A 144179-nucleotide genomic window follows, 5' to 3' on the forward strand; every position below is an offset into this window, starting at 1 on the left:
AATCGTCTAGGAGGAGTATCGCAAATTCCAGAGCATGTGTTTTCCGAACAACCCATAATAGCTCACTTCCTGTTGGGCGAAGCTTATGACTATGAGTGCGGAAGTTGTTTGGCCCGATGAGATCTATAAGTGTACCGAGTTTCATATATGTACGTGCAAGTGTGTTTAATATATAGACCCAGTTTTTCAAGGGGGCGCTGTTGAGCCCCCCTGCCACGCCCGGGTCAAAGGCCTCTGCCAGACACTGTTGGCCGCGCATTCCGATGCGTGTGCAAAGTTTCAAGAGTTTTCGAGCATGGGAAGGGCCCCAAAAATGCCCAAAAGGCGAAAAGATAATAATAATAATAATTAAAGCTGCGAGCAGCGATGGCGGGCCCAAGCCGGTGGCACCGCCACCCCGGTGGCATCAGCTTAACTGTGCACATCAGGCCAATAGGCATTTAATATGGGAAAAAATAAATAAAGGGACTATGTCAAAGTCATTTGAATTCACCTCATTAACTGCAGCCACTGGTGCTGTTATGACCAGGAACCACAACAGTCACATCTCTGAGATCAATTACATTTTATTCTTTAATTTTATGTCAGATGATGTCAAATGTCAATTTCAAAATGAGTGCAGAATACTGTCCAAATGCTGATGTTATATTATCCTTACCATTCTCTTAAAAATAAATTAAGCCAAAAATATATAATACATTTTTTTAAACTTATTTTTCACAATTAAGTGATAAATATTGCTTATAGCCTATGATATGAAAGGGTTAAATTATGAAAAAAACAAGAAACAAGGCGACACACACAGAGTGAGAGAGACCCCCTCCACACACACACACACACACACACACATACACACACACACACACACACACACACACACACACACACACACACACACACACACACAGAGTGATCCTGAGAGAGGGAGAGTGAAGGGGGAGGGGAATGACAGACACAAAATCTAAACAGTGAGAGAACATTGTTTTTATTTCACTCTCTGAAAACACTGTTTTGCAATAACAACAATAGTTTTATCTTCAAAACAGTGTTCCCTAGGACATGTCCAACCTGGTTACTAAATAAGGCTACACTTCCACCTTCTGGTTATTCTATATGCCGGTAGCTCATTGGTTCTCATTTTGGTCCTTAAACAAAAGGCATTAATCTTCTCATTTTTTAAGTTACACACACTACTTTTTTTTTTAAAGACAATTAAATGTGTTTTTTCTTTTGTTAGTAATGTTTTTTTATATTTATATTTTTTATTAATAATTATTTGTATTAACACAATTATTTAACTAATTATATAAAACAATATTGTCAATGCCCTACAAATAAACTGGTTTTATACATTATTTTTTTTATTCAAACCCAGAATAAATTTTTTTATCCTTGAATGCAGGCCAAAGCACAGCATTGAGAGGTAATCTTTTTAGACAGAAGAGTGGCTCACACACACACACACACACACACACACACACACACACACACACACACACACACACACACACACACACACACACACACACTGTAGAAATCAGTGACACGTGTCCCCATGTGTCTGTTTGCATTCAGGTTGAAGTCCCCACCAGGCTAGAAAAAATAACACACACACACACACACACACACACACACACACACACACACACACACACACACAGTAGTAATGCTGAAGTATGCTGCAGGCAACCCTTATAAGCTCAGCCCATCCACCCCCTCCCTCCCCCCCTCCCCCTCCCAACACACACACACACACTCACACTCATGTCTGGTTCACTATCTTTTTGGGGACTCAGCATAGACGTAATGGTTTTTATGCTGTACAAACCATATATTCTGTCCTCCTACACTGCCCCTACCCATCACAGGAAACTTTCTGCATTTTCAAAGTAACTCATTCTGTCTGATTTATAAGCTTTTGTACCCATTGGGAAGTCCCCATGAGTCTGTGTGCATTCAGGTTTAAGTCCCCAGCAGGCTAGAAAAGCATTCTCACACACACACAGAGGCAAGGTTTTTTGCTTGAAAACTTATACAATATTGCCCTCTACTGGTCATTTAAGTGAGAGCATAAGTGTTGAAAAAAAAAAAAAAAACTGTGATTATATAGAATAACCAGCAGGTGGGAGTATAGCCTTATTTATGAACCAGGCACTTGTGTTCTTACTTTGTCTTTTTTAGGCTTTTGCTACGGGAACACCGTTTGAGATATCCAATAACCGTTCGCATTTTAGCATCTTCTGTATATTTACTTCATGTTGTCCGAGTTTGGAGGAGATTGAATGAATCGCTTTTGAGGAGAAGGTAAAAACTCAGAGCTCGCTTTCGACTTCTTGTTATCTTCCAACCAAATTATCTGACTTCCTGTTGGTCAGAGCTAATGACTGTAAATTAGAAAGTTGTCCGGCTCAAAATGTACAATATATATACCGAGTTTGGTGACTGTAGATAAAACTAACCCCCCGCTTTGGACAAAAGATGGCGCTACTGAGCCCCTCTACCACGCCCGTTTCTGAATCTTTGCTTGCATCTTCTGGACAGCATGTCTGATGTGTGTGTTGAGTTTCATGCAATTTCAAGCATGTGAAGAGTCTCAAAAACACCAAAAAAGATTATTAGACTTTGACACGTTGCCATGACAAGAGTTTTTCTAGAATCAGGAATCCATTCATATGTCTATATCTGCCATGTTTTGACATTATACCGATGAAGTTTGAAGTAAATCGGGTGAAAATAAGATGGGGATTTAAAGCAATTTTGAAAGTGACACACTTCCTGCTGCCAGTTGGTGGCGCTATAACTTTGTCTCACAAAAGTCATATCCATGTGATCGGCCTCTTACAACGAACACACAGCTGAAGTTTCATCAAAATGAATTAATGTATGCAAAAGTTATAACACACTTCCTGTTTCCTTTTTCTCGCCATAAATTCGTCTCTTCGCCACGGCCAAACCGTTTGAGATATCAAAAAGTTGCTCGCAATTTAGCATCCTCAGTGTCTTGACTTCATGCTGACCGAGTTTGGTGCTGATCGGGTAAATCGTCTAGGAGGAGTATCGCAAATTTCAGAGCATGCGTTTTCCGAACAACCCATAATAGCTCACTTCCTGTTGGGCTGACGCATAACTTAGAGCACGAAAGTTGTTCGGCCCGATGAGGTCTATATGTGTACCGAGTTTCATATATATACGTGGAAGTTGGTTTGATTTATAGACCACGTTTTCAGACCCCACTTTAGGGGGCGCTGTCGAGCCCCCCTGCCACGCCCGGGTCCCAGCCTCAGCCCGGCCCTGATGGCCGCGCATTCTGACGCGTGTGCAAAGTTTCAAGAGTTTTCGAGCATGGGAAGGGCCCCAAAAATGCCCAAATAGTCGCGTAAAAAAATAATAATAATTAAAGCTGCGAGCAGCGATGACGGGCCCAAGCCGGGGGCACCGCCACCCCGGTGGCATCAGCTTAACTGTGCACAGCAGGCAATAGGCATTTAATATGGGAAAAAATAAATAAAGGGACTATGTCAAAGTCATTTGAATTCACCTCATTAACTGCAGCAACTGGTGCTGCTATGACCAGGAACCACAAGTCACATCTCTGAGATCAATTACATTTTATTCATTAATTTTATGTCAGATGATGTCAAATGTCAATTTCAAAATGAGTGCAGAATACTGTCCAAATGCTGATGTTGTATTATCCTTACACTTCTCTTTATGTGTTTTTGACCTACCGTAGCTTGTGATTGTTCACCAATTGTATGCAGCAAAAAGCATGCTTGTTTTTATTTCAATATGTGTGGCATTCAATATTTTTTTTAAATAAAAAAATAAAAAATAAAGCCAAATCACAGAAACCGCAAAAATTATTTTAATATCAGTGTCAGGTAAGAGGAATATGCCTGCATACATTTTATGGAAGTGTATTATAAACAGCCACTTTTAAATGTAATTAAATTTAAAATAACGATATCAAAGTCATTTGAATATGCCATATTTACTGGTCAAAGTCGACCTCTCTAAAACATGCAGCATGTTTTTATACCGCTGAGAATGTGCACGACAGGCAATGTGCATTTAAACAGGAGAATATTTGAAAATTGCTCTAATATGCCACATGTATCACAGCAGCTAGTACCCCTATGACCACAAGCCACACCTATTATGAAATTTAAATATAGATTTTTTTTTTTTTTATGTATTAGGATATAATGGGTCACTTTCAATTATGTGCAAATGTATATTTTGCAGCTCAAAATTTTGTAAGTTCAAAAGGCCAGTATTTAATTAAAGATATAGTATATTTTTGTTTTTTTTAAACTTATTTTACACACTAAAGTGATAGTTATTTGTGATATGAAGGTTTAAATTATGACAATCAAGAGACAAGGTGATACACACACACACACACACACACAAACAACCCAAACAGAGTGAAACTCAGAGAGGGAGAGTGAGGGGGGAGGGGGACGACAGACAGAGAGGCAGAGTCTAATTCCGAAAGAAACAAGATTTGAAACAAACAAAAAAATAATAATCTAAACAGTGGGAGAAAGTTTTTTTTTTTCTTCACTGTCTGGAAACACTGTTTTGCAATAACAATAGTTTTATCTTCAAAACGGTGTTCTCAAGGACATATCCAACCTAGTTCTTAACTAAGGCTATACTCCCCCCTTCTTGTTATTCTATATCATTTGTTCTCATTTTCGTCCACAAATAAAAGGCATTAATCTGCTTATTTTTAGGTTACACAAACTTCATTGTTTGAAAAGGAAACTCAAATGTGTTTTTTCTATTGTTACAAATTAACTGGTTCTATAATTTTATTGTAACCCAGAATAATATATATTTTTTTATCCTTTAATGCTTGCCAAAGCACACAGCAATGAGCTAATCTTTTCACAATCAAAACGAAGCTGGCACCATCCCCCTACAAACACACACACACACATACAGAGAGAGAGAGAGAGAGAGAGAGAGAGAGAGAGAGAGAGAGAGAGAGAGAGAGAGAGAGAGAGAGAGAGAGAGAGAGAGAGGCAAAGTGAGATTTAGATTAAACATGATTTTCAGCAAAACAATAATAGTAAAGTCTAACCTGTGGGGAAAAGTTTCAAAAGACAATTAAATGTTTTTTTTTTCTTTTGTTAGTAATGTTTTTTTATATTTATATTTTTCTATTAATAATTATTTGTATTAACACAATTATTTAACTAATTATATAAAACAATATTGTCAATGCCCTACAAATAAACTGGTTTTATACATTATTTTTTTTATTCAAACCCAGAATAAAATGTTTTATCCTTTAATGCAGGCCAAAGCACAGCATTGGGAGGTAATCTTTTTAGACAGAAGAGTGGCTCTCTCTCTCACACACACACACACACACACACACACACACACACACACACACACACACACACACACACACACACACACACACATAGTAGAAATCAGTGACACGTGTCCCCATGAGTCTGTGTGCATTCAGGTTGAAGTCCCCACCAGGCTAGAAAAAAGAACACACACACACGCACACACACACACACACACACACACACACACACACACACACACACACACACACAGTAGAAATGCTGAAGTATGCTGCAGGCAACTCTTATCATTTAAGCCCATCCACCATCCCCCATCCACAACACACACACCCACCCACAAACACACACACATACACACACACTCATGTCTGGTTCACTATCTTTCTGGGGACTCATAGACGTAATGGTTTTTATGCTGTACAAACCATGTATTCTGTCATCCTACACTGCTCCTGACCCTAAACCTACCCATCACACAAAACTTTCCTCAAAAGAACTCATTCTGTCTGATTTATAAGCTTTTGTACCCATTGGGAAGTCCCCATGAGTCTGTGTGCATTCAGGTTTAAGACCCCACCAGGCTAGAAAACCATTCACACACACACACACAGGCAAGGTTTTTTGCTTGAAAACTTATACAATATTGCCCTCTACTGGTCATTTAAGGGAGAGTATAAGTGTTGAAAAAACAGGGAAAAAAAACAGAAAAACAGCCAGTGAGATATATAGAATAACCAGCAGGTGGGAGTATAGCCTTATTTATGAACCAGGCACTTGTGTGCTTATTTTGTGTTTTTTAGGCTTTTGCTACGGGAACACCGTTTGAGATATCCAATAACCGTTCGCATTTTAGCATCTTCTGTATATTTACTTCATGTTGTCCGAGTTTGGAGGAGATTGAATGAATCGCTTTTGAGGAGAAGGTAAAAACTCAGAGCTCGCTTTCCACTTTGTGTTATATTCCAACCAATAGGGCTCTTCGCCCTTTCAGGGCTTGGGCCCTAATAATCCTTAGAAGAACAATAGGGCTCTGCGCCCTTTCAGGGCTTGGGCCCTAATAATAATAATCCTTAGAAGAACAATAGGGCTCTGCACCCTTTCAGGGCTTGGGCCCTAATAATTCTTAGAAGAACAATAGGGCTCTGCGCCCTTTCAGGGCTTGGGCCCTAATAATAAAAATCCTTAGAAGAACAATAGGGCTCTGCGCCCTTTCAGGGCTTGGGCCCTAAATAGCTCTCTAATGTATTAATTGCAGGTCATTATTGAATAGTGATTACGTTACACACACACTGACTCAGGTCCCCTGTTAGATAGTAAAGCACGACGCCTGTGTGTTTCTCTCGTCAACCCCCACAACCCCCCACTCTCAATTTACATTTCAATAAGGGAAGACTTGAAAAACCAGTTTGTGAACCACAGGCCAATAGAGCTCAAACTACCAATGTGGCAGAACCATTCTCAGATAAACTAGAGAAGATGCTGGGATTTGACCTGCCAAATTAAACTAAATTACAGTTTTTACAATCGCTAGGACACATTTCTCAATACTTTGGTCATTTTCAAAACTTGTTCTCCAAACCAACTTTCTGCTTCACAGCAGTTATTTCTCATTCAAAATCCACAAAAACCAACAAAACACTTCATTCATGTCTCAAATCAAGTGCCAATGATCCTCAGTTTAGCTTGCACAGACTGAAGTTGTGATCACTGTGTGAAGAGTTTTGAAAAAGTGACCAACATTTGTTTGACAAATTTGAGAGTGCCAGAGACTTTAAGGGGAATATTCTGAGCACAGTGTGTGATGTTATTGAGATCTATTATGAAACTTTTTAGAGGTGACAAAAGTGAGAGTTCCAGAGTATCGAGCTGAAGAAAAAACTCTGAGCACAGCATGTGATGCTGTTGAGATCCCTTCTGAAACTTTAGAGGAGACACATATGAGCAATCCAGTCTCTCTAGCCAAGGAGACAAATCAGAGCATAGTATGAAAATGTTTGGTAATTCAGTTTTTTTTACCCTTTACTGTTATTTTGGTGAAAAAAGAGTTTGCTTTTAATGTTAATATAATACAACATAAAACAAAAAATAGGAATGACCTTAAATTTATTGAGGTAACAAACATCACATTTACTTTTTAGGACAAATATGATATTTGACATAACACTGCACTTCAAATACTTCAAATATTAATGGTCATTAGCTTTAAACTTTCCGGTAAAATAAATTATAATAGTTTATATAAGTTAAAATGAAAGTGCTCCAGTAGCTTTTTCTTTCAAGTAATTTTTTTTAAAAGAACTAAAAAAAAAAAAATCATAAGAATCATCTTTTACAGTACTATTAAGTAAAACATTTAAATTTGAAAATTAACATAAAAAAACACATTTCACCATGAAATCATGTAGTGAATTGTTCTGTGTGTTTAACAATCACCATTATGATATCCAGAGCTGTGAAAAATAAAAATACACGAAAACACAACACTGCCTGAAGTTTTTTCCCCCAACTTCAAAGGCCCCTTTAAATGATTAAAACTAGATGCTTAATTTTAACTTTAAGGTTACTTATCATGTAAACTAGCCATAGGCTACAGCATGTTAAATGCATGTTTGGAACAGACTAACAGAGGGGAAAACGGTCGCATTTGCAGCAGATATGCATTGCTGCCTAATGTGCCCATTATAAATCAAAGCACGAGATGACAGGGGTCGAGCAGAACACCGGAAAATCTGACAGAATGGACAATATTTGTCTGTATGTGCAATACACGAGCCGCGGTTCAGGTGCGCGCGCGACCAATGCTGCTGAAAACAACGAGCGCGCGGCTCCTGCTCTCCATACGCATAGCTTATGCGCCGCCTGCGCTTAAAGGACAACTCCGGTGAGAAATTACCCTAGGTGTGATTAACAGATGGTTACCGAGTAGATCGTTCTCTGGGATGCGTTTTCATGAAAATCAAGTGTAAAGAGTTTTATCTCTAAAAACACAGCATAATGAGGGTCCCTACATGCAAACCGAAGCATTGAGAACTTGTTAGAGTACAAACGGTTTAATAAGAAGGTACTTTATAAAGACAGTACATTACACGTTTACAGACGGCAGCCATCTTGGAAAGCTGTCTCAACGACTCGAGCCACGAACGCTGTGCTGAGTGAGCTGGTCGATAGGAATTAAGTTTGTGAAATCTAATTACATGGACTTTTTTTTTCTCTACTGCGTTCAGTGCTTTCTTCCGGAAACAATGGCCCATATGAGATTCCACGTCACAGTTCATCACTTAGCACAGCGTTCGTCGCTCAAATCTGTTTTTAGTGATTAAACTCTTTACACTTGATTTTCATGAAAACGCATCCCACAGAAGACCTACTCGGTAACCATCTGTTAATTACCCCAAGGGTCATTTCTCACCGGAGTTGTCCTTTAAAGAGTAACCCTTCTTCACCCATGAATCCTTGACGTATGTGCACTGACAAACACTGAAGAGAGAAGATAGAGCTAAACAAAACTTAGCGTCAGGGGTTACTCTTTTCATACTAACACTAAAACACAATTTCTTTCAATAAAAATAGTTAGTTTAGTCTATAAAGTTTAAAATATGGACATTGTTCTTACACAAACGTGCCACTTTGCTTCAGAAGGCACATCATTACTCACGTGCTATAAACATCTGAAGCACACACCCCAAAAGCTGAATCTCTGACAGTCCACGAATGCTAAACTGAGCTCTCTTTCAGGACTCTCTGCTCTTAAGTGGACAAATGAATACAAAATTATTTCAAAAAATAGGAAGTATCCCAGTAAACATAGTTGCTTATGTCATAGTAGGTTCAGTTAAGTGAACATACACTTTGAGAAAAAGTAACTTATTAACTTAAATTATTAACTTAATAAATTATTAAATTAATATATATATTGAAGGGGGGATTCTGAAATCCACTGCCGCTTCAATATACCTGTATATATTTATATCCTAATTAACTTCAAAATCAAAACCTTAATTAATATTTATCTTCCTATATTACCTATATTATTACAATGATTCTATCCAGTTATGATTTTGCTTAGTTTCTTGTTTTCTAAAGTGTGTATTTGGTCTCTGAGGAGTGACTGAGGGTTTGGCCTAGAGATGTGTGATGTGTCACTAAACACTGGCAACAAGGTCATGTGTTTGGATTTGAGGTATCACACACCCCTAACATGTCAGGAGTGCAGTGACAGCGTTTGCTCACTTAGCCCGGCTTCCAGATATGGAATATGGATTTGTCTTTCACTTAATTTATTATGTTTTATTCCTTTTATATTTCCTTTTACTGCAACACTAAAGACTCAAGATGAATATTGCCTGTACTATTTGTTGGATATCAGCTGTTAAGTATCCAAAGTTCGTCAGAATTGTAGAGACTTGGTGGTGTGTCTGATTAAAACACTGGAAAAGTTCTTGTCATTATAGTCTTTAGTTTATTATGTTCATGATGCTTAAATCTTGAACTCCTTAAACAACCCAAAGCACATGGGGATACTGGGAGCAAGTTCACATGACGGATGTTAACAGGTCAGGATTATCAGGATGGAATAAACAGAAGGGATAGGATGAATGTGATGGTCTTTAGTCAATAACGCATCCTAAGGAAAGGACTCAAAGGACATGGTTGGGTGTCCTTTCAAACACCCACACCTCACCAATGCAAAAGAACAAAAGGAGGAAGTGAGGTCTATTTATAGGCCTTGATTGGGGATTATGGGTAATGTAGTACACCATATGATAATGTCAGTTACTTTGTGAAAAAAAAACATAAGAAAATTAAAGGGGAGAAAAGGATAAAAATGGGTCAATTTACAACAGCCGCCCCCAAATACGGTCATGTATTTGCTATTACTTCATTTCAGATAATGGGATCAATTTAGCAACCAGACGTACATAAGTTTTCCCATTAATAACAATTTCAACTGCTCTAATACGCTTATCCTGACTAGGTAGAAGACGTACTACCCTGCCAATAGGCCATGATGCTCTTGGGAGTTGTGGGTCAATAACTAACACTACAGCAGAGTCAATTAGATTAGGGTTTTCTCTATTCCATTTTTGACGAAGCTGCTGACCTGGTAGATAGTTGCGAATAAAGGATGCCCAAAACTGATCAACAAGGATCTGACTATGACGCCAAGATCTACGGCCAAGGAGCTTAGTGTTGGCATAAATCACCTGGGGTAGAGAAGAATCTCGCCGCCCCATGAGGAGGAGATTTGGGGAAATAGGATCAAGGTCTGTAATGTTAGAAGAGGTGTAACCAAGTGGTTTCGAATTTAACAATCCTTCAACTTCTGTAAGAACTGTCCGTAGGACTTCCTCTGATACAGTCTGGTTGCCAAGTACCACCCGCAGAGCTGTCTTAACAGAACGGATCTCCCTTTCCCATGATCCCCCAAAATGAGGAGCTTGTGGAGGATTAAACTTGAATTGAATCTGCTGATTTTCCAGTTTGACTTGTAACTCTGAGGTAAGGTTCTGGAAAGCTTCCTTCAACTCTCTTGCAGCTCCACGGAAATTACTTCCTTGATCGCAAAGAATCTCATAAGGCTTACCTCTCCTGGATATAAAACGGCGTAGAGACATTAGAAAGCTGTCCACATCTAACCTGGTTAACAAATCAAGATGTAGGCATTGAGTGGTCTGACACTTGAACAGAATGCCCCACCTTTTCTCTGTTCTCCGACCAATCTTGACATGGAAGGGACCAAAACACTCCATTCCGGTGGACCAAAAGGGGGGTTTAAACACTCTAAGCTTGGAAAGTGGAAGGTCTGACATTTTGGGGATATATGGCTTAGCTCTCCACTTCCTACATTCCAAACAAGACCACTGATGTTTTTTAATGGCTTGTCTTCCTCTAATTATCCAATAATTGCGCCGTAGTTCTGAGAAAACTCTCTCTGGACCAGGGTGGAAAAGTTTCTCGTCATAGTCCTTGATGATTAAACTGGATAATGGATGCATGGAGTCAAGGACGACTGGATGAACCATTCCAGGCTCCAAATCCTCGGCTCGTCTTAGTCTGCCACCCACCACTATAAGTTGCGTTTCTTCTCGAAATTCAGGAGAAAGTGTAAGGAGACGACTTTGATGTTCAATGGGCTTTCCTCTCTTTAAACACTGGTACTCAGAGGGAAAACTTTGTTGCTGGGCTTGCCTTAAGAGTAGAGTTTGGACTGAGGAAGGGTCACAAGATTCTGAGCTATGTCGTCGCAGTAATTCAGTTACGGCAGATGTCAATTCTGCCCATGACTGGAAACAGGACGGGTCTGGGAGTGTAAGATCTTCCAGTTGTGTTAACCCACAAAAGAGTGGTTTGCGAAGTTCCGGATCAGGGCAATCAAGTCTGGACACCAGATTTTGGGGCCACTGATGTGGAGGATATTTCAAGAATGATGGGCCCTGTCTCCATCTATGATCAGATTTTGCTAGCTCAGCAAGTGTTTTGCCTCTAGTTATATCATCTGCTGGATTCTGCCCAGAAGGGATATATCTCCAAGAAGATAGATCAGTCAGTTCCAGGATTTCAGTGACTCGATTGGCTACAAAAACTTTATAACGGCAGGAGAGGGAATGCAGCCAGGACAAGACAGTTGTTGAGTCAGACCATAAAGTAGTATTCATCAAAGGGAGTGTCAGTTCCTTATGCAGCAATTTAGAAAGTTGTGCGCCTGTTAGAGCAGCACAGAGTTCAAGGCGAGGGATGGATATCTGCCTTTTTGGGGCAACTCGAGATCTTGCCATGATGAAGGAAGTAGTTACCTCACCTTTATCCGTTTCCGTTCTCAAGTAGGCTACTGAACCATATGCACTCTCTGAGGCATCGCAAAATATATGCAACTCCCTGGATACAATTTGCTCTGAAGATGAATTTAGATAACAGCGAGGAAGCTGTATCAATGACAGATCGGGGAGTTCAGTTTCCCAAGCCTTCCAGGCCTGTTGAATAGGACTTGGCATAAGAGGGTCATCCCATCCCCGAGATTTCATCCAGCATTGTTGTACGATGACCTTAGCTCTCGTTGTGAATGGTGTAATATACCCTATCGGGTCATATTGACTAGCAAGAACTTTATAGATATTACGCATAGTTATTTCTTTACACTCCATAGTTCGGGATCGATACCCCAAGGTATCAGAGGGACAGTGCCAGCTCAGACCCAAAGCTCCTTCTTTAGGGTCCAAACGGTCTTGACTGATCCAAAGTTCAGAACTCTCAGATCTGGCTTCAGGAGGAAGATGTCTGACAACATCAGACTTATTACTTGCCCACTGTCTGATTTCGAATCCCCCACTCATCAGTAAAGAACGTATGCGATCAAGGTGGTTCTTTGCAGCTTGCACATTTTGGAAACTCTCTAAACAATTATCTACATAGAATGACTGAAGTACGGAATTTGCTGTATCTTCATTTCCTTCTGAATGATCACAGACATGCTTTTGTAAAGCATATATTGCGCAACATGGACTACATACTGTTCCGAACGGCAGAACTTGCCTTTCGTAAACGTCAGGTGGATTTGACCGTTGCATATTGCGCCACAGGAAACGTAGGAGAGGACGATCTTCTGGTAATAGCCTAACTTGGTGGAACATAGATTTAATGTCTCCACTAATTGCCACTGGGTACTGGCGGAATCGAAGTAAGACACCAAGTAAGGAGGGGCCCAATGGTGGACCAGGAAGAAGCTGGTTATTTAATGATGTACCTTTGTACGGATAAGAACAATTGAAAACTATTCGTGGTTTCTCATTATGCTCCACAAGATGGTGAGGGATATACCATGATTCAGAAAGCATGTCATGGGAAGGTTCCACTCTGGAAATATAACCAGCCTTCTCCAACTTGGCAATTTCTTGGTCATAGACAGCCACATATTTAGGGTTTTGTTGGAGGTGGCGTTCAATACCCCTTAGGGAGGACATAACTGCATTGGGGGAAGCTCTTAACTGAATGGCAGAAGCAGCACGCAATAAAGGAGTGGCGTACCTTTGCACACCATCAACCTCAACTCTTTTGGTCTTAGAGGATAACAAGTCCATAGCCTCTTGATCCTCCTTGGACCTAGTAATGACCTTCTCATTCCTAAAAGGGAGAATGTCTAATTGCCATAATTTCTCCACATCATGGCGAAGATCCTCTACAGGGTTAGTAAGGGTAAAAAGGCACTGCATCTCATCACTGTTAGGAAATGGTATTGGGCCTTGCAGTACCCAACCCAATTTAGTATGGATAGCAGCAGGGGAGTTAGGAGGTCCGAAATACACTTGATCAGTTGGGTTTATCAGGTGTGGGTAGTCTGCACCGATAAGGATAAGTGGTTGGACGTTAGTGAATGCAGGAAGTGGTAGATCTCGGAGATGTCTAAAGCGTCTCTGCAAAATCTCAACAGGGTACGTCTGTTCTGCCAATCCCAATCTGGCAGCAGAAAAGGCATTGGAAATGGTAAACTTCCTTTCTGGGTGGACAGTTGAGGATATTTCAAAGGTTACAGCAGAGCCTTCGAGTGCAATAGTATCTTGCCGTATAGTGCGAACAATTAGGGATTCAGCTTGCCCCTTGAGGCCCAAATAGTCAGATGCTCGAGGTAGCAACATGGTACGTTCTGATCCATCGTCAAGGATGGCATATGTTTTCATAGATCGGCCTTTATGATGGATAAGTACCTCAACAACTTTCAACAGCACCTTGCTGGAACCTCCAAGTCGGCTAAGATAGAATGTACCATTATCCTGATCACGGCAGTTAACTCCATGAAGGATACCAAGATGTTGACCTTTACACTGTGGACAAGGTTTTTTGAGGTCACAGTCAACAGCCAGATGGTTAAGCCCACACCTCCAGCATCTTTTATTCTGTCTAATCCATGCACCCTTTTAGTGTCTTCTAGAGCTTTGAAAGAGGGACACAGGCCAATGAAATGCTCTCTACTGGAACAATATACACATGAGTACTTGGAACTCTGCTCTCCGTCTCTTACAATTTGGAATTGCTTATGTGTGGATCTTTGAATGAGGCTTACTTAGGAGTGGGTTTGGGATGTCGCTAACTTGATCAGCCATTGCTTGACATTCAGCCTCTTCTTGAAGCCAAGCAGAAAAATTAATCAGGTTGTAGCTTTGACCATGTAGGACAGCACGATCATAGCGGGCAAAGTTGGTCACATTTTCTGTGGGCAGTTTACCAAGTAGTCGCTGTACATGAGAAGCACAGGTAAGTTCAGCTTGGGCATGATCTTGACCCAAAGATTGGAGCATGCCAACCAAAGCTCTGACTTTCAATGCAAAGCTACCAAATGCTCTGCTGTCACCTGGTCTCACCTTGGGAATAGCTAGAATGGCTTTAATTTCTCTCAAAACTAATTGATGGGGTTGCCCATACTTCTGTTGTAATGCAAAGAGGGCCATACTGTATGGTCTAGGATCATTAGCATAAGCCAAAGCTAGATCACGAGCAGGAGGAAATTTTAAATGATCCAACAAGATGTGGTATTTGTAATGTTCTGTCTCATGAGGTGACAACAAATTTGTCAGAGCTAACTGCAACATTGCAAGTTCTTGGGGATCATCATTCACCAAAAAGGGAAAAGAAGGTCCCTGAACACGAGAATTAGGATAAGGAGGGACATGGTATGAAGGATAGTATGGCTGGGGATGTTGGTGGGAATGAAAAAATGGGATTGCATTTGCCTGACTAGTAGGAACAATCGGTCGAATAAATGGAGCAGGTTGTTGTACAAGAGGATTCCCTAAATTACCTACAGCCTGAAGATGATGACCTACATTAGCTGAAGATACATGAGGAATTGGCTGAGTCTGAGGAAGTAACTGAGGTGATGTTATCTGTGACGACAACTGCATATGAGCTAAAGGTGGCGAGAAAGAGCTACAAGGCAAGTAAGCACCAGGCTGTGGTGAACCAACTTGTTGTACCAATGTCTGAGGTGCTTGCATTTGAGGGGAATGAGAATTAGAGGGATCATGAACTAAAGGAACTACAGAAGGCTGGATCATAGTACCTGACTGCAAACGTGATACATCATGTGTATGCATATGTTGAGGTGGACTACATAATAATGAGGAAGGCGGGAGGGGCAGAGAGCTAGGTCTACTCAATAGAAGTGGTGAAGGGACAGCTAATGAGTTACGCTCACATGTAGATTTCTGTTCAACATTCTTAATACATGCACACAGTTCCTTAACAATAGGTGGATTAGCTAAGCCATTCTCATCATCATCATCATCATCAGAAACATCATCAAAAGACTCAGATAGATCAGAACGTTTAGAAGAAACTGCAAACTGTGACATTCTAGACATAAGCTCACCAAGCATACCCTTAAGTCCAAGTATTTCTTGTTTAACGTCCATATTAAGTAACTCAGACTGAGTCTGGTCACATTCAACAGATGAGCAAGGAGCAGGCTTCAAGGAACATGGATTTCCATTATCTGTTTGGTGAGGATCACTTACAACTGTTATTGATGAAGGGGGAGGAGGAGCACATTCTCGTACTATACAATCTGCAAAACGGGCAGGAGGTCTTCTCATTCTTACGCTGCGCCGTGCTGCAGGTCTTGCATGGTAATCCATTCCACCAAATCTCTACCTCCGGCTCGAAGGACCATTTGTTGGATATCAGCTGTTAAGTATCCAAAGTTCGTCAGAATTGTAGAGACTTGGTGGTGTGTCTGATTAAAACACTGGAAAAGTTCTTGTCATTATAGTCTTTAGTTTATTATGTTCATGATGCTTAAATCTTGAACTCCTTAAACAACCCAAAGCACATGGGGATACTGGGAGCAAGTTCACATGACGGATGTTAACAGGTCAGGATTATCAGGATGGAATAAACAGAAGGGATAGGATGAATGTGATGGTCTTTAGTCAATAACGCATCCTAAGGAAAGGACTCAAAGGACATGGTTGGGTGTCCTTTCAAACACCCACACCTCACCAACGCAAAAGAACAAAAGGAGGAAGTGAGGTCTATTTATAGGCCTTGATTGGGGATTATGGGTAATGTAGTACACCATATGATAATGTCAGTTACTTTGTGAAAAAAAAACATAAGAAAATTAAAGGGGAGAAAAGGATAAAAATGGGTCAATTTACAACAAGGTGTGTCCCTCTCACTAAAGGAAAGCACATGTTATCAGTATGTTTTGGTAAGAACATGTTAGAACTGGAGCCTAATCAGCTCCAACCTTGGAGAGACTGTGTATCTGTGTATGTGCCCAATATTCTATGCTCCAGATCAGAATGGTGTACAATGGGCACCCTAAGAGATGGGTGGACTTGTTGTTCTGGGCAAGCTGGCGCCTGCTCCAGATCTGGAAGGTCACTACGGGCCTGATTCTGGGGTGAAAGCGTCCACAAGTGACACGTCAGTGGAAACGTGCATCAGATTAACTGACTTGAGTGGAAATTTACCATGACTGTGCATTGTCTCTGAGCCAATCAGAACCATCCACATTGCAGTAATGACGTGGATAGACCTTGAAAACGGTATAACTGTTGGGACAATTGTATGTACGATAGGGCGAGGCAACGAGACGGTGAGAGAGGGAGCGCGACCTACGAACTCCTTTTGAGAATTGAAGCTGGCTTCTGCTTTTGAAACTGCAAACTATTCTTAAGTAAATTTTTCGGTACTTGAAGGGGTGTGCATAAGACTGACATGACACCTTCATAATCATGACATGACATGTGTCATGAATATGAAGGAGTTTTTATGCATGTTTATGACAACTGTCATTAAGTGTCATTCGCTTAATTATGTCATTTTTAATGCAATGATGACATTTCGGAGTTGTCTTTGTTATGACAACTTGACATAAACCAACACATCATAACCTGTCAGTGTCTTTGTCATGACAACTTGACATTACCAAGACAACATAACCTGTCATAAACATGACATAACAGATTATCAAATTTAAGAAACTTACTTAGCTTATAGGGTTAACCTTAAACTGTCATGTGTTTGGTTTTGATGTTGACTGAGGCCATTATAATGTCATACATTTTTTTCAGTGGCACAAGTTTAATTTGTCATTAAAATGTAATTAGGTGTTAATATGCTGTCAAATTATTTTTTAATAACAGCATCATTAATATTTTTCAGTTCATGTTTTATTTTAGTTTTTAAGTTTCCTCCACCAGCTTCAACAGAAGGTTAGATAATAGACAATTTCAAATGTCTTAAAAATATGAAAAGGAGTTCGAGAAATAAAATCAATTATTTAATTTTTAAGACCTGCCCTCTCACAGAACTGACTCTTAAAAACACAAGGCATGAATTTATACACAGGTGACCAGCACCAATTAATGCAAAAAGGGGAAAACACGTACACAAATAATGGCCATTACACAAAATAAACATATATATATCAACATCATATACACACATAAACAAACACAGAAAAATAACACTTTGTCAAATGACTTCACTTTATAAATTATCTTCCGATGTATAAAAATAAGAGGAATAGTCTTTAGAGCCCCACACCGGGCTGAACAAGGAATGGTTGTGGCTAGAGCCTAGGCCGGAACATTATATATAGGGCCAACGTTTCCGCCCGAACCCCTTTAGACGGTGCACCAGCACACGGGACTCCGCCATGACAAACAGACAAACAAAGAAATGGTAAGAATAAACTCAAACTATTCGTTAAAGAGTGAGCGAAAGTTTAAATAAAGTATATTAAACCCAAAATAACGTTGTTGTGAATTGTTTTTACTTACTGCAAACTAAATTGACATTAAACACCTAAACAAACTAACCTGACTGAGGCTCTGCCAACAACTGTTACAGCGTACACATAACCAGTGGCGCCACCATAGACATCATCATATAGGTGTATATGTCTATGCCACTCTATCATTTTGAGTTATATTAATAGTTTTTAATGACTCTGTACGATTTCCTCTATGATGCCATATTTCAGGTCAAGCTAAATATTCATGACACTGTTATAAAATAATTTGACATTTAATGACATGTTAATGACAAATTCAACTTGTACCACTGTAGTTTAGGTCAAGAAATATATTCATGACAATGTTATGAAATAATTTGACGCAGTATTGACACTTAATCACATGTAAATGACAAATTAAATTTATAAAAAAATCATGACATTATATTAGCCTAATGACAGCCAACGTCAAAACCAACCACATGACAGTTTAATAATAATAATAATAGATTTGATTTATAACGTACTTTTCATTCCGAAGAATCTCAAAGTGCAACAAAAGGAAAAAATAACAATACATGAATAACAAGTAAAAATTACATCTCAACATCATGCCGGACGCTGATGACGCTAGCCTGGTGCAAACTTCAGCCACCATGCAGCTCAAGCCCGAGGGAGACCACCAGTGAGCAGCCGACACCCAGAAGAGAGAGCAGCCGCAGCGAGCAACATCAAATGTCCTTCAAACCAAAACCAACCACAAATTCAAACAAAAACAGAAGAGAAGCGGTGAAGAAACGGCAAACAACGTCCTCTCAGTGGCTGCCAGCAATCAGCAACAGTCCCAATTGTAGCTCTGACTGTTAGACTAGTCACAAACATAAGAAAATAAAATCCAAATTTAATAGTAAAGTCAACATGATTTTTGGGTGGAGAAGCTAAGTAGTTTCTTAAATTTGATAATTAATCTGCTATGTCATTTCATGTCTGTTTATGACAGGTTATGTTGTCTTGGTAATGTCAAGTTGTCATGACAAAGACACTGACAGGTTATGATGTATTGGTTTATGTCAAGTTGTCATAACAAAGACAACTCTGAAATGTCATCATTGCATTGAAAATGACATAATTAAGCGAATGACACTTAATGACAGTTGTTATAAACATGCATAAAAACTCCTTCATATTCATGACACGTGTCATGTCATGATTATGAAGGTGTCATGTCAGTCTTATGCACACCCCTTCAAGTAAAGTGTTACCAATTTTTCTTTTATTTATTTGGAATCCTGACTCTGTCTTCATTTCTTCACTACTGTTAGTAGTGTTAACCCCTAACAATATATATATATATTTTTTTTTTTTTTTTTTTTTTACAGTGAGGACAATACAGTGTTATATTACAACTACTGAGAGACCGTCCTGAAAAGCACTGTTTATTTCATTTGTATCATATCTTTTGTATTTATTTGTTCTTTCACTTGTAATGTGTTTGGGCTAGTGGTTTTAGATGTGCTCTTGAAATTGGAATAGAGAATAGTGTGTGTTGAGTTTGCTGCTCAACCCCCCACCAGTAATTTACATTTCAATGCATGAAGACTCTCACAGGTGAGACACAGAACCTCACTACTGTTACCTGTGCCCTAGACCAAATACACTGCCAAAAATAAATTGAAATTACATGATGAAATGAAATTACAATCGCTAGAACACATTTCCCAATCTTTAGGAGAACTGAGTGAGGAGTTTATAAATTTGTTAACCAACTTTCAGCTTCACAGCAGTTAATTTTACTTTTACAAATCAACTCATTCTCACAGAGCACTAGCAGCGCAGGTTTACATCAACACTAACATCAGGAACATTATACAATTAAAATGTCTTTACAAAACTAGAATGACACTCTCTACTGCTTATAATTCACTGCATGCTTACATTACAGTACAACATTATTCCTAAGTTTCCTCTTTTGAATGGATGGTAATGGTCTAACACTGGTGTTGGTGTTCAGTTTCATCAAAGTTGCTTTGATAGTGTTTGATTTTTTTAGCAGTATAAATTGCATTACAATATTACTGTATACATGTTGTAAATTGCTGTCTCATTCAGTTTTGTATTATGTTATTGTTTTGTCCATAAGTTTAACACTTTTGAAAACAGCATGTAAGGATGTGCGAGTTGGCCTGTAGAACAAAGATTTGATTGTGTTTGTGTCAAAGTGAGAAAAGATTTCAGGTAAATTGAAAGATGTTGCCATTGAATGCATTTTGTGCTAAAGCAATGTTGATCCACAGTTAAGCTGTGATATAAAATGTTCTTTTACAAAACATTTCTCAATAATAAACACACTTTTTCAACTTTTTCAACTCTTCACACAGTGATCACAACTTCAGTCTGTGCAAGCTAAACTGTGGATCATTGGCACTTGATTTGAGACATGAATGAAGTGTTTTGTTAGTTTTTGTGCATTCTGAATGTGAAATAACTGCTGTGAAGCAGAAAGTTGGTTTGGAGAACTGTGTGAAGAGTTTTGAAAATGACCAAAGTATTGAGAAATGTGTCCTAGCGATTGTAAAAACTGTAATTTAGTTTTATTTGGCAGAGCAAATCCCAGCATCTTCTCTAGTTTATCTGAGAAGGGTTCTGCCACATTGGTAGTTTGAGCTCTATTGGCCTGTGGTTCACAAACTGGTTTTTCAAGTCTTCCCTTATTGAAATGTAAATTGTGAGTGGGGGGTTGAGGAGAAAAACACACAGGCGTCGTGATTTACTATCTAACAGGGGACCTGAGTCAGTGTGTGTGTAACATAATCACTATTCAATAATGACCTGCATTTAATACATTAGAGAGCTATCTCTGCTTGATTTAACCCTTTAAACTCAGGTATTGCTGTAAAAACTCTAAATCTTTGCAGTGTGTTTGTGATGATAAGAAATGTCACAGCAAACACACAGGCGTCGTGATTTACTATCTAACAGGGGACCTGAGTCAGTGTGTGTGTAACATAATCACTATTCAATAATGACCTGCATTTAATACATTAGAGAGCTATTTCTGCTTGATTTAACCCTTTAAACTCAGGTATTGCTGTAAAAACTCTAAATCTTTGCAGTGTGTTTGTGATGATAAGAAATGTCACAGCAAACACACAGGCGTCGTGATTTACTATCTAACAGGGGACCTCTAACCCTAAAGAACAATTTCTGCTTGTCCAGTCCTTGATTTATTTTATTTTTTAAAGTGGTGCAAGAAATCAAATCTCACTCTTAAAATCTCAAGAACAAAGTATTTCGGGGGGATTTTAGAGAGCAGAAACTATATTTGAATAGGCAGCTAATACAATCAGGCACAAATGTAAATGCATTGGCGTACCTGACAATAATCTTAAATGAGAGATGTGGACTGATCATATACTGTAATTATGAAGACACAACAGAGAATGAATTTCTTAAAGAAATGACTTTTCTGTAATGTATTAGGTGTTATGTCTAAGGTATATTGTGTGTGTGTGTGTGTGTGTGTGCCTATTGTGATACCAGATGCCTGAGTAAACAAGTTAACTTATTTTAATGTGTTGACTAACATACTAAAGCACAAGAAGACTTGTGGACTAACTAAGTGTAGTGTGTTACTTGATGTTACATCTTGTAACTTTATTGCAACTGTGTAATAAATATATTTAAAAATAAGCTTCAAAATAAATGGCATTAAAGTATATTTTAGGTTACAAATAAATACTTGTCAGTATATTCAAAAGAACACAATTATTATAAAAAGACATATTATTACTCGACACATTATATAGTCTGTACGAAGCTTAACTGCATTTAATATAATGTAAAAAACAATATATAATGAAGACAGACTTGACTGCCAGCTCTCACACACACACACACACACACACACACACACACACACACACACACACACACACACACACACACACACACACACACACACACACACACACAGCTCCATTAGAGTCAATGGAGGTCCCCTGTTGGATAGGTACATCTGTCACACACACACACACACACACACACACACACACACACACACAGCTCCACTGCAGACTATGGAGGTCCCCTGTTGGATAGGTACATCTGTCACACACACACACACACACACACACACACACACACACACACACACACACACACACACACACACACACACACACAGCTCCATTAGAGTCAATGGAGGTCCCCTGTTGGATAGGTACATCTGTCACACACACACACACACACACACACACACACACACACACACACACACAGCTCCATTAGAGTCTATGGAGGTCCCCTGTTGGATAGGTAGACATCGTTCAGGTCCCCTCTTGGCATATTTTTAAAAAAATAAAAAAATGCTTATTTGAAGTTATATTATGAATAAGGACCTCAAAAGAAAATTTTGTATGTCATTTTTGTTTCTTCAAAATGACTAGAAAAACAGGTCCCCTTGCTAATATAGACGTGTATGTGTGTGTGTGTGTGTGTGTTATTTAATCTGACACAGAGACACTGAAGAATCATAACTAACCCTAAATCCAGCGTAGAGGGGTTCAGTGAATGTAGTGTTCAATGTGTGTAAGTGTGTGAGTGTGTGTGTGTCAGAGACGCTGTAGAAGGACAGAGTGCCGGCCGACACATCCACACACACTCCTGCTCTATGAGAGGATGAACTGATGTCAGGAATATATGTCCTGTTATAATTGTGCCAGACAATGAATACGTTATCAGAGCAGAGCAGACTCCAGGATTTGTCATTGAGTCCAAACACAGAGTATTTATTCGCTCCTTTCCTGCTGATTCCTTTATATGTCACTGATATATGAGCACGTCCGCTCCATTCAGCCTCCCAGTAACAGCGGCCAGTCAGACTCTCTCCACACAGAACCTGAAGATACTCATCAAATCTCTCTGGATGATCAGGATACGGCTGAGGCTCAAACACACACTCCACCTTCCTGTTCTCCTCAGACAGAACGAGACGAGTGTGTGCTGTGTTTGGGTCCAGTGTGAGATCACAGGCATCTGAACACAAGAAGAGAAAAACATCTAGAACAACAGTCACTAGACAAGTGTGTGTGTGTGTGTGTGTGTGTGTGTGTGTGTGTGTGTGTGTGTGTGTGTGTGTGTGTGTGTGTGTGTGTGTGTGTGTGAGAGTGAGTGAGTGAGTGTGTGAATTAGTGTAAGTGAGTGAGTGACTGACTGTGTGTGTGTGCACGTGTGTGTGCGTGAGTGACTGACTGCGTGCGTGAGTGACCGTATGTGTGAGTGTGTGTGTGTGAGACTGTGTGAGTGTTAGTGGACTAAGACTGGCAGGGATATCAAAAGGACAGTCTAAACAGCTGGCATAATTCTGCTCTATACAGTGTGGCGTAAGCAATGTTTTATGTTCCCTTAATGTCAAAGCTTTGAAACTTCACTCTCAATGGGTCAAACTGCTGGAAACATTGATAAGTTGTTTGGTGTCTGTGAAAGAACTATCCGGCCGTCATTCACTGATAACTCTCCTTAGCTGCTCTGACGATTCTGTGCGTGAGCTCCAGACTGTGGTGAGCTCTCAACCAATGTTGCGCTGAAGCTACACAAGGACCGCCCTCCTCATTTACATGTTGCAGATGGAAAAATAAAATAAAAATGTATTATCGCATTTATTTATCTATTTATCTGTTTATTAATCTACATATGTGTATATTTATTTATTTATTCATTCATTTATTTACTCATTCATTCATTCATTCATTCATTTAATTATTTTTATTTTCTGCAGGTTTGGTCCTCCATAAAAAGCAGCTTCACAGTGTTAACAGGAAAATATTGCAACAGAATTTAAATCGGCTGTACAGCCGCTCTGGTGATGTCATCAGTTCACTTCAGTTATTATAATGAGTATTAATTATCATATGCAGTAAAAGACAACAATACTCAAGCGCTGTAAAAGGTTTTGCATAAACTCAACTGACTGGCTTCTGTCCTGAATGATCGTCTCTTTTATCTTAGTCTTAAAATAAGTGCAACCATAATCAAATCTCAATATTAAAGCGGCATGTCAGTCTCCTCATCACGCGATCAGTAACTCTGATTCCTGCTGCACACTACGAACATCTCTGCAGCCTGTGCTGGGTGAGCTGATGGAACTGAAGCAACTGTTATCCAAGACTTAAATCACAGTTTTATTTCTATAAAAATCTAAACGATAGTGGAGGCGTAATGTAAATGTAGCGGTGGCATATCCTATCCTAACTTCACCCTCACACTCTGTCTGGCAATATCACACAATATCTCATCACACCCCAAGACAACGGGAAAAGAACAGCAAATGACATTGGGTGCTTTTCTGCTCAAAGTTGATTTTTTTTCAACCTCAGGCACTGAGCGCTCCTACAAAACACAGGCTGCAGCAAGCGGTTAAAACACAAGGTGCCCGCGCCGCATAAAGAGCACAAAATGCTCACTCCTAATAGAAATTGTTTTAAAAAGGCACAATTACATGATTCTTAATTGTGTGGAAGTATAACCTTAACTTTCTTGTAATAATCTTCTCATTCTTGCATGTTGTATTGACGTTACTGTAACCTTTAAACAACATTATATTAATAACAAGAAAACTGGACATTTTAACATTATAGAAACTGGGCTCATTTTGTTAGCTGGGCTCCATTGTGGGGACATTTGGTAGTAAAACCAGAGATCACTGTGGGACCATCCAGGGGTCCAAATGAGAAAAATTAATAAATTATGCTTATTTAAAGGTCCCATGGCATGAATTTTATAAGGTTTTCAGCATTAATATGTGTTCCTCTAGCCTAGAAATCTAGATGCACTCTAGCGGAAGCAAATTTAATCTGCCCGCAAGTGTCGTCTAGGAACTCTAAATACCCTTCTGAGCTGTAGTCCTCACAATCGCGACGGGCCAATCACATCGTGTATAGAGTCTGCGGGCTGGGCCATAATGACGACGGCCGAGTTGCGTTTGCGTGCTTCTGTTGTCTAGTAAACACAGAAACTGGCGAACGGCGGCGGTCTTTCGAATCAGCTTTGACTGCGATTCTGGAAGACTTGGAGTTAAGCTTTTCTCTGAGAAAAGAACAAAGAACGAAAGAACATATTCCTCTGACCTGAATATTGTCCCAAAGTGACTAGGTGTAAACCGAGTTCTGGCTGTCTTTCTCTGCCTTTGAGTAAATGAGCCCAGACGAGCTGATCTTGAATTCTCCTGTTATGACGTTATACCAGAAAAGGTTTCCTCCCCTTCCTCTGCTTTTCCCGCCCAGAGAATTAGTAGAGAATGGATTCAGTTTATCAGTACATTTACATTTAATCATTTAGCAGACGCTTTTATCCAAAGCGACTTACAAAAACGGACGGAAAAAAATCCAGTGTTCGGCACTTTGCGGACGTGAGTTTTTGTTGTAGATGTCTGTCTTTAAAAAAAAAAAAAAAAAAAAAAATTGTTGTGTATTGTGCTAATTAATTGAGATTTCTTACAGCTCTTACAGGTTTTTGGCCTTGTCTGTTCCGTTGCTTCTATTACTCTCCCCTTTTTTGTAAGTCGCTTTGGATAAAAGCGTCTGCCAAATGATTAAATGTAAATGTAAATGTAAGTGCTATTCTGTATTGGTCAAGTGCAATTGGAAAAGATGTGTCTTAAGATGTTTTTTAAAAATGGCTACAGACTCGGCAGCACAAATTTGAGATCGGCAGGTCATTCCACCAGGTGGGAACGGTCCAGGAAAATGTCCGCGAGAGCGATTTCATGCCTCTTTGGGATGGAACCACGAGGTGCTGCTCACTCGCAGAACGCAAGCTTCTGGAGGGTGTGTAAGTCTGAACAAGTGAGCTTAGGTATATTGGTGCAGAGCCAGTGGTTGTTTTGTAGGCGATAACTAGTGCCTTGAATTTGATGCGAGCAGTCATTGGCAACCAGTGCAGTTTGATGAAGAGAGGCGTAACACGCGCTCTCTTCGGCTCATTAAAGACCACTCTCGCCGCTGCATTCTGGATCAGCTGCAAGGGTTTGATAGTGCATGCTGGAAGCCCAGCCAGAAGAGGATTACAATAGTCCAGTCTGGAGAGAACAAGAGCTTGAACCAGGAGTTGTGCAGCCTGTTCTGATAGGAAGGGTCTAATCTTTCTAATGTTGTATAAAGCAAATCTGCAGGACCGGGCGGTTGCAGTAATGTGGTCAGTGAAGTTTAACTGGTCATCAATCACAACTCCAAGGTTCCTGGCTGTCCTTGATGGAGTTATGGTCGATGAACCAAGCTGAATGGAGAAATTTTGATGAAGTGCTGGGTTGGTTGAGAAAACAAGTAATTCTGTCTTTGCAAGATTGAGTTTAAGATGATGCTCTTTCATCCAGTCAGAAATGTCTGTCAGACAGGCAGCGATACGAACACTGACTGTAGGATCGTCTGGTTGAAATGAGAAGTAGAGTTGAGTGTCATCAGCATAGCAGTGATAGGAGAAGCTGTGTTTCTGAATGACAGAACCTAATGATGACATGTAGATGGAGAAGAGAAGTGGTCCAAGGACTGAGCCCTGGGGAACCCCAGTATCTAGATGATGTGACTTACACACTACACCTCTCCATGACACCCTGTAGGACCTACCAGAGAGGTAAGACCTGAACCACTGGAGAGCAGATCCTGAGATCCCCGTCCTCTTAAGTGTTGACAGGAGGATCTGGTGGTTAACTGTGTCAAAAGCAGCAGACAGATCCAGCAGAATGAGCACTGAGGATTTGGAAGCTGCTTTTGCCATTCTCAGTGCCTCGGTTACCGAGAGCAAGGCAGTCTCAGTCGAATGGCCGCTTTTGAAGCCGGATTGGTTGTTGTCTAGGAGGTTGTTCCGTTCAAGAAACATAGAGAGTTGATTGAACACAACTCGCTCAAGGGTCTTTGCAATGAAAGGCAGAAGGGATACCGGTCGGTAGTTTTCTAAAAGTGCTGGATTCAGAGAGGGTTTCTTAAGCAGTGGGGTTACCCGAGCCTGCTTAAATGCTGTGGGAAAGGTTCCTGTGAGAAGAGAAGTGTTGACAATGTGAGTGAGTGCAGGAGTGATTGAAGAAGAAATAGCCTGAAGGAGGTGAGTGGGTATAGGATCAAATGGACAGGTAGTAGGGTGATTGGAAAGGATGAGTTTAGAAATATCCGCCTCGGAGAGCAGAGAGAAGGATGGAAGCGTGTTCGTGTCAGTTGTTGAGATGTGTGTGTCAGTTTGTGATGAGGAGAACTGGTTGCTGATGAGAGATGTTTTGTTTGTGAAAAATGATGCAAAGTCATCAGCTGTAAGAGTTGACGAAGGAGGGGGAGGAGGAGGACAAAGGAGAGAGGAGAATGTTTTAAAGAGTTTGCGAGAGTCAGAGCATTTGTTGATTTTGTTGTGGTAGTATGTTGTTTTAGCAGTTATGTCAGTAGTGATGTCATGCTTTACCACATGGATTCAACAGCACCGCCACAGACAGTGAGTAACAGTGTTCATTAATGCCTGATCTGGGATCAGTGATTTCTGATGTGTAGCTAATCATTCAAGTTCACACAGACTTTCTTTCTAAATCGTTTAATACTGTCAGTCCCGCCGCTGGCCGTCTCGATGCATCAGTGAATCAAATCAGTGACTAAAACCACCAACTTCACATCGTTTCTGTTAATACCATGAAACAAAACTGTTATTTAAGTGTTATTTAAGAACACTCTTTATAATGTTCGGCTCTGTCAATCACACGTATATCTGCAGTGCACACTTGCCCAAACTGCCGTTATAATGAATGATGCTGTTATGCTCAACCGAAAATCATACTGTATTCCTGTCGGTGTCGTGTTTGTTGTTAGTTGTGGTGAAAGCATTTTGTGAAAGAAATAACTTTGCAAAGTTCACTCGTGTTTATTCAGAGCTTTCAGATACAAACAAAATAAACTCGTGCTCACAGCGCTCTCTACATCTCCAAACAATAACACTTTCTCAGCAATCTTTCCCCAGCTCTCAGTCTCTCTGGACTGGCAGTGCTGTTGCTCCAGCTCGTGCCTGACTAAACCACGCCCCCTCCGCCACATAATATCATTTCTGTCAGCCAGTCACAACAGTGGGTGTTTTCACTGATGTCTCACAGCAGACACACCCCTTGAAACAGAACTTTAATGCCAGAGGGCTATTATCAGTATAGAAAAAATGTTTTTTATTTCTAAATTATGACATTTTTTTATGTAAATACCATACTAACAATATAAGTACACCTCAGGAAACATTATAAAATAATAATAAAAAATCCATGCCATGGGACCTTTTAAAATTGTAGAAATGGAGAAAGTCTTTGAGAAATGGAGAAATGAAAAACATTTATGTGATTGGTAGGTTTAGGGGTATGGGCTTAGGGGACAGAAAATATGTTAGATCAATATAAAACAATAGAAGGATATGGCAAGTCCCCACAAAGATACTGTTGAAGAAATTTTAATAATTTATGTTTGAGTTCACACAAGAAGTCAACATCTGTTTCTACCATAATAAAACACCATAAGACAGTGTCTTTTGAAACCCAGGGGGTAGTGGCGTGGACCCTAGTTTGAGAGTTTTCCCTCATCAGAGGTGTCGGCTAATCTAAGACCATTGTTTGTTGCTTTTAAAGACCATTGTTTGTTGCTAAAGACCATTGTTTGTTGCTTTTCATTTAAATTAGTTCTAAGACAGAAGGGGGGGGGGGGCATTTGTGTGTGTTTCTTACCTCCCCCCTGTACGGAAACATACTGGGAGAATGAAGGGTATAAAAGCTTGGGCCTTCTTTTGTTTCCTCAGTTCACACTCGATGCAGGCATTACCTGGTTGTGTTGACTGTGAATTCATTCTTGCAAGGATTAAATCTTTATAAACACACAATCGGCTATGGCTTGTCTCTAATTCAGAAATGCAACGGAGTTAACATATTTTTTTGCCACAACAATACAAAAATCCAACTTGTGTGTGTGTATATGTGTGTGTGTTTGTTTAAGTATATTTGTGTGTGTGTGTGTGTGTGTGTGTGTGTGTGTGTGTGTGTGTGTGTGTGTGTGTGTGTGTGTGTGTTTGTAGACATACACTTTCGTGGTCCTGCTGTGATCCTGATCTCCCCTCCATGATCAACACTATAAACACACAAACACACATTAATGTACATATGCATCATGCACACACACATTAACTATGTCAGTATCAGTGTTTGACACACTTGACTATCTGTAGTGAGCAGTTTGGATCCTCCAGTTTTTCAGAGAGCAGCTTGACTCCTGAATCTCCTAGGTGATTGTAGCTCAGATCCAGCTCTCTCAGGTGTGAGGGGATTGAACTCAGAGCTGAAGACAGAAAACCACAGCCTTCCTCTGTCACCATACAGCCAGACAACCTACAGATGGATAAAAACAGCCTCGTCATCTATCTAGTTCTCTTTACTTGTCTCACAAAAACATACACATATATCGATCGAACCGCACCAGACTTTGTTTGGAAGCGGACCAACACCCGTCTTTTTAGGGGCCTCGGTCAGCTTGTTTGATGCGCACCAGGGTTCGGATGGAAGCGTTCACATATGTTCAAATTAACGGCACTAACCAAGCATTCGCACCATGGTTAGTTTTAATCAAACCAAACATGGCAAGTGTGAATGCACCATTACATGAGTTTAAGTCTTCAATGAATGCAAAGAGTTGTGAGCAAATAGGATGTGTCAAATTTGCCACTAACTACACATTTCGTTTAACCCTTTGTTGATATTATGCCCGTTCATAACCTGAATAATTCCAGAGCAAGTCAGAATAAATCAAAGTGTAACAATTTATTAACAGTCAGGTAAATGTATAATGCCAATTACATAATCAATTCAAAGGTAGCCTAATCCATATACATCAAATACTCTGAAGAAAAGAATGAAATATATACCTGACTTATAAAAATTACATAATGCTGGCTATCTTGAAACATCCAGCATTACGGGCTGACCTGACTACAGAATCGAGCCCTGAGCTCCGTGCAACATTTCTTTAAATACCCAGACCAGATTTATAAACTCTTTCAAATGTAAACAGTTCACAATGGGAATTTGCATTAATCAAGTCCTATAGACTTGTATGGATGAGAGGCCAAATGGCTGAAAGCCACACCCACCATACACAAAGGCAAGGTATCTTTAAACTCTTAAAACATTTATGATGTTCTAGTTTACTTCTGTGGAGATGAGATATTTGTACCAGTCGCACTGAGACATTTCAAATGATATCAAACACATAAAATACTGTATAGTGAGGATTGACATTGTTACAAAGAGATTTCTGGTGCATTTCAGGTGATCTCAATATGGGGGAGCAGGAGTTTGGGAGAAGTTTCAGGTGAAAGGAAAGGCATTATATTAGTGTTATTCGTAGATGATTCGCTCAGTGTGATATGTCGTCAACGACGGAGACACTAATGTATGAATGAGCTCAGAAGTTAATTTCTAGGGATGCACGATATTGGATTTTTGCCGATATCCGATATGCCGGTATTTTTCAGCTCATTTTGGCCGATGCCGATGCCGATATATGTTTATTTTTTTCCTTTGTTTGGAAACAACACCATTTTGAGCAAAAACATTTTTTTTTTCATTCTGGTTTCAGATTTCTGAGGTATCCTTACTAAAAGGATTCTTGTTGAAGATAAATAAATGTTAATAAAGTTATTTTTATGATAAGAGTATATTAAAAGCTCTGAAAATAACAATAATAAAGTCAGTAATTTTTCACCCCAGATGCAGCTGTAACCTAAATATTGTATTTTTGGATTTAACGTTTGTGCACATGAAGTGGGGGTGGCATGACATCCATTGATGCTGTCTTTTAATTCTACAATTATTGTAGAGCTCCTTGGATTATTTTTCATCATCCATTTCGTAAAATTTTATTACAGATTAATACACTGTATATAAAAGTATTTCATTTACAAGTGTCATGCTTGTGATTTATGACATCATTACTGATTTGTTTATTCAGAACAAGAAGTAACTTCAATTTATTTGTGTATTCTACTTTTCATTGTATTACTGTAACAACAGCGCCCACACTACATGTATAAATATATAGCGGTCTAGATGGAGGGCACTAGGACCTGGAGGAGCTTCTGCTGCTGTGGAGGCTGCCGCACGCGCTAGAGAGTGGGGAGACGCGATTGGGCTTGTTTTGGGCTAGTTTTGTTATGAAAACGTGGCAAATCTGCTGCTGACGGTCAAGTCCTTCTGTACGTGCATTCAGAAATTCAAGGCAGCATTTAAAAACAGTCAATATAAATCACTGTACATGCAATGTATTTTCTTGTTTTCACTTGAAGAATGACCGCAGTGCTGACATGGTCTTATCGCTGTAGCACTCCTTGCACACGTGAGTTATTGCAGGCGCATATCAACACGCTATCATATCGGCAAGGCATATCGGCATAATGTTTTCATATCGGCCGATGCCGATTTTTATATTTTAAGCGTTTATCGGCCGATTCCGATGTCGTGCCGATAATATCGTGCATCCCTATTAATTTCCTTTGTTTTCTCAGAGTCCTTGTTCCTTGATTACACATTTCGGCATCTGCTATTTTTTTCCATCCTTACATATTCCACCAAGAAGTCAGTAGCACTTATGTAATGTGACGGATTACTCTCTGAAGCAGCAGACATTTCTGCCATTAGACTATGAGTTTCTAATACTATGACTTTAGGTAAAAATGCCTTATGTTTACTATGGGTCATCGTTCATATATTTTATAAATGGCTATTGTTCAGAACTGATGTATACACATGATGCCTTTAATGGCACTGGTGCAGATATGCATTTATTTGATTGTGTGCATCGGTTAAACTTAATAAAAGTTCCAGAAACATTCTCCATAAAATGATGGTCACATACATTTGGTGCATATATGGATGTTAAGAAGACTTTAGTATTAATAATTCTAATGGCTGCATATATGAATCTACCACAGTCATCTTTACCCATTGCATCCATAGATAATTTATGTGATCTCTTATGTAGAATTAAGACACCCTTGGATTTATTCAAAGCACACGAACTTGCCAATATCTTGTAAGTTTTATTTTGAAAGCGGTGAAGGTCTTCATCTTTTAAATGCGTTTCTTGGAGCAATGCAATAGATACATCTTTATGTCGCAAAAATTCAAAGCAACGAGTGTGTTTTACTGGTGAATTTAACCCCCCCCCCCACACCTCAAGATGTTAAGAGTAGATGTGTACAGGTAGAGAGAAGGAAGAGAGCGTAAAGAAGCCCAGACCTCGAAAAACATTTAAAGAGAATTGTACATGTTAGCCAGTTGCTGCCACGAACAGAACACAAATAAACATAAACCAAACTATGTACATACAGTTTGCAAGCCGCGAGGATATTTGAAACCCTCTGGCTAGCGTAAAACGTCTCAGGTTACGTATGTAACCCTAGTTCCCTGAGGGAACGAGACGCTGCGTCGAAACGCTGTGAGAACGCCTCTGCGTTAATGCGTCGTGAAGCGCCTGTAGAACCATTCCATCGGAAAAAAGATCGATCGTCGGCGTGATGACGTCATCGACCGGAAGCTATAAAACGTCCGCGAAAACAAACAGGAACTAACTTCTGATAAAGCCTGAAGTAAGTGATCACGGACACGCCGGGAGTATGGCAAAGCGACGCAGCGTCTCGTTCCCTCAGGGAACTAGGGTTACATACGTAACCTGAGACGTTCCCTTTCGGGGAACTCGAGCTGCGTCGAAACGCTGTGAGAACGCTTATACCCACAACGCCATAGGACCAAGTGTCTCGTATGTGTGAAGCCGAAGCGCACACGGTTACGAGAGTACCTGCGCCCCAACAGTAGATGCCAGGTCTAGTTCGTAGAACCTGACGAAGGTAGTGGAGACGACCATCCGGCCGCCTTGCAAATATCATGGAGGGAAGCCCCCGACAAAAGTGCTTTCGAAGCAGCCATACCCCTGGTAGAATGCGCCCGGACAGCCAGTGGAGACGGCTGCCCAGCCGCCTCATAAGCAAGTGAAATGGCCTCGACCACCCACTTGCTCATCCTCTGCTTAGATACAGGGGCCCCCTTCTTAGGGGCCCGAAACAGACAAATAACTGATCAGTCTTTCTCCACAGGGCAGCTCTGTGGACATATGTATCCAACGCCCTAACAGGGCACAGCAGATTTAATCTTTCCTGGTCTGACGTCGTGAAAGGAGGAGGCCAGAACGCTTGAAGAGTAATGGGGCCCCGTGGGCTCGTAGGAACCTTGGGGACATAACCCGGCCTGGGATGTAGAAAGGCTTCCACCATCCCTGGCGCCAACTCTAGACATGAGGGCCCTACAGACAGGGACTGTACATCTCCTATTCTTTGAGAGATGAAATAGCCAAAAGGAATATAGTCTTGAGGGTGAGGAACTTATCCGAAACCTCCTCCAAGGGTTCAAACGGAGGCTCGGACAAGCCCCGCAAAACAATGGCTAAGTCCCATGCTGGGACCCTCGAGTGCATAACAGGCCTCAACCTTAAAGTGCCACGGAGGAAACGTGTAATCAGAGGGTGTCTTCCCAAAGACACTCCACCCAAAGGGACGTGGAAGGCACCCAAGGCCGCCACGTACACCTTTATTGTGGAGGGGGTCAACCCTGCCGAGAACCTTGCCTGCAGAAACTCCAGCACTGTACCAACCGGGCAGTTAACTGGGTCCCACTGGCGTTCTCTGCACCATGCTGAGAAAAGTTTCCATTTCAGAGCGTACAGTTTCCTCGTGGACGGAGCTCTGGAGTGAAGGATGGTCTCTACGACCTCGGCCGAGAGACCTTCCTCTATGAGCCTAGCCCCCTCAGAGGCCAGGCCCACAGTTTCCACATCTCTGGGCGTGGGTGCAGGAATCTCCCGCCCGCCTGAGAGAGTAGATCCCTCCTGGTCGGAATCTCCATCGGAGAGCCTTCCAGGAGAGATATCAGGTCCGAAAACCATACTCGGGTCGGCCAGTACGGAGCCACTAGAAGTACCTGGGCCCCGTCCCGGCGTACCCTCTCCAGAACCCCTGGAAGCAAGACAATCGGGGGGAAGGCGTACAGAGGTAGCCTCGGCCACTCCTGTACCATGGCATCCAACCCCAGCGGGGCTGGATGGGTCAGAGAAAACCACTGCGGGCAGTGAGAATTCTCCGCCGAAGCAAATAGGCTTTTTCTATTTCTGCTCTCCCATATACCTTCCATAGGAGCTCCACCACCTCTGGGTGGAGTCTTTATTCCCCGGGCCTCGGCCCCTGCCTCGACAGGCTGTCTGCTTCCTGATTCAGGACCCCGGGGATATATACTGCTCTGATTGACAGCAATTTCCCCTGGGCCCACAGGAGGATCCGATGTGCCAATTTGTCCAACGGACGGGACCTCAGACCCCCCTGGTGATTTATGTAGGCGACCACCGATGTGTTGTCTGACCTGACTAACACATGGTGGCCCCTGAGGTCGGGCAGGAACTGTTTCAATGCAAGAAACACTGCGAGCATCTCTAGCCGATTTATGTGCCAGTGCCGCTGATGTTCCTGCCATAGACCCTGGGACGAGCGACCACTCATGATCGCCCCCCAGCCCGTGAGAGAGGCGTCTGTCGTTAGCATTACGCGACGAACATGAGCCCCCAACACGAGACCCTGAGATAAAAACCCCCGGGTTTTTCCACATGACCAGAGCACGTAGGCATCGCCGCGTGACTTTGATCGTGCGGAGCGGATTTCCCCTCGGGGAGAATCCTTTTGTTTTAAACCACCACTGCAGTGACCTCATGTACAGTAGGCCAAAAGTTATCACGTTGGACACTGCTGCCATGAGACCTAACAGTTTCTGGAACTGTTTCACAGTGACGGCCCGGCCTAGCTTCTGTTCTTTGATTGCTGCCAGGATCAATGTTATGCGTGTTGGCGATAATTGCGCCCGCATAATTACCGAATCCCAGTTCACACTTAGAAAAGTGGTTCTCTGAGCCGGAGAAAGCACACTCTTCTTGGCGTTCAGCCTCAACCCCAGTTTTGACATATGGGCGAGAACAGCATCTCGATGCTGAACCACCATCTGCTCTGTATTCGCTAGAATCAGCCAGTCGTCGATATAGTTCAGTATGCGGATGCCCTGCAGACGCAACGGCGCCAGAGCTGCATCCACACACTTGGTGAACGTGCGGGGTGACAGTGCTAGACCGAAGGGAAGTACCCGATATTGGTATGCCTCTCCCCCGAAGGCAAACCTCAGGACCTTCCTGTGATGTGGAAGGATGGAGACATGAAAATACGCATTTTGAGGTCTATGGTGACAAACCAATCCTCCGACTTGATCTGCGATACAATCTGTCTGAGTGTAAGCATCTTGAATTTGAGCTTGGCCACCGAGCGATTTAATAGTCGCAGATCTAATATCGGGCGTAAGCCCCCATCCTTCTTCGGCACGATGAAGTAACGGCTGTAAAAGCCAGACTCCCTGCTGGGAGGGGAACCCTTTCTATAGCCCCCTTTTTGCAGGAGTGTCTCTACTTCCTGTGCCATTACCAGAGCCTGCTCCGGGCCCACCTCTGTAGGTAGGACACCGCTGAAAGGAGGTGGCCGACTTTTGAATTGAATGGCATACCCCTTTCTATTATCTGCAGGACCCAATGAGATATATTTGATAGACGTTTCCACTCGTCTAGAAAATCTACTAAGGGAACAAGCCTCTCGAGGCTGGCCTCTGGTGTACTTTGAGCAACAAGCACAGTGCCCTGAAGCGGCGGACCGGCAGGGAACGACTGACTTGACTGCTCGGGAGCCCCCCGAAGGGGGAGCGGACCACCCTCGAGTGGCCCGCGGGGACCGTCTGCGCCCCATCATTGCAGCGGGGTTGGCAGCGCGGCCCCCAGAGGGCGCTGCAGGAAAACGGGTACCGTAGGCAGAGGTAAACACCATTTCCCTTCGGAGGGGACTACCCTCAGCATCCTTTTGTTTCCCCTGCCCTCCGAGGAGGGGGCGGACCACCCTCAGGTGGCCCGCGGAGACCCTCTGCGCCCCGACATAGCGGCGGGGTTGGCAGCGCGGCCCCTTGAGGGTACCGAAGGAAGACGGGTACCGTATGCTGAGGTAAGCACCGTCTTCCCACGGAGGGGAAACTAAGGGAACCAGCCTCTCGAGGCTGGCGTCTGGTGAAATTTGAGCAGCGAGTGCAGTGCCCTGAAACGGCGAACCGGCAGGGAACACCTGACCTGACTGCTCGCATGCCCTCCGAGGAGGGGGCGGACCACCCTCAGGTGGCCCGCGGAGACCCTCTGCGCCCTGACATTGCGGCGGGGTTAGCAGCGCGGCCCCCTGTGGGCACCGAAGGAAGACGGGTACCGTGTGCTGAGGTAAGCACCGATTTCCTTCGGAGGGTAAATGTCAGGGACGATGCAGCTGAAGGCGAGAGATAGCTCGCAAGCGTCTCTTCGATCTTCGGCATCGCCCCATAACCGTAGTGCTTCAGCCCCATGATGTTACTATAGACCGAAGTCTGAGGGCTGAACACACGGTATGACGCCGGTCTCCTCCATGATTTTGCCACCTCGGTGTGCAAATCATGGAAGAATGGCAGGCCCCGTCGCTGAGGTTCTGAAGCGCGAGCGGGCAGGAATCTTTCATCTAATTTACTAGATCTTTTCTTCCTGCCTCTGATCTCTCAATGGGCCAGTCGATATTTAATCTGGCCACAGCTTAAAACCTCAACGCGCAGGGGACTGAAGTGGCGAGTCTTCAGTCACGATGCTCTCAACGCCCACCTCCTCGGAGCTGGATAGTTGGAGCACCGGCGACTCTCTCGGGGGGGGAAGAAACCGCAATGCGTGCTTCCAAGCCCCGAGAAGAGCCGCTGGATGGAGCAGGTGAGGGCAGAGATAAGGCAGCGCCCGTCTCAAACCCCTCTGCAACATCCAATTGTGAACCCCACGACTGCAGCCTCCGCTCTGCCTCGGCAGCAGCGGGACCAGAGCCGCGGGGAACACGAGCCGAGGCACCCTCCTCGAAGAGTGCCCGGCGGGAGCGCAGCGTTCTCAGCGAAAATCTCTCGCAATGCTCGCAAGCAGCCCCCTCAGGGCTGCCTGGGCATGCTGCGCTCCCAAGCAGGCAACACAGAGAGAGTGTGTATCCCCACCCGTGATGTAGCGTGGGCAGGGAGGAACACACTTTCTGAAATTGCTGCTCTCACTCGCCATTTCTATCTATTTTATTTTCTCTTTTTCTTGTTAATATAAGGATATTTAACAAAAAGGGTGGAAAATCTCTGAATATAGACAGACAAAAACACCAAATAGACAGACAGGTTCACACAGATCGCTTGCTGAAGGCTCAGAAGCTAGTTCCTGTTTGTTTTCGCGGACGTTTTATAGCTTCCGGTCGATGACGTCATCACGCCGACGATCAATCTTTTTTCCGATGGAATGGTTCTACAGGCGCTTCACGACGCATTAACGCAGAGGCGTTCTCACAGCGTTTCGACGCAGCTCGAGTTCCCCGAAAGGGAACTAGACATTACAAGAGCCGTGACTGCTCGATTGCAGTGTGGTCCCAACCAGAGGTGGGTAGAGTAGCCAAAATCTTTACTCAAGTAAAAGTACAAGTACTTACGGAAATATTTACTCAAGTAAAAGTAAAAGTAACAATCTTAATAGTTACTTGAGTAAGAGTAAAAAAGTATTAGATGAAAAACTACTCAAGTGCTTAGTTACTAGTTACTTTCGATCTGATTGATAAGATCAAAAAACCCTGAATTTCAGACTACTTAGAGAGCTTTCACACACCTCCAATTATATATTATAAGTATATGCATTCTTAAAAATACAGTCCCATTTTTAAATTTATATATACACAGCAGACTGTGTCGGTCCGGATATGTGTATAAATACAAGATGTCACATTAGGCTATTCAATTTGTTTCATTTTTAGCCTGATCTCATCAGTACCTATGGCAACGTTTTTGCAAACCACAAAATATGTACCAATACGTACATATTGCGACAGTTTCAAAGTGAAATGTCCACTGGGTGTCGCTAAAAGCTTATTTTTTTCCAGAACAGATTTGCGTCAATCTGACATGTTTTGTTAGCCTACGTTGTGTTTTTAACGTACACCCACACTAAACCTACCCGAAAGTGTTAACAAAAGCAAATGTGACAAAAATAAAATTGTGTCCATGTATTTTTAGCTTGTGTTTAGAACTCGTCTTTGAGCTCTTTTATCATGACTCGTTCTTCACGGGGTTCGTTCCCAAGCTTTTCGCATTGCAAATTCAAATCTGTATCAGCTGAGCTATCGGGCAAGTCTGGTGAATCAGAAAAGCAGAACATGGAGCTGTGACGCAAAATTCAAAATGTTTTAGTTTACAAACCATAGACTAAAAAAAAATGCAGTTGTTCTGCCTATAGTGTTCATTTCTGTTGGAATTCCTGCAGTGTGTATTGGTACGTATTTTGTGGTTTGCAAAAACATTGTCACAGGTACATTTTGCCAATGAGGTTGCTCGTTTTATGATAAAAAAAAAGATATGTAAATGTGCAGATGTGAAAGTTTGTTTGTGGACGTGTGTTCGGAGGATTCAAACGATTTGTCAATGCTTGCACAAGAGCGCATATGAGGAAAACACTCGGACAGTGTGTGAAATAGTATTACAATAAAGGAAAAGTGCCCATAGTTACCAAATTACCATTAATAGTGTTCAAATATAGGCATCATTGTTACACTTACCGCTGTTTTCTCAGGTTGGAGCTGGATTTATTGTATGCTGAGATGTCAGTTCATATTGGTGCACACAGCATGCATTAAATTATGAAACTGTTCTTTATGACATCTTGGAATGAAAACAGGCTGAACTTGAAGCCACGTATGGGTGATCTGCCGTAGCTCACACACATCTTCCTCTGCTTCGGCCATCATCTTCTGACTAAACACGTGCTAATTTTATGCGGGTGATGCGTATCCACCTCTCGTGAAGCAGCCTCTCCAACGTTTCGCGAGGCTTGTGAACAAGTCATAACTTATTTTAAAATATATATTTAATTATCACCATTGACAGCGGAGGAACGCCACCGAATGTAACGAAGTAAAAGTACAGTTTTTTTCACAAGAAATGTACTTGAGTAAAAGTAAAAGTAACCATTTTTAAATATACTCTAAAAGTACAAGTTACCCAAAAAATGTACTCAAGTAAATGTAACGAAGTAAATGTAATTCGTTACTACCCACCTCTGGTCCCAACCACTACTAAATAGAAATTTGCTGGGGTGGAGAAGGGTTTATGATCGTAGCCTAATAAAAACTATTCAAAATAAATATCGCCCCTACTCAGGGGGTTAACAAGAAAAAAATTAAATAAAGGACCTACCTTCATAACAACATTTGTGGGCAAAAATAAAGTAGTAAACAAGGAGAATAAAATAAAATGCCGACAGCATACAGTGCGTTCGCGTATAGATTATTTATCTCTACTCAGCAATGGACTGTTCCGTATCCATATCAGCACAGCGGTCCAGTTGAGGAGGTAGTCCCACTGGCGCAGTGATGTCGTGCCCAGGCCGTGAAGACAGAAGATACTGCTCGGCCTCCAGTGGCGATCGAAAGAGGTGTTGTCTCCCTGCATCAATGACCTTGAGTGCGGCAGGGAATAGGAGAAATGACTGCATTCTGAAAGTATCCATCTTCTTTCGTATTTCAGTGAAAGCCTTCCTTTTCTTAGTAGTGTCTGCACTGTAGTCCAGGAAGAAATGAAAAATGTATCTGCTGTATTCGCCTTATTCACCTGGCGGCCATTTTGAAAACTCTAACGCCGTTGTGGGGTACACAAACCCGGAAGTTGGACTCCGATACAGTACTAATCAGTAGCAGCATTCTGTGTCACTCACTTTCTGCCTGCTGTGTGTAACAAAATCATGTAATACATCACTGATAATATGTTTATGTATATAGTTTTTTTGTTGTTAATGTTTTTTTATTTTGGTCCTAATGTAATTTCTAATGTTCTGCCCTTTTCTGGTACGTTTTTCCATACTTACAATATACAAGCAGGCCATTTGTATTCCTCCATACCAATAAATGTACATAGTTACCATTTACAAACCTAGACCAGTGTGCCTATCAATGTTTTTGAATGACTTATTTCTTTCTGATGTTCTGACCAGTTGTAAAGTTATGAAAGACATCATCCATGTGTAATAAAATTGTACTTTATTCTTTAGATAAATGGACATTTTATTTTACATATATGAAGATCCAGTAGCTTATAAATACACATATCTCCCACATGTAAATTAACTGTATCAACTATAATACTGATCTGCCCACATTGACACTATATGATAAATTAAAATAAGCTGATAACATCACCGTTTTCTCCAGAATGACTACAGCCGAATCAAATTTTGTTGCAATATTGTCCTGTTTAACACCGTGAAGCTGCTTTGGAACAATCGGCATTGTAAAAGCGCTAAATAAAGCTGACTTGACATGTCCCAGTCTTGCTATTGCTTGAGTCTTTCGAACTTCGTCTGTAGTAAAATGCAGAAATGACGACCAGGATCCCTTCTGATATTTTTTTAATCCACTCTCCATGTAATCCCTTATCCTCTGGAAAACGGTGAAAGGTTTGTCCTCTGTAGGATTTTTTCCTGAGTGACGAAGTGCAGTGAAACAGAATGCTGCTACTGATTTGTACAGTATCAGAGTCCAGCTTCCGGGTTTGTGTACCGGAACCCCTCAACGGCGTTAGAGTTTTCAAAATGGCCGCCAGGTGAATAAGGCGAATTTGACTGGGTATACGGCCCTCGCCCCTTTAAGGATAGCCTGTCTGTCGGTGTAGTCCAGCAGTTTGAATATAACCGTGCGGAGTGCGGTTAGACTGCTTATCTGAATAGATGCGGGTGCACGTTCGATTCTGATCTCTCTGTTCACGATGGAGGGTATCTATTTGGGCAGATTCGCCTTCAAAAAGGCAATGCAATCATCTCCCTCAGCACCTTCCCTGAGGCCGACTAACCGCACGTTAGATCTCCTGCTGCGATCTTCTATGTCTGTGATCTTTAATGTGAGATCATCGAATTTGGATTTCAGATCGCTGATCTGATCTCAGTCCTTACGAACGGCAGCTTGGGTGGAATCGCATCTGGATTGAAGCAGGCATACCGATTTTTCCACTTGTTCGATTTGTCCGGTCACGGCAGTAACTGCTTTGTTGTTGTTTCCAATTTCACGCTTCAGTTCTGAAATCTGAGGTGTCAGTTCTTCATCTATGGCAGATTTGACAGCAGCGGCGACAATTCTACCCAAATCGTTCTGTTGCTCGCTCAGGGCTTGTTTCACTCCGGCCAAAATGGCGCCATCCAACTCAGCTCAGGAGACGGAGGAATCTTTAAATCTCTTCTTGATTGGAGAGTTTGCTTCGTCCCGAGTGTGAGCAAGTGTGGTCTGGGTCGACATTTTTGATGATTTCACGTAATTTAGCATTTAGTAGTCCTTCAAAGACCTGAAAATATGCAAGTGGCGTGGAGAGCATCTTTTCAAAGCTGCACCGCCATCGACGCGTCACGTGATCTGTATATTGTGATTTTGTATGTTGACTCTAGTTCCCTTTCGGGGAACTCGAGCTGCGTCGAAACGCTGTGAGAACGCCTCTGCGTTAATGCGTCGTGAAGCGCCTGTAGAACCATTCCATCGGAAAAAAGATCGATCGTCGGCGTGATGACGTCATCGACCGGAAGCTATAAAGCGTCCGTGAAAACAAACAGGAACTAGCTTCTGAGCCTTCAGCAAGCGATCTGTGTGAACCTGTCTGTCTATTTGGTGTTTTTGTCTGTCTATATCAGAGATTTTCCACCCTTTTGTTAAATATTTCAGTATATTAACAAACAAAGAGAAAAGAAAATAGATAGATTAAATATGGCGAGTGAAAGCAGTTTCAAGAGGTGTGTTCATCCCTGCCCACGCTACATCACGAGCGGGGATACACACTCTCTTTGTGTAGCCTGCTTGGGAGCGCAGCATGCCCAGGCAGCCCTCGAGGGGGCTGCTTGCGAGCACTGTGAGCGATTGCCATTGAGAACGCTGCGCTCCCGCCGGGCACTCTTTGAGGAGGGTGCCTCGGCTCGTGTTCCCCGCGGCTCTGGTCCCGCTGCCGCCGAGGCGGAGCGAAGGCTGCAGTCGTGGGGATCACAATTGGATGTTGCAGAGGGGTTAGAGACGGGCGCTGCCTTATCTCTGCCCTCACCTGCTCCATCCAGCGGCTCTTCTCGGGGCATGGAAGCACGCATGGCGGTTTCTTCCCCCCCGAGAGAGTCGCCGGTGCTTCATCTGTCCAGCTCTGAGGAGGTGGACGTTGAAAGCATCGAGACTGAAGACTCGCCACTTCAGTCCCCTGCTAGTGAGGAGCTAGTTGAGGTTTTGACGCGAGCAGTGGCCAGATTAAACATCGACTGGCCCACTGAAAGATCTGAGGCAGGGAGAAAACGTCATAGCAAGCTAGACGAACGATTCCTGCCATCTCGCGCTTCAGAACCTCAGCGGCGGGGCCTGCCGTTCTTCCACGACTTGCACACCGAGGTGGCAAGATCGTGGAGGAGACCGGCATCATATCGTGTGTTCAGCCCGCAGACTTCGGTCTACAGTAACATCAGCGGGCTGAGACAGTATGGTTATGGGGCGATGCCAAAGGTCGAAGAGACGCTCGCGAGCCATCTCTCGCCTTCATCGGCATCGTCCCTTAAGGCCCCGACTTTACCCACCAGACCTTTAAAGTCAACGTCGGCGCTGGTGGGTAAAGCGTACTCGGCAGCGGGTCAGGCGGCTGCATGCCTGCACACGATGGCTATCGTGCAGGCATACCAGGCTGACCTGCTGAGGGATCTGGACGGTAGTGATGTTGTGGGGGGTGATATTGTTGCCGAACTTAGATCGTCAGCCGATCTAGCTCTCCGGGCCACCAAGGAGACGGCCAGATGTGTTGGCCGCTCCATGGCAGCATTGGTGGCCACGGAGAGACATTTATGGTTGAACCCCACAGACATCAAGGAGAGGGAGAAAGCCTTTCTGCTTGATGCGCCGCTTTCTCCTGGAGGCCTCTTCGGTGACGCAGTCCAAAAAAAACAACAAAAAAAAAACAAAACAAAACAAAAAAAAAAAGAAGAAAAAAGCTCCCTCTCTGGGTCCAGGTCCCTTGGGCTGCTGCTGATACCACCAAGCAGCCCAAACCGAGTACGAGCTCCTCACACAGGGCTCAACAAAAGCAGAGCGTCGCTGCCCGAGCTCCCCCTCAGCGCGGGGACGAGGGGCGGCGCTCTCAGACGAGGCCTTCAAGGGGCAGGGCTGATCTGCGGACAGTCCTGATCGCCAAGAAGGCCTCGTCGAAGCGTTCCTGACGCCAGAAGAGGGTGGTCCGCACCCCCTTCGGGGGGCCCCCGAGCAGTCAAGTCAGTCGTTCCCTGCCGGTCCGCCGCTTCAGGGCACTGTGCTTGTTGCTCAAAATACACCAGAGGCCAGCCTCGAGAGGCTGGTTCCCTTAGTAGATTTTCTAGACGAGTGGAAACGTCTATCAAATATATCTCATTGGGTCCTGCAGATAATAGAAAAGGGGTACGCCATTCAATTCAGAAGTCGGCCACCTCCTTTCTGCGGTGTCCTACCTACAGAGGTGGGCCCGGAGCAGGCTCTGGTAATGGCACAGGAAGTAGAGACACTCCTGCAAAAAGGGGCTATAGAGCGGGTTCCCCCTCCCAGCAGGGAGTCGGGCTTTTACAGCCGTTACTTCATCGTGCCGAAGAAGGATGGGGGCTTACGCCCGATATTAGATCTGCGGCTATTGAATCGCTCGGTGGCCAAGCTCAAATTCAAGATGCTTACACTCAGACAGATTGTAGCGCAGGTCAAATCGGAGGATTGGTTTGTCACCATAGACCTCAAAGATGCGTATTTTCATGTCTCCATCCTTCCACATCACAGGAAGTTCCTGAGGTTTGCCTTCGGGGGAGAGGCATACCAATATCGTGTACTTCCCTTCGGTCTAGCAAGCTAGGCCGAGCCGTCACTGTGAAACAGTTCCAGAAACTGTTAGGTCTCATGGCAGCAGCGTCCAACGTGATACCTTTTGGCCTACTGTACATGAGGCCACTGCAGTGGTGGCTCAAGACAAAAGGGTTCTCCCCGAGGGGAAATCCGCTCCGCACGATCAAAGTCACGCGGCGATGCCTACGTGCTCTGGTCATGTGGAAAAACCCGGGGTTTTTATCTCAGGGTCCCGTGTTGGGGGCTCATGTTCGTCGCGTAATGCTAACGACAGATGCCTCTCTCACGGGCTGGGGGGCGACCATGAGTGGTCGCTCATCCCAGGGTCTATGGCAGGAACATCAGCGGCACTGGCACATAAATCGGCTAGAGATGCTCGCAGTGTTTCTGGCATTGAAACAGTTCCTGCCCGACCTCAGGGGCCACCACGTACTAGTCAGGACAGACAACACGTCCGTGGTCACCTATATAAATCACCAGGGGGGTCTGAGGTCTCGTCCATTGGACAAACTGGCACATCGGATCCTCCTGTGGGCCCAAGGGAAATTGCTGTCAATCAGGGCAGTATATATCCCGGGGGCCCTGAATCAGGAAGCAGACAGCCTGTCGAGACAGGGGCCGAGGCCCGGGGAATGGAGACTCCACCCAGAGGTGGTGGAGCTCCTTTGGAAGGTTTATGGGAAAGCAGAAATAGATTTATTTGCTTCGGCGGAGAATTCCCACTGCCCGCAGTGGTTTTCTCTGACCCATCCGGCCCCGCTGGGGCTGGATGCCATGGTACAGGAGTGGCCGAGGCTGCCTCTGTAAGCCTTCCCCCCGATTGTCCTGCTTCCAGGAGTTCTGGAGAGGGTACGCCGGGACGGGGCCCAGGTACTTCTAGTGGCTCCGAACTGGCCGACCCGAGTATGGTTTTCGGACCTGATATCTCTCCTGGAAGGCTCTCCGATGGAGATTCCGACCAGGAGGGATCTACTCTCTCAGGCGGGCGGGAGATTCCTGCACCCACGCCCGGAGATGTGGAAACTATGGGCCTGGCCTCTGAGGGGGCTAGGCTCATAGAGGAAGGTCTCTCGGCCGAGGTCGTAGAGACCATCCTTCACTCCAGAGCTCCGTCCACGAGGAAACTGTACGCTCTGAAATGGAAACTTTTCTCAGCATGGTGCAGAGAACGCCAGTGGGACCCAGTTAACTGCCCGGTTGGTACAGTGCTGGAGTTTCTGCAGGCAAGGTTCTCGGCAGGGTTGACCCCCTCCACAATAAAGGTGTACGTGGCGGCCTTGGGTGCCTTCCACGTCCCTTTCGGTGGAGTGTCTTTGGGAAGACACCCTCTAATTACACGTTTCCTCCGTGGCACCTTAAGGTTGAGGCCTGTGATGCACTCGAGGGTCCCAGCATGGGACTTAGCCATTGTTTTACGGGGCTTGTCCGAACCTCCATTCGAACCCTTGGAGGAGGTTTCGGATAAGTTCCTTACCCTCAAGACGGTATTTTTGTTGGCTATTTCATCTCTAAAGAGAATAGGAGATATTCAGTCCCTATCTGTAGGGCCCTCATGTTTAGAGTTTGCGCCTGGGATGGTGAAAGCATTTCTGCATCCCAGGCCGGGTTATGTCCCCAAGGTTCCTACGAGCCCACGGGGCCCCATCACTCTTCAGGCGTTCTGTCCTCCTCCTTTCACGACGTCAGACCAGGAAAGATTGAATCTGCTGTGCCCTGTCAGGGCGTTAGATACTTATGTCCACAGAGCTGCCCTGTGGAGGAAAACTGATCAGCTGTTTGTCTGTTTCGGGCCCCCTAAGAAAGGGGCCCCAGTATCTAAGCAGAGGATGAGCAAGTGGGTGGTCGAGGCCATCTCACTTGCTTATGAGGCGGCCGGGCAGCCGTCTCCACTGGCTGTCCGGGCGCATTCAACCAGGGGTATGGCTGCTTCAAAAGCACTCTTGTCGGGGGCTTCCCTCCACGATATTTGTAACGCGGCCGGATGGTCGTCTCCTTTAACCTTCGTCAGGTTCTATGAACTAGACCTGGCATCTACAGTTGGGGCACAGGTTCTCTCGTAACCGTGTGCGCTTCGGCTTCACACATACGAGACACTTGGTCCTATGGCGATGTGGGTATAAGCGTTCTCACAGCGTTTCGACGCAGCTCGAGTTCCCCGAAAGGGAACGTCTCAGGTTACGTATGTAACCCTAGTTCCCTGAGGGAACGAGACGCTGCGTCGCTCTGCCATACTCCCGGCGTGTCCGTGATCACTTACTTCAGGCTTTATCAGAAGTTAGTTCCTGTTTGTTTTCACGGACGCTTTATAGCTTCCGGTCGATGACGTCATCACGCCGACGATCGATCTTTTTTCCGATGGAATGGTTCTACAGGCGCTTCACGACGCATTAACGCAGAGGCGTTCTCACAGCGTTTCGACGCAGCGTCTCGTTCCCTCAGGGAACTAGGGTTACATACGTAACCTGAGACGTTTTTTTCCCTTCTATCTTTGCTTTTTTTGACTCACATGTCAATTATTTTTAAATGCTTTTTGTTAAGCCTTTAGTCTAAATTGGGAAAATAAAAAACCTGTCTCTATTATGATGCATGTGTTATCTCTTTTTTATTTTATTTGCCAAAACATCAACCTCTTGAGCCCCAATTATGACCTTCCTACAACACAGTATTACTATCAGTTATACTGGCATTCACAAAAAGATGCCATTAAACAAATATATTCAAATATACTGTGCCTTTATGTTGTTTCTATCCTACATACAAGACCGGTGAAGCCGCTTTTCCATTGGGCCAAACAGTTCTCCTTATTTTCTTAACTGCTCCATTCTGTGCCAAGCCGGCCGGTACGTATATGGGTTTGTTTTCTACTGTGGTGCTGTAGAATGCAGCTCTTTGCAATGAAATAAAAACAAGTCGGTTTTTGCCTTGGAGACAGACGCAAGAGTTTACAGACAAAACATGATATAAATATCGTCTGCGTTATGAAGGATGACCAGATATTTTTTTAACCTGTTAAGCTGACTTCCAAATTTTGAAAAAATCCTAAGAAATGTATACTCAGACTCAAACAAATACAGTTTGTGAATCCTTTGCACTAAAAGCATAATTATGGTCTCATTTGAAAGCAGACACCTAGCAGTTTACTGTAAAGTCAAAATGATAATATTTTTTATAATCAAAAAAAGCTATAATAAGCTTCAAAGTTTTGTAAAGTTATTAGAAATGTATTTGTATGAAATATCTTTATGAAAATAAAATTGAAGTGGGCCTTGGAGAAATCTAGAAATGCACTACAGCTAAAGCCACAAGTCTGACCATGTTATATTTCAGATCTGAAGATGATCAGTCTAAAACTCTGAATTTTATTAAACGTTTTACAAGATCGTTTCATGTGATTTTATTTTGAGATATCTCTGAAATATCAACTGATGTTTATTGCCATGTCTTCTCAACTTTCATTCGCTATATTGCCTCTATTGTTTAGAGGTGCAAACTGCCCCATTCAGTTTGTCTCCCCGGCACACATTCACACTTCTGCAGACTGGTTATGGCTCCAATTATTATTCTTTTGTCTGCATTATAATTACTAACGATTCTCTATTCAAACTGTTCTATTCAAACCTCATTTCTAAATCAAACCTCTCACTTTACCCTCACTGAGACTCTATCGAATGCATTTCGTCCAAATAAGCATTTCAGTAGTTTTACATTTAGAAAATGTTCATAAAAAAAAGTATTTACTCAGTGGCAGGAGCATCTAGGGCAAGCTAGCATGTTAGCTTAGCACACCAGCAAAACAACAATTTATACGATTAAAATCATGTTTTATTCAAAACTTGCTTCATATCACTTTATAATTTATATGTAGAGTATTTTATATAACAATCTGTGATCTCATATAGCTTCGGGTCAAAAAATCTGACAGAAAATATACAATGCTAAAAGCTATGTGGAATAGCATTGCATTATAAATATCATCTATTATGAAACCACCCAACATGGCATAAAGAACACAGACCAACCATATATTGCCGCGATTGTGTGTTTATTGTCTTAAAACGTGTCTATCTGCATAAAATAGCGATATAACGATCTCAGGAAGCTGTTTTGGAAATGTCAGATACTTCCTGAATGTCACATGGTGTGTCTGTTCTTCGTGAGCTAAATATGGGGTGAATTTTCAGTAGTACAGCTTTCCAGCGCCCTCCGGCTGCCAGAATGAATTGAAAACACAGCATATCACAGTATACTGCGCTCATAATCATACATCCGCGGATTTTGGATAAAGATTTAATAAATAATACTTCTCTGTATAGAAATTTGACTCAAACATGTGAGAATCTATCAATATTTCTCCACATCTGCACACATTTGAAGTAAAAGCCCTGAGGGAAGTTGTTTTGTCGAGTGTCTTCATGACGACCACAAAGGAGTATTTTATGAATGGGAGCAAATGACGCACATATTACAATCAAAAGGTAGCGACGCCCAAGATCATATTCATAACTCCTGGCACATATTAACACATTACGGTCTCTATAAGACTTTGAGAATAAAACAGAGGTAAAAAAATTAAACTTTAGTCTTAGATCTTTTTAATGATGTATAGTTTGTCAAGGTAATTACTTACACCTGATAGTAATTTTGAGCTAATTTAAGCAAAGAGAGCTTCAGCACGTCCTCGTCCTCGTGACGGTTATCAGGTTAACTGTATTATTCATTTATTAATTATTAGTTCACATTACTGAAATGGTTGTCTACGGAGAAACTGGCATCCAGGCAACACATAAGTGATCGATCCTTCGTTCTTCGTGACACTTCGTTCGTAATGTGGTCCCAAAAAATCTTAGTTTGAAGGGCTAACTGGCCCTTCCCTTTACCCCTACCACTTCAGCCAAAAAGAGAATCGAGACACCCCTACCCCTTCATGTGAATGCGCAAAACGAACGGGTAGGAGAAAGGGAAGGGTTAAGGGGTAGAAATGTGAATAGATCTTAATCTAAGCTCTGTCCGTGAAACCAGGCCTTAATGTTTTTAATTGTGATTAACCACAGAAAAATGTGTGATTGATTAATTAGTTATTTTTAATTAAAAAAATGTAATTGATTGACAGAATATGAAGAACATGAAAATCTTCATGGGTGTGAATCAGCACTTTTCTCATGATTCAATTCAATTATGATTATTGTGTCAAAAAGATTGACGGAAAGAGAGCAGAACACACATCAACAGTCAGATAATCTGCAACCACACAAAAACATTATGACCGACTGATTGTAAATTATATTTGATCTGTTCTTAATTACCTTAGTATCTGCAGATGACAGTTTGAACTCTTCAGTCCACCAAAAAGCAGCTTCACCCCTGAATCCTGCAGGTCATTGTCACTCAGGTCAAGTTTTCTCAGGGCACAGTTTGAGGATTGAAGAGCTGATGACAAACTCTCACAGCAAGGAAAAGTGAGATTACAGTGAGTAAGACTGAAAGAGAGAAGAACACACACATCAACAGTCAGATCATCTACAAACAAACAAAAATATTATGACCGGCTGAGTGCAAATTATATTTGATTTGTTCTTAAATACCTCAGTATCTGCAGCTGACAGTTTGAACTTTTCAGTCCTCCAAAAAGCAGCGTCACCCCTGAATCCTGCAGGTCATTGTAACTCAGGTCCAGCTCTCTCAGGACACAGTTTGAGGATTGAAGTGCTGATGACAAACTCTCACAGCAAGGAACAGTGAGATTACAGTGAGTAAGCCTGAAAGAGAGGAGAACACACATCAACAGTTAGATCATCTACAAACACACACTGACATTATTACCATCGGACAGTAAATTATCTCTCATATGTTCTTAAATACCTCAGTATCTGCAGATGGCAGTTTGAACTCTTCAGTCCACCAAAAAGCAGCTTCACTCCTGAATCCTGCAGGTCATTGTAACTCAGGTCCAGCTCTCTCAGGACACAGTTTGAGGATTGAAGAGTTGATGACAAACTCTCACAGCAAGGAACAGTGAGATTACAGTGAGTAAGACTGAAAGAGACAAGAACACACATCAACAGTCAGATCACCTACAAACAAACACAAATATTACGACCGGCTGAGTGTAAATGTTATTTGATATGTTCTTAAATACCTAAGAATATGCAGCTGACAATGTGAACTCTTCAGTCCTTCAAAAAGCAGCTTCACCCCTGTATCCTGCAGGTCATTGTAACTCAGGTCCAGCTCTCTTAGGGCACAGTTTGAGGATTGAAGAGGTGATGACAAACTCTCACAGCAAGGAACAGTGAGATTACAGTGAGTAATCCTGAAAGAGAGAAGAACACATACATCAACAGTCAGATCATCTACAAACACACACCGACACTATGACCATTGGACTGTAAATTATCTCTCATATGTTCTTAAATACCTCAGTATCTGCAGCTGACAGTTTGGACTCTTCAGTGCCTCAGATAGCAGTTTTACTGCTGAATCCTGCAGGTCATTGTTACTCAGGTCCAGCTCTCTCAGGGCACAGTTTGAGGATTGAAGAACTGATGACAAACTCTCACAGCAAGGAGCAGTGAGATTACAGTGAGTAAGACTGAAAGAGAGCAGAACACACACATCAACAGTCAGATCACCTACAAACACACACCGATATTATTACCATCGGACTGTAAATTATCTCTCAAATGTTCTTTAATACCTCAGTATCTGCAGTTGGCAGTTTGGACTCTTCAGTCCATCAGAGAGCAGTTTTACTGCTGAATCCTTCAGGTTATTGTAACTCAGGTCTAGCTCTCTCAGGACACAGTTTGAGGATCGAAGAGCTGACGACAAACTCTCAGAACACTGATGAGTGAGATTACAGCCAGCAAGACTAGAAAAGATTAAATAATATAACATTAAAACAATAATGAAATAACAATAAAGGAATGTCAAGGAAGTTGCCAGTTGTCTGTCATCAGGAACCTGGAACAATTATTTTTAACAATGGGGGGACAATGAGCCAATCAAAAGTAGGGGGTCTGTCAACTAATGGAGGAGAGTGAGTGAGCAAGAGGGTGAATTAAAAATACTATAGAAAGAGAGAAAGCTGAGAGACATTACAAAAGACAAAAGGTCAGAGGAATATTACCGGGAAAAGAAGGGTTATGATCGGGAAAGAGCATTATGATTCATATTAATTTTAGATCATATTTCCAGCACTGGAGAGATCTAAAAAAAAATTTGTTCTCCCTTGTTGTTTGTTCTTCATTATTTTTCTTTACGGGATGACCTTCAAATGGCCTGCAACTTGTCTATTGCTGGTTATAGACCAATAACCATAAAGCCATTCTAGATACCATATTAATAATGATGTTATTTTTTTTACCATGGTAGTGAAGTGCCATGTGTGGTTTTGCCTGTGGTTAATATTGTCACAAACTAAATGTATGATCCTATGGAAGAAAAATGGTTAATTAGAGTTCTAACTCTAAGAATATTTACATTATAGGCCCTACCCTTTTAAAATGAGTTTTATCATTTTACAGATGTTTTCTATTTGTGTTAATGAAAATAAATTGACATCTGCATTCCAACATGTTTCCAAAATACAAAACATGTAAGAAAGAAAATACAACTAACGTCTCGGTTATGTATGTAACCCTAGTTCCCTGAGGGAACGAGACGCTGTGTCGAAACGCTGTGAGAACGCCTCTGCGTTAATGCGTCTTGAAGCGCGTGTAGAACCATTCCATCGGAAGATCGATCGATCGTCGGCGTGATGACGTCATCGACCGGAAGCTATAAAGCGTCCGTGAAAACAAACAGGAACTAGCTTCTGATAAAGCCTGAAGTAAGTGATCACGGGCACGCCGGGAGTATGGCCGGGCGACGCAGCGTCTCGTTCCCTCAGGGAACTAGGGTTACATACGTAACCGAGACGTTCCCTTTCGGGGAACTCGAGCTGCGTCGAAACGCTGTGAGAACGCTTATACACACATCGCCATGGGAACAAGTGCCTCATATGTGTGAAGCCGTAGCGCACACGACTACAAAAGTACCTGCGCCCCAACAGTAGATGCCAAATCTAACTCGTAGAATCTGACGAAAGTTAGCGGCGAAGACCAGCCTGCCGCATTGCAAATATCTTGGAGGGAAGCCCCCAAACAAAAGTGCTTTAGAAGCAGCCATACCCCTGGTAGAGTGCGCCCGGACAGCCAGTGGAGACGGCTGCCTGGCCGCCTCATAAGCAAGTGAGATGGCCTCGACCACCCACTTGCTCATCCTCTGCTTAGACACTGGAGCCCTCTTCTTTGGGGCTCCGAAACAGACAAAAAGTTGGTCAGTCTTTCTCCACTGGGCAGCTCTGTGGACGTATGCGTCTAACGCTCTAACCGGGCACAGCAGATTTAATCTTTCCTGGTCTGACGTCAAAAATGGAGGAGGACAGAAGGCTTGTAGAGTGATGGGACCCCGTGGGCTCGTAGGAACCTTGGGGATGTAACCTGGTCTGGGATGCAGGAAAGCCTTTACCATGCCAAGCGCAAACTCTAAACATGAGGGCCCTACTGACAAGGACTGAATATCTCCTATTCTTTTGAGAGATGAAATGGCCAAAAGAAAGATGGATTTTAGGGTGAGGAACTTCTCTGAAATCTCCTCTAAGGGTTCAAATGGAGGCTCAGATAAGCCCCGTAACACAATGGCCAAGTCCCATGCCGGGACCCTCAAGTGCACAGCCGGCCTCAACCTTAAGGTACCACGGAGGAAATGTGTAATTAAAGGGTGTCTTCCCAAAGACACTCCACCCAAAGACCGACTGCGCCCTGGCATTGCAGCAGTGTTGGCAGCGCGTCCCCCAGAGGGTGCCGCAGGGAAACGAGTACCGTAGGCAGGGGTAAACACCGTTTTCCTGCGGGGGGAACCACCCTCAGCGTCCTGACGCGTCAGGAACGCTTCGATGAGGCCTTCTTGGCGATCAGGACTGTCCTCAGATGGCCTCGCCTGAGAGTGCCGCCCCTTGTCCCCGCGCTGAGGGGGAGTTCGGGTAGCGACGCTCTGCTTTTGTTGAGCCCTGTGCGCGGAGCTCGTACTCGGCTTGGGCTGCTTCTCTGCAGCAGCCCCAGGGACCTGGACCCGGAGAGGGAGAAACTGCTTCAGCGCCGCTGCCTGTTTCTTAGACTCCTGGAACCTCTCTGTGACAGTATGGACTGCGTCACCGAAGAGGCCCCCAGGAGACAGCGACGCATCTAGCAAAAAGCTTTTCTCCCTCTCCTTTATTTCAGTGGGGTTCAACCACAAATGCCTCTCCGTGGCCATCGGCCATCTGGTGGCCCGGAGAGCGAGATCGGCTGACTGGCGAAGCTCATTTATTAAATCACCCCCCACTTCATCGCGGCCGTCTAGGTCCCTGAGCAGGTCGGCTTGATATGCCTGCATAATTGCCATTGTGTGCAGGTATGCAGCAGCCTGACCTGCTGACGAGTACGCTTTGCCCACCAATGCCGACGTTGTTTTTAGAGGTTTGGTGGGCAAAGTCGGGGCCTTCAGGGACGATGCCGAGGAAGGCGAGAGATGGCTCGCGAGTGTCTCTTCAACCTTTTGCATCGCCCCATAGCCATATTGTTTCAGCCCTACGATGTTGCTGTAGACCGAAGTCTGAGGGCTGAAAACTCTATATGACGCCGGTCTCCTCCACGATCTCACCACCTCGGTGTGCAATGCGGTGTGCAAACCGCAATGCGTGCTTCCAAGCCCCGAGAAGAGCCGCTGGACGGTACAGGTGAGGGCAGAGATAAGGCTGCGCTCCCAAGCACATAGAGCGTGTGTATCCCCACCCGTGATGTAGCGTGGGCAGGGATGAACACACCTCTTAAACTGCTTATTTTCGGTCGCCATTTCGATCTATTTTCTCTTTTTTTGTAAATATACTGGAATATTTAACAAAAGGGTGGAAAATTCTCTCTATTGACAGACGAAAACACCAGATAGACAGACAGGTTCACACAGATCGCTTACTGAAGGCACAGAAGCTAGTTCCTGTTTGTTTTCATGGACGCTTTATAGCTGCCGGTCGATGACGTCATCACGCCGACGATCGATTGATCTTCCGATGGAATGGTTCTACACACGCTTCATGACGCATTAACGCAGAGGCGTTCTCACAGCGTTTCGACGCAGCTCGAGTTCCCCGAAAGGGAACTTAAGAAATCCCTTTTTGATTTTGAGTTTTCATCACATGTTGAATGTTGAATGCATTCGTCCAACAGATTGGTTTGCAGAGATCGAAGGACGCCTACTTCCATGTCTCCTTCCTTTCTCGACACAGACCGTTCCTAGAGTTTGCTATTGAGGGGCGGCAAATCAGTCCGCGGTCCTCCCAATCAGGTTAGCTTTGTCCTCTCACCTCTTTACGTTGCTGGCAGTACGGTTTGCCCCTACACCACTTCTGAGTGTTGCTCAGGGGTCAACACATGCTAGTCCAGTCAGACAACAGGGCCACAGTAGCATACATCTTCCACCAGGGTGGTCTACTAATCATAATCATAAACTGTTTGTTAATAGGCCAGAGGATAACTTGCACCCCGACTGAGCCTGGTTTCTTCCAAGGTTTATTTTTCTCCATCATGCCCTGGTGGAGTTTTGGTTCCTTGCCACTGTCGCCTTTGGCTTGGCTTGCTCAGTTGGAGACACTAAAATTTCGATCTAAATTTTTCAACTAAAAAAACAAATAAAATGTATTAGGTCTTTGCCAACTATGAAGCTGCTTAGAAGCAATCGTCATTGTAAAGGCGTTATATAAATAAAGTTGATTGACTTGACTCTACGCTCCTGCCATATATCTCAACTCGCCTGCCAACTTGTTCCATGGAGTCAGAAGCATCTGAGGTCGCTTTGTGCCATCCATGTCCCTGGAGTCTGTTCAGCCACTTCCTGGTGAATGGAGACTCCATCCTCAGACGGTTCAGCTGATTTGGGAACAGTTTGGCAATGCACAGGTAGATCTGTTTGCCTCCCACAACTCTTCCCACTGCCGCTTGTTTTATTCCTTGATTGAGGACACCCTTGGCACAGATGCTCTGGTGCACAGCAGACTTCAAGGCTTCCACAAGTATGCGTTTCCACCCGGGGAGCCTACTCGCACAGTTCCTGTGCAAGATCAGTGAGGACAAGGAACAGGTCCCTTTGGACACCCGGTAGTGGCCCGGCTGGACCTGGTTCTCTGAATTCATACTCTTTGCAACAGCCCCTCCCCCTCGGGCTTATCACCTTGTTAGTTGTAGTGGGTGACTTGCAAGCTAACGTTAAAGGGGGGGTGAAATGCTGTTTCATGCATACTGAGCTTTTTACACCTTTAAAGACTTGGATTCCCATCCTAAACATAAACATTAGTTTCAAAAACTAATGTTGGACGTTTGATGGAGTATTTCTGTGTTAAAAATACTCCTTCCGGTTTCTCACAAGTTTCGGCGAGTTTTTTTCGAGTATGGGTCTACTTGACGTTAAATAGAGCGGAAGGTCCTTGTATGGGCTGTACGGGCTCTTCTCCCGGAAGGGTGCGCGCGCGCATGACTAGAGGGAGAGAGAGGAAATGCACGCTGTAAACAGTCTCTCAGGTGCAGATCCAGTCGTCCGTGAACACTTATGTCGCGCCGCGCTCCACTTTATTCCTATGGGTGACGTCGAGCGACTTCAACGCTTCAGCACAGCATTCCGGGAAGGCAGCGCTGCATTTGAACCGATTTGAACGCAGAAATGACGGGAAGCTTCAAGGCATCGCTTCAGTCGCGTCGCAAAGTGGATTTCCACGGTCACTGCTGTCACAGGACTTCACCAAATCATACCAAAGAAGTGTGTTTTTGACAGAGCGGTCCTGCTTTGGAAGATGCCGGTGAGTAAATCAACTTCAAATGTCTCTGCTATTGGCTACCGTCGCATGAGTAAACATCAGTAAACGATACGATCGCGTGCTTCGTCATTCAAATGCGCTAACGGTTACTCCATTGTTGTTCTGTATAACGTTACACTATTCTGACTCTGACGTGCAAAACCGTTTTGCTTGCTACCTCTAAGGTCTAGTCACATACAATAGTCCATAAACCGAATCATGTCCTCATAAACTGCACACAAAGGCCCCTAAATACAGTACATACCACAGAGACAGATATCCTGATGTTGCCGTTTCTCCTGTTCAATTTATTTCAGCCTCAGATTTGATTGTGGATCATTATCTGTATTAGCTGAGATAGATGGGTTTCTCCACGCTTGAGGACGTCACCGCTTTGCGCGCTTGTCATTCTTTAGCTCCGCCCACACGATACGCCTCCAGGCGCTCGGTTTTTTCCGGAAAGACTCGGTACAGCCCATATTTCTTTTATATATATGATAAAACTAAAGACTTTTCGGAGATATGAAGGATGCAATACTACTCTATAGGTACTCAAGATTGACATGAGATTGACTGAAACTGAGTGTTTCACCCCCCCCTTTAAAATATAATCACTAAAACATCGGACTTGTACATCGCTATCATAATTGTTTGTCTTTGGTGATGAATTCATGACTCAGCATCGCATGTATCAAAAGAGAAATAATTTCATCCGATGTTTAAAATGAATAAAATAGACTAGACAGCCCTTACTGGAGATCCACAAATACTGAACTTTTCTCTCTCCCGACCGGCCCACTGTCGGTGAGCTGTGTGTGTCGGTGAGATGGGCGTGTGTGTGTGTGTGTGTGTCTGTGTGAGAGAGAGCGATGCACGGTGGACCAATCCACTGTGAGGCAAGAGAGAGGGGGACTCAAAACGTAATTTTTTTGTCCGTTTGCATTTTTAGTGTTTTACTACTTATACAATTAAGTAGCCTAATGATATTCTTGATATACAGTGTACAGTAAAAAAAAAAATCTTACCACAATTAATATTTTAATAAATAAATCTACCTCAGTTTTAATAAATTGTTCACCTGTTTGGGAAGTGTTTGTCATGTTTTGACAATAAAGGATAGTTTAAAACCACAGTTAACTGTCTGTTTTCTACATCTTTTACTCAGGAGCAAAAATATGCCTTTAAATTTTAAAGAAATAAAGATTTTACATTTATCGTGATAATTATCGATATCGACTGATATGCAAAATTATATCGTGATAATTTTTTTGGGCCATATCGCCCAGCCCTACCTGGTGTTCATCTCACCAAGAATGTCCGATCAGGTCCGTGCTCTTGTTTCTCCAGAAAGGGTTGGAACAAAGGCTGTCTCCTTCCACCCTGAAGGTTTATGTGGCCGCTATATCAGCCTACCATGACCTTGTGGAGAACAAGAAGCTAAGTCAGCACAACCTGGTCATCAGGTTCCTGAGGGGGGCTGGGAGACGAAATCCTCCTTGCGCTCCCCTCGTACCCTCTTGGGACCTCGCAGTAGTTTTAGATGCTCTGCAGGGGGCTCTCTTTGAGCCTTTGCGGTCAGTTGATCTTAAGTTCCTGTCAATGAAGACAGCGCTCCTGATGGCATTTTCCATTGACAAAGTGTGCCTGGAATTCAGGCCGGCTAACTTTTACATGACAGAGTGATGAAGCCATACAGTATATGGGAATGATTAGATACTGATTAGATCAATAGTGGTAAATAAAACAATTAAACAAGTTTAACCTCTGGTGCTATTCGTTTAGGGGTTGCATTGGTTGTCTTCCCGGTCATAAGTGATTGGACATTTAAAAATTAAATTGTGAATTCCCAAGTTCACTTTTCAACACATTTAATATTTTTTTTAGATGGATTTGAATATATATTTAAAATATATCAAATACTATTTTTATATAAAAAAAATGTTAGAAATAGTGATTTTTTTCTGTGAATTAGTGTTTTTGCAGATTTCCAATTCATTTCTTATGGTGGTCATTTTTGACTTAAGAGCACAAGCGGTATTCATTTTTTTTTTTACAACCACTTAGCATGCACCAAGTCACCAAGTTTCATATAATTCTGATGAAGATGTGATTTTTAAAAATTCAAAATGTGGTTCATAGGTTCAGTTTTTTAATAGGTGTGTGTGTGTGTGTGTGTGTGTGTGTGTGTGTGTGTGTGTGTGTGTGTGTGTGTGTGTGTTAATATCACAATCTTGATGTTTTAGAGTGTTACTCTTTTACTGCTGTGAACTTTTTTCAGCATTGTGGCCGATTTGTAGATTGTACACACAAATATTCAGAGAATTTTTGTGTTTTTGCCGATTACCCATTCATTTCCTTTGTTCGTTCATTTATGACCGAAGACAATGAAAGCTGCTTTTTTATGACCAATTAGCATGCTCGACTCATGACCCCAATTTTGTTGTGTGTTTACATACCTAATGCTAAAAAGGTCACCAAGTTTCATATCATTCCGATGAAGCTGGGATTTTTAAAATTTTAAAACAGAAAAATTTCCGGTCAGAAATGACTGAAAAGCACCAGACTGTAAAATTATATTGCTCAAAAATGAATCATGAAATCAAAATTATCTGAATCGCATACAAAATCATGTAGGCCTCTGCTCTTTTCTCCTTTGCTATTTTTTTTTATTCTCAAGATCACAAGAAAATTGAGTCAAGATCAAAGGATAAGACAGAAAAAAGGCTTTCGTAATAAACAAGCCAAAACGTGTGTGAGGCGCCAGAAAGAGAAAACAGAAAAAAATAAAATACTCGTAATTTTGTCATACAGAAGAGTAGGACATCATTCAAAATTGCAGTGTTTACTTACATTGTGCTACTATAAAATAAAGAAGACAAGATGTGCTTTCTGTCGTCTGGTTTCCTCTCCGTGAACTTGTTTTTAGGAGTGTCGCCTCACGATAAAGTGTCATGCTCAGCAGTTTTTTCTTGCTTTTTGTTAATCTGTTAATTATTTAAGTCAAATATAATTTCCATATTTATACATTTTATATAGGCCTATAGACTGATTACTGAAAACTCAATTTTCCTTAAATCATCCTGATTTTCTTATATTTTCTTTATATTTTATGATTTTTCCTCAAGATTTCATAATTATACTGCAATATACATTACGTTTCCAAAATGACTGTCAGAAATTAAAATTAAGCTCAATCATTATAAGCACTAATTTGTCATTCCACAACATACAGAGATCAAAGCTGATGAACCACAAAATACATATTTCTTACTGTGACTCCACGTTTACCAATCAGGACTAGGGCTGGCATGGTATGGATTATGCAAGCGGTTACCTGCTTTTAAAACCGTGATGCCATGCCCCCTGTTGCGTCTTGTTGTGAGTACGACACATTAATCTTCTTCTATAGCTTGCTCTGTAAATTAAATTGAGAGTATAACTAATGCATACTGTATGTTCTATTTTAAATACTGTAGTCTATGCCAGTAGGGGTGTGCGATATATATCGTCTGCGATAACGTTGTTTTAACGATATGCAATCTGACATTATTGAGTTAATGAGTGTGTGTGTGCACGAACACTACGTGATGCAGTCTTGTCTTCTTGAGGGTTAATTAGACTACTTCGGGTGCACGCTTTCACTGCATGTGAGTCTAGATATTTATATAATTTAATATTTTTTATAATATCACAGGAAGAATTCAGATATCTAGCATAACAAATTATATTGATTTTATACAAGTATACTAAACAAGAATTTAAAATTAAGTGACTTACATTTTAGACACAATATTGTCAATTTTTACTCCATTTCACCAATGAGAATAGTTCATTACAGGCAGGAGGGACTGGCTCTATCGTGTCCTTCGCCAGCTTTCCCCGAGATGAAGCGAACGCCCATGAACCTGGGGGGACGCCGGGTGAACTAAATCGCATAGCGAGCCTGATGGTCCGAATGAACCAGCGGGACGGACCGGGAGCTCTAGCCAGGCTCGCAGAGACCGAACAAGTGGGATCATCCTGACCACCGGGATACCCACCATGGGGCAGCGAGGTGGAATACCGCCACCAGCCTGGGGCGGCTGTCTCGTGGAGGTGGCCCGCAGTGGGGTGTGAATGTGCTGTGCAACACATACCTGATTCCATGGAGGGCAGAGGGTCCTTGAGGAAGCTGTGGTGCGTTTTTTTTTTTTTTTTTTTTTGCAAGGGCGAAGCCCTTGGCGACAAGCAGACTGAGGGGCGGCCCAGCGTGCTACCGACTGCTAAGAACGGCTGGGCTCAGTTCTCAAAAGTGTCACCGAAATTGCCACCTTGTGAGATGGGAGCATCGTGAAGCGTACTTTGACGACCACTCGCATCTCAGCAAGGCAAGCTAGGGGGCATTTCTGGACCACAGAGGTGGACATCCTCTGGCCGAGGGCCTGCGCCGTGACCTGATCACGGTTAGTAAACATGCGCAGCTCCACCCGACTCGGAACTACCCTCGTGCATTAACCTCTTACTGTTCACGAGGACGGGGACATGCTGAAGCTCTCTTTGTTTAAATTAGCTCAAAATTACTATCAGATGTAAGTAATTACCTTGACAAACTATACACCATTAAAAAGATCTAAGACTAAAGTTTAATTTTTTTACCTCTGTTTTATTCTCAGTCTTATAGTGACCGTAAATGTGTTAATATGTGCCAGGATCTATGAATATGATCATCGGCGTCACTACCTTTTGATTGTAATATGCGCGTCATTTGGTCGTCATGAAGACTCTCGACAAAACAACTTCCCTCAGGGTTTTTACTTCAAATGTGTGCAGATGTGGAGAAATATTGATAGATTCTCATTAGGGCTGTCCTTGACTAAGGATTTAGACAATCGAATCAGAATTGTCGAATCTCTCTATGGTCGACTGATAGTTAAATCATCTGTGTGTGTGAATGGTTTGGGAGGGGCACGACACTGTCAGCAGAAGGGTAAAACTATTTTCATTTTCCTTTACACACAGTACACAGCAACAACTTTTAATAAAGCGACCAAAACTGCCTGCTCACTGACAGACGAACTGACAATGGCTTTCTTATTTTTTACTTCCTGCTTCGCTACTGTTCGGACGCTCTTGCTTACTGCTCCGCGCTTTGCTCTATCGCTTCTATATTTTATCTCATAACTTCAACTTCAGCAAATCAACACAGCGCTCAAACAACAAAGCTTAAATTTAATGATAAAACTTGAAACTCTGGAGACTGGATTACTACAAAAAAGCGACCAGCCTCTCCCTGCCATCAGCTTACATTCCGGAAGGGAAAACACAGCTGCCTACTATCGAAAGGATAAGAAAATGCCTCTTTTAGTTCAAGAATCTACTTGCTGCACAAACTGCCACAGACTTTCACAACGGATTGCAGTTCTTGAAACAAAGTTATTTGCGGAACTACCGAACCGGACGAATCACACAGCAGAGCTTCATCACGAACGTCCTCTGCACACAGCTGGTGAGTCCCATAAATTTAGTGCTACTCAACAGATAGAGAAACAAGTAACTGATCAACACACTAATCGATGGCACAAACAGGGGGCAAGACCCAAACGCACTCGAGACGTCAGATTGTCACAAGCTTCATATATTGCTGCAGTAGCATGCTCTACCCCAGACACAAGGATTGCAAACACTGGTTTCCGACCACCATCGATACATCTTGAAAACAGATTTGAAGTATTAATGAATGAGGGTGATGAATCCCAAAACATGATGAATGTGATCGAACACAGATTGTATCAGCCCACAGCTAACACTAATGCTAACAGGCGCTCAAGGTCGAGCAGACAGCGGCCCTCAGCTCAGAGCGCAGCCGAGCCAAGGACTCTGATAGTGGGTGACTCTACAGTCAGAAACATTCGCAGCAGAGATACAACTACATGCTGCCTTCCACAAGCAACCATTTCTGATGTAAACAGGGAAATTCAGAACATCCTGATAAAACATAAGACCGCAAATCGACTTATCATTCATGTAGGGAAGAACGATATTCAGAGAGAACATTCAGAACTCATTAAAAGGGATTTCAATGAACTTTTTGAAAGACTTAGCAAACTAAAGGTTCAGCCGTTCATCAGTGGACCACTGCCAGCAAGAGGAACAAATAGATTCTCACGGTTGCTTGGGCTTAATACATGACTGCAAAAAACCTGCATGATGAAGGGAGTGAATTTCATCGACAACTTTAATCTCTTCTGGAGCCAGAGACAATTGTTTACATCAAATGGCCACCACCCAAACAAGAGTGTTAAAGGACAATATTTAATTTTCCCTTCATCATCCTTCAGCTGTGTGTTTTAACCCACTCAACCTGATACAGAGTATGGATGACCACAGGACTTCTTTTCAGCAGCTGAATGGACATGTGGCTGATACATCCCACAAGGACAGTGATAAGACCACACTGCCACAACTATAGTTGCTCACGGACACACTCCCAGCTGAGCCCTGCCCTCAGAGCTCACCACAGACTGACTGCGAAGGATTAGATCTGCTCCAAGATTCAGCACCCAAGGATGATTTTCTGGAAAATGGACAGGGAAGCCAGGACAACATACTTCAGCTTCCGATAACACCAGAGCAACAGCCCCTCTCACCGGACATGTCATTCCTCTCTCCAGCATCCCCGCATCTGAGCTTCTCAGAGAAAATGGAGGACTTGGTTCATGCTGGAATCAGACTATCACACTCGATCGCTGTGAGCCCCCAAATATCGACCAAAAATCGTCGAGCCCCACAACCACCAAAGCCTGTGGGCCCAGCTCCCCCTCCTCCTGTGAGATTTCTTCGGTCACAACGCCAGGGCACACACCATCCTCCATCTGTTGTAGGTGAACCAAAAACAACTGATTCCAGCTCTCAGTGATGTGTTTTGGGTCCCCGCTATGATAACAGGACCTTTATCAAATGTTTACAAAACAAGGGGGAACCCAGTGTGCCTGCCTCTTTCACTATCTCTGTTCTGTTACGTGAAAGAAAGTCTAAGGCCTTGTCAAGCCGTTTAACAAACCAATATAATCTGCTGCCTGTTACCTGTCAAAATAGGATTAATGTGGAGAAAAAAATTATTACTGTTAAGTTAGCGCTTTTAAACATCTGTTCACTTAAGAACAAATCATTTCTAGTCAGCGACTTAATAACCACTAACAACCTTGATTCTCTGCTTCTAAATGAAACGTGGCTAGAAGAAAACTGTAGTGCAGGGCTATTCAAATCTTACCCTGGAGGGCCAATGCACTGCAAAGTTTAGCTCCAACCCTAAACCTAGACAGGGTTGCCAGGTCTGAACAATAAAACCCCTCCAATTGTTATTCAAAATTATCGGAATCACAGCCAGAATGGGCCAAAATATATCCCAAAATGCGGGGCGTGGGCGGTAGAAATATTGCTTAAGTAAAGACAACTTAACCTGTGGACTATAGGCTACAAACACCCCAAAGCAACAGTAGCCTAAATGCAACCCCATTCCAGACTTGGCAACAATGAAACAAAGCGCCGTTAATGGCCTGGCAGGTTGTGACAACTGACAGCGGACGTTCGTGAGGAGATTTTAAAAAGACAAATCAAGCATATATAATAATAATACTACTTATAATATATATATATATACACACTATTTTTTTTTTGAGCTTTCTATTGGGTTTTCAAAGCCTGCGACGATGGGAGACCGGACCATAAGCATGTAAAATTGCAAATATAAGTTAACAGTTACAATAAGCCTATATTTTAAACATTTAGCCTATATACGTCTAAGTTTTTTTTTTGTTTTTTTTTAAGTAGGCTAGGCCTACTTATTTTTTTTCAACTCATCATCTCAGATGCATTGTCTACATTTTATGACATGCCAGCCGTCGACCGATTCAGCCTCTCAAAGCTGCGGACAGTGGAAATATGCCCTGATCATCCCAGATGATGATGTCCCGCTTAGGCCTTACCAGAGTCTCTATTGTGCATTATTCCCCATCCCGGTCCAGCTCCAGCTTCTCCCGTTCAGCGCAATGAAAGTGTTGAAAAGTGTTTTCTTCTGGTTTGGCTGATAATTAAAATTTCTGTTGTTTCTGATGTTAAACTTAAGTTATTTTATTGGTCTATTAATAGGCTATAGTTGTAAAAAGCCTACTTTGCTAATGCATAGACCAATTTATTTTCAGTTACACATTTTAAAGTACATGACAAGAAAATATATGTATAAACAAATGTGTTTAATGTATCTACAAATTATAAAGTGCATTACAAAAATAAACAATGTAGGCTATAGAACAACCACTTCTCTTTAATTTAGCCTACGTTTGAAGTTAACGAAAATGAACAATAGACAGCAGTTTCTTTGTTTAATTTACAAATAACTTGCATACAAAATAATAATAAACTAATAATATAGCCTAGACCTTTAAATTGTTCTGTGTCGGCCACGCATTCAGCCATTGGAGGATCGATCTTTCGGTAACCGTCGTCAGTGAACATTCATTCATTCATTCATTCATTCTAGTGTTGCACGATATACCGGTACTAGAAAAGTATTGCGATACCCTGCTATTACAAACGGTACGATGTGGACTTTTATTAGTACCGGTACTTTAAGGAGGACAGCGCCTATGAGCTGTATTTCTTAATGTGCATGGATGTGTGACAGCAGTTGTCAGGACGGGTGTGTGAGCTCTGCTTCCACCGTTCATTAAACATTAGAAGTACTAGAAGAGTTAAATATATACGCGCAACGCCTGACAGAGGAAGCAACAGAAATATGTGCGCATGAGGAGAAAAAGCACGGCGCGGGACATGCTCGCGCTACCCGTCTCTGACCTGAAGCGCGCGCACACGCTTTTCAGACAACAAACATGCGATCGCCATTCAGTTCTTTTGTGGATTATTATTTGGGTTTGAATGGTCAAACATATGTAAAAATGCACGGTCTGGCGAGTATTCAGGTAAACACAGTCGGATATGTCTATAGTGAACGTATACAGCTGAGGTGATTAGATCCCTGCAGGTCTTAAGCCAGACCTGTTGGATGTCCCATTAAATGACGCAGCAACTACCACATGTGAACGCGATGCTACTTTATTAACAGAGTTCAGGTCAGGCACCAAACATCACATGTACACATGACTCGCGTGCATATTTAGTGCATGCGCACCAAGGAGGGAGGTGGTTCTTAAAGTGCCCGACACTTCTAAAGTACAGCATATAATAAGCAAATTGCACTTTACTTGTGAACAGATCATTTATCACAATGATCTACATCCCCTTCCTTTAGCTGAAGCTTCCTATCAAAGAAAATAAACATACTTATTGATCAAGACTGGGGTATGAAATTAACTAGATCAACAACCTAGAATAAGAATGGCTTGCATTATCAGCATGTATACATTACAGTAAATAACTGAATAATAACAGATACAAATCTCAAGATGATCTATGTGTTCATGATGAAAATGATGATCATATTTTGGCGATCCCATCCGACATAAAACAGCGACGTACATAGTTCATCAAGCTTGGATTTCTCCCCCTCTGAAAGCTGAGGTAAATCCTGAAAGAGAAGTTCAGCCATCTCCTCATCGCAAGTTTCAGCTCTGTAAAGATCCTCATAAAAAGACAGTGCATAGGAATTAACCCCATGACCATCTGTAACTTTCCTTCCCTCTGGAAGCCTCAAAGAGCCTAAAATCTTCTTATCCACAGTCTTCTTCTCCAGGTTAAAAAAGAAAGTCATAGGAGCATCCGTGCTATTGAAAGAAGAAAATCTTGCACGGATCAGCGTCGCCTGAGCTCTTTCCTCCAGTAGATTCCGCAAAATAAATTTATTGCGTTTCAGTGACTCAGTGGTATCGACAACATCCCCTTCAATGTCAAGTAGAAGTATTTCCTGTTCAAGCTGTGCCAACTTTTTGTCCAAAAAGCTTTTATTGTAAGCAGAATAGCTCTGGCAAAACTATTTAATTTAATTAAATTTAATCTATTATTAAATTTCCAAAAAGATTTAGTAAACGTGCTCTCTGCAGTGGTGACATCAATGGATAGAAAATGGTGATCAGACAGAGCAGTAGGAAATATACAGTTATTATAAAAATGATCTCTCTTGTTTTTTTGTACATATACCCTGTCCAGCCTAGCCCCAGATACCATATTGGAGTTTATTTTCACCCAGGTATATTGTCTAACCTGAGGAAATGCTTCTCTCCAAACATCTACAAGATTGTGGTAAACAACTAAAGACCTAAGCACATCTGCAGATTGCCTATTGGGCTCTACGTGATTTCTGTCCAATGTATGATTTAAAGTGCAGTTAAAATCCCCAGCCAGAACAATGGTTCTATCATATTGGGTGCATATACATTGAAAAGAGAAAACTGATTACCCTGAATAGTTACATCAACTCTCATCAAACGTCCAGAAATCACTTCAACAACACTGACAGGCAACACTAACATTAGAGCCATGACTCAATATAGCCTGGTCCTTCCATTCACTCAACCACTGTATCTGATTATTCTCATCTGTGTGCATTTCCTGGAGAAAAACCACACCAGCCCTCTTCATCATAATATAATCAAACAAACTAGCCCTTTTCACAGCATCGCGACACCCATTAACGTTCAGCGAACTAAGTCTCAAAGGTGCCATGAAAAAATATATAAGATAAACACAAAATAAAACTAATCCACAAGACTTGTTAAGTAACCCAGCCATACTCATTTTTTAACTTGTAAATTCAACGAACTTCTAACATTACTCAGCAGCTTCTTAAGATGGTAGCGTTTGGGTTTGTCAAGCTCTTCCAAGGAAGCTTTTTTCATTGCCATCGCACCAGAAAACAGAAACAATCTTGCATCCAGAAAATGTAACTCAATTTTAGGTTTACGATGGCCCTTAGTAGTATCAAGAAAATGGTTAATCTGCTGAACTGAATAAAGTTTGATCTTACCTCCAGAGACAAGCTCCGAATCCACCGCATCATTTTCCATTATCTCAGCATCTTCTTGCTCAATGTCAGAGTCATCCATTAAATCCTCAGGTTCTTGAGAAAAACTGGCATCTTGACTCTGATTAAATGAATCATCAGTCTCATTATCAATTTTATCAGGCTGTGTTTTTTTTGCCTCAAAAATCATTTCCGTTTCAGATACGGACTCCAAGCGCACCTGACCCGGGCTCGTCTCTGCCTGCGGTACAGCGGGGATATGACTCGGACCGGCCGCCTCTTCAGCAGCCTCCACCAGGCCACCTCCAGAGGCCTCCAGCCCCGGTCTCCCTTCGGGCATGTCACCTGCCGCCGAAAGCACTCCGCTCGGCTGGGGTTCTGACGCCACAGCCGCCGCAGCATTATCCGCGCCGGCCACCCTCGCGCTGTTCTCCGCATCTGCAGCCGGAGCCGCGATAAGGCCCACCGGCCTGTCTCGCCTCGGGCAGGTTTGCCTGACGTGTCCAAAATCACCACAAATAAAACATCTCATTGACTCTGAACTAATAAAAACAGTGTAATCTTTGCCATCGATGCTTAGTTTCGCTGACAGATTTAAAGGGGGGTGAAACACTCAGTTTCAGTCAGTGTCATGTCAATCTTGAGTACCTATAGAGTAGCATTGCATCCTGCATATCTCCGAAAAGTCTTTATTTTTTTAATAATTATATAAGAAAGATGCGCTGTTCCGAGTCTTTCCGAAAAAAGCAGAGCGGGTGGGGGCGTATCGTGTGAGCGGAGCTAAATAATGACGTGTGCGCCGCCGTGTTGAGTGCGTCGTAAAGCTGTGTCATCCCTAACAGCGGGAAAAACTTTATTCAAAATAAAAATATGGCTTTTAATCAGATACAGCCATACATCTATGATCCGGAATCAGACCCAGAGGCTGCAGTTGAACAGGAGCAGCAGCAAAAACGACTAGAGCAGGACGTCTCTATGTGGTACAACTTATACACTAACTATATAATATGCTTAGCGGCTTGTTATTTACATATTTATACTTGAATTATATCGTCGTATTTTTGTCTTTGAAGGTGTACATGTGGGAAGTGCAGTTGTGCACGTGTGTGTGTGTGTTTACGCGTGGTTTGTGTAGACATGGTTTTGCACGGCAGGCTAAGTTAGTGTTTACATAGAAAGACACGGAATAGTAGCGCATTTGAATGAAGAAGCGTGCTTATTTAGTTCAACATATTTCCGCACTCTTTGTGTATTGTTGTTTGGAGTGCTTTTACAATACACAAACATAAAGTTACACATATAGTGGCCAGCTAAACAAATGTACACGCACTACACATCGCATGCTCCATTGATCAATTAACTATACGTGATCATGTTTGGGCTACTTGATGGGCATAGGCAAAAACACAGACATTTGAAGCAGTCTCACTCACCGCCTGCGGTTCTAACGTTGGGACCTTTATCGTTGGGACTGCTCCATCCTTCAGCATTAGGCGATCGGGAAAATCCGGCGTCGAACTGGGTCTTGTTTATGAAACAGTCGGCACCGAAATGCAGCGAACAGATATAAACATTCGCGCAACTCAGTTGCTGATCCGGAAAAGCAAATTCCATCCACTGTTGCCTTAACGCAGGGTTTTTGGGGAATCTGTGCAGGACTGTCTTGGTCTGGCAACCAAAAACGCACTTTTTTGGTGACATTGTTAGTTGTGCACATCACAGTGCAGCGCAGCCTACGAGCCACAGCGCTTTGATGGGCGTAGGCTGTTGCTTTCGCTCTCTCCCTCTCTCTCTCTCTCACGCGCTTCCGGTAGAATTGTCCGTAAGGCCCATACAAGGAAATTCCGCCCCCATTAACGTCAAAGGGGACGCATGATCGCAAAAAACTTGCCGAAACTTATGACTAACCGGAAGTAGTATTTTTGACAAAGAAATGCTCCCATCAAACGTCCACCTTAACTTTTGAAACTTTGTCTATGTTTAGTATGGGATTCCAAGTCTTTAACAGTGTAAAAAGATCAGTATGCATGAAACAGCATTTCACCCCCCCTTTAAGGGATCACTCTGCGAATTTAGAATCATAAAAACTTGACGGCGAAAAGACATTACATGCTTAATCTCAGGGTTTTTACAGCCAAGAGGAATCATTTTAATAGTGCTCACTATTTTCCCATACCTCTGGAGTATGTTTTCTAATTTATCATTTGTAACGAACGGCGGTACATTTGATACAATAACCTTCTTAGCTGGGCTTGACAAAGGCAAAACGGGCACAAAAATATTTTTGATTACCAACCCAGTTTCAATCAATACATCGACCATTTGCCGTTCACTGAGAAAGAATACAATGGCTTTGTTCATCCGGGAGGCAGATCTAATGTTCGCACCCCCGATCGCTGCGCTCACAGCTATCAAACAATCTTCCACCGTCACAGCGGCCTCAGGCATACATTTGCACCCATGTTTGAGTGTTAGCTGTGAAAACTCGCCTGCTTCCGACCCCATTCTCCCCACTCACTGACCGAAGTCAGAGGAATACTGTATAACTCAAAATAAATAAATAATGAAAGGAAAAGAAAAGAAATCTCACAGAGAAACAACTTTCACTCCCGCCAACCGGCTCCTTCCACACTCACTCCCAGCATGCACTCGGAGAGAGAGAGAGAGAGAGAGAGAGAGAGAGAGAGAGAGAGAGAGAGAGAGAGAGAGAGAGAGAGAGAGAGAGAGAGAGAGAGAGAGAATTCAATTGAATTGAATTTGAAAACACATTTTAATACAAACGATGTTAATTAACAAAGATTCGGGAGGAGGGCTTTCAGATAATTGACACAGGTGGATAGCACTCAGCTAATCAACGAAAGGTGCATATATATATACACAGCAGTCTTACCTCCATTCTGTTGACAGTTTATCAGCACGGCGGCATTTCCGACCATTCGCCCCACCTGCCAGCCCCCTCACGCTGTCTACGGCTCCGCACGCCTCTTGAAGCAGTTCTACAATGCTAAAATCTTTTTCTTTCAAAATTATAAGCTACCTCAAACCCCCTATTTGGGCCGCGTCGATCAGCATTCACGGTAAATATAAACTTCTGCTTTTCACGAGATGTAATCGTTTCTTCGTCACGTTCAGAAGCACGTCTCTGTCTTCTAACCGATTGACAAAATAAGCTATGTTCTATTAATAACGTGGTGTGTTTAGAGCAGTACTCGGACAGCGTAAAGAGTGTACATCGCACAGACTTTCAACAGGGACAACAACAGTTCCTGTCTTTAAATGATGTGTACAGCAGCAAGCTTTTCTTGCGATCTCGCCGCCTCTTTATAAGTTACTACAGTACAGACGGTCACTTTCACACGCGAGAAGTGTAAACACCATGGACACGCATGCAGTTGCCGTGGTGATGAACAACAAACTTGCTGGTAAAGCAAAACGTATCGCGAGGCTAAATCGTTAAAATAACGGCAACGTAAACAACGCTTATTTTGCCAAACAATCAGCCACTATTGGAATCAGCTGATAATCATTGCTTTGATTCAATACTTCCCAGCTGACGCTCACAAGCTCGGTCACAGCGTGACCATACTCTCGTTAGCGACTATGAACAGATGTGTGCGATCCATACAATGTAATTAGTGGGCACTTGAGCGTTCACGTTTCAAAAAAAAACTGAATGTGGCACTGTTGTGTGTTCTACTAGCTTGCAAGTTTTTCAGAATGCTTCAGAGCACTTTGGATATTTATGCAAATCTCCTTATGAACAATTACATTATTTTATTAACATGATTTATATCGTCATATTTTGTATACAGTTGTAAGGCTGTATCCCATGTCCCTCATGAATTTTAATGAGTATCTTGCAATATAAGGCATATAGGCCTACATTTCAAAATAAGAGTCTCATCTTTTAGCCAAATCAAATTCCGATGCAGTATTGTCCCGTTTAACACGGTGAAGCTGCTTTGAAACAATCGTCATTGTAAAAGTGCTAAATAAATAAAGTTGATTTATCGATTGATTGATCTGGTTACACAACGTGTTTCCCATTTGTCCATCTAATTTTTTCTCTCATTTTTCTCCTACAGGAGATCAGTTTTCTGGCTAATTTTCTCCATCAGCAGTGCTGTTCCTCTGCTCCCACAGGAATTAAGTTTCTAACTAATTTTCTCCATTGCAGCAGCAGTGCTGTTTACTCTGCTCCCGCAGGAGCTTCGTTTCTCTGAATGATTTTCTCCACCAGATCAGCAGTGCAGTTTCCTCTGCTCCCGCAGGAGCTCAGTTTCTCTGGTTATTTTTATCCACGGCTACAGCAGTGCTGTTCCTTCTGCTCCCGCAGGAGCTCAGTTTCTCTGAATAATTTTCTCCACTGCACCAGCAGTGCTGTTCCCTCTGCTACCGCAGGAGCTCAGTTTCTCTAACTAATTTTCTCCACTGCACCAGCAGTGCTGTTCCCTCTGCTCCCACAGGAGCTCAGTTTCTCTAACTAATTTTCTCCACTGCCGCAGCAGTGCTGTTCCCTCTGCTCCCGCAGGAGCTCAGTTTCTCTAACAAATTTTCTCCACTGCACCAGCAGTGCTGTTCCCTCTGCTCCCGCAGGAGCTCAGTTTCTCTGAATAACTTTCTCCACTGCACCAGCAGTGCTTTTCCCTCTGCTCCCGTAGAAGCCCAGTTTTCTCAGGCTAACTCGTGTCTTTGAGAGCAGAGGAGACACAAAATAAAATCCAACAGTTCAAAACGTGAATTTCTAGCCCTGCTTGGCCATTTAAACTTTGCAATGCACATCGTTCCGCAGGGTCGCCCCTTCATATCGCATCTCCTCTCGCTCGCGTCCTCCGTCCACTCGCTAGAAGATCCCATCTCCATAACCCAAGCATATCATGGCGAACTCAGGTTATGGTTAATATTTCTAATTCATTGGAAAGGCTTCTCTATTTTGCTATAGCTATCTCATTTCGTGCCCCATCGATATATAATTGTTCACAGACGCTACCCTCTCAATCGGTTCGGGGGATTTTATCAAGGTAGTTGGTTCGCTTCTCCATGGTCACCGGAGCTCAGGACATGACACAGTCCTTAGCACTATTCAAGCTTTAACAGCTCATAGTACCAGCTTTCCCGTGGGAGAAATAATGGGCCACTAAAAGCATTTTTAAGGGCATTGCAACAACGACACAATGGTGCATTACATAAATTAAAGCCATTCCTATGCATCTGCTATGATGCCATTTTTAAGGTGCCTCGTTTGTGATCAATATTATAATATTATTATATTGCGAACATTTATAATATATTTAGTAACATATATTCATAATTGCTAAACACGTCCCTGGATCAGAAACTATGTTGCTGACTCCCTGTCTTGCTTTCTATTTCAGAAATTCAGGACGCTGGCTCCAGAGGCAGACAAATTCCCAACTCCAGTACCTCACTATTCGCAACTAATATTCCCGTAACCCACCCGCTAAAACCCCTCCTCAATGCATCGCTCGATGCCATCCTCCAAGTGATGTCTCCTAGGACCCTCCAATCCTATGTGACCACTTGGAGAAATTTTAGAGCATTCCACATCTCCTACAACATACCGTTCCCCGATTTTACTCTCCTTTTAATCTCCTCGGTTATTTCCCACCTCAATACTATAAAAGGCCTCCAAGTCGGGTCCATTAAAGGTTACCTGAGCGGCATTCAGTTTTCCACAAACTGATGTATGGCGCTCCTTCTCAGGAGAAAAATAACTCTCAAACCTCCCTCCTGATCAAGGGATTCAAAAATCTCAGCCCACCCGTCCTGACACCAGACAACCTATAGACACTAGACATCCTCAACAAATGTATCCGTACCCTACGCACAGGCTACCAACCTCTCAATACCGCCCAGACACTCGATTCCAAGTTTATCCTTGCCTTTTCTCGGGTTTCTCAGATGCTCAGAACTCGCTATCACTTCAAAATTCGACCCTAAAAGCCATCTCACCATCTCAGACTTATCAGTACTAGATGGAGAAACAATCTCCAATGGAGAAATTCCCAAGCGGCCGAAGCAATTAATCTCCCAGTCAAACACTCATGCTGTTCTCTCATGTTTTTCAGTGAGTCCCCGGGAAGTTCCCACGCAGCACAAAAGAGAGTGGAATGTTCCCACGCAGCACAAAAGAGAGTGGAATGTTCCCACGCAGCACAAAAGAGAGTGGAATGTTCCCATGCAGCACAAAAGAGAGTGGAATGTTTCCGCGCAGCACGAAAGAGTGGAATGTTTCCACGCAGCACGAAAGAGTGGAATGTTTCCACGCAGCATGAAACAGTGGAATGTTTCCACGCAGCACGAAGGAGCGGAATGTTTCCACGCAGCACGAAAGAGCGGAATGTTTCCACGCAGCACGAAACAGTGGAATGTTTCCACGCAGCACGAAGGAGCGGAATGTTTCCACGCAGCACGAAAGAGCGGAATGTTTCCACGCAGCACGAAGGAGTGGAATGTTTCCACGCAGCACGAAGGAGTGGAATGTTTCCACGCAGCACGAAAGAGTGGAATGTTTCCACGCAGCACGAAGGAGCGGAATGTTTCCACGCAGCACGAAGGAGCGGAATGTTTCCACGCAGCACGAAAGAGCGGAATGTTTCCACGCAGCACGAAAGAGCGGAATGTTTCCACGCAGCACGAAAGAGTGGAAAGTTTCCACGAAGCGTGAAAGAGTGGAAAGTTTCCACGAAGCGTGAAAGAGTGGAAAGTTTCCACGAAGCGTGAAAGAGTGGAAAGTTTCCACGTAACGTGAACGAGTGGAAAGTTTCCACGTAGCGTGAACGAGTGTAAAGTTTCCACGTAGCGTGAAAGAGTGTAAAGTTTCCACGTAGCGTGAAAGAGTGGAAATTTTCCACGTAGCGTGAAAGAGTGGAAATTTTCCACGTAGCGTGAAAGAGTGGAAAGTTTCCACGTAGCGTGAAAGAGTGGAAAGTTTCCACGTAGCGTGAAAGAGTGGAAAGTTTCCACGTAGCGTGAAAGAGTGGAAAGTTTCCACGTAGCGTGAAAAAGTGGAAAGTTTCCACGTAGCGTGAAAGAGTGGAAAATTTTCCACGTAGCGTGAAAGAGTGGAAAGTTTCCACGTAGCGTGAAAGAGTGGAAAGGGGGGTACTCTGGGTTCGGGCTAAGTTCGAGCTCGAATCCCTCCCCCCGGACAGCACGCCAAATACGCATTTATATTACTCTATATAATTATATGTAAGTGTGAACTCGTGAAACAAAACCAAAACATTATTCCATTACATCATTTCTACATTTAAAACAAAAACATAGAAATTCATAATTGACACCATAAAAATACTCCTTTACTGCAACCAAATAGCAAAAATTAATGTCCCTTCATGGACAGAACATAATACCTCTCCACTACACCATTTCATTTCAAACAATGACAAATCATTCATAGCTTTAAAAAAAATAAAATCTGTAATTATTCTTGACTTGATTACATTGGAAAATACCATCAAAACATCTTGTCCAGAAATGTTTTCAATCTTGTTTTTCCTACTCAAAAAAATGGCCATTTTTATTGTCCCAAAACAAAATTTAACAACTGACACACAGAAGCCTTTCTCTTTGCATATTTAAAACCACAAATAAACACTTGCATTGAGAATGTTTCATTAAAAGCCTTAAAAAAAGACTCTACAACAATAAATAAAGGTCTCAATCTATCACAATTCATAAAAGCATGAAAAACAGTTTCTCTCTGAGAGCAAAAAGGACAATCAGAGCAAATCTCTGGGTTTATTACAGAAATAAAAGCATTCACAGCTATAACCCCATGTAAGATTCTCCATTGCATGTCACCCGCTTTCTTAGGTAACGGTGGCTTATATAGTGCTCTCCATTGTGGTCTAAAATCTCTACTAAGTCCAATGACATTACGCCATGGTGTATCATTCCTGTTATGCAAAACTTTTCTGTTAAACACTTTTACACAACTTATATACACATCTTTCACATTGAAAGACTCAGGACTGAAACACAAATCTTTCTTTTCCAACAAAGGACCTTCACACTCATCCATTTTAGGTGATAGGATTAAAGTATGGAAAGGGTCATCCTCCTTTGGTTTTAAACAACCTCTGCAAAAGTCTTTGATGGTTTTCACCTCCTCTTCTTCAAGAACTGACCTCCACTTCATTAAAAGTTGATGAACCAGCCTTAAAGATTTAAGTCCCAATTTTTCTGCGGTCTTTTCAACATTGTCCAAGTCCGGTCCTGCAACATTCACTAAATGTCCCAATGTCGTAATTCCTGCTTTAATTAATAGTCCAGTATTTGCAAGAAAATAAGAAATGTTTACAACATTTTCAAAACGTGTTCCATAAATCAGTGGTTCTTGAAGTAACCAATACAAACTTGAGTTTTGTGTGTTTATAACATCAAACATGTTCCAAACCTTAAAAACATTCTGATAAAAAATTGGTGCCTTCAATGTATTCATCTTTGGGGGATCCATCAAAAAAAGAGACTTATCAAGACCTAATCCTCCCAAACTCTTCAAAATCTCACAAGCAACAACCTTCCAATTTGAATTGGATGATCCATATAACAGTCTGTGTATAAAACGCATTCGAAAAGCTGCAGCTCTACTTTGCACATTTATAAGACCCTGTCCTCCTTCATCCTTAGTTAAAAAAAAGTACACTTTGGGATACCCAGTGTAACTTTTCCCAAAAAAAATAAATTAAAACCTTCTGAATATCTGAGAGTAAAGGCAGAGGAGGGTCCAAACATGCTAAACGATGCCACAAAGTAGAAGCTACAAGGTTGTTAATAATTAAGGTGCGTCCCCTGTAGGACATCTTGGAGATCAACCGCTTCCATTTACTTAATCTTCCTTTTACTTTTTCAAAGGCATCATCCCAGTTTTTTTTTACAGTAGAATCATCTCCCAGAAAAACACCCAGATATTTAAAACCTCCAGTAGACCAGCTTAAGTCATTTGGGAGTTTTGGTGCACCCTGCAACCAATGCCCGACCAAAATCGCTTCACTTTTGGCCCAATTAACATAAGCTGAAGATATTTCTTTAAAATCATTTAAAATATTTACCACCGTATCAATGTCCGTTTGGTCACTGATTAAAACCACTACATCATCAGCATAAGCTGATATTGATACAGTTTTACCAGAAAAAGGTAGACTTAAACCTTTTATGTTTTCTCTAACCTTGCATAAAAGAGGTTCTATTGCAATTGAGTATAACATACCAGACAGAGGACAACCCTGTCTTACACCTCTTTCCACTTTAAAAGGAGCACATAAGCCACCGTTAACCTTAAGAATGCTTTCAATATCATTATACAAAACCTTAATTTTTCCCACAAAATCTTTAGTAAAACCAAAAGCCTCTAGAGTTTTTAAGAGATATTGGTGTTCCACCCTATCGAAAGCCTTCTCCTGATCTAAGGAGATTAGGCCAACATCAAACTCTTTCATTTTTGTCAATTCAAAAATATCACGGATAAACGATATATTATCAAAAATAGACCTCTCCGGGATACAATATGTTTGGTCCGAGTGAATCACCTGCTCTAAAACCCCTGCAAGTCTATTAGCAAGGGCTTTAGAAAGTATCTTATAATCACTACACAACACTGACACTGGTCTCCACCTTTTAATTTCTGTGAGGTCTCCTTTTTTTGGTAGAAGGGTAAGGACAGCTCTGCGACAGCTCAAAGGCAAATGTCCATTTTTAAAACTATCATTTAAAACCTCCAGCAAGTCTTCCCCCACTACAGACCAGAAAGCTTTAAAAAACTCAACCGGAAGACCATCTATACCAGGGGCCTTTCCAAGTGCCATACTCTGAAGTGCTTTTTCCAGCTCTTCCAAACGTTACTCACCACTAAGGTCACCATTAGACTCAATAGAAACTTGAGGTAGTTTTCTAAAAAAAGATTTACTTATGGTTTGTTCTTCTTTTAGCTCACTTTTATATAACTCTTTATAAAAAACTAGAAATTCTTTTCCGAATTTCATTAACATCACTCAACATTCCCCCAGAGTCAGATCGCAATGAATGGAAAAAACTTTTTTGACCATTCTTTTTCTCCAGGCCAAAAAAAAACTTAGATGGTACATCCATTTGGTCAACGTTTTGAAAACGTGACCTAATCAAAGCCCCTTTTGCTTTCGTCTCCAATAAATCATCCAGTTTGGACTTTTTCTCTGAAATACCTCTCATAATAGTCCAGTGGCCATTCGATTCTAACTGCTCTTGCAATTGTACGATTTCCATTTCTAAAACTTTCATGGATCTTTCTATATTTGCAGTAACATTTTTTGTATACTGTTGACTTAACTGTTTGATTTGCGCTTTTCCATAATCCCACCACTGTTGTAATGAGCTAAAAGTTGACTTTGAGTCTCTAAAATCATCCCCCAAAAAATTAAAAATATCTTTAAAATCTTTATCATTTAAAAGAGCATTATTAAAGTGCCAGTATGCACTCTGTGGTTTTACAAAGCTCAAAAAAACAGAACATTGAACCATACAGTGGTCAGAGAAAGAAACTGGAAAAATACAGCAACTTCTAAAAACATTACTCTGATGACTATAACAATATAATCTGTCTAACCTTGCCAAAGACACAATCTTATCTCGAACATGAGTCCATGTATATTGTCTACAATCCCGATGAAAACTCCTCCATATATCACTCCATATAACTTAATAAGTTGTATAAGCCTTTTACGTGACAACATGTGAGGTTCGAGGTGATTTCTATCTATGTTTTTTTCAGTACAATTGAAATCACCACCAAGAATTAAAATATCATCATCATTATTACATTTTCGTAAAGCCAAGCATAAGGAGTCTAAAAAAACTATTCTATCTGTAGTTGCAGTAGGAGCATATACACACATAAAAACAAACACTTGATTCTCAACAACAGCTCTAATTTTTAAAATCCTCCCCTTTATAATCTCCTCTACTTCGTGAGAAACAGGGATGAAATTTTTTGTGAAAAGAACAGCAACTCCGGCGCTAAGTGAGTTATTATGACTCAAAATGGAAAGCCCATCCCATTCCATTGCCCAATTAACTTCATTTTGTACATCGCTATGGGTCTCTTGAAGTAACACCACATCAAAATGTTTTTGTTTAACCAACTCGTAAATCTCTGCCCTTTTTTTGCTATCCCTTGCACCATTCACATTTAGAGATGCAATATTGATGTTACTCATGCTTGATAATATAAACGACAAAAATAAGCCCCATACAAGCAGTACAGCAGGGACCATGGCATTCAAACTTTTAAACACCATCATTACTGCCTACTTCCATACTAACTTTCCTTACAATTTTTTTCAATCGGTACACCTCCCTATCAGAAAAACACCCCTCGCTCATTAAACTCCGCGATCTTTCCACAAATAACTGTGCATTCGGGAAGTGATTTTCAATGTTTACATTCCGCTTATTTTTTGTTGTTCTCAAAAACCGTTTAATCATCATAACCCTGAATACGACAATCTGACTGGGAATAAACACTACTGGAATCAGATGAATCTTCATCACTTTCATCTTCCTCTCCATTTGACAACTCACTTATACCTGCCTTTTACACCATCTTTAAGCTACCATCACTTTTCATCTTTCTTTTCAAGGGCACTTTAAATGACTGTGAATCCACTATTCCTGTGAGAGCTACATCAGAAACCACTTCAGATGATTTTATATCACATTCAGTCCTACTATTCTGCATTTTGTCTTCCACCACTACAGCCATGTCTTCCATTGGTTCTTCACACCCAGAAGGTCTAGACTCTACAGTCTCAGACACAGACACATTCTGACCACCAGCCACATCTACATCTGGCTCTTTTTCAGCAACCATTGAATCATTTAGACTGGCCCTAGGACCCTCCATTTCCACCAATGTTGCAGATGTCTGTGGTCTAACCTCTTCATCTTTTTCACCTTTATCTGGACATGTCCGTACCAAATGTCCTACTCTACCACACCCAAAACATCTCATTTTATCAGTAGTTGCATAAATCAAGTAATCAAAATCATCCATTCGAAAATTAAATGACACTTCAAGTTCAACGTTATCCTTCAGTACCATATATGCATATCTCCTAAAGGAAACAACATGCTTCAGGAGTGGATTCACATTTCCAAGTGGAATCTTTTTTATTGGTGAAACCATTTTTCCATAACGAGACAGCATATTTACTAAAAACTCGTCCTTTACGAAAGGTGGCACATTTGACAAAGTCACTCTTTTAGACGGCATGGAAAGCGGAAGCACGACCGTAAAAGCACCATTTATCACTAAACCACGCTCCACTAATTCATTGGCTTTTTCCACAGAGCTCATAAACATTACTATGGCATTATTCATCCTAGAAGCCGACAACACCGAATCATAACCTACCACTTCTCCTGCCGCTAAACAACACTCTTCTATACTCATCGCGGACGCAACTTTCACTCCATTGCGCCGCGTGAGAGACTCTAAAACTCCTGAAACGGCGCCCGCCATATTTCCGCACCCCGGAAAACGGCACGCCGCACAAACACCTTTACTTTAAAAACTAAACTATATTTACTATTTTATTGTGAAGAAAAAAGATAGAAAAGTTTGAAAAACGCACCTGCACAATCGCTCTCACAGCCTCACTCAACTCGCTCAACCACACCCACACATCCGCACACGCGCAGAGAGAGAGAGAGAGAGAGAGAGAGAGAGAGAGAGAGAGAGACTTTTGACTTTTCAAAACATTTACATTTATTACAATAAATACCAAACCTTAAAACATCTTTCAGAGTAAATTCATTAACGATTCATTAATGGTTATTTATAAACTTGCTGCAAAACACAACTCTTCATTCACAACTGAGCATAAAGCTTCTCTATGACACCATATAGATTCAAACTTCATCAAGTTATTCATGACTTTATAAAATCGAAAATCAACAACAATTCTGGATTTCATCATTACTTTAAAAACCCTCTTCACATCACTATCATTCCTTTGTTCTATATGATTTCTCCTAGTAATGTAGATTGCCATTTTCGCTTTTCCAAGTACAAAGTTCAACAACTGACATTCACCACGTCTACTTTTCACATATTTAAAACCAAAAATTAAAGTCTGCATAGAAAAAACCTAATTGAAACAATCAAAAATTCCTTTCATCAAGTCAAACAATGGTTTTAACCTGCCACAGTATATAAAACAGTGAAAAACAGTCTCTTTTTCAGTACAAAAAGGGCAATCTTGACTCGTGTCAGGATTTAAAAGAGAAACAAAAGCATTGACTGCGATTATTCCATGTAAAACCCTCCAATGAATGTCAGCTGTTTTCTTAGTTAATGGTGGCTTATATATCGCTCTCCAATGAGGCCTGACATTTTCATTTAGTCCCAAAGCATCCCGCCAAGGTGTGTCAACTTTCTGATGTAACCCTTTTTTGTTAAAAAACTTTACACATACCTTATACAACTGTTTTCCATTAACATCATTAAAATCCAAATACATACTCTTTAATTCCAGAGGAATACCAGAGTGATCCTCTAGATTGGGGGATAAGAACAATTTTGGGAAGGGGTCCATGTCATCAGAAAGAGTAAGTCCTTAACCATAGTTTTTGAGCATCTTAGTTTCCTCTGATGTAAGAGCCGATCGCATCCTCTGTAATATTAGAGTCATTGTTAAGTCATCTTAAGTTTGTGATACCAGCTCGAATAAACAGTTCAGTGAGTGTGCTGCTAGTGCTTATTACATCCAGTCTTGCTCCATTTATCAGTGGCTCTTCCAACAACCAAAATAAGGAGTTAGTAGTTTCAGACTTTTTCACCTTAAAACAACTCCAAACTTTGAACAGATTTCTATAGAAAGCAGGTAAACCTGTAGTGTCAATCTTATTTGGGTCCATCAAAAACAAGGATTTGTCCAAGTTCATCTCTTGAACAGATTTCAGTATAACACTGGTCACTGTTCTCCAGCTCACATTTCCTGAACCCTTAAAAAATCTCTGCAAAAAAAGCATTCGAAAAACAGCAGTTCTGCTTTGCAGATGAACCAATCCTTGTCCACCTTCCTCTTTGGGTAAATACAAAATATTATGTATCACCCAATGAAGTTTGTCCCAAAAGAAATCGATCAAGATTGATTGTATCTTAGCCAACAAATAGGTTGGTGGATCGACACAGGCCAACCGATGCCACAAAAAGGAAGCAACCAAGTTGTTTATTATGATTGTCCTTCCTCTATAAGACATGGATGATTTGAGCCACTTCCAACTGTCTAATCGGCTTTTTATCCTTTCAATTACTCCTTCCCAATTCTTCTGCATGGTATCCTCATCCCCCAAATACACTCCCAGATATTTAAAAACCATTATTTTTCCATATTAATCCACCTGGCAAGTCTGTTTTCTCTTTCCACTTTCCAAGCAAAACTGCATCACTTTTTTATCCAATTGATTTTTGCAGAAGAAATCAACTCAAAATCATTGGATACTCTTATTACACTTTGTATATCGTTTTGCCCTTCAATCATTACAACAATGTCATCCGCATAAGCAGATAACTTAATTGCAGTATCACCTTGTGGAATTTTCAACCCCACTAATTCTTTCCTCAATTTATGTAAAAAAGGTTCTATTGCCAATGCGTACAGCAACCCGGACAAAGAACAACCTTGTCGGATCCCTCTATTAACCTTAAAAGGAGCGCATAAGCCACCATTAAACTTCAACACACCCTCAATGTCATTATACAAAGTTTTAATTTTATCACCAAATACTGAACTAAAACCAAAAGCTTTGAAAACTTTCCATAGGTAATCATGTTCAACACGATCAAAAGCTTTCTCCTGATCGATGGAAATCAAGCCTGCATTCAAACCAAAAATTTTAACTACTTCAAAAATGTCTCTGATTAGAGAAATATTTTCAAATATGGATCTGCCAGGTATGCAATATGACTGACCTGGGTTAATAACCTCTTCTAAAACCTTTCCTAGTCTTGTGGCTAATACTTTAGAAAGTATTTTATAGTCACAACATAACAAAGATACAGGTCTCCAACTTTTTATACTAGTTAAATCCTTTTTTTTGGTAAAAGAGTAAGAACTCCTCTTCGACAACTTAAAGGCAGACATCCTTCAGTTAAACTGCTATTCAGAACTTCCAATAAATCCTCTCCTATTATATTCCAATAAGACATATAAAATTCAACTGAAAGTCCATCTATTCCGGGGACTCTACCACTTTCCAAATCCTTGTTTCCATGTTTTGAAGATTTCTATACAACTCTTCCAATGTTATGGGCTTATCAAGCTCGTCATTTGATTTTTCAGAAACCTGAGGTAAATCTTCAAAAAAACATTGCTCAACAAATTCATCTTCTTTAGACTCCTTTGTGTACAATTTTTCATAAAATTCTACTGCTCTCTTACGTATATCAAATGGATCTGAAAGTAAAACCCCTCTTTCAGATTGTAGCACATTAATGACACGTCGCTGCCCATTTTTTTTTTTCTAACCCAAAAAAGAATTTGGATGGAGCATCCATCTCATTGGAATTTTGAAAACGTGATCTTATTAATGCTCCTTGCGCTTTTAAACCCAACAGATCAGATAAAGCATATTTTTTTCATTTTAAAATCAGCAATAAGGTCTTGATTTCCAGTTTGTGTTAAAAGTTGAAGTCTCATTATTCCATCTTCTAAAATCTGAACAGATTTAGCCAATTCTTTAGTGACATTAAGGGTATATTGTTGACACAATTGTTTTATTTGAATTTTTCCAAAGTCCCACCAATTCTTTAAGGACTTAAAATCCTTCTTTTCCTTTTTAAATTTACTCCAAAAACAGGCCAAAATCTCTTTGAACTGGGTATCATCTAACAAGGTTGAATTAAAATGCCAATAGGCGCTATTTGGTTTAACAGAATTAATGGATAATATATATCCCATTAAACTATGGTCTGAAAAACCAACCGGAGAGATAGAACATCTTTTAAAAATACTCATATGGTGTTTAAAAACATAAAGCTTGTCTAATCTTGCTAGTGATAGCAAGTTATCCCGTGCATGTACCCATGTATATTGCCTAATATCTTTGTTGAAATGTCTCCACACATCACACAAATCATGCATTTCAATCATTTGAATAAGCCTTCTGCGTGATGGCATATGCGGCTCAATATGATTCCTGTCTAGACTACTTTCCGCACAATTAAAATCACCTCCTAAAAACAAGTATTCTTCCTATTTATACTCCTCCAAAAGTGTTACAAAGAGTGTCTAAAAAAACCATTCTTTGTGTTGGTTGGGTTGGGGCATAAATACAAATAAAAATCAATGCATATTTTTCAAAGTTCACAATCACTTTTAAGATCCTTCCTTTTATAATTTCTTCCATTTTAAAAGAAACGGGAACAAACTTTTTATCAAACAAAATACCAACTCCACCAATTAGGGAAGTGTTATGGCTTAAAAAGGACAAACCATCCATTCTTTAAGCCATTCTACAGCATTCTTTTCGTTTCTGTGGGTCTCTTGTTGTATAAATAAAACATCAATTTTTTTGTCTCATTAACTCATATATTTCCAATCTTTTCCTCACCTCTCTGGCCCTATTCACATTTAAAGAGGCAATGTGGATATCACCCATTGTGATGGATAAGATTAACCATAAAAAACTGAGTAAGAGACAGTCCTGGGTTTCTCAGGTATTTTAGCTCTTTTCACGCTATCTTCCCATTTTAGTATTTTCCAGTGATATGCTATGTATATGTATTCGTATTTTTACGCTCGATTGTGTTGACTCAGAACACGCAACTCTCTGTGTCTCTGAAGTGGCTTGCACTTGTTGCTAAACCAACGCATCTGTTGATATAGACTAGTGTATTTGAATATTAAAAAGATTTTTTTTTTATGAATTAAATGAATTAAGTAGCTATAACCTACTCTTTACTGGTAAATATTACAGTAAACAAACATCACAGACAATGGCAGACCATTTTTTTCAGACGTTAAATTTTTTGTAATATGTATTGTCTCTCAGTTTTTTTAAAGAGACACTGCCCCTCTTTCCTCCTTCTTGGCAGCCTACATTTAGAATAATAGATTTGATTAACATTAATGATGAAAAAGGTTAAAAAATCGTTATTGTTTGGATTGTTTTTCCTGCTGTCGAGCCACAGCCATTCACTAAATCAGTGTTTACCAACCTTTTTTCAGTCATGGCACCCTTTGAAAATTTTCTAATTTTGTGACACCCCCATACATATGTTACACTAGGGGTGTAAATGCTCACGGCTCGGTTTGTATCATGGTTTTAGGTTCACGGTTTCAGTACGGTTTGGTATTTGGTGGTGGTGGCTGAGGAGATTCCCCCCTTCTATATGTAAAGCGCTTCGGGTGTCTAGAAAAGCGCTATAACAATTTAATTAATTATTGTTATTTGCCATGCTCAGGGAAAGAAAGAACTACTGTCAAATAAAAATAAAGAAAATAAGAACAAAAAACTTAAATACAAGCAGCAGCACAAATAAATACTATTGAGCAAAGATACTAATAAAATAAACCATGCTTTTCAGATTTTTTCAGGTAGGTCTAACATTAGTTTTTAGGTAGAGCAATTGAATTAATAAATCAAATGTAAAATAACTGCACATGCAACTGTTTAAATTAAAGATCAATCCTTTTTAAAATTACAAAAGCTATTCAATCAAGAGCAGTGAGTGACGTCCTTATCTTTTGTTTGACAGACAGCAGTAAAGGCTACTGCCCCTTTAAGACCTTATACAGGGATATGCTCGTCTTTCTCGACTGTATACAGTTCACTTAAGGCATCAGACTATGTCTGCTTGGATACTCATCAAGATCGACATGTTGATATACTTTTTGTGTGAGTTTGTCCGTTCAAGCGCAAGACTTAAAATAACTCAATATTTGCGCGCTGATAGACGTGCGCGCGCTTTTGGACGAGCGCACAGAGACAGCTTCTCACACTGCAGAGTTCTCATTCGCATCTTCTGGCGAATATACTGCATGGGTATAATATACCCATGGGTGATGATGGCGAAAATGACTGGTCATACGGCAGCACTCGCATGCATTGAACACAGTTTACAAAGATAGATCGTTTTGCCCACGCTGCGCGTAGTCGAGCAAAACACACGCTACCCATAGCAACGGGTTATGACAACGATATTTCAGACTGACAGAGACAAGATAAATATGGCTTTTCCACCATTTGTTACTGTTTTGTACACGTTGTTATATTAATTATAATTCAAATTCTGTTTTATTGGCCACAATATAGTAATGATTAATGTTGAGAGGGGCACTTTTGTTTCATTTTCAAAAAGGGCACGGGCTCAAACCCCCAAAGCCCTCCCCTCTGCTGCAGTGCACTTGCCTGGTGTGTGTAACGTGTCCATGGTACTGACTCCTGTCACACAATGCGGCGAAATCTCCAACAGGGCTTTAATAGTCTAACGTTACAGTGAATGAGAGTATGAGCCGAAACGAATGCACGTGCAGGCCATAGACATCCGTTAACATTAGTGTAAACATAGATGACGTCACGGGTTTTTCTATAAAATAAAGAACGTAGCCTTCGTATGTAGACCCAAGCAGTTTATATATTTTTAATACTTACTAAAATATATTTCATATTATTTTATTACTTTTGTATTAGTTGTTTGAAGAGTAAAAAAAGAAATTGGTCGGTCTTAATGCAAATTTACAACCGGCAAGTCGGTCGGACTAAAAGAAAAAAAATAAATAAATTTGAGTCGGCCCTAAACTGACAGGGTCGGTCGGGTTACGGCAAACAAGAATATTTTTAAGGATGGCCTAATTTCAACAAATCTTTTAAGATTTGGAAAATAATCAGCAATTTGTACACCTCTTAAACTTTTTGTTACTTTCAGAAAAGCCGTAATTTTTTCGGTGGTACAGTTATGACATGGCCACTCGCTCTGCGAACAACCTGAAACACTTGAATCAGAGGAATCACTCTCACTTTCAGCCTCATTTTCACTAGCCTGTTCTCTTGTTTTCCTAGCTTGTTTATTTACAGTGCATTCTTCTTTTTTCTTCCTCTTTTTTCTTTCTCTTCAGAGGTGTTTTAAATATCTCTTGATCTACTTCCATCAACAACTCACTACCTTCTTTATTTATATTTTCAGAAGCAGGATCAACAGCAGGAACGTCTCGGTTACGTATGTAACCCTCGTTCCCTGAAGAAGGGAACGGAGACGTACGTCAGAACTGAACCGACGAATGGGATCTTACTTTAGAGACCAATCCTACTTCGAGCATCTAACAACGAGCCAATGAAATTTGGCATGCGATCACGCATTCCACGCTCCGCCCCGCAGCGCGGGTATAAAACAGGAAGTGGAATGATAGATCAGCGCTTTTCCTGCTGAGGAGCCGAAAGGTGACCGAACTCCCAGCGGAAGCACAGCATCTGGCGACGGGACGTACGTCTCCGTTCCCTCCTTCAGGGAACAAGGGTTACATACGTAACCGAGACGTTCCCTTTCAGTCGGTCACGTTCGACGTACGTCAGAACTGAACCGACGAATGGGATCCCTATGGAAAACGCCAGGATGCTGGCCCTTCCAGCGTCCTGCTTGAGCACACTGTACCGTCTAGTATGGTACGGAAGTCAGGGCTCCAAGCAGGGAGTACAGTCACTGCTGTTTCTGCAAGACCCACTCAGAATGACTATTGGATAACGCCGGGAAAGCGTGCCTACCTCGAGAGAGAGGGTACGCTGCTGGGCCACGTCCTTCAGGGAAGGAGAGGTGGCAGAATACACATAAGGACTAACATGGCAGGGTAGTGCAACATATGGCAGTCTCTGGGGTGGTTCCAGCCTGATTGAAGGGGGGAAAGAACACGTCCAGAGACGACAGAGCGGGCTCTGTCGAGGGAAAGACACGGGGCTAGCCCGAAGGGTAGCTGGTACCGTGGAAGAATACACATATGGGGTTGCCGTGAGGGAACCGCTACATATGGAACCCAGCCTACAGCCACGTTTCACAAGCATACGGGTGCAGGCCTGGCGTCAGACGGTCCGCAACGTCTGACACCGGAGGGGTGACGGAGGAGCTCGACAGGGTTAGCCGGTTTCCCGGGGAACACAACTGGAGACAATAGACGCACGTATCCGGCCCAGAGGGCGGGAGTGGCGTTTCGCAAGCCGACACTTAGAACGGGCACTTAACGCTCCTGGCCACTGGGGGCGAGGATGCGGGAAGATACCGGCTCTACACGTAAGCTATAGAATCTAGCAAACGTGTTAGGTGTCGCCCAGCCCGCAGCTCTACCTATGTCTGTCAGCGAGGCGCCTTGAGCCAGCGCCCAGGAAGAAGCAACGCTCCGAGTGGAGTGTGCTCTTACACCGAACGGGCAAGGCACGTCTTGGGACTGGTAGGCCAAGACTATAGCATCCACTATCCAGTGGGCTAACCTCTGCTTGGAGACAGCCTTTCCCTTCTGCTGGCCTTCGTAACAGACGAAGAGTTGCTCTGAGGTCCGAAGGCTTCGGGTCCGGTCAACGTAAGCGCGAAGGGCGCGGACCGGACACAGCAAAGCCAGGGCTGGGTCTGCCTCCTCCGAAGGCAGCGCTTGCAGGTTCACCACCTGATCCCGGAAGGGAGTGGTAGGAACCTTGGGCACATATCCGGGCCGGGGTCTCAGGACAACGTGAGAGTTACCTGGCCCGAACTCTAGGCACGATTCGTTGACCGAAAGTGCATGCAGGTCCCCTACCCTCTTGATCGAGGCCAATGCCGTCAGGAGCACTGTCTTCATTGACAAGATCTTAAGCTCACAAGACGCCAAAGGCTTGAAGGGAGGGCTCTGAAGTGCTCTGAGCACTAGAGCTAAGTCCCAAGAAGGTATCGAGGATGGACGAGGAGGATTTAGTCTCCTCGCACCTCTGAGGAACCTGACGATTAGGTCGTGCTTCCCCACGGACTTACCTTCTACTACATCATGGTACGCTGCTATTGCCGCAGCATATACCTTCAGGGTGGAGGGAGACAGCCTTCTCTCCAACCCATCTTGCAGGAAGGAAAGCACGACACTGATCGAACAACTTCGGGGGTCTTCCCGGCGGGAAGCGCACCACTCAACGAACAGGTTCCACTTCAGAGCATAGAGGCGCCTCGTAGAGGGGGCTCTAGCTGAAGCGATGGTATCTACGACAGCTTGTGGTAGTCCATCTAGAACCTCCGTGTCCCGTCCAGGGACCAGACATGAAGATTCCAGAGGTCTGGACACGGGTGCCATAGCGTGCCCCGTCCCTGAGAAAGAAGGTCCTTCCTCAGGGGAATCGTCCAAGGAGGGGCTGTCGCGAGGAGTGTGAGTTCTGGGAACCAGGTCCGGTTGGGCCAATACGGTGCAACTAACAAGACCTGCTCCTCGTCCTCCCTGACCTTGCACAGAGTCTGTGCAAGAAGGCTCACTGGGGGAAACGCATACTTGCGTAGGTCCCGGGGCCAGCTGTGCGCCAGTGCATCTGTGCCGAGGGTACCCCCGGTCAGGGAATAGTACCACTGGCAATGGGTCGAGTCCGGAGAGGCAAACAGGTCGACCTGTGCGGCTCCGAACTGGTCCCATATCAGCTGGACCGCCTGGGGGTGGAGTCGCCACTCTCCTGGAGGTGTCGGCTGACGAGAGAGCTCGTCGGCTGTCTGGTTCAGCACACCAGGGACACGAATGGCCCGAAGCGACCTCAGCTGCTTCTGACTCCACAGGAGGAGGTGGCGGGCGAGTTGGAGCAAACGACGGGAGCGTAGACCACCCTGACGGTTGATGTACGCAACGGCCGTGGTGCTGTCCGTACGGACCAGTACATGCTTGCCACACAGCGGCCCCTTGAGGCGGCGGAGTGCCAAGTGTACTGCCAGTAACTCGAGGCAATTGATATGCCAATGCAATTGCGGCCCCGTCCACAGACCAGCAACTGCATGCCCGTTGTACGTGGCCCCCCAGCCGGTGGCGGAGGCATCCGTGAATAGCACAGCATGCCTGGACACTTGTTCTAGGGGCACCCCGGCCCGGAGAAACGAAGTGTTGGACCACGGGCTGAAGGTTTGGCGGTAGTAAGGAGTCACTGGGACCCGGTACTGACCGCTCTGCCACGCCCACCTCGGGACTCGGCCATTGAGCCAGTGTTGAAGCGGTCTCATATGAAGCAATCCGAGCGGCGTGACCGCGGCTGCAGATGCCATATGCCCCAGGAGCCTCTGAAAGAATTTCAGTGGGACCGCTGTCCTGCTCTTGAAAATATTCAAGCAGTTCAACACCGACTGGACTTGCTCCTCGGAGAGGCGCGCAGTCCGGTTGACCGAGTCCAGCTCCATACCGAGATAAGAGATCCTCTGTGTAGGACAGAGTTTGCTCTTCTCTCGGATGACCCGAAGGCCCAACTGGCTGAGGTGACTGAGCACCAAGTCCCTGTGTTCGCACAACTGGTCCTTCGACTGGGCTAGGATCAGCCAATCGTCGAGGTAGTTGAGAATCCGAACGCCGCGTTCTCAGAGCGGAACAATGGCTGCCTCCGCGACCTTCGTAAAGACGCGGGGCGACAGGGACAGCCCGAAGGGCAGGACCTTGTACTGATATGCTTTCCCCTCGACACCAAACGTAGGAATGGTCTGTGTTGAGGGAGAAAGACACACGGAAGTACGCATCCTTCAGGTCGATCGCTGCAAACCAATCCTGGGGACGGATGCATTGGAAAATGCATTTCTGCATCAACATCCTGAACGGGAGCTTGTGCAGGGCCCGATTCAGAACTCGCAGGTCCAGGATTGGTCGTAACCCACCCCCTTCTTGGGCACAATGAAGTAGGGGCTGTAGAACCCCGTCTTCATATCGGCTGGAGGAACCGGCTCGATCGCGTCCTTCGCCAGTAGGACCTCGATCTCTGACCTCAAGACCTGAGCATCGCTGCTTCGCACGGAGGTGAAGAGGATGCCCCTGTACTTGGGCTGCCGGCGCGCGAACTGAATCGCGTAGCCGAGTCTGATGGTACGGATGAGCCAGCGAGACGGCCCGGGGAGACCTAGCCAGGCCCCCAGAGACCGTGCAAGCGGGACCAACCGCACCACAGACGTGCCCGGGGTGGGGCAGCGAAGCGGAGTACTCTGGCCCGACTCGGGAGGCCCGGAGGCGGCCCGAAGTGTTGCCTGAGCACTCCTGGTTTGGACAGAGAGTGGGTGAGAAGGCCCGGAGGCGTCCTCGGAGCCCACTCTGCTGCCCACTGCCCGGAAGCAGGGAAGTGAAGCACTCAGCCCCGACCCGGGAGGCCCGTGGGCGGCCCGGAGTGTTGACTGAGTGCTCACGAGAGAGGAAGTGTGTGGGTGAGAAGGCCCGGGGGCGTCCTCGAGGCCCACACAACTGCCCCCTGGCGACGGGAGGGTAGGAAAGGAGTGACAAGGCCCGTGGGCGTCGCACACTGCCAACCCAGAGAGAGAGGAAACTGCTCTTAAAATGTGGGTACCGCTGGACTCCGGAGAGCCAGTGGCAGAACCGAAACCAGTCAGGGCCCCCCGGTCCTCCTCCGGGGGGGTGGGGGAAGGATGCGAACATCGTCTCCCCCGAGCAGCTCCTGCTCTCCCCTAGCCGGCCCGTCTCAGGGCCGCGTCCCCTTGCGCTTGCCTGCCGGTTAGCGGGCCCTGGACGGGTTGGGCGTCCCTCGCGTCCGGCACCCTGCTCCTCCGGTGGAGGCGGATGCAGGAGGGGATGCCCTCGGCGACGAGCCGGCAGAGGCGCTGCGACCGACGACCGAGCGACTGACGCGCCGTATCACCCGCACTGGCAGACTCTCTCACTCAACACTCTTTGACTCGTAGTCAGACACTCTTCGTAGGAAACAGTAAGCACTGCTCGGCTCCGAAGTAGAAAGCGCTGATCTATCATTCCACTTCCTGTTTTTCCACGGAGCGTGGAATGCGTGATCGCATGCCAAATTTCATTGGCTCGTTGTTAGATGCTCGAAGTAGGATTGGTCTCTAAAGTAAGATCCCATTCGTCGGTTCAGTTCTGACGTACGTCGAACGTGACCGACTGAAAGGGAATCTGATTTACTGAGCCTAACTCAGACTTTTCACCTTTTTCATTCACATTAGACTCAGATATCTCAGAGCTTAATCGCTTATTTCCATGCTCTTCACCAACAATTTCTCCATCTCTAGTCTCAACAGACTCTTCTTGATGAACACCTAACGTTACCTCAGTTGGATTTAGATTGACGGCATCAACCGAATCAACAGCTTCAGGCTGTGCACCCGACGGCCCGGGTTTACTAACATTCGCACTGTTGTTGGGACAAGCACGAATCTGATGACCGGTATTTCCACAACCAAAACACCTCATGTCTGTCGACACAAAAACTGTGTAATCAAAGTCATCTATTCTGAATTTAAAATTCAGATCAAGTTCATTCCCATTTTTTAAAATCATGTAGGTAAATCTCCTAAAAGAAACGACATGTTTCAACAGTTCCGATTTATTACCTATTGCGATCTTTTTAACTGGTGAGACAACTTTGCCAAAGCGTGAAAGCTCTTTTACTAGCACCTCATCTTTAATAAAAGGTGGAACATTTGACAATGTTACCTTCTTAGCTGGTGTAGAAAGGGGAAGTACCGGCACAAACGTACCCTTTAATTCAATGCCCCTTTCCACTACTTCATTTGCCTTTTCGACCGAATTTTTAAAAAATACCACTGCATTGTTAATTGTTAAGCAGCTAAAATTGATTTATGTCCAATCACATTGCCAGCCGCTAAACTACATTCCTCTACACTGCCTACAGACACTATTTTAATTCCATGCCGACGCGTGAGGGAATCTAGAACACCTGCATGCGCCGCCATGGTGTTTGTCATGTTTTGACAATAAAGGATAGTTAGTAGTAGTAGTCTATTTTCTACATATTTCACTCAGGAGCAAAAATATGCCTTTAAACTTAAAGAAATAAAGATTTTACATTTATCGTGATATTTATTGATATCTACTGATATTTTGGGCCATATCGCCCAGCCCTAGTCATAACTACATCTCTGATATATATAACAAACGAAACAGTTTGAAAATCGGTTGAAAATTGACCAAGTTATGGTTATTTAAAAGTACATGCACCATTAAAACACACTGTTACAAGTGAGCGAGCTGCCTGTGACAAGATGTCCGCCAGTTGAGGACGGCGACCACCATTGGCACAACAGCGTGCATGAGACATCTAGCCTTTATTATGAATATTAATGAGCAATGTCTTTTCTCAGTCTAGAAGGCACCAAATTCAAAAATAATTTCACATTTCTACTGCATTGATGACCCAGTTTAAATACAGATTCATCTTCCCAGCGTATAACCAGTCCGCAGAAGTGTGAATGTGTGCCGGGGAGACAAACTGAATGGGGCAGTTTGCACCTCTAAACAATAGAGGCAATAGACTGAATGAAAGCTGAGAAGACATGGCAATAAACATCAGTTGATATTTCAGCGATATCTCAAAATAAAATCACATGAAACAATCTTGTAAAACATTTAATAAAATTCAGAGTTTTAGACTTATCATCTTCAGATCTGAAATATAACATGGTCAGACTTGTGGCTTTAGCTGTAGTGCATTTCTAGATTTCTCCAAGGCCCACTTCCATTTTATTTTCATAAAGATATTTCATACAAATACATTTCTAATAACTTTACAAAACTTTGAAGCTTATTATAGCTTTTTTTGATTATACAAAATATTATCATTTTGACTTTACAGTAAACTGCCAGGTGTCTGCTTTCAAATGAGACCATAATTATGCTTTTAGTGCAAAGGATTCACAAACTGTATTTGTTTTAGTCTGAGTATGCATTTCTTAGGATTTTTTCAAAAGTTGGGATTTAGCTTAACAGGTTAAGAGTGCAGGGTGGAGGTGGAAAAACCTATGCAGTTCTGGCTCCTTTGGCGTTCCATATCTAAAGTAGTTCCATACTGACAAGTTTTACATGCACATCTGGGATTGATCCCAGGAAAGCATGGCTGTTGACTCTGAATCTGATTCAGCAAAGCACACACCATTACAGTGGGCTCAGCATCATCTTCATTCCCAGAGCCCAACAGCCCTCTCTCCGATGCAGCGATTGACATCTGACCCTCAGCTGGAACCCTGAATGAAATGCTAGGTTCCCACATAAGAAGGACCAGCAATTCCATCCAAAAGCTGCACAGCTTGCAGTGCGCTAGAGGGGGAGGAGCCCTAGGGAGTTGGTTCCCTGAAGAAGCCCCACCCAGCTCAGGTCACCCCAGCCATTACACCAAAGTACACCTCTCCTGTTGGCCACCAGGGAGGGCACTACAACGGGAAATAGGCCAGGGGACAGCACACAGAGCGGCGAGCGAATGCTGGGTTGCCGTGAAAATGCGCGCTGCAGCTTAGCCGCTTGGCACACGACACGCAGAGAAGCGAGAGGACCGTCCAGGTTTCCCCGGGTGGCAGCTCTCGCTGATCTCCACAGTCTCCCAGAGTGTCGAGCAGACCCACGGATGTGCTTTTCAACATGAGCCGTGGCTGGCCAACAACAAAGGGGCCTCAAGCTTCCCGGAGAAAGAAGAGTCACGACCGGCGTGCCGGCGTGGTCATGTTCTCATTTGAAAACATGAACCACCCACGAACGCAGTCTCAGCATACTGCCCAGACATGTGAAACAGTGCTCGTGGCCGTCAGTGAGGACAGGGAACAACTGCAACCAGCAACACACAGGTAGATTGTCATCTTTAAAAAGACGCAAGCTCATCTGTGTAGCTTTTTTAGGGGAAATGCTCTCTGGGGTGTTGAAGCACACAGGGGATAGTCGTAGCGACACAGACAGGGAATGTGTGCAGCCTGTCGTGCTGCCTCTTTCTCATACAAGGCGATCTCTTACTAGTCAGGAAAACGGCTTTTTAGCGCTCTAAACAGCGCACCGGACCAGCTGTGAGAACAGCCTTTTGTTTTTGCTCAATAAAACAAAATAGAAAGAGAAGAGAGAAATTCGACCCTGCTGCAATGCCGTCACTCCAACACCAAACGAGGAGAGATCCACCCAAAGAGCTTGACTCGTTATGTTAACACACAGTTGTAGAGAGTGATTTCAGGACAATCCATTCACCACTCGACTCCGAGGCAAAAGGCTAATTTGATGCAAGCACGTGTGCCTCATTTATACCCGCGCTGTGTGGCATGAGCACCTGGTGCAATCATTGCATGCCAATGTGCATTGGCTCGTTTAGTTACACTCGAAGTAGACTGGCTCTCGCAAGCGAGATTCCTATTCATCTGTACTCCGACGTGGCATCGAGAGTGACCGACTGAATGGGAACACTGGGTCTAAAACGAAATTATAGTTTTAAATTAAAAAAAGGATGTAGATAGGCTTATATTAAAATAAAAAGTGCAACTCCTCTGGAAGCTAAGCAAGCTACTTTTTTTCCCTTACGTGTAACCTAGCGCGGATGAGTCCTTATTTGGGTTAGTAAAATAACGAAATTATAATTTTAAAGTAGAAAATAGTATTTATCTAACGAGATAAAATACAGAGTAGCCTATAGTAAGTTATATATTTGTATACAAATCTAAAAAATGTCATTGTCCATCACAATAAAGTGAACAATATGAAAAAAATATGAAGGCTGCATGTTTTTTTTTCTGCGATGGCGGTGACGATCTCAGACCCGCGGTAGGCGGCACGTGACCGCGGTATTGCGGTAAAACTGTAACCGTCCCAGCCCTAATCAGGACTCCATACGGTGAATAATCTCCAAACGTTATCCCTAATCCTGTTATCTTCCTTTCCAGCATCTTTACTGATCCTTTTGCATTATGTGCAATAAAGGTTTAACCAACTTTTCTTTCACTGCTGGAGTCCTGAATTATTTTTGTTTGCCTATTTTTGATCAGTCCAGAATTCCGTTGCAAACAGCACTGGAGCCTCTATTGGTCGACTACTGGTGAGTTTATCTATTACTAATAATGATTACAGTCAGCAACTAGATAAATCAGAACCATCACAGACCAGAATCTAATCTATATATAATAAACATATTAGCTAATAATAATGTACAGTTGTCACCCAGAAGTTAAGATATTATTTAATATCAATCAAAAATTAATAATAATAATAATCTTCATTAATCCATTTAATGTCTTTTGATTAGTGTAATTCCATTTTCTAAACTTGGCTGACTGCTTCATTTCCATATTAAAATAATGAAAAGGCACGTCATGAGCCCTTTAAGACTCTGAGCTTGTTATTTAGGAGAAAACCTTTCATTTAGCAAATGGTGCTGATTCATTATTAATCATGATTCTTCATCAGTGAATAATTAACACTCACAGAGCTTTTCTGCAGTTGCTCACAGCTGGTATCAGTCTTCTTCTGCCCTCATCTGATGTGTTGTATTTCCTGAGGTCCAGCTCATCCAGCGGCTCCTCTGAGATCTGAAGCATGTAGGCGATTGTTGAGCAGTGAGACAGAGAGAGATATGACTCTGAGTGTTTGTCTGATTTCACAAACTCCTGGATCTCTCTAGACAGAGTCTGATCTTTCACTTCCAGCAGACAGAGGAACAGATTGATGGACTGATCAGATGAGAGATAATTTAGTTTTAGATCTTCTTTGTATTTCAAATCAAGTTCATCTACATACAGTCCATTTATATCATCAATATTAAGATTTTTGATCTTCTGTTGAATGTACTGTGTGATTCTCCTGATGTCCTCTGAGCTTTCCACTGTGTGTGTCAGTAGATCCTGTAAGAGTCTCTGATTGGACTCCAGAGAGATGCCCAGCAGGAACCGCAGGAACAGATCCAGCCGTCCATTCTCACTCCTGAGGGCTTTATTTACTGCTGATGTTAGTAGATCATACAGAGAGTCTTCACCAGACCAGTACGATGACAGAGAGACTTCATCTGATTCTTCATCAGACCAGTAAGATCTGAATTCATACAGTAGTTTATTCTTCTTGATCACATGTGAGTAAAACTCATAGAAAGCAGCGAGAAATTCCTGGAAGCTCAGATGAATGAAGCTGTAGACTTTCCTCTGATGAATCACAGATTCCTCCTTAAAGATCTCAGTGCAGATCCCAGAATACACTGCGCCGTCAGTGACGTCTATGCTGCTCTCTCTCAGGTCCTCCTCATAGAACATCACATTGCCCTTCATCAGCTGTTTGAAAGCCACTTCAGCAAGTTTCACAATCACTTCTCTGTTGGACGGCAGGAGTTTCTCTGGATCTCTCTCTTCATACTTCTGATTCCTCATGTTGATCTGAATTAGCAGGAAGTGGATGTACATTTCAGTCAAGGTTTGAGGGATTTCTGCGCTCAGATCTTCTTCCAGGAGCTTTTGAAGCACAGTGGATGAGATCCAGCAGAAGACGGGTATGTGGCACATGATGTGGAGGCTTCTTGCTCTTCTGATGTGGGAGATGATTCTGTTGGCTTGATGCTCGTCCCTGATTCTCTTCCTGAAATATTCCTCCTTCTGAGGCTCATTGAATCCCTGAATCTCTGTCAGACGGTGGATGTATTCGGAGGGGATCAGATTGGCTGATGCTGGTCTGGAGGTGATCCAGATGAGAGCCGAGGGAAGCAGCTCTCCTTTCATGACCTTTGACATCAACACATCCACTGATGAAGTCTCAGTCACATCAGAAACTTCCTGATCGTCTGGAAACCTCAGTGTGATTCTGCTTTCATCCAGACCATCAAAGATGAACACAACTTTACACTGCTCATAAATCCTTGAGTCCAGATCGTGAAGTTCAGGATGAAAGTCCAGCAGAAGTCTGTGAAGACTGTACTGATGATCTCGGATCAAGTTCAGCTCTCGAAATGGAAGCACAAACATGAAATCTACATCCTGATTGGCTCGTCCCTCGGCCCAGTCCAGAATGAACTTCTGCACAGAGACGGTTTTTCCGATTCCAGCGATGCCTTTAGTAAGAACAGTCTTGATCTGCTGTCTCTCCTCACGTCCTGGTTCAGCTGAGGCTGTAAAGATGTCATTGCAGTCGATTGGATTGTCTTGTGAGTGTTTTGTTCTGGCTGTTTTCTCCATCTGTAAAACCTCATGTTCTTCATTCACTCCTTCTCTCTCTCCCTCTATGATGTAGAGCTGTGTGTAGATCCTGTTCAGGAGGGCTTCATTCTCCTGGAGTTTCAGTCCCTCAAATATTCTCTCATACTTGTTCTTCATGCTGGTTTTGTGCTGGTCTTTGACTCTCTGGAGCTCATCATTCATTGGTTGATTGTGTTTATTCAGGGACGGCGTAACGCTGGTGAAAGTGTTGATCAGACGAGAGACTGAGGCGGCTCCTCCAGAGATGCTTCGCTCTCCATATACTCTGCTGAAATAAGGAGAACAGATTACTAAATATGAAAAATAAATAAAAATCTTAATCAATACTGATCTTAATCTTGTATTTTCCGTGTAATTAATGCATTAATGTCAGTTTCAGTTTAACACTTTTCACATTGCACACTGATCCAAAGCACTTCACAGAAAACAGAAGCAGAAAAACACAGAGAAAAGGAAAACCGTGTCTTTCAATCCTCCAGCGAGCAGCTCAAGGTGACAGAGACCAGGAACAAACTCACTAAGAGCTTTAAAAGATGATGACGAAACCAAATCCTCATCCTCAATCTGACCCCAGAGATTCTGTTAGACAAGTTTTCTATCTCTGGACATTGGGATCAAAGTTCATTTCACCAACTTCATCTTTATTACTATTTATACTTCATATTTATATTGTTCATCACTGATATTAGGAGGATTTATGGATCGGTCTGGGTTTTGCATATCATCTCTGACTCATTCTCTTCCTGGAGATACTGAGAAAACACAGCAAAACTATTGCTGCTTCTTTATCTCAGCTCATGTTTATTTTGAACAGTGCCCTGTCACTTTAACTGAGTGTGAAATAGACTCTGTGCTGAACTCAGAGCTGCTGCTAACATGAGCGCTGAAAATACACATGCTTACGGGTCAATGACGTGACGCCTACATTTTCTGTCTATAAGCATTTTTTTTTCAGTTAAAAATTGGTTTAAATGCATAAAACAATACCATACATACTGTAGTACCTCTCTCATGTATGTACTCACTTTCATTTTTCAAAAATCATTAGTTATTTGTAATTTTTCTGTTATTTAAAGGGTCAGAACATTATGTGGTGTGACCGTCTGGCCATAACTTCTGTTTTGGAAACATCTTTAAAAATAACTCTACTACATGTATTCAAATTTATTTTCTACACTATTTGGCATGATTTCCAAAGTGTTTTGTAATCTTGCACAAAATTGCAAAGCATTTGTTTTTTATTTATTTCATAATATACAAACAAACATTGTCCAATGATTTCCTTTTTATGAAATATCATGAGGTGCGACCATCAAGAAACTATCCTTTTTTGGACTTTTATGTTGAAATCCAACTAAGGACAGGAAGTTGTGTCATAAACCAATTTGCCAAGGACTCATTGAAGCAGCGAGTGTGTTTGTAACTCTCTCTCAAATTTGGAAAAAAATAACCTTTTTAGCAGCTGGTATGCAGTTTCCACATTTGGATATCATGTGGTGCGACCTTAACAAAACAATGAGTATTAAGCCATTTCTACTATATATATATATTTCTACTCTATATATTTTTATTGTAAATTTCATAGTGAACTTTTGTAGGAATCTAGCTTGTTTTGTTTAGGTGGCCAATTCTATGTGTCCCGAGCGCTCATCAGTGTCGCCCTGGAAACAAGGCCGTCACACCTGTGTACACTCATCACGGGCTGAGCCGTCACACCTGCGGATCATCAGCGGGCGGCTTCATAAAGCCGATAAACGACCAGAGAGGTGAGAGATGTCTCCAGAAGACTCAGCTAACTGTTGTCTCCATTTCCCCTAGAAAGCTGCGTGTGACAGCCAGCCCTCACGACGGAAGAAGGAGCACGGACCCACATCACCGCGAGCACTAAAGGGAGAGGAAGAGAAAAACACGCCGAGCACCGAGCACTCTACACGCCGCACTTTCACTTTCATTACCTCTGTCACGAATAAAATCCACCCTTCGGGGAATTAACCTGCCATTCTGTGTTGTGTGCTTCTTCACCCCATCACAATATATATATATATATATATATATATATATATATATATATATATAATGGAAAACACTCTGCAGTGGTCGCACACATGATATTTTACATATATATACAGTAGCGTACCGCGGGTTTTCAGTCAGGGCCTTCACTAATGATCAACACACCCCACGCGGTCGTCATAACAACCCCCCCCCCCCCACACACACACACACACACACTCAAGAAATACAATAATACACTCTACCCAATGCTGTTACAAACCTCACTTTCAACGTGTTTGTTGGGAAGGGGCCAAGCAAAAAGTATATGCGAGACCAAAAGGCAATTTGACTATTTATTGATGATACCACTGCACTCACGTGTCACCGTTTAGGCAAATGGTGAAATGAATCAAAATCAGCTCACTGGCACAAATACTCTTAAACAAACAAAAACAAGGACCAACAAGAACATCAAAATAAACAGAAAAAACGCCGCTTGTTAGCTAACATTACCGGCTTGACATCAGGAACGATCATTCAAACACAGCCTGTCATCCGCGGCGGCCATTGCTCATTTCACATAGATCCCTCACAACCCGCGAAAAGTTCAAACAGCTGATGACATCAGCGGAGGGTAGCGCACCGACACATCGCTGGGCCTCTGGGCCGTTCTATCACTACACATCAAAATTTGATTGGCTGATGACCCACGTCAGTCAAAGCTATGGACCAATGGAAAATAGCAGCTTCAATGGAAGGCAAGCTATTCTTCTACAGCCTCACAAAAAATAAATACATTCTTTCTAGAAACATAATCGTTACACACACATATATACAGTACCCTCCACAATTATTGGCACCCCTGTTTAAGATGTGGTCGTGGACTTCCAAAAATTCTAATTTTTTTTTAAACAACATAGAACCAAAATGCAAAAAAGGAGAAAAATCCTACCTTTCGTTTAAGTACATTACCTTGGTGGTAAAAAAAATCACAGATTTGGAAAGAAAAAAAACCTTGAAATCATGTGTCCCACAATTATTGGCACCCCTGATGTTAATACTTTGTTCCACCCCCTTTTGCCAACAAGAGATCACCTTATCTTCTCCTATGATATTTCACAAGATTGGAGAATACAGAGAGAGGGATCTTTGACTATTCTTCTTTGCACAGTCTTTCTAGATCATAGTGTCCTGGGTCGTCTCTCATGCACTCTCCTCTTTAGCTCGCCCCACAGGTTTTCGATTGGGTTGAGGTCTGGGGACTGAGATGGCCATGGGAGGACCTTGAGTTCTTGACTGCTGAACCATTTTTGTGTAGATTTTGCCACGTTTTGGATCATTATCCTGGTGATGACGACCCATCTTCAGCTTTCTGGCAGAGGCCATCAGGTTTTTATTTAAAATGTCCTGGTAGTTCAAAGCATTCATAATGCCATGCACCCTAACACGGTTCCCAGGGCCTTTGGAAGAGAAACAGGCCCACAGCATCACAGATCCTCCACCATGCTTCACGGTGGGCATGAGGTGCTTTTCGGCATACTAATCTTTTGTTTTACGCCAGACCCACTTAGAGTGTCTGTTGCCAAAAAGCTCAATCTTAGTCTCATCTGACCAAAGCACAAGATCCCAGTTGAAGTCCCAGTACCCCTTAGCAAACTCCAGACGTTTACGCTTGTGAGTGTTAGTGAGAAAAGGCTTTTTCCTTACATGCCTCCCAAACAGCTTGTTGGCATGTAGAGAGCGTCTGATGGCTGTTTTGGAGACTTTGTGACCCCAAGATTCCACTCTGATGCAATTCTGTGACAGTGAGCTTAGGACATTTTTTTACTTCTCTTCCCATCTACCTCACTATGCGTTGTGGCCAGATAACCTTGGGATCTCTTCCAGCCTTGCTTGTCACTGTTTAGTTGTTTTAAACTTCTTAATGATTCCTCCGACTATAGATACGGGGAAGTTAAGGCGAGTGGCTATTTTCTTGTAGCCATTGCCTGACTTATGAAGGTCGACACACATCTGCCTTTCTTGAATGGTGTGTTTTCTTGTCTTTGCCATGTTGACAAATGGGTAAGAGAATTAGGCCTCTGTGTCACATCATATTTATACCCCAGGGAAGCAGGAACTCATGAATTACTAATTAAAATGTCCAGGATACCCTAACCAACTTTAGCAACTACAGAAAAATATATATTTAGAAAAAAATAAATTACCTTTTTCAGAGGAATTGTTAGGTGTGCCAATAATTGTGGGACACATAGGCAGCGTGTCGGCTTATTTGGAAAGACCAGAGTATCTTGTCAGGAGAATAGGAAGGTGTGTTAAAAAATGCAGTAGCATGATAACTGTCAAGTTTAATTAAATGTTTGTTCACAAGAAGGCCACAAGTGTGACCCTGGAGCCCTGCCTTTAAAGTTGTCCAAATTAAGCCCTTAGCAATTAGGGCTGTCAACAAATATTCTAAATTCAGATATATTTTTGAATCATTAAAAAAAAAAAAAAGCGGAAAAAAAACCTGCCGCGGTAGTAGAGGCGTGGCTGTCTGCTTTGCCAGAGAGCACGCATGCGTGCATGGGGGTTAAGGGACAGGTCTCAGGAGTCACTGCTGAAAGCTGACGCGTCTTGCAGTGAAGATGGCAGAAAGTGCAGAGCCCAACTCAACCGCAGCAGGGAAAGAGATTTAACTCCATAATCTAAAGCCATGTCTGGAAGTACGTTGGATTTTGGTCGGTAGGAGGCAAAATTGTTGAGCCGAGAGATAAAGTTATATGCAAGCGATGTAAGATACAGGTAGCGTACCACGCCTCATTTTAATTAACTTTAGACAGAAACACTACTGAAGTGTAGGCTACTGTACTGACTGAAGAGATATCGTATGAATAAAGGATAATGAACTGCTAACACTGGTGTGATCATTTACCATTTCATGTCAAGGAAAAGTTCCATGTTTAGCACAGCACAGCTCGCTCGCAGCGTTCAATATGCTGTAAAACTTAGATTAATATTAATAATATTTGTTTCAATCACTGAATGAAGCCTGCTATATTTGGGACAAGAGTCGCAAGTCTCGCGATCTTATATTGCTTGCACAAAACTCTTGATCAGCACTCAGTTTGTTCATTTAAACTGTTATGCGCAGTGAGGGCAAGAGAGAGAGAGAGAGAGAGAGAGAGAGAGAGAGAGAGAGAGAGGTCTGCAGTCTTGGCCATTAGTTAATCTACTTGTTTTTGTGTAAGTAATACACTGTCAAATATGTCTAAACTTAAACAGACTACCTATAAAAGTATTTAATGTCTCTTTGTATTAATTTGTCCTGTTATTGACGTAATGCCGTCATTGACAAAATGCTCACCCAGATATTTGAATAGTTCAAATATTCATGTTTGTTTTAGAGGGAATATGCAAACGTCATTTTTAAGCAAATTTGAATGAATGAAATCAAATTTATTACTTTTACATCGTCTCTGTTATCAATTAAATGAAATGCTGCACTTGTTTGAAATTTGATTTTTATAAAATAATTATAAAATGTTTCATGTTCATTAAAATTCTGTGAAAATAATAAAATATGGTTTAAATAAATAAAAAAATGTATGAAATGTATTGTTTATTGATATCTTTAAATATATTTTGACTTCATGTCATTTGGAGCAACCAATAATAGCAATAACTGTATTAAATAAAAATAAAAAAATATCTAATTTCCATGGCTGAAATAGGAATCACTGATACAGAATGCTTCAGTGAATTATATTTTTAAAACATTTTTTTCAGTTTTATGCAATTTATAAAAAAAATAAGTCTGTAAACTACATTTAAGAATTAAAAAACACTGAAAAAGACTCTGAAATTAAAAAACAAAAATGTCAGTCAACTTTTGCAAAAACTCAAAAGAAATGCAAATACTTTGTTTATAAATACTTTAATTACTGAGAACTTGTAAAACAAAATGTTAAGCATGTTAAGAAAATAAATGAATTTTAAGATAAATCATGGTCGCACCGCATGACATGTTTTAAAGGTCCACTGAAATCAAAATTGAAGTTGTTTAGTCTTTTAGTATGACTGTGTTAGCCTTAAAGTTATGAATAAGCTGGTGTGTGTTCCAAAACTATGACAAAATTTGCATTTAGGAGATATAAGCATTCAAAACTCACTGTCTCTCACTTCCTTTAAAACGAATCTCAGATTTTGATGACATCATCGCAGACTTCACTTTCTCGTCAAATCTTCTGTCCAATCAAAATGCTCTCTAGAATCTAAAGCCCGCCCCCTACACTGCTGAAGCTGCGGCTGAAATCAGTCAGTTTTTAACACATTTACTCATTTCTACATGATGAACAGAACATAGCACACTATATATCTGATAGGAAACGATTCAGTGTAAATATGCTTTTAGTTGAGGCGAAGGAAGTTTGGATTCACATTAGTTTCACACACACATAGTCTAGACCACAGCCGTTGATTAGAGACATGAGCACAGCGCGGATCATATCCGCGAGTCGGCACAAACAACAAACATATCGACCCATTTGAATTCTGTATTTCAAAGCGATATGGAGGAGATTATGATGATAAACAGAGGAAACTGGCTTTACCAAACAGAAAGGCTCTAGTCACACTGACACGGTGTATTAACGAAACGCTATTGGCTGTTTCAAAAAGGGGGAGGAGCTTCTTACAGCTGGAGCCATTTCAGGGGAAGTCACGTGAACACACTGAATAATGCTGCGCGTTTCAAGGCACTTCAGCAGGCCTTTAAGGCTACGTCCAAATCATCTAGATGAAAAAACAATAAAATCACTTAATTTGACATTTTAATATGAATGTATGTGTACACAACGTTCTTAATGCTTGAACAATTGCAATAGATATTATTATTATTTTTTATTTTAAAATTGGCCAGTTGAAAATCCATATTCTTCATTGTCTGCTCACACATTCAGTGTCAACAGGCCTGTGCTGCAGTTCAGTGAATGTGTCCAGGTCTACATTAATTACTATTAATTACTGTCATTACAAGCATTAAGAATGTGTCTCACCTGGGGTCAGAGGTCACGGCTCCATCACTGAATTTAGGAGGATTATTCATGGATCTGTCACTCCTCACAGACGCACAGCTGGGGTCAGAGGTCACGGCTCCATCACTGAATTTAGGAGGATTATTCATGGATCTGTCACTCCTCACAGACGCACAGCTGGGGTCAGAGGTCACGGCTCCATCACTGAATTTAGGAGGATTATTCATGGATCTGTCACTCCTCACAGACACACAGCTGGGGTCAGAGGTCACGGCTCCATCACTGAATTTAGGAGGCTTATTCATGGATCTGTCACTCCTCACAGACACACAGCTGGGGTCAGAGGTCACGGCTCCATCACTGAATTTAGGAGGATTATTCATGGATCTGTCACTCCTCACAGACACACAGCTGGGGTCAGAGGTCACGGCTCCATCACTGGGTTCTGCAGATGAAGATCTCTCTCTGCTCTCCATAATGACAAACTGACCTCAGACCTGCACACAGAGAACAAATCACACATAACACTTTACTCAGTGGTGGCATTGGGGAAGGGCTAAGCTGGAGCCCTGAATGTTTTTATTACCAACCGCCATCACTGCATTTTTATGCGCATTAATATCATTAATCAAACAACAATGATAAATAGAAAACCAGCCCATGGTTGGATATAACTTCGGTTTTGCGGTATATGACGGTATTTTTTTCCCCTATGCATGACCAGGTGTTAACCATATTTTCTACTGATTGAAAGAGAAAATACTGCAGCAGATTGACTAGAATGCACTATTTAACTGTCATGATGAGCGAATATTGTAGAAAATTCCAGACTAGAGTTAATACAGAGTTTGCAAAAGCCCACAAAATGATGCTGTGGGGACACAACAACCAATAAAACACGGACCTGCAACACACTCATTACAGATGCATGAATATTAAAATATGACCACCAGATATTTTCATCAGTTTGCGTCTTCGGAGGAATATTTGTCCAGAGGCTAAAGGGTCAGTGTATATTTTGGCCATTCAAGTTTCTTTATAGACACGGGTATTCAAAAACAAAAAACGGCTCTTTTTTTTCTTCTTTTTTTAAACAAAACGAAAAACAAGAATTCAGCTTGATTTTTCATTGTTCGTTCAGAGGTGGAAAAATTAATAAACTGCTTGAATATTCCATTTCTAGACGTGGACTGAAATTATACGCCCCTTTCTGCTGATTGGTCAGCCGAAGATCAAACTATTCCGTTGTCAGTTCTTCTTCAGTTCCGCACAGCAGAATAATAGTCCAGGTACAGTACAGGCCTACAGATTCTTAATAAGTTTATTACAGCTACATTTCATCTTTTATTAATCAAACAACCAGACTAACGAATAGCTCGACACAACCCATACTCCCCAGGAAAAAAGAGCCTACACTGGACTTTCTTCTGTGTATAAATTCACATAGGCCTTCGCATCAGCTGGGTATGGGAGGATGACAGCGGTCCACCCAAGTTACCCAGTCTTTGAAAAATTGGTAATTAAGATATAAATTAATATAATTAGTTGTAAATTAAATATTTTAAACACTAATACAAAAAGGAACAAATAATGCATTGACTTGGGTATGGGCCTATAACGTATATGCGAGAACTGATAACTGACAACAATCATCATCATGGAAAAGAAAGTCATCAGCATGTCAAGAGAAGCAAATGGTATGGTCCGAAGATTCTACTGATTCTTCTCTTGCTCAGCGGTGACATACAGATGAATCCAGGACCATCAACAAACCAGCATATAACCGAGCCATTAAATGGATTGAGTGAGTGTAATCCAGGCTGGAATGTGAACTGTGGTGCAGAGATCAGTGGACAGAGATCATCAGGGAGTAAGCTGGGAGCTGTTGGGTGTTTGGCCAAACTCCCCCTGGATATCTTAAAGGATGAGCCTGTGCTTGAAACATCAGAGCTTTGTTCAGAGAGTTTTGGTGAGTCTAAACCATCCCTTATCTGTGAACAATATAATGTGTTGTCTGGAGTAAAGCAAACAAACCAACATGAAAACTCAAAGACAAAAAGAGCCTGTTACATCTGTGACTGTATTCTCGGATGTGTTGCTGTTTTTCTCTCTTCCCGTTGTTTTCCACTGTCTCTCCTCCTATTGTTTCTAATAGGTTGTTCCGCCCCAAATTGGACGTGACGTCAGAGAGCGCTGGTTGGTCGCGGCGGCCCTTTAAAAGAGGAGCGGAAGCGCGCCATCGAGAGAGGGAGAGAGCTAGAGACTGATCCGTGTGATTTTAGTCCTGTGCACTGTTGTAAAAACACAAGTTGTGAAATGGTGTTAGTGAATTACTAGTGAGTGAGCCGTTGGTGTTTTTCTTTTAATTTAAGTTACTCCCTCTCCTTTATTACTTGTTTTTGGTTACTTTAGTGGCGTGTGTGCCACGGTTATATTATTTGTTTGTCATTTATAAACCGTAGGGGCTAGGTGCCTTTTATTTTTGTTAAATACATTTTTTCTCCTGTTTATGTTTAGGTAGGGAGATAGGCAAGACATTGTATTTTTCTTTGGTTCTATTTTTCGTTTGACAGGGAATTTAGTTTCTCCTGGTATATTTAGTTGACTTTTTGTTGGTTATTTTGGCCTGGCCTAGCCCCGAAGTTATCCCTGAGTTTTGATTTACTTTTCATTGTTGACTTGTGGCAAAACTCATCTTTTTGTCCTCACAAAGAAATTAAAATCAGGAACCCGAGAACGTTCCTTTTAAACGTACTCTGTTTTGGGACTGTTTTTTTTTTATGTTCACCCCTGCACCCCTAGACCGGGGGTCGTAACAGAGCCATAAACCATGCTGCACAGAAACAGAAACAGTTTAAAATATTTCAGACTGTAAACCATGCCAGAGTAATTTGGGATTCAAGACTCAAACCAAAAGGTATTTTAGGTGGGCACCTGAATATCCGAAGTATTTTATCAAAGAGGGATCAAGTTGAGCATCTGCTTATTAACTCAAATCTAGACTTTTTAGCATTGAGTGAAACTTGGTTGTAGGGCTGAAACGATTCATCGAGTAACTCGAGTTAATCGAATCAAAAAAATCCTCGAGGCAAAATCACCTGCCTCGATGTTTCGCTTAGTCCATTTAACTACACACAGATATTGCAGAAAGACATTTTTTGTGTAAGGACTCGGAGTATGAGCGGATTGCGGTTATATCCGCGGTTCAGGTGCATAAACATCCCAAACATTGCAGGTGGATGACAGAAATCGTTAAAGGGGGGGTGAAATGCTGTTTCATGCATACTGATCTTTTTACACTGTTAAAGACATGGAATCCCATACTAAACATGGACAAAGTTTCAAAAGTTAAGGTGGACGTTTGATGGGAGTATTTCTTTGTCAAAAATACTACTTCCGGTTAGTCATAAGTTTCGGCAAGTTTTTTGCGATCATGCGTCCCCATTGACGTTAGTGGGGGCGGAATTTCCTTGTATGGGCCTTACGGACAATTCTACCGGAAGCGTGTGAGAGAGAGCGAGGGAGAGAGAGAGAGAGAGAGAGAGAGAGGGAGAGAGCGAAAGCAACAGGCTATGCCCATCAAAGCGCTCGTAGGCTGCGCTGCACAGGTAATGTGCACAATTAACAATGACATCAAAAAGTGCGTTTTTGGTTGCCAGACCAAGACAGTCCTGCACAGATTCCCCCAAAACCCCGCGGTAAGGCAACAGTGGATGTAATTTGCTTTTCCGGATCAGCAACTGAGTTGCGCGAATGTTTATATCTGTTCGCTGCATTTCGGTGCTGACTGTTTCATAAACAAGGCCCAGCATGACGCCGGATTTTCCAATAGCCTAATGCTGAAGGATGGAGCAGTCCCAACGTTAGAACCGCGGGCGGTGAGTTAGACTGCTTCAAATGTCTGTGTCTATGCTCATCAAGTAGCCCAAACATGATCACGTATAGTTACTATATATATTACTATATATAGAAATTGATCAATGGAGCATGCGATGTGTAGTGCGTGTACATTTGTTTAGCTGGCCACTATATGTGTAACTTTATGTTTGTGTATTGTAAAAGCACTCAACAATACACAAAGAGGGGGAAATATGTTGAACTAAATAAGCACGCTTCTTCATTCAAATGCGCTACTATTCCGTGTCTTTCTATGTAAACACTAACTTAACCTGTCTACACAAACCACGCGTAAACACACGTGCACAACTGCACTTCCCACATGTACACCTTCAAAGACAAAAATACGACGATATAATTCAAGTATAAATATGTAAATAACACAAGCCGCTAAGCATATTATATAGTTAGTGTATATCGTACCACATAGAGACGTCCTGCTCTAGTCGTTTTTGCTGCTGCTCCTGTTCAACTGCAGCCTCTGGGTCTGATTCCGGATCATAGATGTATGGCTGTATCTGATTAAAAGCCATATTTTTATTTTGAATAAAGTTTTTTCCCCGCTGTTAGGGATGACAGCTTTGCGACGCACTCGACGCACTTAACACAATAGCAGCGCGCTGCTGCACACGTCATTATTTAGCTCCGCTCACACGACACGCCCCCACCCGCTCGGCTTTTTTCGGAAAGACTCGGAACAGCGCATCTTTCTTATATAATTATAAAAAAAATAAAGACTTTTCGGAGATATGCAGGATGCAATGCTACTCTATAGGTACTCAAGATTGACATGACACTGACTGAAACTGAGTGTTTCACCCCCCCTTTAATATGTTGATTTTAATAAAGACGCTGAACTCTCATATCACGCTAAAACGCAATGAATGCGTGTCGTTCTTTAACTTTCGTTTCCGGCTCATGTCGAGATCAAACACCGCAATAATGCGCGAGAGAGAGAGAGCGGGCGGGCATCAGCACTGGTAATATCATTTAATATCGCTGTTTTTAAATGAAGAAAACTGTGTGTTGAGCTTCAGGATGCGACCCTGAACATTTAAGTTTCATTTGCGGCAGTACACGCGTCAGCTGAGGAGATACGCGCGACTCCAAACACATGAACGCGATGGAGTTTGCAGCTTTGCACATGGATCACCGTCATTGTGATGTGTGTGAAATCTTTAATGAGACTTTATATATCCTACTTGATAATATCTTCGAAATGCACCATTAGATGTTCTCAATACTAGGCGCAACAAACATCAAAACAAGCTGTAACGCGCGCGAGTGTGTGTGTGTGTGTGATGAGCAGCGCTCGTGCTTTCAGAGCTCAGAGCTGCGTGCTTTCATTGATTTGTGTAATTTAAATGTCACACTTTAATCATATTTATAGCTACTAACTTAAAACAAGCTGTGTTACAATGATGAATGATTAGCTCAAAAGATCAGCATGTGTGATGTACTTTAACTGAATTAAACATATCTCGCGTTTGATCACGTTCTAGCGGTTATTCCTCCGTGTGATGTATAGGTTGTCGACCCTGGTTTATGTAAATGTAATTTTGCCAAAATATTTTTTTTTGTTTTGTTTAGCAACCTTCTTCAGTGTAGCTAATATGTGACGATAGCATCGCGCTTAACACGGAGGATTTGAAGTTGTGACTATCGGGTGCGGGTGGATGGTTTGTTTCTAACAGCTGATTCGGTGACGATAGAGCTGATCCGCACAGCTCTTGTTCCAGGTTAACCTGTCCAATACATTTTGCTTCAGTAAAGGAGTAAATAAGACAGTAAATGCTTATATCATGCCTGAGCTGAAGCTGATACATGAAAGTTAAGTTGCACAACATAAATACAATGTTTAGTTATTTATATTATTTATAGAATATTTATAGAATATTAGAATATTTATATTATATAGAATTTATAGAATATTTATATTATTTATATTGGCATTATTGTTATTTATATTACTACTATTTAGATTTATTGGTTGTAGGTTTAGTTTTAGATTGAGCTATGTTTACCTTTTTAAAGTAATTTGAAATAGATTTTTATGTATGCAATTTCAGCAATAAAACTTAATTTTTCTAAAAAGAAGACAAATTAGATGTTAATTTTAAGATACCCGTCTTATTGTCTCTTATTGCTCTTTAATAAAGAAAAAGTAATTATTATCCGATTAATCGATTAATCGATCGATTAAGTGGTAGATTAATCGATTACAAAAAGAATCGATAGCTGCAGCCCTACTTGGTTGTCTACTAATACACCAACATGCATGATTGATGTCCCTGGTTCTGTTTGTTAAAGATAGATCATCACAAAGAGGAGGGGGAGTTTTGATTTATATTAAGGAAATTTTTGTGCTGAAGTGGAACTAGATATTGCTGGATTAGAATGTTTGGCGTTAAATGTCATAATGTCCCCAAAAATGAATTTTAATGTTGTGATTTTGTATAATCCACCCTCACATGATTCTTCTTTTTATAATAAGTTAGAGGAAGTGTTAAAGTTTTTAAATTGTCGTATTGAAACGATTTTAATTGGAGATTTTAACATAAATTGGGCTGACAAACGTAGTAAGCAAAAATTGAAATCAATTACAGCAAAACATAAATTTAATCAGTTAATAAAAGGCCCAACAAGGATAACAAAAACAAGTAAAACTCTTATTGATCTTGCATTTACAAATAAACCTGAACGGGTAATAAAAATATATAATCTGCTGACAGGTTTGTCCGATCATAACATGATCCTGGTTGTTGGAAAACTGACAAAGAAACGTTTGCAAAATAATTTTCGTCAAACTTTTAAACCAGGAGCAGTAGGCATCCCCAAGAGTAAAATGACAAAATTTGAAAATGATATAAAAAATATTAATTGGAATGATGCATTACAAATTAGTGATCTGGACAAAAACTGCGAAATTGTGATGAGAACCACTGAAAAAATTATTCAAAAGTATACACAACCGTTAAAGGGGGGGTGAAATGCTGTTTCATGCATACTGATCTTTTTACACTGTTAAAGACTTGGAATCCCATACTAAACATGGACAAAGTTTCAAAAGTTAAGGTGGACGTTTGATGGGAGTATTTCTTTGTCAAAAATACTACTTCCGGTTAGTCATAAGTTTCGGCAAGTTTTTTGAGATCATGCGTCCCCTTTGACGTTAATGGGGGCGGAATTTCCTTGTATGGGCCTTACGGACAATTCTACCGGAAGAGAGTGAGAGAGAGCGAGGGAGAGAGGGAGAGAGAGAGAGAGAGAGAGAGAGAGAGAGAGAGAGAGAGAGAGAGAGAGAGAGAGAGAGAGAGAGAGAGGTTTACAATACTTTATTTACCCTTTTTTTTCCTTTACAAAATCCTTTTTTTTTTTTTTTTTTTTTTTTAAACCATTCATATTCTAAAACAAAAAAACACTTTACAACAAACCAAAAACAAATTACAAAAAACAAAACATACACATTACAAAAATAAAAAAACGAAACATACTACAAAGAAAAAATTAAATTTTCCTCCTCATCAACAGTACACAAAAAATTTCCAATGCCCCAAATTTCATTAAAAACCATTATGTTTTTAGTCAAATTGTAAAAAGCAAATTCTGCTCTAATTCTTGCTTTTATCAAGGCTTTAAAAACCACTTCAGGATCTACAGAAACTTCACCTCTTAATTTTCGTTTTCTTGTTACCCATATTGCCAGCTTTGCTTCTCCTATTAGGAAGTTAATTAAAGAAATATTTTTCTTTTTATTAGCAACATATTTAGGACCAAATATAAAGTTTGCCATACTAAACACTTCTCCTAATTTCATAATCAAATCTTCCAACATCAAAAACAACCCTCTCAATCTAAAACAGTGCAAAAAGACATGATCAATTGACTCTTCAGTATCACAAAAAACACACTCCTTTGCCACAGTGGGATCTATATGTGCTACATACTTATTTGTGGCTATCGCCCAATGTATGATTCTCCACTGGAGATCTGCAGTGCGTTTTTCTATTGGAGTTTTATATAAGGATCTCCAGCATCCTTTTGGGGAAGAGTCTGGTACAAAAAGATTTATCCATTTTGATTCCTTTTGATCTTTAAGCAAAGTGTAATGAGCCACCTTTACACACATTATATACAATGCCTTCTTGGATATTTCTTTAAAATTTTTAATTTGTGGAGTTCTAAAACTAACAAATTGAACTCTCATTTGGTTGTTCTTCAACAGCTGCAGAGATCTGTAACTCTGGAAATTCATAACCCGTCTCATTTTCTAGTAATGGTAACTCATTTACTTCAAAGAATTGTCGAAAAATTGAAGGCAAAACCATAAAAATTCGATTAAGTATTATTGTCATAAACCTGACAGACTTAATGCCTGTTAGATGACACATCTCCTCAGGATTCTTCCAGTTTTTCCCAGTTCTCAGATCTGATAATTTCGTACAGCAGGCATTTGCCATTGAAGATCTCAAACTGTGCAGTCCTAATTCTTTGACTTCAATCACAGGATTATTGAAAAGAGGTTCATGTTGTATCCAGTTCCCGAGACTCGAAAACTCTCTTTCCACTTTAAATACAAAAGTCCATGCCTTTAAGACTGATTGATAAAAAGACGAGGTGCCACTCAAATCCACATCTGCCAGTCTCATTAAAAACAGCTGTTTATCGTATTTGAAAATATCCACTTTTTGCAACAAAGCACAAGCTGTTTCAGTCCACATACATCTCTCAGAGTACAACAGTCTTTTTGCTGCCTGAAGTCTGAAAGCCATAATTCTTCTTTGTATGTCTATTAGTCCATGTCCTCCATCATTAACGGGCAAGAAAAGCACAGCTGCCTTTGTCCAGTGGCATCCAGACCAAAAAAAGTCAATCAGTCTCTTCTGGATCTCACACACAATATCATCTGGTGGGTTTATTACAGTCATTTTGTGCCAAAACATGGATGCAACCAAATTATTAATAACCAAGACTCTTCCCCTATATGACAATTTGGATAGCACCCACTTCCAACTCGACAGTTTTTTACAAACTTTTTCCACCATACCTTCCCAGTTCTTTTTCATATACTCTTCCTTTCCTAAATATACCCCTAAAAACTTCAACCCTTCTCTTCCCCATTTCACTTCTCCTGGGAGTACTGGAGGAGGATTTTCTTGCCAGCTCCCAATAATAAAACCTTCACTTTTGTTCCAGTTAACCTTTGAAGATGATGCTTTTTCATAAACATTTAAACCTTCTTTTAAACTTATTATGTCATTTTCAGTTTTTATAAAAACTGTTATATCATCTGCGTAAGCAGATACTTTTATGGGTCTATTTTCAAAACCTTTGACCACAAAGCCTTGCAGATTTTTCCTTAATTGACAGAGTAGAGGTTCGATTGCTAAAGAATATAGTTGTCCAGATAAAGGACATCCTTGTCTTATACCTCTATTAATAAAAACTGGCTTGCTTAATCCTCCGCCCACCTTTAACATAGCTACTGCTCTAGTATATAAAAGTTTGACCCCCGATAAAAAAAAATCACCAATTCCAAAAGCTTTCAGTGTTTTAAACAGATAACTATGGTCTACTCTGTCAAAAGCTTTCTCTTGGTCAATAGAGAGAATGCCTATATCTTGATTTTCTATATTTGCTAATTCAATTGTATCTCTCAAAAGAAAAAGATTGTCCACAATGGTTCTTTTGGGAACACAATAAGTCTGATTTGTCTGTATTAGATCTCCTATGTATTCTTTAAGTCTATTTGAAAAAACCTTTGCAAGAATTTTATAATCGGTGCATAAAAGTGCAACTGGTCTCCAGTTTTTTAGGAGACCCAGATCTCCTTTCTTAGGTAATAATGAAAATACAGCCCTTTTACAACTTGTTGGTAACTCTTTTCTTTCAAAAGACACTCTATAGACTTCCATCACATCTTCATTAATAATCTTCCAGAATTTTCTGTAAAATTCTATAGGAAGTCCATCAATACCAGGAGTTCGACCAACAGAAAGTTGCTGAACTGCTTTAGACAGTTCTTCCATATTTAGCTCAGAGTCCAGCTCCTTACGTTGTTTTATGTTAAGTTTAGGCATATCATCCAACAGAAAATCCATACTTTCAATGTCACACTCTTGTGCTCTAAACAATTCTGCATAAAATTCCCTTGCAAGTACCCTCATTTCCATTGGATCAGTTGTCAAAGTTCCATTAGGGTATTTCAGATGTAACATCTGTTTTCTTTCTACTTCTTTTTTTTTCAAATTAAAAAAAAAGAACTAGGAGCATCCATATCTTTCAAAAAAGAAAACCGAGATCTAATTAGTGCTCTTTTTGCATGTTCATGAAGAAGATTACTTAGGGTCTTCTTTTTTCTTTCAAGCCCTCCCATATCTGCTGTATTACTAGCTATTATATTATTTTCAATTTGTTCTATATCTTTCTCAAGTTCTTTTATTGTATTTTTAATTAAACTATTTGTATGAGCAGTATAGTTTTGACAAAACATCCTTATCTGTGTTTTTCCAACTTCCCACCACTGTGCAATATTGTCATAATCATGTTTTCTTTTCTTCCAATTTTTCCACAGTAACTCAAATTTCTCGCAAAAATTTTCATCGTACAATAATTTAACATTAAAATGCCAATAAGAGCTAAAACTTTGTGACTTCTTCAGGCTAAGTTCAATTAAACAGAGGTGATGATCTGTAAACCCATTTGGGGAAATAACTGATTTTAAAACTCTATTATTCATATTCTTATTAATATAAAATCTATCTAATCTTGCAGCACTAATATGTTCTCTGGAGGTTTTTACCCATGTATATTGTCTCGCCTTTGTATGCTGTTCTCTCCAGACATCAATTAAACTGTAGTCTCTGATAATTGTACTTAAAAAATCCACTGATGGAGGATAAGGTTCATCTCCATTTCTGTCTAAGGTAAAATCTAAAGTACAATTCCAATCACCACCCAATATCAAAAAAGTACTCTTATCGAAATCCTTCAAATGTTCCTTTAACTTCTTAAAAAAGCAAAGTCTCTCTACTCCATTATTTGGGGCATATATATTAATAAATACAAAAACCAAACCCATTATTTCAACTTGAACAATTAAACCCCGACCTCTTTCTATCTCACATTTAGAAATAATATTTATGTTCATATTCTTTCTAAATAAGATAGCAACACCACCACTCACATTAGAACCATGACTAAAAAAGATGCTTCCCTCCCACCACATTCTCCAATCTATCTCATCTATTTTATCACTGTGGGTTTCTTGTAAAAAGATAACATTCATATTTTTAGCCTCAATATATCTTGATACAACAGCCCTTTTATTTCTATCTCTTCCTCCATTTATGTTAATAGATTCCACTTTTAAGCTCTCCATAAAAAGGAAAGAGAAGAGAGAAAAAAGACAAAAAAAAGAGACAAATTAAGATGGAAAAAAAACACCCCCTTTGTGCCATTAAACAGATTTACTTAAGTTTTTTTTGGTCGAGCATTTCCTCTCCTTAATTTTGTTACAATTTTCTTTAATCTAAACCTTTTCCTTCTGCTGAGTTCTTCAAATCCTACTGATTTCTGTATTTTTGCTGCTGAAATCAAAAACTTCCTAACATCAGGGAAATAATCTTTCACTTCAACTTTTCTGCCAAATGTTTTATCCAGAAAATCATTAATGTCTTTTACAGTATACGACTGATCATCTCCACCCTGTGAAAGGATATCTGACATTTCTGACATATTATCATCATCATCCTCCTCCTCCTCCTCCTCATCATCATCATCACCACCACTAACACCACCACCTCCACTTTCGTGTAATCCATGATCAATCCTTTCCTCATCTGTCTGTATTTTTGCATTATGATTCTCACGTTTACTCACATTAGCTGTCCCAACAGTACAAGCAATTCTGGAGTTATCTGCCTCAACACTTTTCTCGTCATCATTAGCAACTATTTCACTGGTTGTACTTTCTTTCCTATTTTGCTCAGTTTCAGCTATCACTTTATCTCTTTGCGTTTCTACAGCAGCAACAACTTCAGTTTCATTCGTGTTTTCACTTCTCTCAGCCTGCATTTTATGGGGACAAGCATGTTTTTTGTGACCAATATCACCACACTCGAAGCATTTTAGACTGCCAGCGCTTGCATAAAGCATGTATGACTTTCCCTCGTGCTCAACACGAAAAGAGATGTCTAAAGACGCCGACTCCAGAAACATAAACACTTGGCGTCTGAAGGAAAGCACATGCTTTAGCGCTGGGTTTTTACAACCCAGCGGAATCATTTTTATGCTACTAGCTAACTTTCCGAATCTGAGCAATTCTCGTTCAATGACACTATTTGATATGAACGGTGGTACGTTAGAAACAGTAACTCTTGTTGATAATGAAACCAGCGGTGAAATGACACAAAAAACGCCACTTACCCACACTCCACTTTCAACCAACTGACCGATCAACTTCTGTTCCTTCAAAAATATAACGACGGCCTTGTTCATTCTTGAGGCTGAGACTATAGTTTCAAAACCAATTTGCTCACCCACAGCAACAAGTACATCTTCCACAGATGCATCGCCTTCAGGTGCACACCTAACTCCATGGCGGAGTGAAAGAGAGGAGTCCCGCGTACTCGCGTGAGCCTCCATTCTCACACCCCGCCCCAAGAAAAAAATAACCAAAGAGAAACGAAAAATAATAGAAAAACAAAACAAAACAAAAAAAAAACCTTTAAATTAGTTTCAAACGAAACAAACGCTCTTCTCACCCGTGAGACCCACTCACCCCACACTCGCACATGCGCAGAGAGAGAGAGAGAGAGAGAGAGAGAGAGGGAGAGAGCGAAAGCAACAGGCTATGCCCATCAAAGCGCTCGTAGGCTGCGCTGCACAGGTAATGTGCACAATTAACAATGACATCAAAAAGTGCGTTTTTGGTTGCCAGACCAAGACAGTCCTGCACAGATTCCCCAAAAACCCCGCGGTAAGGCAACAGTGGATGTAATTTGCTTTTCCGGATCAGCAACTGAGTTGCGCGAATGTTTATATCTGTTCGCTGCATTTCGGTGCCGACTGTTTCATAAACAAGGCCCAGCTCGACACAGGATTTTCCAATCGCCTAATGCTGAAGGATGGAGCAGTCCCAACGTTAGAACCGCGGGCGGTGAGTAAGACTGCTTCAAATGTCTGTGTTTTTGCCTATGCCCATCAAGTAGCCCAAACATGATCACGTATAGTTAATTGATCAATGGAGCATGCGATGTGTAGTGCGTGTACATTTGTTTAGCTGGCCACTATATGTGTAACTTTATGTTTGTGTATTGTAAAAGCACTCCAAACAACAATACACAAAGAGTGCGGAAATATGTTGAACTAAATAAGCACGCTTCTTCATTCAAATGCGCTACTATTCCGTGTCTTTCTATGTAAACACTAACTTAACCTGTCTACACAAACCACGCGTAAACACACAAACACACGTGCACAACTGCACTTCCCACATGTACACCTTCAAAGACAAAAATACGACGATATAATTCAAGTATAAATATGTAAATAACACAAGCCGCTAAGCATATTATATAGTTAGTGTATAACTTGTACCACATAGAGACGTCCTGCTCTAGTCGTTTTTGCTGCTGCTCCTGTTCAACTGCAGCCTCTGGGTCTGATTCCGGATCATAGATGTATGGCTGTATCTGATTAAAAGCCATATTTTAATTTTGAATAAAGTTTTTTCCCCGCTGTTAGGGATGACAGCTTTACGACGCACTCGACTCAACACACAGCGCGCTGCTGCACACGTCATTATTTAGCTCCGCTCACACGATACGCCCCCACCCGCTCGGCTTTTTTCGGAAAGACTCGGAACAGCGCATCTTTCTTATATAATTATTAAAAAAATAAAGACTTTTCGGAGATATGCAGGATGCAATGCTACTCTATAGGTACTCAAGATTGACATGACACTGACTGAAACTGAGTGTTTCACCCCCCCTTTAAAATATAGACAAAATAGTGCATCCTTACTATGGCTAAATTCATTAATTTTTTTAATGAAAAAGAGAGATTCTGTTTGAAAAAGTCATTGCTTACAAAAACACAGACAGATATTCTAATCTTTAAATCTTTAAGAAATAAAGTAGTTAGTGAAATGAGAAAGGCGAAAACTGCATATTTTGAGCAACTTATTGCAGAATCAGGGGGGAATAGCTCATCTCTTTTGAAGTGTATTGACAAACTTTCTAAACGAGAAGGGATGAATAGAAAACCATTGTTGGAGCTGAATATAAATGGAAGACGTAGTACTGATAGCACCGAAATTGCTAATGAATTTAATAGATATTTTATCCAGTCTGTGGAAGAACTTGCTATATGTTTTGAACCTGTACAATTGCCTCAATATGCAATAAAAGATACACCTTCATCCTTTCGTATCTCTGAGGTTGATGAAGATAATTAGTAGTGCTTGTTTGCTAAAGCCATTGGTCCATTTGATAAATTCATCTATTAGAGAAAGTAAATTCCCCTCAGACTGGAAAACTTCTATTATAACCCCAATTTTAAAGGCAGGATCGGTGGATGAGGTTCAGAATTATAGACCAATTTCTATATTCCTGGTAATTTCTAAAATTCTGGAAAAGTTGGTAGCTGAACAACTTATCAACTATCTAGAAAAAAATGGTCTACTTCACTCTAATCAGTTTGGTTTTAGGCCTAAATATTCAACAGAAATGGCAAATTGCCATCTCACGGAATTCATTAAGGGAGCTTTAGATAATGGTAATGTGGTTGGCGCAGTATTTTTAGACCTTAAAAAGGCATTTGATACTGTGAATCATGAAATACTCATTCATAAATTAAATATGTTTAGTTTCTCTGAGCAGGCAATTAGTTGGTTTAGATCATATTTATAATCTCGAGATCAGTGTGTTAAGATAAATAATTTAAAATCATCTTTACAAAACAATGAGATGGGTCTCCCTCAAGGGTCAATTTGTATGTTAATGATATTCCAAATTCAACACAGTCATTTATGTATCAGCACAGACTCCTCGCTTAGCTGCAGATATACTAACAAATGAAATGACTGGTGTGTCACAGTGGCTGCAAAACAACTGTTGGACCTTGAATTGTTCAAAAACTGTCTCAATGTGTTTTTCAATAAGAAGGAAGGAAATGAACGGTTTTATAATTAAGATCAATCAAAAGGCAATAGAGAGAGTTAATGATTTTAAATATTTAGGTGTTATTTTAGATTCTCAATTAAAATTTGATGTGCATGTAAAAAGGTTGTGTAGAACCATCAGAACAAATCTGAATTGTTTTTATATGATTAGGCCGTATATACCCCTAAAAGCAGCCAAGTTATATATGCATGCAATGGTATTCTCCCATTTATCTTATTGTGTGACCGTCTGGAGTAAGGTCTCTTAGTCGACTATTAAACCTGTTAGATCTTTATATAAACGAACATTAAAAATATTGGACAAGAAACCAGTTAAATGGCATCATTGTAACATTTTACAAAAGTATAATTTGCTTAGCTTTGTACATTTCATAAATTTTTCTCTTATTAAAATGGTTTTTAGATGTATAAACAATCTTGCTCCAGCTATCATATGGCAATTAATAACAAAACAACGCAGTAAGGGAATTAGTACAAGAGGTACAACTAATCAGAATTGCACAGTACCGAAAAGGAAAACTACATTTGCACAATCCACATTTTCAGTTCAAGGTACACTGCTTTGGAACAGCCTGCCAGTTGAACTAAAAATGCAAACAGAGTTAAAACTCTTTCAAATAAATCTAAAAAAGTGTTTCAAACAAAAGCAGGTTTGTGAACATTGATGGTCATACACAGTCTTAGTTTTCTTTTTTAATTGTTTTATTTTTTATTTTGTGTGTGTGTGTGTGTGTGTGTGTGTGTGTGTGTGTGTGTGTGTGTGTGTGTGTGTGTGTGTGTGTGTGTGTGTGTGTGTGTGTGTGTGTGTGTGTGTGTGTGTGTGTGTGTGTGTGTGTGTGTGTGTGTGTGTGTGTGATGTTTTCTTGTTGTTTTAAAAGCCTAACCAGGGACTGGGGCTGCAAATTAGCCTTTGGCTATAAGCCTATATGTGGAGCATCGGCAGCATGATATTGTAGCAATGTTTCTTTCTGCATTGTCCCTGTCAAATAAATAAATACATACATACATACCACCAGAGAACAGAGACATTAAAATACATAGGCTACTCGTCTGAGTTTTATAAAGTATGCCTTTTGTTTTATAAAAATGTATTATAATTGACATCTCAAAAGTATGCGCTTGTGTGTGGAGCAAGCTGCTGCAGTCACACCAGACTACAATGTAAGATTTTGACATATAGCCTATGCAATAACTTGACATTACGGTTTGTTTCTCACCAAACCCTATAGTAGCCTATACCCCCAGAATGCTTGGAATAGCCTACAGCACGTCAAATAATCAAAATGCTGACTTTTAAAATTAGGCGTGTCAAGTATCGCTGTATTTTGGTTCATGTTTGTGGTGTGCAGAGGAGACCGAGAGGCGCTAAAGAAGCGCATCCTAATGTTTTCCGAGGCATGACATATTGTAGTCATTTTGAATGTACACAGATGAAAATATTAATTTTATATTTAAAAGTTATTTCTCCTGCTGAGAACAAAATCCAATGGGGTCTTGCGGCACCCCGTGTTGACGTCATTTTTGCCGCGCGCACCCTCGCGCTTGTGCGGACAAATCGAGTATAAATGAGGCTTAAAACTGAACTGAAGTTGGCAGTTTGATAAATGCAAGTTAATTCTTCAGTTCAATCTTTGTGTGCTAAAAAAGGCACATAAGTTTCTGTAGAGATAGGAATACACAATCTCCTTTTTTTGCCAAATAAATGAAAAGCATGCCATCAATGGGTGCGTTTACATGCACACCAGTAAGCTGATAACTCAAAAAAATCAGCTTATTGAAATAACCAGTTTTCCCCGTTTACATGCAAACCAGTAAACGGACAAGGCAAGTAAACCGTGTTTACATGAATTTATTAATAAACCGGGTTATTTCCTTGTAGTAACATCAAAAATAATAATGTCCGTATCTGACTCTGAGTTTATCAATTGTTACATCAGTTGTGATGTTAATAAAGCGTGTGCCGTGTCAGCGGGAGATTTCCGGCTCATATTATCCCTCATCAGTTCCAGATGCAGCGTTTTGACTGAAGCTCTTCTGCTGACTGAGATGAGAACACATCTTTACAAATTTCTGGGTCTTAAAAGAGTCTGCGTTTGTGATATATGTCCTTATTTCATGCAAAATGCTTGCTCGCTCTGTCTGGATGCATTTAAAACTGCTCCAAGTTATGCGTTTTCCTCACCTATCACACATGTGCTCTTCAATAAGCCGACAGAAAGCAGGTTAATGCGTTTACATGCAGCGCAAAATCAGCGTAAGAGGCAAAAACTCCCTGTGTCGACCGGTTTATGCTGACACCGTTTATGAGCTTACTCCGATAAAAGAAAACGGGTTACCGCATTTACATTACCATGATCATTGTCTGGTTATTGGGCATAATTGGCTTAAGAACGTGCATGAAAACGCAACCAATGTCTTCTCTCGCTGTTTCAAAATCTCGCCTAGCTTTCCTCAGAGATGGTTTGTGCATGATTACAAGATATAATTGTTTTTTTAATACTTTATCCTAAGTTGTTGATAATTAAGTTATATATCATATGCTGAAGTACATTTCTTAAGTGTTAACGATTAAAAGAAAAAAATTAAAACAAGGACCGTACAGAACCGAACCGTGGGTTTTGTGAACCGTGCCACCCCTAATATGCACCTCATCCGTTGCAGTTTTCATCCATTTTATTTATTGTTTTTGGTTGTTTTGTTAATTTGTTGTGGATATTTAAAATGTTTTCCATTTTCAGTGTTAAATAGTCTTTAGAAATAAAAGTTTATTGATCTTTGAAAAAATGTACCTGCATTATTTTCCCATTATCATTCTTTTAGATGAAAATGGTCTCAGAACGACAATATTATAGTTTATCGCAATAATATCATGGCCAATTTATCGTCCAGCAAAATTTGTTTTCGTGACAGGCCTATAAATAAATCTAATAAATTGTTCATCTGTTTGGGAAATGTTTGTCTGTTTTCTACATCTTTCACTCAGGAGCAAAAATATGCCTTAAAACTTTAATAGCATTTTTTCATTTATCGATTTCGACTGATATGGAAAATTATATTGTGATAATTTTTTTGGGCCATATCGCCCAGCCCTACTATTAGACTACTATTCATTGGTAAATATAACAATGAACAAACATCACAGACAATGGCAGACCAAGGCAGCTCTGGCATAATGTCAATAACACTTCTAAAAATGATTTACAGTTTGTGCACAGTTATTGATGTATCTCTTAACTGAAAAAAAAATGTACTGTTGGGTACCAGTACCAAATTGCAGGTACCTGTACCGGTACTTGTACCAATTAAAAAGTGAATGGTAACCAACCCTACAGCATAGAACAACTCATTGGCTGACTTTAATTTTAAAAGTATGTGTTTTATTAAGGCATGTTTTCCATGTTAACTTTTTTATACGTGATTACACACATACCGTATTTCCATATTTTATAAGTCGCATCAGTCAAAAATGTTTGTTTGTATTCAGTCTTTCTCAGTTGTCATCTTAAAGTAAACAGTTTTCAGTTGTTTTCGCTTAATTTTTTCAGGGTTGGCTACAGGAGCAGCATAGAGCGCCCTCTCGCAGCTGTAGACGTAGCTAAATGTTTATTCTTGTCAGTCACTATGAATTAAATTTGTTATCTTTATTTTTTTATTTATTTCTGCACAGATATCACATGGATACAGTACAAGGGGTAATCTTCAAAAAACAGTTTAAGATATTTTATATTTAGTCCAAGAGTCCCTTTCCCGCTCTCCATTGCAAACGTATGTACAGTATACTGTCCCATGTCCAGAAGGACCAGAAAGGTAATAAAAACATCATGAAAGTACATCAGTCCATATGTAGGGCCCTATAAAATCCGTTCCCTTTCGAAAGGGAACTCGCGCTGCGTCAGCTGACGCTACGGGGAACGCCTTCAGCGTGACAGGTGTCTGAAATCGCTATCAAATCACAATCCTACTGACCGTCGGCAGCTGGTGATGTCATCACCGTGCGACCAGGAAGTATAAAAGGGCACCGTGCCAACATGACAATATCCTTTCGTCTTCAGGGACTGTTTTGTCTGGTTCGCTGGAAAGTCTTAAAATGAAGTGCACACGCAAGGTTAAGGGAGCGTACAGGAAGTGCGCTGATCCGTGTCCCAGGTTTCTTACGCCTGAGGACACACACACCCTTTGTGTGCTCTGCCTGGGGAAAGAGCACGCGCGGGAGGTTCTCGAGGGGGCCTCCTGCGCGAACTGCGAGCGTTTTCCGTTGAGGACGCTCCGCTCTCGCCTGGCCTTCTTCTCGAGGGAAGAAGAGCCACCATCTGGGAGCGGTCCCGCTCAAGCTGAGGCTGAGCGGCGCCGTCTGTCCTGGGGCTCCCAGATGGACCTGGCTCATCGTCTGGAGAGTACAGTTCTCGCGGATGATCAGCCAGGTCGCGAGAGCAGGCTGACGGAGGAGGAGTCGGATGGAGACTCCTCCTCGTCGTCAGCCCATGCTCTTCCGGTCGATCAGAGGATGGCTGTGGATGAGGGGGAAAATGAAGCTGAGGCTGAATCCTCCCAGCCATCCTGCCCCGTGTATGGGGAGCTGTTAGATGTAATGGGGCGCGCGGCGCTGAGACTTCAGCTGCCGTGGCAGAGAGCCAGGGAGAGGCCGCCCGCCCAGACAGATTGGGCGATCGGTTTCTCCCCGACCATAGCCGCCCAGCTCCCGGGAGCCTTCCATTCCTCCCCGACCTTCACGAGCAGGTCGTGGGGGCATGGAAGAAACCCTACTCGGCGCGAATCCATCGGCATCAGCGTTTTAACTTCGAGGCAGGGTATGTGTCGATGCCGCCCATCGACGAGACGTTCGCGAACTATCTCGCGTCCGGGCGGCCATCGACACTAAGAGCTCCAGCCCTGCCGTCTAAACCATTAAAGACAACTTTGCGTCTGAACGGCAGGGCATACACGTCGGCGGGTCAGGCGGCGGCGGCCTTGCACACAATGGCGGTGTTGCAGGCCTATCAAGCCGATCTGCTGAGGGACCTCGATCAGGGGGAGGGCCTACCCCCTGATGCGATGGCTGAGTTGTGCCGCACCACAGTTCTACCAGAAAGACTCGGGGAGAAATATATTAACAATAGTGCATTTATTAACAGCTCAGCAAGCTGATAGTGTACAGAGTCATTTTGGCGTAGGCCCCGTCCGAAGAGCATAATCCAAGGGTCTCGGATCTGCAATTCCTGCCTGAAGACGAGGGCAGGGGCGCAGCTGACCCCCCGGTAGGGTATGGACAGGGCCATCCTGGTGGTGGTGGGGAGGATGGGGGTAATCGTCACTTCAGTATCTGCGAACTCAAACATGTGTAAGTACAGAGCCTTTATACCGTGAGCATGAGAATATCATTGGATTAGAGTGAAGGCATTAAGTGACGTAGTAATTGAGTCTTCCCAGCAGAACTTATGCTAGAGCTTTCATATCTCTCTCTCCGGGCGGCCAAACACACAGCAGTCGCCATCGGACGCTCGATGGCGGCTATGGTCGCCACGGAGAGGCATCTGTGGCTGAACCTGGCGGACATCGGGGGGAAAGAAAAGGCTTTTCTCCTCGATGCCCCGGTCTCGCCCTCTGAGCTTTTCGGCACCTCCGTCGAGGCGGAAGTGGGAAAGTTCAGAGAGGCGAGGACGCGCTCAGCGGCATATAGAACGTGTATTCCGCTGAGGTCCGGGGCGGCGCCCAGGCAGGAGGGTGTCCCTGGCCCTTCGAGATCCGAGGATCATCGATTGGGCCAACGCAGCAGCGTAGCCTCTCGGGCGCCCCCTCCGTGGAGGAGTAGGACGCAGAAGAGGCGGGACACCCGCAACAGGAGGAGGGACATGAGGGAGAAGAGCCGCTTCCAGCGCCGGAAGCAGGGTGGTGAGTCTCCGCCCCCGAGGGCGCGGAAGTGATGTAAATGTGTCCCCTCCTATGTTTTTCTGTTGTGTTTCTTTTCTCTCCCCGGGCGCGCTTCACACCAGGCCGCGCGGGCTGATGATGAGTAGATGTGAGACTCTGACGGCCTGCCAGGCCGGTGTGTGCCCTGCCCGCACACAGTGCAGACCCGCACACTCGTCTCTGGGAAAAGCGGGATTTCGCGGCCGCCTCCTCGGCCTTACATTTGAGAATAAAGCGCCCCACCCTCAGGTTAGTGCGCCGAAGCATGCATGTTACATGAAGCGATGAGGCACTGAAGACAGCGGGTGAGTCCCCTTTTAGGGCAAACATTCTTCTTTTTAATGCCGTATGTTTGGACTCTATGCTTCCCTGAGGGATATTTTGTCTACAAAAGATGAAGAAAAGTGTAACAGTTGGAGAAGTGGGCCTGTAGTTCCCCGGTAAAGGTGGCTAGAACGATGTTTTGTATAAACACAGTGTGATTATGTAGGCTGTATGTTTGCTAGTGTAGCAACAGTAGTTTATAAGGCTGTTTTCTCTTCTGGATATGTGTAATATGAGCAGTTGAGGCCACCGCACATGCCGCGGGCATGTAGCGGCGATATAAACTGACGTGTGTTCTCCTGGCGAACTTTTTTAGCTGTAGCCACCTCTGGGTAGCGTTGGCACCTCTGCTAGTGAAATACCTAGATGAATTTGTGAGGTTAGGCTAGCGCATGAACTGCAGTAAGGTCTGTCCCAGTTCTATTTAGGGCCGTATTTGTGGGATTATCAGACCGATGCTAGTGCATCAAGTTGGCCTAGGCTGTTGATGGGATGACGGTGGCGTCTCGCGGTGGCATATCGCCCTGGCAGTTGCCCCGGGCTCCTGTCGGTATCCCCGCAGGAGCTTTGTATCCCTACCCGGCCTCCCCGCAGTAGGGTCGTCCGGCCAATGCCCACCCCCCTTCTGCACTTGGGGGTTGTTATTAATGCAAAAAGGTGTATAGCGGGATGAATCGCGACTCAGCCAGTGGTCGTGGGGACGGGGTAGGCGTCTCTTCGCGGTGCGCAGTCAGACTGGTTGTGCTAGCCCCGCCCCCCAGAGCTAGTGCGGCCGCCACTTCTGGGCGGCCCCCCGGCTTGGTTCAGGAAATGGCCGGTTGTGTGTGTTCAATATCTTTCACTTTTGCTCTGTGTCTTCTGCTTCACCTTTTAGGCTCAGGTCGAGCTGTACTTCGCAACCATCTGAAAGCATCGGTTGGTAGGATGCTCCCCTGGAATCGAAACACTGTCACGGCTGACGCCCTTGCGCGGACGGCGGACCGCTGGACGACCAGACGGATACCCAGTCCTCATCAGCCAGCAGACAGCCACTGTCAGCCCGACTTTAAGGGCTCGCTGAGTTTCAGCACGCCTCACATGGCGTCCCCTGAGGGGGTGACCTAGGGTTCCGACCATTGGTTGACAGGATCTAGGCCGCTTTAGGCCTCCTGTAGGGTGAGCCCCGGTTCCCAGGTCTTGCAACAGTGTGCGTGGGTGCTAGCCAGGCGGCTAGCATAGTCTGCTATCAGGGACGGGCCGCTTCAGGCCGTCCTATGGTCGTTTCCCGGCCCTGCTGGGTTTCCGGTGGGATTTGCCATCGGATAAGCACCGTATGTCACCAATCTAATAGGGAACTGCCATTCGGCAATAGGCCTCTCCGGGCCGCCCTAAAAAAGACCGGACTGTACGTAGGCATCAAACAGGCCTCCCTGGAGGCGAGCCCCGGGAACACAACAGCTCCCAACAGTTTGCACGTTGGCTGGCAGGAAGTAGGCCGCTCTAGGCCGCCTGAGGGTGAGCCCCCGAGCTGGGACGCTCGTTAGGCCAGTGTATTATGCTGTCAGGCCTCTTTGGGCTTTTTGGGAGAGGATTCCCGGACCAAAGGTCTCGGTGACAAGCTAGCCATTAGCGTGGGTGGCTTCTGGCGTTATAGCCTCATGAGCCCCCTGAGGAACCAGTAAAGCCACCTTCCTGCGGCTCTTAACAGCTAACACTAACGGTGCCTGGTGGAGGCGCCTCATGGCCTCCCTGGAGGGGAAACGGTTCCTTGGAACGGGAACGTATAACTGGCTTTGGGCTGACAGCTAGCGGCTGCCCGCCGGTGGGTCCCGGCCTGAGCCGGTATAACTCAAGGGTGGGCTCATGCCCTAGCACAACGAGACTCCGTTTCTGCTGCGCAGTCCCTTCAGGACAGGGGACTGGCTAGCCTACAGCATGGGTTACCTACCAAGCTGGCTTAAGAGCTCCCCTCATTGAGGGTCGTCTGCGAGCTTACGGCCGCTTGAGTCTGATCAGACGGGCAGGCCCCCTCGGGGCCTCCCGGGTAGATCAGTCCATAGGCCTTTTTTAGGCCTCCTGAGCACCCCTGTAATAAATGTGCTCAGTAGATCCTAGGATCGAGCAGAAGAGACTCCCCTCGATGGCAAGGGTAAGAAGCACTAAGCTGAGTACTGCTCTCCAGGATTCCCGTCTCCGAGTTCCGGTCTGAGGAGGACATTGCCGGTTTGCAGTCCCTCAGTCTGGATGCTCATAAGTAAGAGCGATGTCCGGAGGCTCTGTTTTGACAGACAGGGTTGGCCAAGCTGGGGTGTCCCACAGAAGTGATGCCAGGTGAGGCCTCCCTGGTGGCGTTCGGTGAAGGTTTTCCCGAATAAAGTGACGGGCTGGGGTGCCCTCGGGTCCCCTAGCCACATTCCCTTAAGGGACTCCTTCCTTCGAAGTAGTAGTAGTACGCAGCGCGAGTTCCCTTTCGAAAGGGAACGTCCCCGGTTACGTATGTAACCTTAGTTCCCTGAGAACAGGGAACGAGACGCTGCGTCACATGGCCATGGTTCAAGGTGTGCCTGCCCACAGTCCCTTCAGACGAAGCGGATATTGTCATGATATTGTTACACACCCTCCAGAAACTTGCGTTCAGCGAATGAGCGGCGCCTCGTGGTTCCATCCCAAAGAGGCATGAAATCGCTCTCACGGACATTTTCCTGGACCGCTCCCACCTGGTGGAATGACCTGCCGATCTCAATTCGTGCTGCCGAGTCTGTAGCCATTTTTAAGAAAAAGAGGGGGGAAATATGTTGAACTAAATAAGCACGCTTCTTCATTCAAATGCGCTACTATTCCGTGTCTTTCTATGTAAACACTGGCCTGCCGTGCAAAACCAGTCCGCTTACTGTCTAACGTTACACAAACCACGCGTAAACACACAAACACACGTGCACAACTGCACTTCCCACATGTACACCTTCAAAGACAAAAATACGACGATATAATTCAAGTATAAATATGTAAATAACACAAGCCGCTAAGCATATTATATAGTTAGTGTATAACTTGTACCACATAGAGACGTCCTGCTCTAGTCGTTTTTGCTGCTGCTCCTGTTCAACTGCAGCCTCTGGGTCTGATTCCGGATCATAGATGTATGGCTGTATCTGATTAAAAGCCATATTTTTATTTTGAATAAAGTTTTTTTCCCGCTGTTAGGGATGACAGCTTTACGACGCACTCGACTCAACACACAGCGCGCTGCTGCACACGTCATTATTTAGCTCCGCTCACACGACACGCCCCCACCCGCTCGGCTTTTTTCGGAAAGACTCGGAACAGCGCATCTTTCTTATATAATTATAAAAAAAATAAAGACTTTTCGGAGATATGCAGGATGCAATGCTACTCTATAGGTACTCAAGATTGACATGACACTGACTGAAACTGAGTGTTTCACCCCCCCTTTAAACACACCATCCTGACTTACTTAAATGAAAAGCAGTGTTGGGCTGTAGCGTCGCTACAAGTAGTGACGCTACTAGCTTAATTACATTTTTCAGTAGCGTGGTGGTAGCGTCGCTGTTTTCTCAATGAAATAGCTTTTCAGTAGCGAAGCTCTTCTGTTGATCAAGTAGTGCGGTAGCGTCCACACAAGCTAACGTTACATTTTCCCAAGCCTTTCTGAGGATCAAGCTCAAATTGGAAACACAACTGATAAGAACGCGGATATACTTCACTTTCTACGTTCCTTTCTGCCTCGCGCAGACGCGCACAGATGCGCGCGCGAGCCTTTCAAAGTACTCCTTTGGCAGTGAGCGCGTAAAGACGGGATAGGCATGTGCACATTCGCACTGTGTAGTTGACGTTTTTTTTTCTCCTAGCGCTCAATTCGCTTTTGCACGCGCATAGTCCGCGCGGTGACGAAAGAGAAACGGCAAAGTTTTAAAATCTATTGTGTCTCTTGAATAAACACCTCTTGTTAAAAGTATCGGGGTCCAGTCTGGCCACCTCTTGATATGAATGAATGAATGATTGAAACTTGTTTCATGTGTGTGGGAGACACACACACACACATAGACAGTTTTTTTGTTTTTTTGCCATGTTTGTAGCTACTGTTTGGAGCAGGTCTTAATTATTTTGCTACTGAACTTTCTGGACTGGACTTTTTTTGTACAAGTTGAGTTGTAAATTAACTTACAGTTTGTCCTGCAAAAGTACCCAAGTCTAAATTGCGCATAAATGCAAACACACAGTTGTGTATGTATTAGAGTGCGGATCGGGCCGCATTTTTCTGTCCGAGCCCGACCTGCGTCAGACTGAGCAGTAACCGAACCCGACCCGAGCCCGACAGGCATTCACATATTTATGTCCGAGCCCGACCCGAGCCCGACAGTTAAAATCTATTTTTTTCCCTCATATACTAATGACACGTAGGTTTGTTTGTGTGGAAAGCCCGCTTTTATTAAGCAGCTGTAGGAAGGCATTCTGAAATGTTTAACGTTACAGACGAGCATCAGCGCGCACACGGGGCATCAAACGTTACACAGAGCCCAATCAAATAGCCAACTGAAATTAAATGAACAAAGGTCTGCTAAAAATGGCCCAAGCTAACAGAACAAAACATTAACGTAACACAATTGAAATGCTTATTGAAATGAAAGTCATCTTACCAATTTTCTCAAACTGTATGGTTCCTAAACTGCAACATGGGATCTATTTACATAATCTATCCATCAAAGTTTAGGCTAATCGAGGTTTTATGCAGAAAAAGGATTGCATCAACTGAGGATGGCTTCAAGGCTGTCCTACTGCCAGCAACGCTGAATTTGCGCTTACTGGAATGACAAGGATGCCGCGGGCGATATGCACGCACTTGTTGCGCGTTGTTGTCACGGCGACATAAACAAATTTCCGCGTGCAGGAAGACGGATGTTAGGGTAATATTTTACATTTATTTTAATCACAAAAACAAACCATTGTATCAAGTTAAACAGGCCCATTGGCTACTTGCATAATAAGCAGTTTTAAATTTAAAAGGTTCAATGCCTTATCGCGCTGACGTGACCGAGCCCGACCCGAACCCGAACGTCATTTCTAAATATCTGTCCGAACCCGGCCCGACCCGTCGGGTACCGTAGGAACCCGTCGGGCTCGGGTCGGGTATCCATCTTCTAGTATGCATATCATACACATGAACATACACATACACACACTCGACACCAGGGGCCTATTGCACGATACTAGGATAAGGGATGAAGCTGGGATATTTTGGTGATCCTGGCTCAATTTATCCACTAATAAGCAGTTATCTTTCATTATCGCTATCGTTCTTGGTGTGAGTTTGACTTCAGGGTATGTTTACATGACAGCTGTGTACTAAATTTTGCATAAAAATGACAAGATCACCAAGATATCCCGGCTTAATCCCTTATCCTAGTTTTGTGCAATAGGCCCCTGGTTTTGTTAATATTATGGATCACATGTTTTTGTTGAATTGATTTCGGACAGTTTTTGTATAACTAAAAAAAATGTGTGTCTATATGCTTGACTTTTAATGATCACTGAAATAGCATTGATTGGAATGAAGTGGGTTCAATATAAAATTAAATAAATAAAAAGTAGCTTAGATGTAGTAAACTAATTTTGTCAAGTTGCTGTAGCTTAGCTTGCTACATTTCCCAGGGGGTTAGCTTCAGTGTAGTGAAGCTTAATTTAATGTAGAGTAACTGGTAGCTTAGCTCACTACATTTTCCAAGTAGCTTGCCCAACACTGATGAAAAGTATTCAGAGCCCTCTACCAGTGACTTGCTGGACATTGCTTCCTTTATAAACCCACGATTTCGGGGGAAATATGTCAGCAGTGAGAAACTGGCTGCATTGAAAGAGAGGGTCATCTGTGAAGCACAGAATTTGCTAGGTGATCAGGGGAGCTCTGCAGGTGTTGACAAAGCTGTGCCTCAGTCCGCACAAGAGAGTGCCATAGCAGATCCTGTGTCCCTCATTGTTAAAAAGAAAAAAACACTAGCCAGCTTCTTTGTAAATGATGCAACCCCTTACTCGTCTTCATCCACACCTCGCAAGTCCATTGAGAATGAGTTGTCAAGCTATTTACAGTCTGTATGTTTGGAGAGTGAGGCGGATCCACTACAATGGTGGCAGGAACATGAGGTTGCCTATCCAGCACTGAGCACCCAGGCAAAAAAATACCTCTGTGTGCCTGCCACTAGCAGTCCTTCTGAAAGGATCTTCAGCTGCAGTGGAAATATAGTTACTTGTCAAAGGGCTGCACTTAAGCCTGACACAGTAGACAGATTGGTATTCCTTGCTCAAAATATTAAAATGTAAAAGAGTTACACAAACTTGTTTTTGGCTATCTGTTGATGGCTACAATAGAGTTAATGCAAAGATGAGTTGAGTTGTTTTATTTTTGAATGAAAAGGCAATATATATATATTATTTTATTTTACTGTTAAATTATTATTTATGTAATCAGGGATTTTTTTTTTATCTTAAATGTAGCAGAAGCACTTTGTTCTTATATGTACTGCCTACCTTGAGTTGAGTTGTTTTATTTTTGAATGAAAAGAAAGTAATATGTATATTTTCTTCCTTTATTTTACAGTTAAATTATTATTTTAGTATACAGGGATTTATTTATTTTTAAATGTTGCAAAAGCACATTTTTCCTTCATGAACTGCCTACCTCTTTGCACTAAAATAAAAAAAAAGAATTTGTGGTATTTGGCATTTGTTTTTGCAGTAGTTTTTGGGGGGCTATTTTTCCTGTAAATATATTGAGATATATATTGTATATCGAGATATAGCTAAATATATCGAGATATATTTTTTGCTCTATATCGCCCAGCCCTAGCTGTAACATCAATCTGTCAATGAACTAATGTAAACATCAGTAAATACATAGCATTCATCGCTAACGTTACCCTGCCTGTTCATAAAGACAGATCAGTGACATTACGTTAACCAACCATTCAGAAACGTCCTGTTTAGCCTTAATTGTCGAATTTTGTTGGAGCTGTCGTCTTGTCCCGTTGTCAGACACGGGTTCATATTGATAAAGTTGCACAGATCTCCTCAGAGACTCGCGTCGCCATTCTTTCGGCTCTACTGTTGTCAACGGCGACACTCCTTTTGTGTGTGTGTGTGTGTGAGAGAGAGAGAGTAAAAGCACCCCACAGAACACAAGGGGCGGGGTGAGCAGAGCTCATTAGCATTTAAAGCCTTATACACGAGAACGGCTTGCTGAAAACAGAGCTGTTTTTGACGAGGTAAAATGAGTGTTTTCTTACAATACTAATGAGAATTTTTTATTAAAGTATATAACAAAGTTTTCATTTAGACTCTAAATAATCATATTAACTTGTACAAAAATGCCATTATATGACCCCTTTAAGTTTTGTTTTGTAAAAAACCTTTCTTTGGTTTTGTACAAATTGTCTCTTAATTTTAATAAAGGTTTTCTTCTGCCAATTGCATGTATTTAATTCATAAGAAGCCATCGCTTTCATTGCTCATGAACTGGAGAACGTCTCAAATAAACTGAAACTCAGCAGGCTTGCCTCACAGACATGAGGAATATGTAGCCTAATATGTGTAGAAACTAAAAGATTTAAATAAGCACATGGTGCAGTGTTCAGAACTCACGGTAAACAACCAGCTTGATACAGATTATCATGGCGATTGGCATGAGCGGGGGTGTTAAAGTTTAAGGGATTCTTTTTTTTTTACCTCATACTGAATATGATCGGGTGAAAGCACATTTTAAAAAGGTAGCACTTATTCACACGTACTAATCGGCATTCAAAAACATCTTGTGTTTTGTTGGAAAATTTAATTAAAAAAATGTTTTAATGAAATTTTTTAAACGCTCCAGGCGCCATCTTGTTCTTTCAAGTCAGGCTAGTTTTTTCTTCAAGACTGCTCATAACCATAGGCGTAATTTGCGGGTTGGACAGGTGGGACATGTCCCCACCACTTTTTTAAAAACATCTTGCTTCACGGATGAACCTAACTAATACAAACAAAACATCTCTGGTTAACTAGAAGAGTAGGCACTATCATTTTGTTCATTTGTTAAAGGGTTACTTCAGCGATTAGCATATGGCTTTGTATCAGTAGAAACCCTGGAGTATATTCAAATGATTGTGCTTTCCCCCCTCATATCCCCCTGAGACAAGAGATTTATGCATTTTATTACTGAAAAAATTCCTCTTATGATGCAAATTGACGATACTATCATCATCGGAGGAATGTTTGTCCAGAGGCTAAAGACTACAGCCAGCAGAGGGAGCCATTTCCGCATGTTTTGAACTCACGCATGGGGGATGGAGATTACACTCAGCTTGAAGTGAGAGCTCAGCTCAGCTGCAGGCACTCATTTAAACGGAGCGATGGTGAGCAATGGAAGTCTTTTAACTTCTCAAATTAATTTCTATGAAAGTTAAGCTTGCAAAGGCATGAACTGAAACGCACCAGACTGAACTCGCGTTTTGAATGTATGCCGCGAGTGTGATCGCGATTACCTCAGCTCTCATCAAGAGAGCTCATCAGCTCATTTATCTCACTCCTGCAGTTAGTGCTCAGTGCTGTGATACTCGACTCATGCGGCAACTCATTCATTATATTTAACAGACACGTTCAGTTTTTAATTGTAGTGTCTTCTCTGTTCTCTAACTCAGTCACTGTAATCAAGTTGGTGGCTTTGGGAGTGGCCTCACAGGGCAGCGAAGCATTCTGGGAATTGTAGTCTTTCATTCCCATGGGACAAAAATACATTTTCTGTCTTTTCTCAGTCTAGAAGGCACCAAATTCAAAAAATAATTTCATATTTCTACTGCATTAATGACCCAGTTTAAATACAGATTAATCTTCCCAGCGCTGAAGTACCCCTTTAAATAAGAGGTGATCTGGCGCTCGTTGCCGCTGTTATCAGTGGTGCAGATTTCTCTCGTGGCTCATGCAGTCTTCACACAGACGAGCACTTTAATCTTACGCCCGTTTCACACATACTCCGTCTGCAGTGCGTGTGCGTTGCGTATTTTTTTCGGTACCCATGTTAACGGATGACAGCTTTCACACTGCACGCGGGTGCTGTCCGTCAGTCCGTTCCAGGAGCGTTGCGTCTGCAGCAGTGCACGGATCGTTTTCGTGCCGAGTCTATTCTTTGCTGCGCTGCACTGCTGCATTAAAGTGATAGAACATTGTTCGCATTAAAATAAACATGTACTGACGCGAAAATCTAGTAATTTCACCACAGATGCATATCATTTAAAATATACTCTTGTTTCAAAGTCAACACATGGCTTTTTTTCTGTAAAGCAACAAAACGACACCTTACCTGGCATTTAGGTAAAAAAATGTGCCATAATGGAAAGCACTCGTATTTTCGACCTGCAGGATTTCTCTTAAAAGGGATTAAAAAGGAAAGAAAAGACGAGAGTCGGCTGTTTTTGAATAGACTATTGTAAGTTTCTAATTTAAAATGTTTATGATTTTAGGCTATACCTATGTTTAAATGTGTTGCCTCTTGTGTGAGCTAAATCTAAAGTATATAAATATGAATAAATGAAAAAATGTTGTTTAAATGTAGGCTAGTAGCCTATGCTAACCTGACTTCTATGAAAGAGTAGGCTAAACAAAGAGAATTGCCAGGGCCGGCCCAAGGCATTAGCGAACTAAGCGGCTGCTTAGGGCCCTTGGCCACCAGGCGGCCCCCAAGATGTTTGAAATCGCCTTTATGGCCTTAAAACAATTACTAAATAAACTGCAAAATGTTACGTTTTCTTATATATGCACGGATTGATTCTGACAGCGCTGCACGAGCTCACGGTACCATTGGCTGCACAAAGCTTGTTCGTCAGGGTTCAAAGTCCACAGTGTGAGAAATTTTTTTTGCAAATTCGTTCTTTTCAAAAAGCCTTCCCAAATTGGTAAAGAGAATCATTTATAAATATGTGGTTGTCAACAAATAGAAGTACTAATGTCTCTCTGTGTAAATTTCCGCCAAATAAAAGCTCTGCTTAATGTTTGAAAGAAATCCACCATTTCTTGTTTTAAAAGAAGTCTCTGCTCACCAAAGGCTGCATTTATTTGATCAAAACTACAGTGAATTACATTGTGAAATATTTATATTATTTTTAAACAGTTATATTGTGAAATATTATTGCAATTTAAAATAGCTGTTTTCTATTATATATATATATATATATATATATATATATATATATATATATATATATATATATTATTATTATTATTATTATTATTATTATTATTATTATTATGTTGAAAACAGTTGTGTAAACATCTTTTTTAGGATTCTTTAAAAGCTTTCTATTTTAGATTAATCCTGTTGAACTTTCTATTCATCAAAGAGTCCTGGGGTAACGAATTGTGAGCATATTTAGCATGAGACTTCTTTTAAAAAAAAAAAGTTTAAATCTTACATATCGCAGTCTGAACCGTACTGTAAGACTTTGAATATTAAAGTGCAAATGAACATCTGAGCACTCATGTGGGTTTGCTTTGCTACAATTAAAAACTGTATAAGGGTAAAAACATCACAGACAGACATGATGTAAGCAACACAGCTACAACTAATACAATTGATAATGGGTGTGCGATTATTATTAAGAATTGACAATAGTCAATCGGTACCGAGGGGCCCCAAAATAAAATTCTGCTTAGGGCCCCATAAAGGCTTGGGCCGGCTCTGAGAATTGCAATTCTGACGAGCCATGTTCAGTAACAACTTTTGGATTTTAAATAAAAAATCATTAATAAATGCTGTGTTTGTGGTATGTAAAAACGGATCAGTTGCGGACTGCAAACGCAGCATATGTGAAAGGACTACAGGGTGTGGGGCTCCTGCAACGCACACGCAACGCAACACGCACCGCACACGCACTGCAGACGGAGTATGTGTGAAACGGGCGTCACACTTAACGCCGTTGCAGAGACTTTCTATTTGTTCCGGTCAGATCACGAAACAAAATGCACAAAAACTGTCCCTGCTCTTGATGTACAATCACTGATGGTATTCGGTTTTGATGAGAGAAAAAATAGGCTACGAGGGCAGATTAGAAACGAGAACTTCTGACAAGTTTAACAGACTAGACCAGGGATTATAAGCAAAGTGTGCAAATATATTTTCCTTTATTCACGTGAAAATTCTTAGCACAAGGCTATATTGTGTTTAGATGCAATAATTAAACGAGATCTATATCAATAAATGAACTATTTAAATGATTTCCGGACATCTTAATACTATTTTTTTTTTTTTTTGTGCAATTGTTATTGTACATATTTTACATCTGATATTGTCTCAGCAATGCAACCCCCTTAATACGCCATATAGTGCATATCATATGCACGCAAAAAGCTCATTTTGATGTGAGCGCCCCTCACACGTCATGAGCTTTGGCGTGCATATAGTACGCAGTTTTTCGCGTGCATATGATAAGCAATTTATGTCCCACCCACTTTTTAAAACAAAGTTACGCCACTGCTCATAACATTTACATTTGTTTAATAAAAAGCTGGATTGTCCTCATATGAGTCTGAGAAGTAAGAAGTGATAGTTGATCTAGTTATTAAAACACAGTCTTAATCGAGCGGCTCGGTTTATGAAACTCACTTTACGTCACAAATGACAATTAAACTGTAAAGACTGAGTTTAATATGATCACACACAGAAAACATTGGACAATAATATGACATAATATCAGAAGCTGATGAATGAACTTACCGCAATGTGATATTTATGACTGTTTTTAACTCCTGAAAATGTGACTTTACATCCTGTCAGAATCGAGTCTTTACTTTCGGTTTGGACTCAGAACGCGCATGCGCAGGAGGCCTGAGACGTCCATAGATATCCATAATAAATTATTATGGATATCTATGGAGACGTCAACAACACATACCCCGCCCATCTCTCTTCTTCTGCTCTTAGTGTTCAGTCGCTCGTTAAATGTGTTTAGCGCCTCCTCCTGTACTGGAGAGTGTTCCTCAATGTCTACTGATCAGTCCAGACCTTTTTTACGGTCTATGGTCCAGACTCATGGAGAAACTTCATTAAAGCCTTTGCCACTTACATCTGCTGATTCAATATTAATATTAATTTCTCTCCACTTCATTCCAATCTGTTATAATTTCTTTCAATTTCTGTTTTCTAAAGAAATGCTTTTGCAAATAATTAATTAATTAATATATACTCCGTTTATAAGGATGTTTGTTTCTATGTATGTATGATTGTTGATCTATATTACATGCAATTGTGTGTTTCCTTTCATTTCTCTCAAGAGGAATCTCTATTCTGTCGTTCATTTTCTGGTCTTTGGTATTAACATCTGAATGTTTAGTGATTTTAAGTCTCATCTGCTAAATGAATGAATGTGTTAAAGCTTTCTGTTCTTTTCCTCCATGTTAGGATTCTTGTGTTTGTTCACATTGCTGAGAGAAATCAATAAAATGTATTTAAAAAAAAAACCTGTAATGAGACTCTTTATAACACAACTTTATTACATTAAATATAATCCTCCATTAAATGTGAGGTGTGTGTATAATTTCTGTTCTTTTATTCATTTTGTAGAGCTTGTTTTTGTGTGTTTTAGGCAGGGATGGGAAGCGATTCACTTTCACTTTTCCTCTGTGAACCCAGGAACCAGTGTCTATATGTTTTTAAAGCTTTATAAATGTGTAGGCATCATTTTAATAATAACTTTAATGCCATATTTGTATAATAAAATGGAAGTTAATAGTCTCTCGTTGACCTGAAGCTCTGCGTATAAAGCCCTACAATTGAATAAAATATCATATTATACAGACACTTCATATTTAATGGTGTCAGATGATTTGTTAATGGCCTTTAATAGATTCGAGGTTTAATAAAACATTTGTAATTGGTTTGTAAAAGGTGTTTTTCTGCATGTTTGGGCTCAGTTTTCACTGCATTTCCACTGTTTGACCAGCAGGGGTTCTCAGAGAGTTTCGAGCGCTTCAGTGAATCATTTAGTGAATCAGTTGTTGAGTTGAACAGTTTGTGTGAATCACTCCTTCAGGATTATTATAAAGTCCCAGGCACAGCTGCCTCCATCACCTCCATCTGTGTTGTTTCAGTCACTCTTTACTGGATTCTCCACATTTTCCCCATTCAGCTTTATGAAAACACCATCTCTCTATATAGCCTGTCCTTTTATCCATACTTGTGTGTTTCCTCTGGGACGACGACACACTTCTATTATTATACATTCACACTCATTTGGGACATTTACCCTTCTATATGCTAATCTTTAATGAATGTTACACATCCTCCAGCTTGTGTTGTGATTCTGTCTCATCTAACAGAACTATAAGCTGCTAACCAAAGTCCAAGTGCGGTCTTAACCGTGTTTCTAGAGCACAAATAATATCGGCTATATCATCCAGATCTGCAGGAACTTTCTGGAGCTCATTCGCTATTAAACTTCTGGCGTTCCATTGGAGGAAATGAAAAGCCGATCAGCTCCAGACAAACCATCATAATTGGTGTTCAGCATCTGATGAATAATTCCAGCTTTAATATCTTTAATCCCCAATAACTCTGTTGCTGCTTCTACAATGGTCTGGCTTTTATACTCGCCAGCTCTCGAGGACAACATCGCCCTCCTGTGGACATCATATCATCTTTAGGGGACGACTTCTAGTTCGTCTCACTCCTTCCCCTTCTAAAAAACTCCATCATTGTTTTTTAAGGTCACTCTCTGAGAATCCCAAGAGTTCTTCATCATCATCTCTTCCTTGAGTATTTCCAGCGACTGCCGATGCTGAAGCTCCTCCAGTTGTTGAGCGGTAGGATAACACACTTTAAGCTGAGATGTGTGTAACTGGTAAATCTTCTCCTGTTTCTTCCTGTTCCTCTTGATACTTTAAAGGTCCACTGAAATCAAAATTGAAGTTGTTTAGTCTTTTAGTATGACTGTGTTAGCCTTAAAGTTATGAATAAGCTGGTGTGTGTTCCAAAACTATGACAAAATTTGCATTTAGGAGATATAAGCATTCAAAACTCACTGTCTCTCACTTCCTTTAAAACGAATCTCAGATTTTGATGACATCATCGCAGACTTCACTTTCTCGTCAAATCTTCTGTCCAATCAAAATGCTCTCTAGAATCTAAAGCCCGCCCCCTACACTGCTGAAGCTGCGGCTGAAATCAGTCAGTTGTTAAGAACAGAACATAGCACACTATATATGTGATAGGAAACGATTCAGTGTAAATATGCTTTCATTTGAGGCGAATAAAGTCTGTTTTCATGTTAGTTTCACGCACCGCAGCCGCGCACACCCCCCAACGGCTCTGGTCTAAAGTTAGACTACAGACACGAGAGCGCAGCGCGGATCATATGAGCGAGTCGGCGCAGACAACAAACATATCGACCCATTTTAATTCCACACTGAATGCTGCATTTCAAAGCGATATGGAGGAGATTATGATGATAAACAGTGTTAGAGGAAACTGGCTTTACCAAACAGAGAACGGTCCGCTCTTGCGCTCTAGTCAAACTGTATATTAATGAAACGCTATTGGTTGTTTCAAAAAAGGGGAGGAGCTGCTAACAGCTGAAGCCGTTTCAGGGGAAATCACATCAACACATTGAATAATGCGGCGCCTTTCAAGGCACTTCAGTGGGCCTTTAAAAGACAACTCCGGTGAGAAATGACCCTAGGGGTAATTAACAGATGGTTACAGAGTAGATCGTTCTCTGGGATGCATTTTCATGAAAATCAAGTGTAAAGAGTTTAATCTTTAAAAACAGATTAGCTTATAACACTAGTCTATGGGGCACAGGGTAGTGAAATTAAACCGCTAGTTAATACCACTAACAGCTTAAAATAGCCTCACACTAACACGGCAGCATGATGAGGGTCCCTACATGCAAACCCAGCACTGAGAACTTTGTAAGAGTGCAAACAGTTTAATAAGAAGATACTTTATAAACATAGTGCCTTACGCGTTCACAGACAGGCACCATCTTGGAAAACAGTCTCGACTCATCGAGCGACGAGTGCTCTGCTAAGTGATGAACTGTGACTTGGAATCTCATATGGTCCGTTGTTTCCGGAAGAAAACACTGAACACAACAGAGAAGATAAATAAATAAAACTAAAAATGTCCATGTTACTACATTTCACAAACTTAATTCCTATCGACCAGCTCACTTAGAACAGCGCTCGTGGCTCGATTCGTCGAGACTGTTTTCCAAGATGGCTGCCGTCTGTAAACGCGTAAGGCACTATGTTTATAAAGGTTCTTCTTATTAAACTGTTTGTACTCTTACAAAGTTCTCAATGCTTTGGTTTGCATGTAGGGACCCTCATTATGCTGCCGTGTTAGTGTGAGGCTATGTTGAGCTGTTAGTGGTGTTAACTAGCGATTTAATTTTACCACCCTGTGTCTACCCTGTGCCCCATAGACAAACGTTATAAGCTAATCTGTTTTTAGAGATAAAACTCTTTACATTCGATTTTCATTAAAACGCATCCCAGAGAACGATCTACTCAGTAACCATCTGTTAATTACCCCTAGGTTCATTTCTCACCGAAGTTGTCCTTTAAAGGGCCCGTCCTACACTCAGCTCCATAGAGATCCTGCCATTCTGGAGCCAGTTTGGCAGAAATGTGTTCTTCTGTTTTTGAGAGCGGGTGTGAACGCATCCAAACTCTGGTGTTCGTTCTGAATGAAAGTCTTCTTTTACTGTCATAATGTGGCTTTTGTCTGAGACGAGCTCGTGGAGATCCTTTAATTCCTGAAGTTGAGCAGCATTGCTATATGTTGGAGAATCTGGAGAAATGTCCTGGGACTGAAACACGACATCCAATGGAGCTCTGAGAGGCGAGAGCCGGAGATTCTGGACCAGCTGAATTCAGGACAAACCAAACTCATGAAGGGCTTTTCCTACATCTGCACACTTTTACTTTTATAAATGGGGACAATCTTTGAAGGATGAGCAAATAATGTTTTGGTCGACACATTAAAAATAACATTAAACATGATAACATTAGAGTTTTGATGCTGGGAAAAGATGTCAAGTGCTATTTCTGCCCCAATCCCATGGTTACAGTCAGTGTTCCTGCATTAAATCCATGGGGAATGTTGCTGATTTGAGGACTTAAGGCCTTTTATAACTCGTCCATTCCCAATGTTTGTCCTGGTTTCCCCGTCAGTGCTGTTTGATCTGTGCTTTAGCTCAGAGAACTCTGTGCCGAATCTGATGCTTCTCACTAGACCTCCATCGTCCTGAAGTCAAAGGGTTTTCTGAAGGGGTTTTGGTGAAGCGGCTGAAATAAGGTCTGTGGCGAACACAAGCTCAAGACACTTTCAGGCTTTATTCTACAGCATAAACACATCAGTATTACCCCACTCATGATCTTCTGGAGCTGCTACGTGTCTTGAGAAAGGCGTTTGCTAACAAGTGTCTAATGGACGCCAGAGGCAGGCGAGGAGATGAACCGTCTTCAGCCCAAAAGCTAAACTCAGTGGCTTTCACAGCCTCATTCTGCTCATAATTGAGCTCTTATAAACTATTCTCACTCAAACGCTCTGGGGAAATGTCTGAGATAAAAACTGAAAGAGTTGTGGGAAGCTCAGGGATGGTGACGCTGAAGTCATGTGACCGTGGTGTCGTTCACAATTAGCATGATGCTAGCAACATGATTAGCATATTGGTAACAAAATGCTAGTTTGATTAGCATATTGCTAACATTATGTTAACAAAATTAGCATTATGTTAACAAAATTAGCATTATGTTAACAAACATTAGCATGTTGCAAGTATGTTGTTAACATGATAAGCATGTTGTTAACATTATGTTAACACGATTAGCATGTTGTCATCCTAACACAAGTAGGATAATGCTAGCAACATTATTAGCATATTGATAGCATTATGCTAACACAATCAGCATATTGCTAACATGGTTAGCATGTTGATACCATGCTGTTAACACAATTAGCATGTTTGCTTTCATTAAGCTAACATGGTTAACATGTTACTAGCATTAAGCTAACTCAATGAACATTATGCTAGCATTATTAACATGATTAGCATGTTTGATAACATTAAGCTAACATGATTAGAATGTTGCTAGCATTAATACTAACACAAATAGCATAATGTTAGCATTATGTTAACACAATTTGCATGGTGCTAGCAACATGATCAGCATGTTGGTAACGTAATGCTAATATGATTAGCATATTGTTAGCATTATGTTAACACAAATAGCATGATGTTAACAAACATTAGCATGTTACAAGCATGCTGTTAACATGATAAGCATGTTGTTAACATTATGTTAACATGATTAGCATGTTGTCATCCTAACACAATTAGGATGATGCTAGCAACATTATTAGCATGTTGGTAACATGCTGTTAACACGATTAGCATTTTTGCTTTCATTAAGCTAACATGGTTAACATGTTTGCTAGCATCATCTTGAGACTTTTGGAAGTGTAACGATGATATATTCGGTATCCCCCCCCCCCCCCCCCATTTTATTTTATTTATTTTTATTTATTTATTTTTTATTCTCCTGTGGTGAATTATCTTGTTTATAAAACAACTGTGTATATTGTAATTTATGTTAATATTTTCCTTTTTTTTCTTATATATATATTTGCTCACTTAGGCAATCCAGTCTCCTTTTTTTTCTTCCTTTTTTTTCTTCTTTGTGGTGTGATGTGTCCTTGGTTGTCCTATGTTGTTTACTGTTTTATGCTGTTGTGTATTAAAAAATTAAAAAAATATTAATATTAACATGTTGCTAGCATCAAGCTAACTCAATTAGCATAATCTGACTAACTAATCAGATTTTGTCTGTAAGGTAAGTTAGAAAGTTCTTGCTTATAGATCTGTTATATAAAGTGATATCTCATTCACAATCGTGCTGCTCTTCATGTCTATGGTAGAATCACAGCCGTGCTGATATTCAGTATAACTCACTCTCGATCCTGTTAAACTGATGAAATGAAACAGCACGACATCTTCCATAACAATCCCCAAATATGCCATTAGTTTGTGTTGATTTGGTGTTCGAGATATTGAGCATTATTTTTTTGTATGTGTCATCATTCTCCACCCCACGTCATTAAAATCGCTCCAAACCGTTTGAGCCGTTAAAACAAACACGGTAACTGTTTTCCTTCCACAGATTTAACAAATATAATTCAGAGCTGTGACGTCCCTCTCCACCTCACTTCACTCGTATCACACGGTGTCATTTGTTTGTGCAGGTTTAATCAAAACCAAACACTAGACACTGGACTTCATACAACGCTGCGCAGACCGATCGGCGGCTGACTTGAAGCAGTGCATGCCGGTTAGAAATGTAGTCGGACTTAAGGCAGCGCCGACGGCATGTGAGTGTGACGTAGGTCAACAAAGAACCGCAAGAGCGATTCGAGACCAGCCGCTGATGCAGCCGGTGCAGATTCTGAAGAAGTTTCTGCACGAGCTCTTGAGTTTTTTCATTGAATACTTTCTTACTCTTACTCAAGAAACTATTACGATTGTTACTTTTACTTGAGTAGATTTTGGCTATTCTACCCAGCTGATCCACGATTGGCCCTGATGAGACACAGCTGATCCACGATTGGCCCTGATGACGACACCGCTGATCCACGATTGGCCCTGATGAGACACAGCTGATCCACGATTGGCCCTGATGACGACACAGCTGATCCACGATTGGCCCTGATGACGACACAGCTGATCCACGATTGGCCCTGATGACGACAGCTGATCCACGATTGG

The 144179-nt window shown here is 41.9% G+C and overlaps 1 protein-coding gene across 1 annotated transcript; it reads right to left on the bottom strand.

Annotated features, from left to right (window-relative positions):
* Nucleotides 1-22561: 22561 nt before the first annotated feature.
* LOC137065080 (NACHT, LRR and PYD domains-containing protein 3-like) lies at nucleotides 22562-97270 on the bottom strand. The gene is made up of 7 exons (XM_067436646.1): nucleotides 95327-97270; nucleotides 50810-50983; nucleotides 50252-50425; nucleotides 49698-49871; nucleotides 29273-29446; nucleotides 29143-29189; nucleotides 22562-23097 (listed from the first exon to the last, which is right to left on the bottom strand). Exons 1-7 carry the CDS (start codon nucleotides 97237-97239, stop codon nucleotides 22562-22564), a joined length of 3192 nt encoding a protein of 1063 aa, XP_067292747.1. The 5' UTR covers nucleotides 97240-97270.
* Between the last annotated feature and the right edge of the window lie 46909 nt (nucleotides 97271-144179).

This window comes from Pseudorasbora parva, chromosome 25 (genome assembly GCF_024679245.1).
Source record: "Pseudorasbora parva isolate DD20220531a chromosome 25, ASM2467924v1, whole genome shotgun sequence".
Lineage (NCBI taxonomy): Eukaryota > Metazoa > Chordata > Actinopteri > Cypriniformes > Gobionidae > Pseudorasbora > Pseudorasbora parva.

Bases quoted from the DNA above. Each gene is read 5' to 3' on its own strand.
- LOC137065080 (XM_067436646.1), bottom strand. From the start codon at position 97,239: ATGAATGATGAGCTCCAGAGAGTCAAAGACCAGCACAAAACCAGCATG. The intron at 49,872-50,251 runs GTATTTAAGAAC...CCTCTCTTTCAG, and splicing joins TGTCAGCTGCATATTCTTAG to GCTTACTCACTGTAATCTCA. The intron at 23,098-29,142 runs GTATGTCTACAA...TCTTGTGTTCAG, and splicing joins CACAGCAGGACCACGAAAGT to ATGCCTGTGATCTCACACTG.